Below are 143,225 nucleotides of genomic sequence, written 5' to 3' on the forward strand. Positions count from 1 at the left end.
AGGACCCATGTACCTTTAAAAAAGATACATTTCCCTATCTGTATTCATTTCTTACTGCTGGTATAACAAATGAGCACAAGTTCACTTTCTCCTCTGTCTGGAGAAGTCCGATGTGGATCTTGCTGTGTGGACATCGAGGTGTCTGCGGGCTGTGCTCCTTCTGGAGGACCTGGGGGCACTCTTCCTAGGGGTCGCCGCACTGCTCGCCTGTGGGCCCAGCAGCCACTTCAGCCCGGCGGTGGCTCACGTCCTCACGGCTCCTCCACCAGCTGTGACCCTCCTGACTCCCTCTCTGCCTTCTGAGGACCCTTGGGACCACATTGCACCCTCACCAGTGACCCGAGGGCCTCCGGGTGTATATCCTTTCTTTAACCACACCCACACAAGTCCCTTTTGCCCTGTGAGTTAACAGTCACAGGTTCTGGGGATTAGGACCCAGACGTCTTTAGGGGGAGGGAGACTTGATCACACTACTCTCTCTGCGCAACTTGAGAGAAAATTACTTTAAACAATTGCAAGGTACCTTCACAACAGCTCAGAGTAGCATCACCTGCTAAAATATGACGTACAGATAACACAACAGCTGGGTCACAATAAACAGGCCAGAAGAATGCTTTCCTAATTTTTCACCCGCGAGAAACGACGATCAGGTTGCATTTGGGTGACACCTGTTGGGGTCGTTTCCTGATGCATGACGTCGGGGAGGGTGGGTGCGGTCTGCACAGACAGGGCTGAGGCGGGCGAGGTCCCAGTGAACACAGGCTCGGAATCCAAGGGACAGCGAGGCCTCTGCAGGCTCAGGCAGGAGGAGCCCCGGACGTCAGGGTGGGAGCTGGGTGGGCAGGATGCGGCTGCGCGTGTGGGGGTCCCTGAGACGCCGAGTCTTCTCACCACTTATTTGTGCAAGGGCCCCACCCTCTTTAACTCCTAGTCACCCCTTGATGTCCTGGTCTACAGCGTCCATTCAACACAGAAGCGCAGCGTATTAACAGCAGCGTGGCAGGACTGCAGAGGGCGGTTCGGCCCGCTGAGATCAAGAACCACTTGAGAAGCAGCACCGATGCTGAGCCCGGAGCCCCGGGAGACTCCTTCCGCCCCGGCCCGTCGGCGATCCCCAGCCCCGGAGCTTCCCGATCCGGTCCTCTGCTGGAGAGGGGCCCGGGCGCCCGCACGTCTGAGCCCTGGGCCTCGCGACCGAGCTCGGGTGTGCCGCGCGCCCCTTCTCCCGGTCCTTCGCTCCCGGTTCCTTCAGCGGCGGAGGCCCGGGGTCGGGCCCGGGGAGGCGAGCGGGCGGGGACGCGAGGCCCTGTTGGTGGCCGCGTACGGGAAGCGGGTGCAGTTTCTCCCCGCGGGGCCGAGCCCGGCCGGTCGGAAGCCCTTAGCCCGGCGAAGGGGCCGCTGTGCCGCCCGCGGGATGCCCGGGTCCTCCGCATCTCCCGCCCGCGGGGGATCGGAACCGTCTCCGGGGCACGGAGACCTTCCCGTCTCTCCTCGCCGCCTCCCGGCTTCTCGGGGCGCACCAGGCTCCCGGGTTCCAGCGGCGGCCAGGGTCCCGGAGCTCCTGCGGGGACGGGACTCCAGATCCCGGCCGGCCCGGGCCCTCCGTGCGCGTCGCCTGCCCCGCGGGCGCAGCTTCCCGGAGCGGCCGGCCGAGCGGCAGCCCCAGCCGGGGAGATGAGGCCGCTGGAGGCGCCGTCGGACGGGAACACGGGGCCGCCTGGGCTTCTGGCTCCGCCGGCCGCCCCAGCTGCAGCCCGAGGGCCGGGGGACACCAAGCGAGGCGGCTTCGCCGTCTGCCCGCCGAGCGCAGGGGCGGCCCCGAAACTACGACTCGGGGTCAACTGCACGCGGGCCGCTTCTTTGATCCACGTCTCTGGTGTGAAAGAACCCAGAGTTCCCACCCTGGGCGGAAGAAAGGTTCTCTATAAAGGTTTTGTAGAAGGCGTTCTTTCCCCGGCCAAAATAAGACGGTTGGTGATTTGAAACGCCACCGTCACCCACGCTGTTGGCGGTGCGCCTGAAGGGCAGGTCTGAGCCCGACCCGCTGTGGGTGCGCGGAGCACAGAATACTGCCCACCTTCGCTGCTTCTCAGCCTTCAGAGAATCAGACTCTCAGGGCTGGACTCCAGCTCCAGGGCTGGGGCTGGAAAGGCGGCTTCTGTCCCGCTGGGAGCCTCAGTAGGTACTGACGGCTTGATGGGTGAGGAACTGTGCCCAGCAAGTAACTGCTGCTCAAAACTCGATGGGCGCCAGCGCGCAGCAGGAAAGGGGTACCGAACAGGACAGCTTCCCTCCTGCTGGAGGCTGGGGACGCACAGATGAGCTTGTTGCCGCAAAAACAGAAATGCAGTGTTTCCTGTCCTGAGAGCAAGGAAAGTAAACAGCGAAGACTAGACGAGAAACGTGGCCGGTCGTCAAAGAGTTAATCACTCCTAGTTTTACTTGAGGTGTTTCTAACCTGTAGTGTCTGTAACCGGGAGTCCCTGATCCTGCGTGCTTTCCATCCTGCACCACGTTTTTGCTCTCCCTGCACCCTCTTGTAGCAAGTCACCCCTTAGAGCTGTTTGCATTTCGGGAGGAAGGTGGCAGGCTGGCGGACCCAGGAGACCCAGGCTGTACGCAGTCTCTCGGGTCCCCCAGGAGGGGACAGGGCCCTGTTCCTAGGGGGGCTAGCCTGCTGTGTGCTCCCCTTGGCCAGCTGAGGAGTAAAGCCGTCTACTTCCTCCAAAATTCCGTCTCCGTATTTTTTAATTGAGCATTGGTGGGCAGAGAAAGGAGAGATGTTGGCAGTAACAAGGCGGCCACGGATGAGTGGGAGGCGGGGCGGGGGCGGAGTATCCTGGGGCTGGGGAGGACTTGAACCCCTCACACCTCAGGCAGCTTTTGGTAATTTGGGTTTTGTTTTCTGAGTATAGGTTTCATAGTTACAGCACATAGCTCAATCACGCTGTTTTGGAATGGTGGTCCCTATGGGTGGGAGCGTCCACTATAAATGGATAGAATAAGCCATTGCATCTTACGTCCCATGGACCAAATTCCACTCCCAGATTGTGCTGGTAGGGCCTGAAAGCTAAAAGTGGTTTTTATACCTTTAAATGGTTGAAAATAATTCTTACAGATAATATTTGCAGCATGAAAATTCTATTCATTATACTCATATTCATCCAGATTTCATTGTCTATAAGGAGTGTTTTCTTGAAACAGGCTCTTCATGTACTTCTTATCTGTGGTGCTTCTTGGATACAACGAGTGAACTGAGTGGATCCAACAGATGTCATGTGGAAAAGCTAAAATATTTACTCTCTGGATCTTTATAGCAGTTTGCCCACCTCCACTGTAGAAATATGGTAGGGCTTTTTGTTTGATTGTTTGTTTTAACACATATGCTGACAACTATACTTCAGAAACATTGTGAATTTTGTTCACATTACAAATTACTGTGAATTTAGTTCACATTACATTGTGCATTCTGTTCTTTGGAACAAACCTCCAGTGGGTAGACGTCCAGCTGGTCACATCGCTCTCAGAAATCTCACCAGCATGAACACTGCGCCTGTGTACTCAGCTGCTAAGTTGTGTCTCTTTGTGACCCCATGGACTGCAGCCCTGCAGGCTCTTCTGTTCCTGGGGATTCTCCTGCCAAGAATAATACTGGAGTGGGTTGCCAGGCCCTCCTCCAGGATTTCTTCCCAACCCAGGGATCGAACCTGGGTCTCCCTCATTGCAGGTGGATTCTTTACCATCTGAGCCACCAGGGAAACCTCTCAGGAGAATGGTCAAGCTGAATCGAGTTCTCAGAGTGATGTTTACTGTACTTTCTGTCTCAAATGTCACCCCTTAATGGAATCTCCCAGCCTTTTCTGCCTTGATTTGTCAAATTTTCCATCTCTGCCTGTCCCCTGCCCCCAAAGGGTCTCTCTGTATTCCTTCCAACCTATCCTTCCTACAGCAGAAAATGCAACTAAAAAAATAAAACCCAAATCCTCCTTAAAAATTTCAGTAGTTTCTCACTGCCGCCAGATCCAAGATTCCAGGACCTTCCATGAATGACCCCTGTGTTTCTCCTCACGCTAATCTCCCTGCCATCCTGGACTTCTTTGAGTGCCTGGCACTGTACGTTTCCCCCTGAGTCAAGGCTTTATATATGCCGCTCCAACTGCCTGGGGAGCTCTTCTCCGTACCCCTTGTTCCACCAGCTCCCACCATTTCATCTTCATGTTCAGTACTCCTTGTTCAGGGGCGTCTTCCCTAACCCTTCCACCAGCTCCCCGAGCACCTACATTCCCCCTCTGTCACATTCATCAGATTGCCAGTTCTTATGGAATCTCCTGCTGGACGGAAAACTCTGGGAGAGCAGGGCTGTGTCTTGCTCGTGGTTCTTTCCTGGCTCCTGGCACGAGTTGATTCTCGGTCACTGTTGAATGGATGGTTGAAGGATGAGTGACGGGGGTGTGCTGGGAGGGGCCTGGCTCTGCGATGATCTGGAGATGCCATACATCTTCGGAGGATTTGGAGACTGGGTGAGTTAATCGCTAACATTTATCAGCTTGGACATCTATTAATGTTTAGGCTTACCCCCAGCCTGTTCCATTTGCTCCTAGATATTTGGTTGAACATTCACTGTACTGAACTTGAGATTCAAGGTTAGGCTGTGGATAAAAGAGTTAAAAGTGACAGCTGCTTGGTACACACATAAAATAATCTGCATAATTTCTGAGATCTTTCTCCAGCTACAGAGCTCAGAGAATAGCCACCAAAACCACATAGTCATGCACTTGGCCACATAGTTTCCCGGGTCCTAAAGCACTGTTGGAGAAGGCAATGGCACCCCACTCCAGTACTCTAGCCTGGAAAATCCCATGGATGAAAGAGCCTGGAAGGCTGAGTCTATGTGGTCACTTAGGGTCAGACACGACTGAGCGACTTCACTTTCACTTTTCACTTTCATGCATTGGAGAAGGCAATGGCAACCCACTCCAGTGTTCTTGCCTGGAGAATCCCAGGGACAGAGGAGTCTGGTGGGCTGCCGTCTATGGGGTCGCACAGAGTAGGACATGACTGAAGTGACTTAGCAGCAGCAGCAGCAGCAAAGCCCTGTAGCCAAGGAACCGAGTGTTGTGTCTGAAGGTCTAGAACTAGCCATGCTTGCACAATGGAGAAGCTGACTCACGGCAGCCTTTATCTTCCCGTAAATGCTGACACTGGAAGGTGACTGATGATCACCTGGCTTTAATTCCCTCACCCCAGGGCCCTCTGGGGGCACTAATCAATCAGGTTGAAACGTGTACTCTAGAAACACAAGGGGTCCTCCCCACGGGAATCTCACTTTATTCAAAGCTTTCAACAATCTCTGAAATGGGAACTATACAGGGCAAAACTCTCCCAGCCATACCTGCAATTAAAATTTGAGAAACGGTTAAGATCTTTGCTTGTGGCTTTTCATATGAGTGAATTCTCATTCCTATCTGTCCATAGATTCCAAGAGCACAATTAATGTTCCCTGAGTTACAGAAGTCAGTTCTACATCACCTAGTATTAGGGCAGGTTCAAACCCACTCCTGTGGTTTAATTAATGTAAAAGCAACCTTCTGTAAAGGCCTATAGGGCATGTGAAGTTTTCAGGGTTTGCTGACTCTGTGACTAAAATCTGGGGGAAAGTCTCCTAGGGAGCTGTTTTCCTGCCAGATGTGTGAATTTTCAAAGGAAGAGATTCTAGTCTGGACTTGTGTTTCCAAATAACAGTTGCTCTAATTAATGAAGTGTTTATCAAAAGTGATGTCCGTTATCACGATTGTTGGAAACAGAGTCATTACTGAATGACCACACGCTTTACTGATGTGGAGTGGAAATGCCCCAGAGCCACACACCAGGCCTGGGAGAATCTGCCCCATGACAGGCGGTGGGAGGAGATCACATTCCCATCTTACCGAGTTCACCATCCACTGAATGATCATTCTCACACAGCAGCCAAGACTCCGCATGGAGTGTTTGAGAGGGTAACAGATCCAGGACCTACTAAGACCTGCACTAGTCTTACAGGTGCACAGGAAAAGGGCGAGCTCACCTACATGTGGCATCTTAAAAAAATTAATAAAGAAAAAGCAAAGCACCAAGGTCCTCAATCCAGGGCACAGATCGGTGTTTGCAGAAGGTGGGCTGTGGGCGTGAGAAGTAGGCGAAGGTGGTCAAAAGGCACAGACTTCCAATTACAGGAAAGTAACTCCTGGGGTCATCATGTGCAGCATGGCAACTATGGCTAATAATACTATTAAAAAATTATTTTGTGTATTTGAAAGTTGCTAAAAGAGTGGATCTAAAAAGTCCTCATCACACACACACAGAAGATGTCACAGTGTAATATGATGGACGTGAGATGGACTTATCATGGTGATAGTGTCACAATATATACAAATATTGAATCATTATGTTGCACACCCAAAATGAACATGAAGGGATATGTCAGCTATGCATCAATTAAAAAAAAAGAACAGAAAATGGTGGAAGGATGACATGCGCTCTCACAATTGCTGAGAAAGATAAAGCTTTGAGCTTTGCATCAGGGTCTGCGGTCTTCCCTTCCTCTCAGTAAAGTAAAGGATGCTTACGGCATTGGAGGCAGCGGATGGGACAGGCCTGGGGCTCTGCATTTCTCACAGGCTCCCAGGAAACGCCAGTTCCTGCGGATCCCTGGCTGCACTTTGAGTAGCAAGGTGTCAGAGCTCCTGAGGGTGGAGATTAGCTGGGCTGGTTTCTAAGGGATCCAGTTACACTTATGAGTACAGCACAGGGGCTTTGTTGGCCTCCGTTCCTGACAGTGCAAAATAGCTGGGGGTGAGCCGAGGTGGTGTTTCCCTTGCAGAGAAGAGGAGAATGGCAACGTTCACCAGACTGGAGATGATGCTGTTTCATGTTCACATACGGATCTCCTCAGACAGATGGGGCCCACCAGCAAAGACCTTCAGAAATAAGGGCAAAAAGACCACTATGACTTTTAAAGTATTATTTTGGAGTGCTATCCACAATGAATAAACTGGATTCAAGGACATGATTTTATGTCACAGCTCAAGTGGTTCAATTGCCTAGGACTTTTTTTTTTTAAGTTTTATCTTGAACCCTTCTTAGAAGCGTCTACAATCACATGAGGGCTTGACGGAGTGTGCCACTGCTTGTTCAAAGCTCTGGTGGCAAATAAAACATACAATGACAGGAAGGACACTTTACTACTCTTGTTAAAATATGGAAGGGTCCTCCCTGGGAAGCTATAAATTCTTGATCACCGCAAGTAGAAAGTGAGCCTGCAGAATTCACAGCTGGGCCACAGGAGAGGAGCCAGCCCCTCTCAGCCCCTCTGATAGAGGCTCTGTCTGACACCCAGACCCTCAGACATGCCTCCTGAGGGTCACAGACCATGAGAGGCTTGGTGTGGGTCCTGGTGTTCTCCTCTGCCCTGGGGGAGGAAGCGGTGGGCTCAGGAGAGACCCTGGGCGGGAGTGAGGACCGCGGCCCGAGCAGCGCCATGCCCAGAGGGACACCATCTGCACGCTCCGCTGGTGTCAGCTTCCACGTGTGTAACACAAGCGGCCCGGCTGCTCTTGGGTGTTTCTTGATTCTTCAACGGTCCTTGGGCCTCAGCAAAATTGGCAGAAGTCAGAAATGTGTTATCTCAGGCAGCTCTGCTGACTCAGTGGTAAAGAATCTGCCTGCCAACGCAAGAGACACAGGTTTGATCCAGAAAGATCCCACACGCCGTGGAGCAGCTAAGTGCACACGCCACGACTATTGCTCCTGCAGAGCCCGGAGCCACAACCCCTGACGCCCGTGCCTCCCAGAGCCTGTCTCTGAAACAAGAGGGCAGGGGAGTTTCTTGGAGTGAAAGCTGCTCCCCCAAGGCGGGGACAGTGCCTGAGGTGAGACCAGATGGCCCCGCAAGCCTGACCGGGGAGCCACAGCCTCCAGTCTCCGTGCTGGTGAGCAGGGAGCACCTCCGGGCCTGAGAGAGTCGTGGAGAGTCGTGGGGCCTGGATTCCTGTCCTCAGGAAGCCCTGGGCCTAAGAGGGGCATCAGACGAGACATAATGCCCCCCCATGTGGCACGTGCTCACCGAGAAAAGGCACACAGGACCAGAAGAGAGACAAGGAGTTACGACACAGCCCGAGGGAGTCAGAGGAAAATCAGCAGAGCAGATGGTTTCCAAGCCAAGGTCTGGGAGGAGTACAGTTCAGCAGCCAGGATTCCAGAGCCAGGGCCAGTGGCAGGTGCAACAGAGAGCAGGCTCCCCACCCCACTCCCCCCAGAAAGGCAGATGCGAAGGCAGAGCGTTCATCTAAGCTCCCGGATGATGTCAAAGGCGGTGTGGACTGCGGGGTGGACGCAGGGGGTGAGGGCTGGCAGAGGAAGGGGCAGGGGAGAGAGAGTGAAAGGCATGTAGAGCCTGGCCTGGGATGCCACTATCCTTCCTGGGAAGTGGGAGCCACTCAGATGCTGTGAGTAGAGAAGGGACATGTTCACAACTGCAGGTAAAGCAGGTCAGTTATCACAGAGAGAAAGCGAACAGGGGGGCGGAGAGGCTGCAGCCAGAGGGCGGCCAGGAGCCCAGCAAGAGCGCCAGGGAGAGGAGCCCAGACTGAACTCAGGAGGCGGAGCTGGAGGCAGGAAGCCCCTCAGAGCAGGGGGAGGAGAAGGAGAGGGGACGATAGGAACCTGGAGAGCAGCTCCTGCAGAGGCCGAGGGTCCTCGTGGTTTGGTGATGAAGGGCAGCTCAGAGAAGGCAGTCGCTGAAGGAGGAAAGCAGAATCCTCATCTCTGCCCAGATGTCTGTTTGCCTACAGACGTCAGAAGGGTGAGAACCAAACAAAACTCAGGATAAGATGTGTTTCTTGGGTGAATTCTTTTAAAAAACCACTACTTTAGCAATCTCAATTCTTAAGTTGGAATCTATTTCACATATTATAAAATCTACTCTGTAAAATGTACAGCTCAACGGTTTATCATCTGTTTGCAAGGTTGTGCAGCCATCACCACTCTCTAAATCAGAGCACTTCACCTCCTCACAAAGAAAGCCACCACCCATTAAGCAGGCGCTTCCCTGCCCACCTCCCCCGGCTGTGGGCAACTGTCTGGGTGCTTTTTGACCCTGATGATTGGCCTGTTCTGCATTTTCACAGTACATGGGTCTGCTCCACTGTGGCCACGCACGCTGGTTTCTTACACTTGGTGCTGTGACTTTGAGACTCATCTCTGGTTTAGCACACGATTCATTCCTCTGTTTGACTTGAGAATTTTCCTTTCTAGGCCATGATAATACACACACACACACACGTCCTTTTCTTTTTAATTGTGAAAAACTCACAGAATATAGAATTACCATTGTCGCTCAGCCGTCCCTAGGAACCGTCTTTGTGCAGGGAGCCTCTTTGCCTCACCGACCTTCAGCCACTAGGGAGCACAGAGCAACCAGCCCAGCCACGACACCCCTTCTCGGGACCCTCCGTGCCACCCACCCAACCAGGACTCCACGCAGGCCTCCCCACGGTGGCCTAAGAAGAGAACTGCATGGGCGGTGGGGGGCAGAGGTGGTGAAGGAGAGAGAGACCCAGGAGAGAGGAGAGGAGAGGCGGGTGGAGGAGTTGCCCCCCTGAGCTCCTGTCTCAGTCGTGCCCGCCAGACCAGCCCTGCTTAACTGCTGGGATCAGAAATGGTCAGATGGGTGAGGGAGGTGTGACCACGGATGTCAGCAGCTTCAGCCAGACACCCAACAGTCTACACTGCAAACCTGCCAGGCCCAGCTTCACTCCCCGGGCCAGCTTCAGAGCCCCAGAGCCCCAGCTTCATGTGGGGGCTATCCCAGCCCCATCCTCCAGAGCTCCACATCCCAGCTCTCAGGAGAGTCTTCTGAGCTCCCAGGAGATCGTGTCTACTCAGGGTGTATGACAAGCAACATTAGGCTGGGACCAGTTGGAAGTGGCCAGAGTGACATCAAGTGTCTCTGTATCTCTTCTGCCCCTGAAGCGCCCACTCTCTCCGACCCGCTCATGCCTGCTGTGTCCAGGCGTCCCCTAACACAGCCAGGCTGCAGGGAGGGGTTTCAGGGCAGAGCAGGAGCTGTAGCATCTCACGGTGAGCAGGGCTGGCCACCAACTCACGCCCGACTCTGGGAGAGCACCACTGTGGCTCAGAAAGTGACCCTCTGAAGGCACAGGTGACTGCTCCTGGATCACACAGGCGCCCCAGAACTTAGGTTCGTCTTGTGCCCTCTACAGCTGGCTCTAAAGGACAGACCGTCAGCAAGGAGACATCTGGACCCCGGTCATCACAGTCAGGTTGCTTACGTACAAAGGGGATGGGGCCGCCTTGCCTCTTCTGTTTCACACCACCCCCACTCCCCTGACCATCTCCTCCTCAGCATCCTACCCCCGTACTGGGCTTTCTTGGCCCAGACACAACAGAAGTGATCATTCAGTTACTCAGTATTCAGTGGAATAGTCACAAAGTGACTTCAGGTGTAAAAAGAAATAAAATTGAAAATAAAATCCACCCAGACTGTTAATGTTTTGGATGAGGTTAGTGTCAGAGAACACCCTGGGCTCCTGGTAAAGGTCCCCCTGAAACTCTGGCTCTGGAAGGAGGGAGAAGATGACCTTTGGTGAACATGACCTGAGCCTGGTTTGTGTCTGACCAGCTCACTGATTTGATTACTGGTCATCATCACATTTTCTGAGCCCTGTTCTGCATCTGTTCGAGGTCCTCACAGGGCTGACAAGCTGGAGAGCTCATCACAGTGTGCTTAAAGACTCGAGGGGTCCTGGGTGAGGCAGAACATGGTGCGGGCAGAGCATGGGATCAAGAAAGGCATCGTGGACCCGCTGAGGTCTGCGCTGGGTCTCCAAGGGTGAGCTCAGCAGGGCCTGGCTCTGAGCAGGACTCACATACACGATGAATCACTAAATGAATGAAAATGGAAATGTTCCCAAAAAGGGCAAGACTGTCAGCTCGTCTGTAACTGAGCCCAAGCTCGTACTGCTCACCTCATGACAGGCCAAGAAAATGAGAGATGAGTTCCTGGGGCAAAGAACAGCGGCTTTATTCAGAAACCCAGGACTCTTGTCCCGGGACCCATCTTGCCTGAGTTAGAATTCAGGCATCTTTTATATTAATTCTCAAAGGTGGTGTGGGAGGAAAGTCAAATATTTCCTCGTTCTGATCGGGCTCCAGAGGGGATGTGTTAATGTCTGCCTCCCTACTGTGATTCACAGGTGAGTCTGGTCAGGAAGTTTCCTGTGAGCTAAACAAAGTTATTTTAGCTTAATGCTGATTACCTGGGATGCAGGGCTCCCAGAGATGGGACTTTATGCACAAGCTTATAGGCATCATTTCTTTAGTGGTTAACTCGTAATAGGTAGAGTACAAAGGGTCCTTCTTTATGACACATTCAGGCCAAAGCTTGGAACTGCAGGGCACCCGGGGACAGTGGCAGAGGCCCCGCGGGGCGCCCACTCCACTCCCTCACAGCTGTCTTGCTGACTTAGCAGCCTGTGTCTTAACTCCCTGGGGGCACCTGTTTGCCCTCTTCTCTCGGCCAGTGCTGGTTGTAAGGTATAGATTGGGCTGACGCAGAAAAGGAGAGATGACCTCAACGGGAGTAGGTTACCTTTATTCAGGCAAGGAGGGGCAGCAGTCGGCCTAACGACCAGGCTGAGCGTAAGAGGGATCAGGGAGGCTTCATATTTAAAGGGAGGTTTGTGGACGCGATAAGGGAAATGTTAGTCAGGCTGGATGTTTTGGGTATTCTTTAGTTGAGATGGCATTTGCAGTTGGGCAGGGGGTGATAAATCCTCTGGACAAGGGGTGATAAGTCCCAGGTAGATGCAACAAGCCTGGAGCATCAGGGCGGGACCTAAAGTTTGGTTTTGTTTTCCCAAAGTTAGATGATTCAGCAAGGGCCTTTGAGACTGCTGTTTCCTTTTCTAGGCCCAAAGACTCTTTCACTCATCAGAAGCAACACTCACCTGTGCCCCTCCCTGATCAGGCCCAAGCAAACCAGCTGCCCTCCCTTAAAGGGTGTTAGTCTCTTAATCATGTCCCTGCGACCCCATGGACTGTAGCCCACCAGGCTCCTTTGTCCGTGGGATTTTCCAGGTAAGAATACTGGAGTGGGTTGCCCTTTCCTTCTCCAGGGGATCTTCTCAACTCAGAGATGGAACCCAGGTCTCCTACATTACAGGTGTATTCTTTACCATCTGAGCCACCAGGGGCATGCATAAGAAAGTGCTACCTCCCCAAACTGGGGTCAGAAGGCTGGGCATGTGGTTCAGGTTCTACCAGGCAGCTCACATCCTCCTGGCATCTCCTCTTGTCTGCCTAAGAAGCTCCTACATCTCAGGATGCCTCTAACCAATACCCTCTTTTGGTGGGAGCTAGAGCTCAGCAGTGAATATTTTCAGCCCAGAGAGACACAGCCTGTGCTTTAGACCATGGGGAACCCTCCCAGCTAGCCCCAGTCCATCCAAATCTCTCCTGTTCCTCAGATCCCATGGCCAACAGACAGTCCCTGTGTCTGTTCAGCAGCCCAGCTCGCACAGTGTCCAGCGCTGAGGCTCCTCCCTCCCCCGTGTCCCCTGGGCCCTGCACGATGAGCCCACACTCCTGGGAATGGAGGGGCCCCTGTGCACTTCTTCCGGGACTGCTGCCGGGCCTTCCTTCTCCTTCAACCAGAGCAGGGAGCTGGGCTCTTCCGTGCCCATGAGTAGGGGGAGGAGGGGAAGAGCGGTCAGTCCCTCCATCTCCTGTGGGCCTCGGCCCTGCGGGAGGAGGCGCTGGGGGCTGAGAGCGGGCTTGGGCTGTTCAGTGGTCAGGACTCAGGGCACATTCGGGGGAGGCTGAACCTGCTGGGGAATGGTGACAATGTTGATGGTGACAAGCTGTGTCCATCTCTGTACGAGCTGGTCCAGTTCACCAAATTCTCTCTAAACTAACCCCCGTATATAAACACTCTTCCTCTGGCAACAGAGGGTGGGCTCAGTGTTTTCCAGGAAACTCCTCACTAACCTCTGGGAAACATTCTGAGAGAGTCTCTGACGATGCAACAAGCGTCCGCTTTGGTTAGGAATCGACAAGGACTCACTGTTGGGCACATGGATGTCCATGCTATGTAGCAGCCTCGATGGGAGGGGAGTTTGGGGGAGAAAGGACACATGTGTGTGTTTGGCTGAACTGCTCCCCTTGGTGTTCACTTGAAACTGTCACAACACAGTTTGTTAACGGGCTACACCCTAAATACAAAGTGAGAGTTAAGAAAGAAAACAACATGTGACCTAACACAAAAAGAAGACACTGGGTGATTTGAACGTTGGCTTCACAAGTGCATTTTGGTAATACAGAAAAGCACAGTGTTTTAGAATCCTAGTTTATGATTTAGAATCAATGATATTTAGGCGACTGATCTATTGTCTAATACAGGCACTGGCAAAAATACAAGCTAAAGGCTAACCAGTTTTAGTATCATAAATGTCACCCTACAGTCTGAAGCCAGGCACCTCTGTCTGTTCATCTGTCTCCCTCCCGCCAGCTCCCTCTCTCCATGGTGTTAAGATTCGTGTCACCAGTGAGCTGGCTCCCGCTCTCCTGCAGCGCACACCCTTCATTCTGCGGGAGAAGCGGTGACACGCGTGTGCACTAGTGTCAGCGAGGAGGAGACGCTCGGTGGCAGAAGGAAGGGGACTGGCGGGGGGCTCGGCCCGGCCTCGGCCTGGGGGCTCTGCCCGGACCCCTGCTCCCTGGTCCACTGCTGACCATAGCAGGGGCGGGAGAGGCCCGTGAGGGGCCCTGGCCAAGAACCTTCATGCACGGCTCGCCATTTACATCGAGAGCGTGGAGTTTTCACCAAGATCTTCAAATTTCTGGGTTTTTTCTTGACTTTTAGTCTTCATTAGTCTTCTCACCCGCGGTGTCATTAACTAAATCAGCCTATATAATATTAACATTAACATATATCATTGATATATAAAATTATATTAAAATAATGGTACATGACATTTAATATTTATTTGCATTATATATGCATATGTTTATGTAGCATTATGTTATATTAACTTAAATCAATAAATATAAGTTAACTAGCATAGCAGTATGAGTATATGCAGTCAGCTCTGCCTGCTGAGCATATTTTGTTTGCCAGAAAAAAATGAACGCTGAGGCCAGAGTGAAAAGTGAGCGGAAGGCAGGCAGAGAAGACCCAACCTGAAATTACAGGGGAGGCGTAATTAAGTCACTCAAGTGAAACAAGAAGTGTGTTCCTGAGACCAGCCTGAAGCGCACAGTCTTAGTGAGGGGAGCGGATGCGACTCAGCGCCGGCTCATTGGCACCTTCAGGGGTGGGTGAGCCGGAGGGAGCCGCCTCCGGGGGTCTCTCCGTGGCTCCTCCGCGGACCCTCTCGCCTCCCCAGGCTCTGCTGCGACCTTCCTGCTTTGCCGCCCGGAGGCCCGTTTCCTGCCCTCCGCTGTTCTCCTCCTACCCTCTCTCTGTCCTGGATTCTCTCGGCTGCTACCGGCCCGGCTGGACACACAGGCATCACAAGGCCTTCCCTCCAGCCAGTGAGCTGTCCTCGCCCCGCCCTCCTCCTTGAGAGCTGGGCTAACGGGGTGCCTGGGGTTCATTACTGAGACTTTCCTTGCTCGCAGTTTCCTCCATTCCTGATGGTGGGATGCGCAGGGCAACTGAAGACATTTCTGGATTTCCCTGAATGTGGATGCTACATGAACCTAGTTTGCTTATAGCAGAATCATGTGGTTCTAAAGAAAGATTTTTATATTCCTATTAAAACCACTGGAAACCCCCCAAACAGGAAACGGTGACACCTCAGAGTCATACTGTTACATGACAAAAGCAAGCTGTAAAACAGCACACGTTATTTGTCTAACGGAACTGAAAGTGAACCTATGTTATCTGCGTGTCAATAAATACACATTTGAAAATGTTTCTTAAAAAGCTGGAGGAATATATACAAATGAACCACAGACACTTTGTCAGGATGAAAGAGAAATTCTGCTTTTACTCCAAATTATCCAGTTTCTTGGTGCACTTTTAACTCAGGAGGAACTTGAACAAGAGTGTATATTGTTTGTATTTAGATAAACACTTTACATATGATTGTACAGAACCAGCTTACCATAAAAACCGAACCAATGTATTTCAGAGTCAAACAAGTGATGAGCTGCGCAGAGGAGATTGAGCCTCTGCTGAAGGGTCAGAGACAGAATGAGCACACGAGCAGCACGCGCAGTGAAACGCTGGCTGCACGCCGCCGGCCCCTCCAGCCACTAGAGCATTCCTTGAGCACTTGCTGGGTTTAAGGCAGCCTGGACATCAGTTCCCTGCCCAAGGCAAGTCTGAATTCATGCCAGGCCCATAGTAAAGACATATTCTAATTAGCATCTCTCAGAGGTAGAAAACGTACGCTTTATTCTCGAAACGTATTCTGGCCTGCTCTATAATGGATCGTTCCACTAAAAACAAAACACTCAAGCCAACATTAGAAACCACCTTTTCGGTGTACCTGAAAGCTTTTGCCATTTTAGAGCTTTCTCTTTTTCTGTCATCTCTTAAACACATGTAAAATAAATACAGTCAAGTCCCCAGCAGGAGGGGCTGCTCAGGGAGCTCTGGGCCTCAGTCGTTTCTAGGAATAAAAGTGGCAAAGAGCATTTTTGCTCCAGAACTCTAAAGGCATTTTGGCGTTGGATAATCGGGACCCGTGGACAAAATATGATAGCCTGATGCTGTTTTTCCATCTGCCCTACTTCAGTGATTTTCCATATCTTACTTTCTGTAACCAAAGATTGAGAGTGCTCAGGAGAGAGCATACATATAACTACACAACTCGTTATAAATAGCATACAAGTAGAAAGTATAGTTAGATGTGAGCAGTTCCTGTGGCTCTCAGTCCATAAGGCTGACTCCCTTCCTCGGGCAGCTCTGCAGATTGGACAGTAGGTGGCGCCTTCAGCCTGTTTGGAAAGCAGGTCCCGGGCTTTGGCTCCTTCACTTGCTTTTTAACTGTTTCCGCACCATTGCACAGAAAACAAAGTAATGCGCTCCTAAGCGTATGAAGTCCCGATCAACGTCATGGGAGCAACTCCAGAAGAACACAAAGCCACATAACTGGATCCGTCGGAAGCATTTACAAATATCCAGAGAAAAGACTCCACCTCTCCCTGGATCCGAACTGAAAAGAAAGTGAAAGTCACTCAGGCGTGTCCGACTCTGGGATCCCTTAGACTGTAGCCTGCCAGGCTCCTCTGCCCATGGAATTCTCCAGGCAAGAATACTGGAGTGAGTTGCCATTCCCTTCTCTAGGGAGCCGGCCCAACCCAAATTATCCAGTGATAAAACGCTTTTAGGGTTTGTGTCATGGATGCCCTTTGCTGCTTTGATTCCTGGTAATGACAGAATCCCAGGCCAGCCTGGGACCCACCCCAAAGCAGTTTGTGTCCTGTGCCCCTGGTCAGACAGTTCAGTTCAGTTTTCTTGTTTGGAAACAATTTGACCTAGCTGCTCACAAGCGAAAAGCAAACTGTTGCAGGAAGACGGACCCCTTCCAGGGCCCGAAACTGGGCTCTTGTCTAACACTCGGAAATGAATTGTCCAAGGAGACACTTGTGCTGACAAAGCAAGAGATTTTACTGGAAAAGGGCACCCGGGTGGAGAGCAGTAGGGTGAGGGAACCCAGGAGAGCTGCTTTGTCCATGGCTCGCAGTCTGACATTTTATGCTGATGGGATTAGTTTCTGGGTGGTCTTTGGCCAATTATTCTAATTCAGGGTCTTTCCTGATGGCGCACGCATCCTCAGCCAAGATGGGTGCTAGCGAGAGGGATTCTGGGAAGTGGACGGACAGGCGGTGTCTCCTTTAGACCTTTCCCGAACTCTTCCGGTTGGTGGTGGCTTATTAGTTCTGCATTCCTCATCAGGCTCTCCTGTCATAAAACAACTCATGCAAATGGTTACTATGGTGCCTGGCCAGGGTGGGCGGTCTCAATCAGTGGGCTTCCCCTAACAAAACTGCTAGACCTTAAAATGTCCCAGTAGAGTACAGTCAAATGCTCCTGATTCTAGGTACTTCACAGGGTGCTTTTAAGCCTCGCCAGCCACCAGCTTCTCTTGATTCTGAGAGCTGGGTTTTCTAGGGACCGGCAGCAGTGGAAATGTGATGAAATCACCGCAGCGGTGTTGTGCTTCCAAGCACAGGATCTGGACAGACTAGGAACAAGGATAAAATATTCTGGAGGGGTGAGTCCAGGGCATTTACTCTTATCTGAACAAGTCTGTGCACAGACGCATTTTATGCATCACTTCAGGGAGGCCACTGGCTCCCTGGGCTCTCCAAGTCCCTCAGGTGAAGAGCTCCTGGCCCGGGAGTGAAAGGAAGCAAAGGCAGCCCCTCCATCGTCCCCATTCCGACCTCCGGTCCCATCACATTGCGACCCCTGGGCCCGTGAGGGGGCCGGTGGCCGCTCAGCGCGCTCTCCCAGCCGCTCGGCCCCAGAGGAGTGACCGGAGCAGGCCTGCCCCGCGGCGCCGCGGCTGCCTGCCTGCTGCCGGCGCGGTGAGAAGGCCCATGGAGGTCTAGGAAAAGCAAAGGGGCGCCCATCTCAGCAGAGCAGCCCCGAGCACAGGGAGTTAAAGGAACAGGAAGCAGGGTCAGGTCAGGGAAGGACCCCTTTGTGCCGCGCTGATAAGGGAGTGGCTGAAGCGTCCCTCCCTGCGAGCGCGGCTCCGCCTCTGCAGGCTCTTCCGGCTTGCCTCCCTGAGCCGCTTGTCAGAAGGCAGATCCTTTCTACCACCAGTAAACTGTCTTTCCCTGCTGTCAGCCCTGTAATCTGGCGCTAGATGCTCCTGTTCCACTGGCTGCTAACACTTCTGTAAAAGGAGATCTAACTGTCAAAGTTCAAAATTCCAGGGGTCTGTGGAGTCCCGCCACCAATCCACCCCCAGAGTTGTGTTTGAATCAGGTGAAAACGCTCATTACAGGCTTAGCATTGAGGATACTAAAGTGAGAACATGAGTGAATTTAGAACTTTTGGAAAGTTTGATTTTAAAAGTATTTGTTTATCTTTAAAAGTATTTGCTTATCTTGTCTGAGGAATAAACATGGAAAGATGCTGAACAAAAGCTACAAAATTTAAGGCTTTGAAGAAGGGAAAGAAAAGAGAATGGGTCTCATGAAGAGTAACACCTTTCAGACGGAGCAGCTGAGAGGAGAAAGAAATTGATGTAAGAAAAGATCTTACCATTAGAGCTGAGGCCATCTGCCATTTCGTCACATTTACTTTCCTGCACGCAAGGTCACCTTGTACAGACTCCTACAGACGCACAATACAGCTGCCATCTCCACTGACACGCAGAGGGGCCGCCGCTTCAGACCGCCTTGTGGGGCACTCAGGATGCTCAGGCCTCTGTCCCATGTGTCCCTGGGAAGTGACTCCCAGGAGGTCCAGCCACTGAGCCGAGTTCCACTTTGTTTTCAAACAGCCCTTTAAATCCCTGGGGCCAGCGCTCCTCTCTCTCACCACATAAAACGTCCCCCGTGAGTCACTGCTCCTCATCAACATGGCGGCTGGTTTCATAATCAGTCTTAAGATATGGTCACCTGATTCTATTATTTTTTATTATGCTGAGCTCAGTCACGTGTTTTATATCTTACTAGTGTATTAATGTGTTAGATCGGAGAAATGATTCAAGTATAAAGTCAAATGCTTATCCTCCTATGCACATGAAGTAGATAAATATAATCTCTGGAGATGGTGAAGGACAGGGAGGCCTGGGGTGCTGCAGTCCATGGGGTCGCGAGAGTTGACCTGACTCAGCGGCTGCACAATGATGAACTATTGTCTCAGCTGATAATGAATGCACAGTGCATAGGGGAAAGTGGGGGAAAAGGATTTTAAGAAATGGATCAAGCTTAGCTAATGAAATTAGCAGTTGCAAATGTTGTTTGAGGGAAGAACATAGTGAATTATGAATTAGGAATTTTCATCTTATGTGAAAGGAAAAAAGCAAAAGTCACAGAACATTCTCATGAGGAGACATATTTATTTATTTAGAAACTGCTTATTTTCTGTCAACCAATTTCCATTTTACGAGTTTGTGGGGTTTCCATAATGGCTCAGGGTAAAGAATCCTGCCAATGCAGGAGACACGAGTTCAATCCCTGGTCCAGGAAGATCCCACGTGCCTCAGAGGAGCTAAGGCCGTGAACCACAGCCTGGGGGTCACAGCCACTGAGCCCACGCTCTGCCACCGCTGAAGCCTGGGGGCCCTGGGGCCCACGCTCCATAGCAAGGGAAGCGGCTGCAACGAGAAGGCCAGGCACCAGAACCAGAGAATGCGCCCCGCTCACCACAAGCAGAGCAAAGCCTGTGCAGCAGCAAGAACCCAGCACAGCCCCCACCCAAGAAAAGAGTCTGGGAAAGAAGAGCTGAAGCCCACGCAGTGCTCTGCCTACCCATCCAGTGGCCTGAGCAGTGGGTGCTGCAGGCCGGCCTTCAGGGGGAACTGCGGAGCAGGCGGCGAGCTCGCCTGCCCGCCTGAGGACTAGGCCGCCCCCTCAGACCCAGCAGCCTTGCACTCAGGTGCTGAAGTGACCCATTCACGGTGAAGCCCTCCTTGCTCAGAGCGGCTCAGCTGCACCTGCTCTCCCCTTTTAATCTCTTCAGAATCTGCAGACGTGGAGATCAGGCACGACCTCCCAGGAGTGTTCACAGGAAACGGTGCCGCGCAGGGCAGAACTTCAAGTCATCCGCCAAGTCAGAGCCACCGACTGAGCTCCCTGGTTGCCGGGAATGGGTGGTCTCCAGAGCGCAGAGGAGAGCGCGTGTCACACAGACCGATGGTAAGAAGTTCACAGGCATGCCTCTGGGAGAGGCTGGCGGTCAGCCCTGGGATCGGAACCAGCAGGAGTCTTGGCTCCTGGAAGCTGCCTGGGTCTGGGGAGCGGAGGCTCCAGGAGCGAAGCGGCCGAGCAGAGGAGCGGCGGCAGCAAAGCAGCTCGGCTCGCTGGCGAGGGTTCCTGGAGGACGCAGCAGGGACAGCGGCTGGGGTTTCAGGGGCAACGGCGGCATGAGCTGCCCACAGAAGCTTCTCCCAGGCTCTCTCGGATCCTAATGCAGGCGCCGCCACTGTTCCCTCTGTAGATGCACTGCTCCCCTGGGAAGTAAAGGTCGGTGCCGCCTAAGTGGGCTCCTGCTGCAGGAACGTGATGACGCCGGCCTTCGTTTGCCGGACAGCAAGGACCCAGGAGAGCGTAGAAGATTCACTTCAAGTTATGGCAAGAATGCAGACAGTGCCGAATGGACCGCTGCCTGGGCAGCGCGGGAAAAGCCTGAGCAGATGTTTTAGAGAAGCCGGATAGGAAAACAAACCTGACTTTCATTCAGTTTGTAGAAATAAAGCTGTGAGTTTTATTCTTTGGAGGTTTAAAAATTTTTGCAATGTCTTGGCATTTCTGGAGAAACTTATAACACATGTGCAAGGTTCAAGAACTAGAAATATAAAATAGCTCACATTGCATTGTTCTTCCTACCTCCTCCCTTCTTGTCAAGGCCCTGCTGCTTCCACAGTCAGCCACGTGTTTTGTTCTCAGGAATACCTTCCAGAGGTTTATTTTATTTTATTTTTTTCCCTAAGTATTTATTTGGCTGTGCCTGCGGGACCTTTTCCGTGGGAACCCTTAGCTGTGGCATGTGGGTCCTAGTTTCCTGACAAGGGGTTGAACTCAGGCCCCTACAATGAGAGTGCGGAGTCTTAGCCCCTGGATCAGGAGAGACGCCCCAGAGTGTCATTTTATGTAAGCACAAGCAACTGTGAATATCTGTTTCTTCACTCCCCGTGGTGGTGCTAGTGGTAAAGAACCCACCTCCCTGTGCAGGAGACATAAGAGACTCAGGTTCAATCCCTGGGTCTGGAAGATCCTCTGGAGCAGGACGTGGCAAGCCACTCTAGTATCGCTGCCTGGAGAATCGAGTGGGCAGAGGAGCCCGGTGGGCCACAGTCCACGGTGTCACGCAGTGTCGGGCAGGACTGAGTGACTGAGGACACCACCACATTTAGAGCCATGAACGGTCGCATACTGAGCACAGTGCTTTATGGTGTCTTGCTTATACTCAGCTGACAATATCATGGGGAATAGTCTCTCTTGGGACACTATTTTGCACAAACCAGTCCACTGAATAGATGATGTACTATAATACGCTTTACTGGTCCACACTGGAATAAACACTAATATAAAATGACATCTTAACATCACAATCAGCAATGTAATGCAAAACCTTAGCCTAATTTATTCCATTGCAGGAAAATGTATAAATTTCTAAGGCGTTAGGAATTTCTACAAATCTAATGGATTTGTAGCCTGAAGGATTTCTAACTGAAATACAGCATCTGATAGGACGTTGCTGGTAAACTAGCAGGTTGCTGGATTCCCCCCCCCCGCCCCCCGCCCCCCGAGGAGCTATGCGATGATCACTTCTCTTTCCCTGAGACTCGACCGCTCCTCCCCCAGGTTTCTCCCTCATCTGTTTTTAGAAACACTCTCCAGCCTCTTCTCTGCTTGTGACTTCCCTATCATCTGCTCTTCTCAGCACTGTCCTTCATTTGCCGCCCGCATTGCCTGGCCTGGTCTCTCCCTGCGATCTCTGCATTGTCCAGCATCCCTCCACCCGCTGCCCTGGAGACTGTATCCATGCGGCCAGATAGGTGGTTGAGTATAGAAAAATGGTTCATGGATGATATTGAATCACTGAGCCTGGATGAGAAGGAGACATCCACAGGGGAGTTAAAGGTAGCGGGGGAAGAAGGAGAATTTAGGTTTTATCTGTGGTCTTCATTCAGGGGAAGAAGCTACAGGGCCCACACCAGGAAAGAGGAGTCAGAGTCAGAGTAAATACTTGGGAGGTGGTGTCCAGAAATTCCAGCAGGAACTCTGAAGAGAAGAGTGAGGGGGAGAGCCTGCTGTGAAGCCACTGTATGTTGGGCAGGGGCACACACGGGGCAGCAGAGAAAGAAGCAGGAAAGTAATGACAGGCTTCCCAAGGGGAAGGGGAGAGCGTCACGGTGACCGTGATGTGCACATAGTGACACAGGTCACTGAGAGACGAGGGAGAGTGGAAGGAGCCAGCGAGAGGGGAGCGTGGGCGCAATCAATACATCCTGTACGTTGTTTCATGAGAGGCAAGAGCAGAGGCCAAGAGAGAGGCTGAGCCAGAGCGCAGGACACAACGAAGGAGACATGGAAGTTGATAAATAAAAACACAGGTGTTCAAATCAAGATTGTGTTAAAACGCTCTTGTAAGGAATACAATTGGGATTTTAAGGAACTCCTTTTAAGGAATATGGAAATAAGTGCAGGTGAGATGACATTAATTCTTAGATGAGGATTCACAAGGATGACTCCCCTGCCTAGAGAGTGGCGCCATCAGAAACAGCTCTGCGCCGAGGTGAGCGGGGAGATGGCTCAGCACAGTGGGGAGACACTGATCGATGGAGACTCTGGGCCTTCCCGGGAGGAGGGCTTCCTGCAGATCCCATACGCCAGGGTGCTGAGAACATCGGGCAGGAGTTACCTGCGCCACTGAGAGTCACTGTACTTGGAGGGGTTTTGCTTAAATATAGTTCCATTTCTTTCTGGCCGCACGGGGCCTTCCTTGCTGCTTGCAGGCTCTCCCTACTGCAGCAAGCAGGGCCTGCGCTCTAGTTGCGGTGGTTGGGCTTCCCACTTTGGTGGTGTCTCTTGCTGTGGAGCGCTGGGCTCTAGAATGCCTGGGCTCAGTATTTACAGCTTTATTTCTCTGTGGCATGTGGGATCTTCTGGGGACCAAAGATCGAACCAGTGTCCCCTGCACTGCAAGGTAGATGCTTAACCGCTGGACAGCCAGGGCAGCCCCTGTACTTGCAGTTTTCATTGGAGCTACCTAAGTCCTGATAAACGTGACCCCAGCGAAAGGGGGAAGGAGAGTGAGCGCATGGCCTGCCTTCCACCACAGGGAGCCTGCTGGGTCCGCACAGACCCCTTTCCGTTTCTGAACCGCACTTGCCATTTACTCACTTCCTTTTCTCCACCTAAAAAACACTCTCTCTTAAATTCTCCAAGCAATCTTCCCGGTGGCTTTCTTCCATGGAAGCAGAATTTCTAGGCAAAAGAGTCTATGCAATCTTTCTATGTGAGTATCAGAAGAAGGTGAACATTTTTTTGGGGGTAATGGTTCTGGAAATTCAGAATTAAATATGTTTCAGCTCTCATTGGCCTAATGGGTGTACCTGGCCCAGCTTCCTGCATCTTAGCTGGCTCACTGGTGTCATTAAAGTCCCGGGGTCTCTCTGGCCCCTCAGCCACTGCATCCACCTCCTACGGCATGGCAAAAAAAAAAAAAAGGCTCTCTGGCACCATTAAGACCCCTGCTGACTGCAGATCCTGTGACCTTGCTGGTGCCTTGACTTACTGCAGCTTCCTAAGTCCTTACCTAGCATTTGTTGGCATAAAGTTCAACCAGGAAAAACAGAAAACAAAACCTGTTTGAGTGTGTCTCTTGATATTTGGTTTTGCTTTTACATTTGCAAGAGCAAAACAGAGAAAATGAAGCAGAAGATACTTTCAAACATATGGTTAAGGGATTTAGAATTACTGATTCAAAGCGAAAGTGAAAGCAAAGTAGCTCAGTCATGTCTGACTCTGCGACCCGTGGACTGTAGCCCACCAAGCTCCTCTGTCCGTGGGATTCTCCAGGCAAGAATCCTGGAGCGGGTTGCCATGCCCTCCTCCAGGGGATCTGCCCAACCCAGGGTCGAGCTCGCGTCTCTTCCATCTCCTGCACTGGCAGGCAGGCTGTTTCCCATTAGCGCCACCAGAGGGAACGGACGATCTCAAAGCGGCAGTCGGGTGGCTCCGGACAGCCTGCTGGAAGGCCCCAGGGTGGATCCCTATCACCTGCAGGACGCGGAGGACGCAGCCGCGCCGGCAAACGCCCTAGCTCGTCCCGGGCCTTCTGCCCTGGAGCGGCTCCCAGCTCCGCACAAGGCGCCTCGGGGACGCCCCGGGACCCTGGAGCGGGAGGGGACGCCGGGGAGTGGGAAAGAGCTCCCTGGGCGCTTCTGCGGAGACGGGGGCCCCCCTCGCGACTCCCCGGCGCGGCGGGTGCAACAAGGCGGACTTGAACTGCGTGGACTGTAAAACTGCAACCATGAGAGTAATCGGAGACATCTACGAATCATTCACACCCTGGCTTCAGAACGGAGTCCTTGTAAAGCACTTCTTAAGTCTAGAAATCATCAAAGAAATGAACCATAAGCTTGACTACAAACTGATCTTTACATATTTCACAAAGACCCATGATAACAAACGGGTATCTGGGGAACACGTGTGCAAATTTATGTGTAATAAAAAAATTGAAACCAGTATTACTTAATATAAAAGCAGGGCATTTGGAATTGTAGCCATTAAGAGGAAGTAGGTAGGTAAACTCTAATACAACCACACAAGGCAATCGTCAACTTGTGTTTTGGTTATTGATGTTTTTAAAATGAGATAAATCTTCAGGGACTTGGAAGGAAGTTGGAGATGAACTATTCAACGCAAATAAGCTGTAGAACTCCCCGTGGTGTTATCGCTCAAAAATAGAACATCCGTCATTTAAGGAAATCTGGATGGAAAGGCCAAGGAATCAGAATTGCTTAACCAATTTTAAAAACCACAAAAATCAAGTCTTCCTTGTAACCTAGTCTCTGGAGTCAGAAAGGTGAACGTCTCTAGAAATAAAGATGGGCCACACCTCCTGCTTTTCTGCCCCTCCAACTACAGCCTCCAGGCTGGCAACTGGCATCCCAGCCCCTCAGTGTCTGTGCTCCACACCCAGAGCCAAGTGGGGTGGGAGGCAACCCTGACCCTACAGACCTGGGCTCAGGCCTCGTTCCTCTTCCTGGGTGCTCCCCCCGCAACCATTCACTCAGTCCCCACCCCACCCCCATCATTCCCCCCAGGGCCTGCTTCCTCGTCCTGGGTGTCCCCACCCCAGCCATTCAATCAGTCCCCACGCCCCCCGCCACAGATCGTTCCTCCAGGGGCTGCCGCCCCCACCCCACGTGGGTGCAGCCTTCTCTCTGTGAGCCTTGAGCAGTTTTCCCAGTGGAAGGACATTCTTTCCCACAGCAGGTGCCAACCAAGGGGACAACAGAACTTGGCTCCTGGACACAGGGTATGCACTCTCTCCTCACATCTGATGAAGACACCTGATCACAGTGGAGATGATGCAGGCACCGCCTCCTGACCCCAAGTTTAGTATAAACCTTCAGTAGTGCAGAGTTGTGGATATTGCATCAAGACCCCACTTTTTAATGACAACATTCCTGGATAACTAGTGACATACAGTATGAAGTTTTTATTTGAATTTTGTTCTGTACTAAGCACTTACCTTTGCTTTTCATTTCTCTTCTTTTCACAGCTATTTGTAAGGCCTCCCCAGACAGCCATTTTGCTTTTTTGCATTTCTTTTCCCATGGGGATGGTCTTGCTCCCTGTCTCCTGTACAATCTCATGAACCTCCGTCCATAGTTCATCAGGCACTCTGTCTATCAGATCTAGGCCCTTAAATCTATTTCTCACTTCCACTGTACAATCATAAGGGATTTGATTTAGGTCATACCTGAACCCCATGAACAGTATGAACAGGCAAAATGATAGGATACTGAAAGAGGAACTCCCCAGGTCAGTAGGTGCCCAACACATTACTGGATACCAGTGGAGAAATAACTCCAGAAAGAATGAAGGGATGGAGCCAAAGCAAAAACAATACCCAGTTGTGGATGTGACTGGTGATAGAAGCAAGGTGTGATGCTGTAAAAGCAATATTGCACAGGAACCTGGAATGTCAGGTCCATGAATCAAGGCAAATTGGAAGTGGTCAAACAGGAGATGGCAAGAGTGAACGTCAACATTCTAGGAATCAGCGAACTAAAATGGACTGGAATGGGTGACTTTAACTCAGATGACCATTATATCTACTACTGTGGGCAGGAATCCCTCAGAAGAAATGGAGTAGCCATCATGGTCAACAAAAGAGTCCAAAATGCAGTACTTGGATGCAATCTCAAAAACGACAGAATGATCTCTGTTCGTTTCCAAGGCAAACCATTCAATATCACAGTAATCCAAGTCTATGCCCCAACCAGTAACACTGAAGAAGCTGAAGTTGAATGTTTCTATGAAGACCTACAAGACCTTTTAGAACTAACACCCAAGAAAGATGTCCTTTTCATTATAGGGGATTGGAATGCAAAAGTAGGAAGTCAAGAAACACCTGGAGTAACAGGCAAATTTGGCCTTGGAATGTGGACTGAAGCAGGGCAAAGAGTAATAGAGTTTTGCCAAGAGAATGCACTGGTCATAGCAAACATCCTCTTCCAACAACACAAGAGAAGACTCTACACATGGACATCACCAGATGGTCGACACCGAAATCAGATTGATTATATTCTTTGCAGCCAAAGATGGAGAAGCTCTATACAGGCAACAAAAACAAGACCAGGAGCTGACTGTGGTTCAGATCATGAACTCTATTACCAAATTCAGACTTAAATTGAAGAAAGCAGGGAAAACCGCTAGACCATTCAGGTATGACCTAAATCAAATCCCTTATGATTATACAGTGGAAGTGAGAAATAGATTTAAGGGCCTAGATCTGATAGATAGAGTGTCTGATGAACTATGGAATGAGGTTCGTGACATTGTACAGGAGGCAGGGAGCAAGACCATCCCCATGGGAAAAGAAATGCAAAAAAGCAAAATGGCTGTCTGGGGAGGCCTTACAAGTAGCTGTGAAAAGAAGAGAGGTGAAAAGCAAAGGAGAAAAGGAAAGATATTCCCATTTGAATGCAGGATTCCAAAGAAGAGCAAGAAGAGATAAGAAAGACTTCTTCAGTGATCAATGCAAAGAAATAGAGAAAAAGAACAGAATGGGGAAGACGAGAGATCTCTTCAAGAAAATGAGAGATACCAAGGGAACATTTCATGCAAAGATGGGCTCGATAAAGGACAGAAATGTTATGGACCTAACAGAAGCAGAAGATATTAAGAAGAGGTGGCAAGAATACACAGAAGAACTGTACAAAAAGATCTTCATGACTCGGATAATCACGATGGTGTGATCACTCATCTAGAGCCAGACATCCTGGAATGTGAAGTCAAGTGGGCCTTAGAAAGCATGACTATGAACAAAGCTAGTGGAGGTGATGGAATTCCAGTTGAGCTATTTCAAATCCTGAAAGATGATGCTGTGAAAGTGCTGCACTCAATATGCAGACAAATTTGGAAAACTCAGCAGTGGCCACAGGACTGGAAAAGGTCAGTCTTCACTCCAATCCCAAAGAAAGGCAATGCCAAAGAATGCTCAAACTACCACACAATTGCACTCATCTCACATGCTAGTAATTCTCAAAATTCTCCAAGCCAGGCTTCAGCGATACATGAACTATGAACTTCCTGATGTTCAAGCTGGTTTTAGAAAAGGCAGAGGAACCAGAGATCAAATTGCCAACATCTGCTGGATCATCAAAAAAGCAAGAGAGTTCCAGAAAAACATCTATTTCTGCTTTATTGACTATGCCAAAGCCTTTGACTGTGTGGATCACAAGAAACTGTGGAAAATTCTGCGAGAGATGGGAATCCCAGACCACCTAACCTGCCTCTTGAGAAATCTGTATGCAGGTCAGGAAGCAACAGTTAGAACTGGACATGGAGTAACAGACTGGTTTCAAATAGGAAAAGGAATACGTCAAGGCTGTATATTGTCATCCTGCTTATTTAACTTCTATGCAGAGTACATCATGAGAAACGCTGGACTGGAAGAAACACAAGCTGGAATCAAGATTGCCGGGAGAAATATGAATAACCTCAGATATGCAGATGACACCACCCTTACGGCAGAAAGTGAAGAGGAACTAAAAGCCTTTTGATGAAAGTGAAAGTGGAGAGTGAAAAGTTGGCTTAAAGTTCAACATTCAGAATACTAAGATCATGGCATCTGGTCCCATCACTTCATGGGAAATAGATGGGGAAACAGTGGAAACTGTTAGCCTTTATTTTTTGGGGCTCCCAAATCACTGCAGATGGTGACTGCAGCCATGAAATTAAAAGACGCTTATTCCTTGGAAGAAAAGTTATGACCAACCTAGATAGCATACTCAAAAGCAGAGACATTAATTTGCCGACTAAGGTCCGTCTAGTCAAGGCTATGGTTTTCCAGTGGTCATGTATGGATGTGAGAGTTGGACTGTGAAGAAGGCTGGGCGCAGAAGAATTGATGCTTTTGAACTGTGGTGTTGGAGAAGACTCCTGAGAGTCCCTTGGACTGCAAGGAGATCTAACCAGTCCATTCTAAAGGAGACCAGTCCTGGGTGTTCATTGGAAGGACTGATGTTGAAGCTGAAATTCTAATATTTTGGACACCTGATGCGAAGAGCTGACTTATTGGAAAAGACGCTGATGCTGGGGGAGGTTGAGAGCAGGAGGAGAAGGGGACGACAGAGGATGAGATGGTTGGATGGCATCACCAACTCGATGGACATGAGTTTCAGTAAGCTCCGGGAGTTGTTGATGGACAGGGAGGCCTGGCATGCTGCAGTCCATGGGGTCACAAAGAGTTGGAGACGACTGAACGACTGAACTGAACTGAGTTTGTATTTGGGCCAGACCTTTTGCAGGGCTAAATTTTCCAGTTTCTGAGAATGTAGCCAAGGGGTGAGTCTGAGAGAGGATCCCAGGACGTACCAGAGCGCACTCTTGTCCTATCTGCCATAGAATGGGGTACTCAGAGTCAGCGGCTGACAGAAAGGCATCCCTTTTGTCCCAGTGATCTCCCCTGTTAGTAATGCATGAAAATGGCCGCCCGACCCAACAGCCGCGCCCGACAGTGAGAGGTGACCCCTGAGAACCGTGCTCCTAGGGCACGTGTGACCCGGGCAGAGACAGACAGACTCCATACTTTTCACAAGTGCACGGGGAACATTCTCCAAAATTGACCACATGTTAGGCCAGAAAATAAGTCCACTATAAATAGACTCAAATCCTGCAAAGGCACTGTTTCCTGTCACAATGCAATGAAACGAAAAGTTAATAGTAGAAGGAAAGGTGGGAAAATCCACAATATGTGAAGATTAAACACACTCTTACATAACCAGTAGGCTAAAAAGTAATAGTAATAAGAAAGGAACTTAGAAAATACCTGGAGACAAATCGAAATGTAAACAGAACATACCAAAATATACGGGATTCTGCAAAAACATCAACAATGAAATGTAAAGCTGGTAATGCATACGTTTAAAAGAAAGCTCAAATAAGCAACCTATCTTTACACCTAGGCAGAAAAGGGAGACCAAACCAAACTCAAAGCTAGAAGGAGGAAGGAAAATAGTAAAGATTAGCTCTCAGATAAATACACAGAAGAGGAAAACCAAAGAAATCAATTTAAAACAAAAGTTACTTCAACCAGGTTGACATAAGTAACAAATCTTTAGCTACATTGACTAAGAGAAAAGACAACTAAAATCAGTAACAGCAGAGGAAACATAACTGCTGATACACAAAGCAGAGCACTGCGGGAGAGAGCTCTGCACAGCCGGATGCTCTGAGGCTGGATAACCTGGATGCAGCGCTGTTATTTAAGCCTCAGGCGGCCGTGTTTTATTCTGGCGACCCTAGCAAACTAGCGAAGCTTTATCCTCTTTCTTGCAAACAAAAGTTATGAAAATAGTGCCCAAACCCACAAAGTATGCAAAGTATCCGAAAGGAGGAAGAAAGAAAAGGATGAACCACCTCGGTGTTGAGAAAAATCTTTTTCTTTACCAAAGTTAAAATAAAAACATCAAAACCACCAGAAAAAACTCATGAACAAACATTTTAGAGAAGCCCAACAGCAGCCTTGGAAAAACAAACCAGAAATCCATTCATTGGTAAAAACAGCAACTATCGAAACATAACAACAGCACAATGCATTGTATTCTTTGGAGGTTAAAAAAATTCAACTTACGGAAAATTCCAAAGAGGTTATAATAGAGAGATATTATATACTTGCCTTAATTTGTGCCTCCTATCGTTGAGCCTGTGTGTCCAGGGCCATCTGCCCTCCACAGGTAGTAGTTTGTTTCTTACGGGTCCTTCTAGAGTTCCTGGTAAGCAAACATGAAAGTATATTTCTCCTCCATGCCCTAATTAAAAACACAGATAGTGTGTATTAAGCACGGTGTTTTGTTACATGTTGCTTTTATTTATTTGACAATGCCGTGGGAACTGCCCTCCCTCAGGACATACTTTCCTGCACAGCAGGCCACTGGGTGGATGATGTAGTATTATAATGCTTTTTGCCCATCCACATGGGGATGAACACTGATATGCAAGAAGATGGACACTGGGATTCAGGAAAAAAAAAAAATTCTCCACAGTATAAGCTGTGGGAAACTTTAGTGTGACTTACTACACCAACAGATCTTATGAAAACAGGAGCAAAAACTGCCTTAGTGACTCGATAGTATCTGAAGGACTCAAATTCAGAGACTCCTAAGACCTTACCCCCAATTTATTGGCATAAAGTTCTTCTAGGGGGTGAGGAAAGCCATCTAAGTGTGTCTCCTGATATTTCATTTTATTTTAACATGTTCATGAGCAAAACAAAGACTATGAAACAGAAGACACCTTCACACACGGGTGGTTAGGTGATTTTAAATTATTGATCAAAAGTATAATTTTCTCCTAAAATGTGATTTCTGCTTCCGAATAAATACAAAGAGTGTCTGGACTTCCTCAGCAGTAGTAACTGGTAATTAGAAAGCTGAACAAAATGCATGAAACGAACCCTGAGTCAGAATGCTTGGCCAGAGACAGCCTGGAAACCAACCCCATCACCATAAAACCTGAGACCGCAGGTCACGTGGTGGAAAGGGGCCCTGGGCTTCCTCACCCTGCTGCTGTCCTCCCGGGCGCCCCTCCAGCCAAGTCTCTTGCTTTGTCAGCACGTGTGAGCCCACTCTAGGGCCCTGCAGAGGGTTCCCCTTCCTGCAACGGTAAGAGGAACAGGGTCTACTTGCTCACCTACCATTGGGAATTAGAAAGCTGAACAAAACAGGAAAGTGTTCTCAGACCCTGAACAGCAGGCAGTGTGGGGGTTCCAGGGCTGGGTTCCTCCCGCGAAGGTGAGCACACACACCAACCTGACGACTCCGCTCTCTGCTTTCAGGCGGTCTTCACGGTGCAACTGCAGGCAGAGGAGCCCATGAACATTCTGGCAGAATCTGGATTGAGAACACGGGTGAGCTGGGAGGCCACCGAGGCGATGATCTGTGTGGCAGGGCATCAGAAAGGAGGGAGCTACTCAGAGAAAAAGTTCCACAGCTGCTGAATGATCCCTTTGAGTCTATCGACTGTCCATCGGAGGACACGGAGGTGAGATTCCGTAATGAATAAAAACACAAAATATTGGTCTCAAAGCAAAAAATAAAACAATTCTTTCCACATTAAATTTTTTTCAAAGTATGGTAATTAAATGAAGGCTAGTGAGCAGTACACATACATAAATGGATGTTTCTAGAAAGCAATGTTTTGAAGATGTCAAGAAACCTCGTCATGCCAGTTTTAGAATTCTACGGAAAAAATGCAGAGTAACGTGGATACTCTTTGCATACAAAAGGCATTGGAATAGCTTTAGTATTGTTCCTTTAAAAATTTTAATTGGTGGAAAATTGTTTTACCATTTTGTGTTGGTTTCTGCCATACAATGCAAATTAGCCATAATTATTGACTGTATGTATATATTTGTCTATCACTTGCTTCTTGAGCCTCTCTCCCCTCCTTGAACAGCTTTAGTAAAGAAATCGCTGACCCTGTTACCCATGTTCCTCACTCAACTACGCTTCCATTATCATGTTCATAAAGATCTTAAAATACAGACCAGGACGTGCCTTTCCTCGCTACTATTTGCGTTGCAAGGGGTCAGCCAGCACCACTTGCATTAGGCTGAGGCTAGGGGTACGCAGAGGAGTGGTAGCAAACCAGGAAGGCATGTCCTGCTCAGAGCTTGCGACGTAGGGAAGCTGGAGGCAGGCTGCGGGGAAGAGAGGCGGCCCTGGGATTGCTTAGAGGAACATGTTCCCACCGATTTGTTTCTAAATGAAAAACACATGGGAGGAAAGTCACTGACCCAGACGGGACCTTGACGCCTAATGCGGCAGTTTGGGGATGTGGATTTCCACAATGGTTGCCAGGGGGCAGGGGGAAAGGCCTCGTGGGTTGTAGTTTTCTCCCATATTTAGACATACTGAAACTCCTCGTGGGTCATCTTCAACTGAGCAGCTGTTCTGTAGATAAACTTTATAATTACAGACAACTGTAATAATTACAGTAACGTCCAGTAACAACGATAATAGTAATTTTCATTATGGATTTTACTGTCATCTACTAAAACCTGCTGCTGCTCCTACGTCGCTTCAGTCGTGTCCGACTCTGTGCGACCCAGCAGATGGCAGCCCACCAGGCTCCCCCCTCCCTGGGATTCTCCCGGCAAGAACAGTGGGATGGGTTGCTATTTTCTTCAATGCATGAAAGTGAAAAGTGAAAGTGAAGTCAGTCCTGTCCGACTCTGTGCGATCCCGTGTACTGCAGCCTACTAGGCTCCTCCGCCCCTGGGAATTTCCAGGCAAGAATATTGGAGTGGGTTGCCATTGCCTGCTCACTTCCCAAACCTGTATTATAGCAAATTTTTGATAAAGCGCCAAAGTTGTCTGGCCATCTGGTCGACGGCGATGACCCAGCTGCAACTTAACAGCATAAACGCCACCAGGACAAATCCGAATCGCAGGGGGAAGGCACAGCATGACCACTCCGCACCCGTTCCCTCCGAGTCCGCCGGAGGCTGCATTTCTCTCCGCCCCATCCTCCCCTGTTCAGAGGCTCTTCTAACTAAAGACCGCGCCCCCAGCATCCTCCAACGCACGGCCCTGGACGCTTTCTGTGTCACATCTGTTCGGCGCTTCTGACCTCAAAGCCCAGGCAGGACTGGAGCCGGCCATTGGGCCACGTTCCCTACTATCACCCGCGGTGAGGGAAGCCATTAGTGTGCGATCCAAGGCCGCAAAGGGAGCAGAAGGGACCACAGACGGGCCCCGTGAAGACGCAGCCCGGCCTCGGACGATCGCAGAGCCCGGAGAAACGACAGTGGGCGTCGGGGAGCAGCTTCCCCGCCTCCCGACTCTGCTGCGGACTTGAGCCCCAGGCGGCGAGAGCCGCCTTGCTCCGTGCGTTCGTTCCGTCCTCACTCCCGGGGAGGTGGGAGGGAATCCAGAGACGGCCGGGGAACCCAGCGCGGTAGCCGCCGGAGACACGGCAACTCACAACCAAAACGGGAAAACCGAACAATGTGGCCCAGAACATCCCGCGGGGCACGGTCAGCCTCAGCCGCCAGCTATAGCCCAGGCGGTACACAAGACCAGAGAAAACGTCCCGACCGCTCTCCAGCTCCTAAAGACACGGCCCGGCCTTGCCACGCAAGCCTGCCCGTTCAACTCAAGCAAGAGCAGGACGCGTTCAGGCCCGGAGACGGGGCCCCGGCGCGCCCGCCAACGAGCTCTCCGAGCAGGACTCACGCGGGCTGGCCAGACACCGCAGCCTGGAGCGGGGTTATCGCGGCAAGAAAACGAACGCCCCAGACAGTGACCCAAGAGCCTGGCTGCCGAGCCAACAGCGCTTCGGCGTGCAAGACCTTTTCTCTGCCCGCTCCAAAATCACACATATGGATGGGCGCGGGGAGATGCTGGTCGACCCGAACGAGCAACCATACCAACGCCCCCATTGCGGCGCCAGGCCGCTTCCCAAAACACTGCAGATCCAATCTTCAGCAGGAGCAGGCCTGCCCAGGCCTCAGCGGCACCGGGGATATCGCCGCCAGTGCTGCCGGCCTCTGGAGCTCCCTTCCGCGTTTGCCGGCTGAATCGCAGCCCTTGTGAAGGTCGCCGAAGGAAGGGAACGCTCTGCAGGCGGCCGCCGGGGGCGCACGACAACCGGTTCGAGCGTCCCCGGGACGAGGCGCCGTCGCCGGCAGGCCGCAGTGGCGCCTACCGCCCGAACGCCCGAGCTCGCCGGGGGCCTCTGCCTCGGAGGGGGCTCCCCGCTCGGGACAGCACGGCGCGGAGCGGCCCAGGGCGGGCGGAGAGCGGGAGGCCGCGGCGGAGAGGCCCTCCCCGCGAGATTGCAAGGCCCAGGCGAACCCGAGCAAGGGAGATTCTGCAGGGGGCTGGGCTGTGTGAACTGCAGGCTGAAACAGTGACGGTAACACAGAGAGAGAGAGCGCGGGAGACACTGCATTCTGTAATTTCAGAGTCGAGATGCTGCTGAAGAATAAAAGCCAAGGCTCGGAAGCCATAAAGGAAAGGACTGAAAATTTGGCTACGTAATTGGTCTTTGAGTCTTTAGCAAGCAAAGCCAGACGCCAAGAAACGGGTGTACGGGAACACGTGTGCCACTACACGTATAACAGCGATGTTGACGTCAGCATTACTTAATCACAGAACGTTTAGAAAACATGGCAAGGAACCAGCTAAGTAAACTTTCAGTGTGTTCACATAACAACAGTATCAATTTGCTTTTTGGTTTATTGGGGTTATTTAAGTGAGTTAGATCTATAGGTATTAGAAAGGTATCTATGGCAAATTGTTAAATAAAAACAGAAAGTTCTAGCACTTCCAGCGGTGCCATATATACATGCATTTACCTTTTTAAAAAATGCAGTGGAAAAGTAAAGAGTTAGAGTAGCTAAAGAGGTTTTCAAAAGCAAGAATTGAGTTTTCCCTATAGCCTGGTGTCTGGACAGAAAGACGTGCAGAAACAAAGATGGGCCACACGACGTGCTTTTCCGCTCCCTCCTACTCTGGTCTTGGGACAGGCAGCTGGCATCTCAGCCCCTCCACCTCTCTGCTCCACTAACACCCAGAGCCCCTGCGGGCAATCAGAGCTCTGACTCTGCAGGCCTGGGATCCCTATGTCCACAGTCTCTTCCTTCAGGTCAGGAGCCTCGAGCCATTCACTTGGCTTGCCCAATCATGCGTGCCCAGAGCTGCTGGCTCTAACACACACCTGTGTAGTCCTTCTCTCCATCAGCTTTGAGCTGATATCCCAGGGAAGACCATTCCCCTCACAAAACAGCTGTGAACCAGGGGAACAACGGGAAGTTTGCACCTGGACCCATTATACAAACTCTGTGCACACTCAGCTCCCAAAGACACTACCCTGTTCACCGCGCTGTTTGGGTGGCATGGCCACTGCTTACTTGAAGCATCCAGACTCACTTCTGTGGCAGGGAGAAATACAAGGCACACACACACACACACACACACACGCGCGCACACACACATGCACAAACATAGCACACACACAAACATAGAGGCACACACACGCACGCGCGCACACACACACGCGCATGCACAAACACAGAAGCACACACATACCCCAGGAGCCACTCTGGACCCCTGCTAGGGCTAGCAATGGTGGGAGCAGAGAAGAGATCACTGTTGCTACTTCTCAGGTCCTCTGCGCTGACAGACCCTGGTGATTTTACTGATTTCACTGTGGAGAGTGCGGGCTTGGAGCGCCCTGGTCTGTAGTTTGCTCTCCAGCGCCCTGCGCTCTATTCGGTCCACTCTACCCTTTCTCCTCAATGCACACTCAGCACTAAGAAATGAGAATCGACACACATTGCGTTCAGCCTTCAAATCTGAACAAAGTTCAAGAACAGAGAGAAACTGAGTTCTTGTGAAGAAGGTAGTGAGAAAACTGTATTTATCCGTTCTGTAGCTGCCAAAATGTTCAAATATAGTCTATAAAAGCTTAACATTTTTTAAAATTAGGAAAAGTAAATAGGCCCTCATTACTCCTCCTTGCCCATCACCACCTCTGCCCCAGCTTCCATCACACTGGGCTCGCCTGACGACACGCCTGTTCTCCTGGTTGGGGACCTTTTTCACACTCATCACTGTCGTCTATGCCCGCTGCACACCTGGGCCACGGGGGCCATTCCCATGGTGAATCAGGGGGTTTGCTCCAGTGAGCCTGAGGGGTGTTGTTGTTTTCTTTTAATGGAAACCGCTCCCGTCTGTCCTGTAAACTCACAACCTTTACAGATGCTGTAGCGAGCGGGTGTGAGTGACAGAAAGAGGCTGTTTCCATATCAGTCCCTGAGCTGCCATAGGCCTAACAGAGTGGTGGGTGTCACTGGCATCAATATTTCCTGGGCGGTGTTAGAAGATCCAGGCCGAAAGGAGAAACCGGACAATTTGGCAAGACACAGATCAAACCAGGAACGAGAGCAAGTCCCTCTCGTTGTTTCAAGGTCAAGAACTCAGCCCCCACTGTCCTCCTCTGCATCCTCACGCGGGACGGTTGAAACTGACCAGATAAAGCTGAGGAGACGGAGAGCCGTCATGAGAGCCAAGCCTCTAAAGCCCTGCTGGATACTCCAGGCTGAGTCCCCAACACTCACCTGGGGGTGACCCCTCCCACCAAACCACGGGCATGCAGAGATAAGGGGAACCCTGCTCTCTCTGGGGTCAAGGGGAAAACATATGGGCTGCTGCTGCTGCTGAGCCGCTCAGTCATGTCCTACTCTGTGCAACCCCATGGACAGCAGCCCCCCAGGCTCTCCCGTCCCTGGGGTTCTCCAGGCAAGAACACTGGAGTGGGTTGCCATTTCCTTCTCCAGTGCATGCAAGTGAAAAGTGAAAGTGAAGTCGCTCAGCCGTGTCCGACTCTGTGCAACCCCATGGACTGCAGCCCACCAGGCTCCTCCGTCCATGGGATTCTCCAGGCAAGAGTACTGGAGTGGGGTGCCATTGCCTTCTCTGAAAACACTATGGGCTACTCCCCACATAAACAAGGTAGTAATATTTCCATTTTACACAGAAAAAACCAAAAGTCTTGAGCTGTTATACTCTGATTAGACCTACTTGTTCAGTTATTTAAATAATATCCCCTTCCTATGATTTACATCAAATCCCAGGAAACCCTCACAATGATCATGTGGGGAATCTGGACTCCACAGAACAAACACCACTCTCAAACATTTCAATAACCAATTCTTGATCAAATGCCTCAGGCTTTGTTCTCCAATACCCACCAAAGTGGTTTACAGTTTGCCATCCTTCCTGCTGTGCCCTCCCCTGACCCTCTGGATGCAACTGCCTTCTGTCTTCTTGACTGCCCCCCATGTGGGAATCAGGCAGCTTTGGAGCCTTAACCTTAGTTCCATCATCCATGGCCTCAGGTATGTGGCCAAGAGACCCTGAATCTTCTCAATGGTGGGTGAAACAACCTAAGGGGTCATGTCTTGGTGGAAGGTCAGGCACTCTGGTCGCACAGATAAGCTCTTAAACCCCCTGCACAGGAAAGAAGCAGGAGCAGGCACATCATGAGTCCCCCGGTGGGTGTCACAGCCCCACAGGGCAGACACGCTCATCAAATGCAGAGGAAGCTCGCTTTGGGGTGAAATCTAGGTGACACCTTCAGAGACGTGGTGAAATGCTCCATGGATTTCTGCCCTTCTAAATGTTATTCACAGAAACAGTCATCACTGCATAATCTTTGTTTAGGAAAGTATTTGTCTTTAAGGAAGAAAAATTAAACTAATTATATTCTTCATTGAACAAATTTGTGTGCCCACTCAAAGCATATTCTGACATGAGTTGATGCTCCCCATCTTCCAAAAAGATAAGAAATATAGTCATTTGTTTCCTTTCAGCCTGCTCATCTCCAGGTGTCCCATTTGTCCAGGAGGGTGTGCTTCCTCAGAGTACAAGTCCCACCTACTCTCTCATCTTCAGAAGAGAGCTCAGGCTTCAGCCATAAATTCAGCCTTTGACATAAATACCTCAGATGACCTAGAGGCCCCAGGAGAATGAGAAGCTGTCCCTACTGTGGTGAGAAACCTTGGGTCTCCTTCCCAACTAATCTTTGCCAAGCCTCCCTCCCCTCTGGGTTATTATCCTAAAGATGTCTGTAGGCAGCAGCTGCTGTGAGAGAGAAGAGGGTCTCCAGAGGCCCAGCACGGCCTACCCTCTCCCCAGCAGCCCTAATTCTGGGTCTGGTTTCTTTTTTTGTTTGTGTCTTTTAGCACGAGTGCTCTTTCCAGCCATCCTAGTACTTCCTTTAGAGTTCTTGAAAGATTCCCCAACCACCATTGGCCTCATTTGCCACTTCTGTACTTCCCTTCTGAAACGAAATTCAGTTCTTTCAAAAAGATTGAGTCCAGCGACTTCCCTGGAGGTGCACTGGAGGGGACACAGGTTTGACCTCTGGTCTGGGAAGATCCCACATGCCACAGAGCAAGGAAGCCTGTGCGCCCGACTCCTGAAGCGCACACAGCCGGAAGCAGGTGCTCCACAGCAAGGGAAGCCGCCACAGTGAGAAGCCCAAGTAGCATGATGAAGAGCAGCCTCTCAGGCCATGAAGGCCACAGCTACAGAAAGCGGGTGTGCAGCAGCGACAGCCCAGTGCAGCCAGAAGAAATTAATTAACTGGCTGAAATTTTAAAAGACTGAGCCCAGAAAAAAAAAAAAAAAAGAATGACGTTTCACTTCTCTTTATTTTCATGCTTCTTCTGACATTTTGCGCCTGATTCTGTTGGATACTTAGGATGCTCACAAAACTCCAGGTCACAGAAAAGGAGGAATTCCCAGTGTGTTCAGCGTCTCAGGGAACAGGCACACATCACTTCTGCTGAATACTCTAGGAGATGTGAGGGTAACAATGAACCAAAACCACCAGAAAACCCCAGGAGGAGAGCAGCCCATGGATCCCAGAGCTGTTGTCTGCTGGGCTCACTCGGGGCAGCAGAGGACCCACAGGGTGGCTGGGCTTCCTGAGCCCCCAGACTGCTGGGGAAGGCTGCCGTCTTTCAGTGATGATTCAGGCTCCCCATCAGGAAAACCAGGCCAGATCTCAGCATCTCTGACTCAGTAAATACCTTCAGGACCCATCCCAAGTCCACCCTCTCCTCCTCTCTCTCAGGCAGCATGAATGCAGTGCGGGCTAGGTCGCTGATCGTCCTGGGGTGCTAAGGCCAGGGCTGGCCACATAACTCACCACCCGGGGATTCTCGGGGTCATAAGGACTTACCTACTTCCCCATTCAGGGTGAGGAACAGCAGTGGCTGTGACAGGCAGGACGTCCCAATAAGGCAAAGGGACAGGCCGAGTCAAGGAGAAACGACAGGAGGCGGTCCGTGCGGGAAGCTGAGCAGAGCAGCATAGCCAGCCCCTCTGCTCAGGGACAGGCGGGCGCCCTTGTCACCAGAAGCAAACGCGGTTCAGCCGGGGTTCCAGGGCTGTGACTCACAGCAGGTAATGACACCAGCTTCTCGGTCCCTGAACCCGGCGGGCACTTGTGAATCTGGGATGGCCTAGGAGAGCCAAGCCAGGTGGAAGATCAGCCCACGGAGCCTGCGGACCTTGACACCCACTGGGCGGAGCACAGAGAGAAGGGCTCACCGGTCACCAACTCTCAGTGAGGGGGAGGGCGGGAAGCTTTGGCCCGAGTCTCATTCCTGGGACCTACCTGCAAGGGTAAAGACTGACCTGACCGTTGCTAGATTCTTTTAACCGAAGCCCAGGGTTCCTACTGTACCCAGTTTCTAGCGGGCCAAGGTGAGGATGGAGGAAAACGTTAGCATCCTTCCTTCCTGGATTCAGTTGTAAATTCATCCAATATTTACCGGACATTTTCATCACTATGATAAAGAACAAAATCTCTCTTTGAGAAGCTCATTCTCTGCTGGTAAAACAGAAAGCAACCCACATCACAGGGCAGTGGAGAGTCCACTCACTCCGCCCAGGAGTCTAGAAGCCGTGAGAGTCCCATGGGGAGAGGAGGTTCAGGTGAGTCTTTAAAAGTGAGACTTTTTAACCTGGAGGTGGAGGCAGCTAGTGTGAAGAACAGGAACGTTTGTGAAAATGAACCTCATTCCCCCTTCTCCTCTCAGGTGCGGGACCACATGGCACCCTGGGCTGTTCTGTGAAATCCCCATGCCTCCCCCCCCCACCCCCCCACCCCCCAGTCACAGAGCATTTCCATTCTCTCTGTTTTCCCTGAAACACGCTTCTCTCCCAGCGACAGACAGCTCATTCTTCCACTGGCTTCAGGCCTTTACTGAAATGCTCCCTCCTGCAGGTGAGATCCCACACCACACACGGAAGGCATCAGCTCCCTCCTTCTCTTCCACTTGTCCTGCCCTCTCGCTCTCTCTTATTTCTTGCATCTCTGACAGCCTCTAGGGATGGGGCTGTGGGTGAAGGGAGAAGCGGTGAGAGGGTAGGGTGGTATCTTCTCTCCACAGGCTTTCCTGGCGAAGCTGTTTTTCTTCAGAGACAAGACATGAATATAAACTGCAGGTAAATTGAAACTTAAATTGAAGGTGTTAATAAATTAAAAACATTAAGTGTGAAAGACAAAAAACATGAAACCTTTTGGAGCATACCTAACAAAATGCTATTATGATGTCTGGGGGAATGAAGAACTTCTTTAAAAAGCCAAACAGACGAGTAAGCAAAAGATGGATAAATATGATCATGTTACAAGTAACAACTGCCGCGCATCAAAAGACATCGTAAAATGAGGAAAGCAGAAGCCGGGGAGTGGGAGTGAATGAGCAACAAGTGTGAAGATCTTTCACCAAGAAATATCTTTTTAAGGTAGATGTCAAAAACACATTAACAGGCATTGCATGGAAGGTGAAACATGGAAGTCCAAGGAACATTTAAAATGTGATCAATTTCATTTGTGATACATTAAATACTAGTTAAAATTGCAACAAAACACCATCTCACAGCTCATGGTTGAGCAAACATATGTGAGTGACTATAAAAAGCCTGGCCCGGATGTGGAACAGAAGAAGCTGTCATTCCTTGTTGTAACATAGCACAGCTGGACAAGTGCACACCCCAGGTTTCATTAATTCCCATCCAGCTCATAAAGTAGATACATGTGAATGAGATTCCTAACAGCAAAGAGCTGCAAACAGCTCCAGCATCCAGCAACAATAGAATGGATAGATTTGGTACGTTTAAAGTATGGACTACTATATAGCAGTAAAAGTAATTCAATGGATGCATACGAATGAATGAACCTCAGGAACCGATACCGCACACAAAATAAATACTGTGTCACAAAAGGATAATCACTGTGATTCTGCTTACATAAAGGGACAAAAGAGGGAAAGCCTGTGTACTCTTTAGGAACTCATATGCATGTGCAAATCTCAAATAAAAGGCAGGGAATGACATGGAATTGAGATACACAGAAAAATTAGAATCTGTTAAAATGAGAGTGGGTGCTGAGAACACGAGAATTTGCTTTTAATATTCTGCAAATTATGCCCTTATATTACCTACAGGCTTTTCTTGGTATAATCTACTTCTCAGTAAGGTTTGTGCCACATATCAAAATAAACTCCAAGTGGCATTTAATATAAAATTTGATACCATAAACCTTAAGAATAAAGTGTAAATATGCATGCAATCTTGAGATGGGGAAGACCTTGATAAACTCTGATGGACTGGGTTGTGTCCCCCCAGGTAGATGTGTTGACGCTCTAACCTGCAGGGACTCAGAATGTGACTGCATCTGCAGACAGAGTTTCTAAAGAGATAAATAAATGGAGGCCTTTGAGTTGTGCCCTAATCAAGTATGACTCTTGTCCATGTAGGAAAAGGAAACTGAACACAGAAAGAAACCCCAGGAATGGGTGCACACAGAGGAGGGGCAAGTGAGACCCAGAGAAAGGCGTTATCTGCAAGTGAGCAAGTCCTTGGGCGAATCAACCCCAAGCACACTATGGTCTTGGATGTCCAGCCTCTGGAGCTGCAAGAAAACAAATGTCTGCCCTTCAGGCTTCTGGGGATGCGCTATTTTGTCATGGCAGCCCCAGCAAACTAATAAATGAGCGTTACATTGAAAGCCAGAGCACACAGGAACGGCTTCGTGGGCTTTACTACAACATCGCCAAACACTTACATGTCAAAAAGGAAGCGGAAAGTTACAAACTCAAAACTAGAATACACTTGACAAAACTCTGACATTGCCAACACATAGCTCCTAGAAGTGTGTAACAAAGCAAGCAATCTAGCAGAAAGTTTGGCAAGATCCATAAACTGAAATGCTCATTAAAGAAATACAAATGCTTGTTAGAAGACAGGAAAAAAAAGTCAACTTCCCTCAACAATTAAGGTTGAGATATTATTTTGTCTTCTATTAAGAGACAAGAGCCTCATAAAATAATAGCATACACATTTAACAAAGATTGTAGCCATCATCCTTGGCAGATCTAAGTATTCAACATTCCTTCTTGTTTGGTCTTTTGACAGTACATACAGATCAAACAGCGGTAAAAATGATTTATGCTTGGCATGGAAATTTTAAGTCCAACTCCTGGGAATTTATACCAAGTAATTAGGTAAATATTTTGACATTAGAATATGTACTCTAATGTGAGAAATAATCTTTACTCTCAGCATAAGGATTTGGTTAAACAAAGCATAGCAACTTTCACACCATGGAAATGTTTAAATTGGAAAGGAAATAAACCAAAATATGAAGCGAGATCGTCTCTGATAGGTAGACTTTCTGAATTGTATACAAGTAAATTTAAATGTCTTCTTTCCTAGTTATCAATATTTTTCAAAGTTTGCCACAATAAAATACAGATGGCTTTGATAATACTGTGGTGGTGCTTTCATCTCTCAGTTGTGTGTGACTCTTTGTGACCCCATGGACTGTAGCGCACCAGGCTCCTCTGTCCATGGGTTTCCCAGGCAAGAATAGTGGAGTGGGCTGCCATTTCCTTCTCCAGGGGATCTTCCCGACTCAGGGATGGAACCCATGTCTCCTGCACTGCAGGCAGATTTATTACAGCTGAGCCTCCAGGGAAGCGCAGCAAATCTATAAAGTCACGTCAAAGAGACATGAAAGCAGCTGATGAGGGATCTGAGTAGAGTGGGAAGTGGACCCCCGTGGGTCTGAGCAGAGTGGGAAGCGGAACCCGTGGGCCTGAGACCCAGGGACAGGACTCATCTGCATTTGAATCCTGGTCACTCTCACTTGCTCTGTAATCTTGGCTGGGTTTCTAAAAGTACCAAAGTCCGAGTTTTGTCAGCTGCCTCAGAACCTTGTTTCCTGAACTCAAAGGGCTCAGAGTGGGCACAGAGAAAGGCTGCTGCTCACCAACTCCTCCAACCTTGTACAGTGACAAGTAGATTTTTAAAGTTGAGAGTAATGAGGTCTTTTTGAACCAAGGGGGATGCAGAAGTAGAAACAGGCCAGATGGATGGAAAGAATCCAAAGCAGGACCAGAATCCAGAGGACGCTAAGCATGGTCACCCTGCGCTCAGTATCACGAGTCATTCCCTGGGGTTTGGGGGGATTGCTAGCTACCCTCACTATACTAGCTGCCCTGACAGATGTGAAGTACTGACTCACTGGAAAAGACCCTGATGCTGGGAAAGATTGAAGGCAGAAGGAGAAGGGGACGACAGAGGATGCGATGGCTCGATGGACATGAGTTTGAGTAAGCTCCAGGAGTGGGTGATGGAGAGGGAGGCCTGGTGCCCATGGGGTCACAGAGAGTTGGACATGACTGCATGACTGAACTGAACTGAGCTCCCCTCATAGAAGTGCCAACGCATGTCTTATCTGATGTAATTTCCCACGCAGCTCTATGAGCAATAGGATTGTCATTTCTACTCAGGAAGTAAAGAAACAGGTGATTAAATACATTAGGTGTCCTGTCCAAAATCACACAAGTAGACAGGGCTAGCGATAGGATGTGGATGTTTGTTTGACTCAGAGTCAGCTCCTATTCGCCCCAACTCACACAAGCACAGTTTGCTTCAAGGTTGTACACTGAGAATGACTGGCTTCTTACCTCCGCATTTGATAACATATTGCTGTCACTTTCAGCTAGGCATCAGGAGAAAGAGAAAGATGCAAAGCTAAGAGAGATGGGAATACCAGACCACCTAAACTGCCTCTTGAGAAATCTGTATGCAGGTCAGGAAGCAACAGTTAGAACTGGACATGGAACAACAGACTGGTTCCAAATAGGAAAAGGAGTATATCAAGGCTATATATTGTCACCCTGCTTATTTAACTTCTATGCAGAGTACATCATGAGAAACGCTGGACTGGAAAAAACACAAGCTGGAATCAAGATTGCTGGGAGAAATATCAATCACCTCAGATATGCAGATGACACCACCCTTATGGCAGAAAGTGAAGAGGAACTAAAAAGCCTGTTGATGAAAGTGAAAGAGGAGAGTGAAAATGTTGGCTTAAAGCTCAACATTCAGAAAATGAAGATCATGGAATCCGGCCCCATCACTTCATGGGAAATAGATGGGGAAACAGTGTCAGACTTTATTTTTTTTGGCTCCAAAATCACTGTGGATGGTGACTGCAGCCATGAAATTAAAAGATGCTTACTCCTTGGAAGAAAAGTAATGACCAACCTAGATAGCATATTCAAAAGCAGAGACATTACTTTGCCAACTAACGTCTGTCTAGTCAAGGCTATGGTTTTTCCAGTGGTCATGTATGGATGTGAGAGTTGGACTGTGAAGGAGGCTGAGCGCCAAAGAATTGATGCTTTTGACCTGTGGTGTTGGAGAAGACTCTTGAGAGTCCCTTGGACTGCAAGGAGATCCAACCAGTCCATTCTGAAGGAGATCAGCCCTGGGATTTCTTTGGAAGGAATGATGCTGAAGCTGAAGCTCCAGTACTTTGGCCACCTCATGCGAAGAGTTGACTCACTGGAAAAGACTCTGATGCTGGGAGGGACTGGGGGCAGGAGGAGAAGGGGACGACCGAGGATGAGATGGCTGGATGGCATCACCGACTCGATGGACATGAGTCTGAGTGAACTCTGTGAGTTGGCGATGGACAGGGAGGCCTGGTGTGCTGCGATTCATGGGGTCACAAAGAGTCAGACACGACTGAGTGACTGAACTGAACTGAACTGAAGTTTACATGGGGCACGTTGTGATATAAGGTCATTTTTTTTTCCTGGTTACACTTTTCCTCCAGTGGTGACCCACCCCCCCCCCCGTTCTGGATGCTCATCTTTGAGGGATGGCACTCACCTGGTGGTGAAGATGCAGGCGCAAGGCCCCAGGAGCCCCTTGTGCATCACCCTCTCTCAGCTCAGCTGTCTCCAGAGCATCTCCAGATCTAAGTAAGATCATGAGCACACAGCCCTCCCAGCTGTTTCCCTGAGGCTCCTCTGCCTGCAGTCCCTTCCTGCCCCCAGGGAGGGCCTTTCTTATCTCCCCACATTTTCCCTTCCCTCTTTCTCAGGAGAGTGCCGTCTGAATTGCTTTTCAGAGGATACATATTATCGAATTACTGATCCTCATTCTAGCTCCCTGATACAAAGGAATTCTTCCTACTAGTAGGGGGGCCATGTATCTTTAAAAAATACATTTTTTAAAGAAAACATTTTAAATTTTAAAGAAATTCTTCCTACCAGTAGGGACCCATGTATCTTTACAAAAGATACATTTCCCTACCTGTTTTCATTTCTTCCTGCTGGTTAACAAATGAGCACACGTTCACTTTCTCATCCGTCTGGAGAAGTCCGAGGTGGATCTTGCTGCATGGACATTGAGATGTCGGAGGGGTGTGCTCCTTCTGGAGGACCTGGGGGTGCTGTGCTCTTCCTAGGGGTTGAGGTGTCAGTGGGCTGCGTTCCTTCCTGACTCCCTCTCTGACTTCTGAGGACCCTTGGGACTACGTTGCACCCTCACCAGTGACCCGAGGGCCTCTGGGTGTAGATCCATTCTTTAACCACACCCACACAAGTCCCTTTTGCCCTGTGAGTTAACAGTCACAGGTTCTGGGGATTAGGACCAGGACGTCTTTAGGGGGAGGGAAACTGTTGATCACACTACTCTCTCTGCACAACTTGAGAGAAAATTACTTTAAACAATTGCAAGGTACCTTCACAACAGCTCAGAGTAGCATCATCTGCTAAAATATGACGTACAGATAACACAACAGTTGGGTCATAATGTGGGTCTCAATAAACAGGCCTAGAAGAATGCTTTCCTAATTTTTCACCAGCGAGAAACAATGATCAGGTTGCATTTGGGTGACACCTGTCAGGGTCGTTTCCTGAAGCATGAGGTCCAGGAGGGTGGGTGCTGTCTGCACAGACAGGGCTGAGCCGGGAGAGGCCCGGGTGAACACAGGCATGGAATCCAAGGGACAGCGAGGCCTCTGCAGGCTCAGGCAGGAGCAGCCCCGGACGTCAGGGTGGGAGCTGGGTGGGCAGGATGCGGCTGCGGGTGTGGGGGTCCCTGAGACGCCGAGACTTCTCACCACCGATTTGTGCAAGGGCCCCACCCTCTTTAACTCCTAGTTACCCCGTGATGTCCTGGTCTACAGCGTCCATTCAACACAAAAGCGCAGCGTATTAAGAGCAGCGTGGCAGGACTGCAGAGGGCGGTTCGGCCCGCTGAGATCAAGAACCACTTGAGAAGCAGCACCGCTGCTGAGCCCGGAGCCCCGGGAGACTCCTTCCGCCCCGGCCCGTCGGCGATCCCCAGCCCCGGAGCTTCCCGATCCGGTCCTCTGCTGGAGAGGGGCCCTGGCGCCCTCATGTCTGAGCCCTGGGCCCCGCGACCGAGCTCGGGTGTGCCGCGCGCGCCCCTTCTCCCGGTCCTCCGCTCCCGGTTCCCGCAGCGGCCGGAGGCCCAGGGTCGGGCTCGGGGAGACGAGCGGGCGGGGACGCGCGGCCTCGTCGGTGACGCGTGCGGGGAGCGGGTGCAGATTCTCCCCGCGGGGCCGAGCCCGGCCGGTCGGAAGCCCTTAGCCCGGTGAAGGGGACGCTGTGCCGCCCGCGGGATCCCCGGGTACTCCGCATCTCCGGCCCGCGGGGGATCGGAACCGTCTCCGGGGCACGGAGACCGCCCCGCTCTCTCCTCGCTGCCTCCCGGCTTCTCGGGGCGCACCGGGCTCCCGGGTTCCAGCGGCGGCCAGGGGCCCGGAGCTCCTGCGGGGACGGGACCGCAGATCCCGCCCGGCCCGGGCCCTCCGTGCGCGTCGCCTGCCCCGCGGGCGCTGCTTCCCGGAGCGGCCGGCCGAGCGGCAGCCCCAGCCAGGGAGATGTGGCCGCTGGAGGCGCCGTCGGACGGGAACACGGGGCCGCCTGGGCTTCTGGCACCGCCGGCCGCCCCAGCTGCAGCCGGAGGGCCGGTGGACACCAAGCGAGGCGGCTTCGCCGTCTGCCCGCGGAGCGCAGGGGCGGCCCCGAAACTACGACTCGGGGTCAACTGCACGCGGGCCGCTTCTTTGATCCACGTCTCCGGTGTGAAAGAACCCAGAGTTCCCACCCTGGGCGGAAGAAAGGTTCTCTATAAAGGTTTTGTAGACGGCGTTCTTTCCCCGGCCAAAATAAGAGGGTTGGTGATTTGAAACGCCACCGTCACCCACGCTGTTGGCGGTGCGCCTGAAGGGCAGGCTCGACCCCCTCTGGATGCGAGGAGCACAGAATACTGCCCGCCTCGGCTGCTCCTCAGCCCTCAGAGAATCAGACTCTCAGGGCTGGACTCCAGCTCCAGGGCTGGGGCTGGAAAGGCGGCTTCTGTCCCGCTGGGAGCCTCAGTAGGTACTGAAGGCTTGATGGGCGAGGAACTGTGCCCAGCAAGTAACTGCTGCTCAAAACTCGATGGGCGCCAGCGCGCAGCACGAAAGGGGTACCGAACAGGACAGCTTCCCTCCTGCTGGAGGCTGGGGATGCACAGATGAGCTTGTTGCCGCAAAAACAGAAATGCAGTGTTTCCTGTCCTGAGAACAAGGAAAGTAAACAGCGAAGACTAGACGAGAAACGTGACCGGTCGCCAAAGAGTTAATCACTCCTAGTTTTACTTGAGGTGTTTCTAACCTGTGTGTCTGTAACCGGGAGTCCCTGATCCTGCGTACTTTCCATCCTGCACCACGTTTGTGCTCTCCCTGCACCCTCTTGTAGCAAGTCACCCCTTAGAGCTGTTTGCATTTCGGGAGGAAGGTGGCAGGCTGCCGGACCCAGGAGACCCAGGCTGTACATAGTCTCTCAGGTCCCCCAGGAGGGGACAGGGCCCTGTTCCTGGGGTGCTAGCCTGCTGTGTGCTCCCCTTGGCCAGCTGAGGAGTAAAGCCGTCTAATTCCTCCAAAATTCCGTCTCTGTATTTTTTAATTGAGCATTGGTGGGCAGAGAAAGGCGAGATTTTGGCAGTAACAAGGCAGCCACACATGAGTGGGAGGCGGGGAGGGGGGGCGGAGTATCCTGGGGCAGGGGAGGACTTGAACCTCTCACACCTCAGGCAGGTTTTGGTAATTTGGGTTTTGTTTTCTGAGTATAGGTTTCATAGTTATAGCACATAGCACAATCACTGTTTTGGAATGATGGTAACTATGGGTGGGAGAGTCCACTATAAATGGATAGAATAGGCCATTGCATCTTACGTCCCATGGACCAAATTCCACTCCCAAATTGTGCTGGTAGGGCCTGAAAGCTGAAAATGGTTTTTATATCTTTAAATGGTTGAAAGAATGAAGGGATGGAGCCAAAACAAAAACAATACCCAGTTGTGCATGTGACTGGTGATAGAAGCAAGATCTGATGCTGTAAAGAGCAATATTGCATAGGAACCTGGAATGTCAGGTCCATGAATCAAGGCAAATTGGAAGTGGTCAAACAACAGATGGCAAGGGTGAACTAAAATGGACTGGAATGGGTGAATTTAACTCAGATGACCATTATATCTACTACTGTGGGCAGGAATCCCTCGGAAGAAATGGAGTAGCCATCATGGTCAACAAAAGAGTCCGAAATGCAGTACTTGGACACAATCTCAAAAACTACAGAATGATCTCTGTTCGTCTCCAACGCAAACCATTCAATATCACAGTAATCCAAGCCTATGCCCCAACCAGTAATGCTGAAGAAGCTGAAGTTGAACGGTATTATGAAGACCTACAAGACCTTTTAGAACTAACACCCCCAAAAGATGTCCTTTTCATTATAGGGGACTGGAATGCAAAAGTAGGAAGTCAAGAAACACCTGGAGTAACAGGCAAATTTGGCCTTGGAATGCAGAATGAAGCAGGGCAAAGACTAATAGAGTTTTGCCAAGAAAATGCACTGGTCATAGCAAACACCCTCTTCCAACAACACAAGAGAAGACTCTACACATGGACATCACCAGATGGTCAACACCGAAATCAGATTAATTATATTCTTTGCAGCCAAAGATGGAGAAGCTCTATACAGGCAACAAAAACAAGACCAGGAGCTGACTGTGGCTCAGATCATGAACTCCTTATTACCAAATTCAGACTGAAATTGAAGAAAGTAGGGAAAACCACTAGACCATTCAGGTATGACCTAAATCAAATCCCTTATAATTATACAATGGAAGTGAGAAATAGATTTAAGGGCCTAGATCTGATAGATAGAGTGCCTGATGAACTATGGAATGAGGTTCGTGACATTGTACAGGAGACAGGGATCAAGACCATCCCCATGGAAAAGAAATGCAAAAAAGCAAAATGACTGTCTGGGGAGGCCTTACAAATAGCTGTGAAAAGAAGAGAAGCGAAAAGCAAAGGAGAAAAGGAAAGATATAAGCCTCTGAATGCAGAGTTCCAAAGAATAGCAAGAAGAGATACGAAAGCCTTCTTCAGGGATCAATGCAAGGAAATCGAGGAAAACAGCAGAATGGGGAAGACTAGAGATCTCTTCAAGAAAATTAGAGATACCAAGGAACATTTCCTGCAAAGATGGGCTCGATAAAGGACAGAAATGGTATGGACCTAACAGAAGCAGCAGATATTAAGAAGAGGGTGCAAGAATACATGGAAGAACTGTACAAAAAGATCTTCATGACCCAGATAATCATGATGATGTGATCACTCATCTAGAGCCAGACATCCTGGAATATGAAGTCAAGTGGGCCTTGGAAAGCATCACTATGAACAAAGCTAGTGGAGGTGATGGAATTCCAGTGGAGCTGTTTCAAATCCTGAAAGATGATGCTGTGAAAGTGCTGCCCTCAATATGCAGACAAATTTGGAAAACTCAGCAGTGGCCACAGGACTGGAAAAGGTCAGTTTTCATTCAAATCCCAAAGAAAGGCAATGCCAAAGAATGCTCAGACTACCACACAATTATGCTCATCTCACATGCTAGTAAAGTAATGCTCAAAATTCTCCAAGCCAGGCTTCAGCAATATGTGAACCGTGAACTCCCTGATGTTCAAGCTGGTTTTAGAAAAGGCACAGGAACCAGAGATCAAATTGCCAACATCTGCTGGATCATGGAAAAGCAAGAGAGTTTCAGAAGAACATCTATTTCTGCTTTATTGACTATGCCAAAGCCTTTGACTGTGTGGATCACAAGAAACTGTGGAAAATTCTGAAAGAGATGGGAATACCAGACCACCTGACCTGCCTCTTGAGAAATCTGTATGCAAGTCAGGAAGCAACAGTCAGAACTGGGCATGGAACAACAGACTGGTTCCAAATAGGAAAAGGTGTACGTCAAGGCTGTATATTGTCACCCTGCTTATTTAACTTATATTCAGAGTACATCATGAGATACACTGGACTGGAAGAAACACAAGCTGGAATCAAGATTGCCAGCTTGATTGAGAAACATCAATCACCTCAGATATGCAGATGACACCGCCCTTATGGCAGAAAGTGAAGAGGAACTAAAAAGCCTGTTGATGAAAGTGAAAGAGGACAGTGAAAAAGTTGGCTTAAAGCTCAACATTCAGAAAATGAAGATCATGGCATCCGGTCCCATCACTTCATGGGAAACAGATGGGGAAACAGTAGAAACAGTGTCAGAGTTTATTTTGGGGGGCTCCAAAATCACCGCAGATGATGACTGCAGCCATGAAATTAAAAGACGCTTACTCCTTGGAAGAAAAGTTATGACCAACCTAGATAGCATATTCAAAAGCAGAGACATTACTTTGCTGACTAAGGTCTGTCTAGTCAAGGCTATGGTTTTCCAGTGGTCATGTATGGATGTGAGAGCTGGACTGTGAAGGAGGCTGAGCACTGAAGAATGGATGCTTTTGAACTGTGGTGTTGGAGAAGACTCTTGAGAGTCCCTTGGACTGCAAGGAGATCCAACCAGTCCATTCTGAAGGAGATCAGCCCTGGGATTTCTTTGGAAGGAATGATGCTGTAGCTGAAACTCCAGTACTTTGGCCACCTCATGCGAAGAGTGGACTTATTGGAAAAAAACTCTGATGCTGGGAGGGATTGGAGGCAGGAGGAGTAGGGGACGACAGAGGATGAGATGGCTGCATGGCATCACCAACTCGATGGATATGAGTCTGAGTGAACTCTGGGAGTTGGTGATGGACAGGGAGGCCTGGCGTGCTGCGATTCATGGGGTTGCAAAGAGTCGGACACGACTGAGCAATTGAACTGAACTGAAATGGTTGAAAATAATTCTTACAGATAATATTTGCAGCATGAAAATTCTATTCATTATACTCATATTCATCCAGATTTCATTGTCTATAAGGAGTGTTTTCTTGAAAGAGACTCTTCATGTACTTCTTATCTGTGGTGCTTCTTGGATACAATGACTGAGCTGAGTGGATCCAACAGATGTCATGTGGCAAAGCTAAAATATTCACTCTCTGGATCTTTATAGAGGTTTGCCCACCTCCGCTGTAGAAACATGGTAGGGCTTTTTGTTTATTTGTTTGTTTTCAAAGCATACACTGAGGGCTATACATTAGAGACATTGTGAATTTAGTTCACATTACATTGTGCATTTTGTTCTTTGGAGCAAACCTCCTGTGGGTAGACGTCCAGCTGGTTACATCGCTCTCAGAAATCTCACCAGCATGAACACTGCGCCTGTGTACTCAGTTGCTACTCAGCTGCTAAGTTGTGTCTCTTTGTGACCCCATGGACTGCAGCCCTGCAGGCTCTTCTGTTCCTGGGGATTCTCCTGGCAAGAATAATACTGGAGTGGGTTGCCAGGCCCTCCTCCAGGAGATCTTCCCAACCCAGCGATCGAACCTGGGTCTCCCTCATTGCAGGTGGATTCTTTACCATCTGAGCCACCAGGGAAACCTCTCAGGAGAATGGTCAAGCTGAATCGAGTTCTCAGAGTGATGTTTACTCTACTTTCTGTCTCAAATGCCACCCCTAATTGAATCTCCCACCCTTTTCTGCCTTGATTTGTCAAATTTTCCATCTCTGCCTGCCCCCTGCCCCCAAAGGGTCTCTCTGCATTCCTTCCAACCTATCCTTCCTACAGCAGAAAATGCAACTAAAAAAAAAAAAAAAACAACCCAAATCCTCCTTAAAAACTTCAGTAGTTTCTCACTGCCGCCAGATCCAAGATTCCAGGACCTTCCATGAATGACCCCTGTGTTTCTCCTCACGCTAATCTCCCTGCCATCCTGGATTTCTTTGAGTGCCTGGCACCATACGTTTCCCCCTGAGTCAAGGCTTTATATATGCCGATCCTCCTGCCTGGGGAGCTCTTCTCCCTACCCCTTGTTCCACCAGCTCCCACCATTTCATCTTCATGTTCAGTACTCCTTGTTCAGGGGCGTCTTCCCTAACCCTTCCGCCAGCTCCCGGAGCACCCGCATTCCCCCTCTGTCACATTCATCAGATTGCCAGTTCTTATGGAATCTCATGCTGGGCGGAAAACTCTGGGAGAGCAGGGCTGTGTCTTGCTCGTGGTTCTTTGCTGGCTCCTGACACATTGATTCTCGGTCACTGTTGAATGGATGGTTGAAGGATGAGTGACGGGGGTGTGCTGGGAGGGGCCTGGCTCTGCGATGATCTGGAGATGCCACACATCTTCGGAGGATTTGGAGACTGGACGAGGTAATCGCTAACGTTCATCAGCTCAGACATCTATTAATCTTTAGGCTTACCCCCAGCCTGTTCCATTTGCTCCAAGATGTTTGGTTGAACATTCCTTGTACTGAACTTGAGATTCAAGATTAGGCTGTGGATAAAAGAGTTAAAAGTGACAGCTGCTTGGTACACACATAAAATAATCTGCATAATTTCTGAGATCTTTCTCCAGCTACAGAGCTCAGAGAATAGCCACCAAAACCACATAGTCATGCACTTGGCCACATAGTTTCCCGGGCACTAAAGCACTGTAGCCAAGGAACCAAGTGTTGTGTCTGAAGGTCTAGAACTAGCCATGCTTGCACAATGGAGAAGCTGACTCACGGCAGCCTCTATCTTCCCGAAAATGCTGCCACTGGAAGGTGACTGGTGATCACCTGGCTTTAATTCCCTCACCCCAGGGCCCTCCGGGGGGACTAATCAATCAGGTTGAAACGTGTACTCTAGAAACACAAGGGGTCCTCCCCACGGGAATCTCACTTTATTCAAAGCTTTCAACAATCTCTGAAATGGGAACTATACAGGGCAAAACTCTCCCAGCCATACCTGCAATTAAAATTTGAGAAACGGTTAAGACCTTTGCTTGTGGCTTTTCATATGAGTGAATTCTCATTCCTATCTGTCCATAGATTCCAAGAGCACAATTAATGTTCCTGAGTTACAGAAGTCAGTTCTGCATCACCTAAGATTAGGGCAGGTTCAAACCCGCTCCTGTGGTTTGATTAATGTAAAAGCAACCTTCTGTAAAGGCCTATAGGGCTTGTGAAGTTTTCAGGGTTTGCTGACTCTGTGACTAAAAACTAGGGGAAAGTCTCCTATGGAGTTGTTTTCCTGCCAGATGTTTGACATTTCAAAGGGAGAGATTCAAGTCTGGACTTGTGTTTCCAAACAACAGTTGCTCTAATTAATGAAATGTTTATCAAGGGTGATGTCCATTATCACGATTGTTGGAAAGAGTCATTACTGAATGACCACACACTTTACTGATGTGGAGGGGAAGTGCCCCAGAGCCACACACCAGGCCTGGGAGAATCTGCCCCATGACAGGCGGTGGGAGGAGATCACATTCCCATCCTACCGAGTTCACCATCCACTGAATGATCATTCTCACACAGCAGCCAAGACTCCGCATGGAATGTTGAGAGGGTAACAGATCCAGGACCTACTAAGACCTGCACTAGTCTTACAGGTGCACAGGAAAAGGGTGAGCTCACTTACATGTGGCATCTTAAAAAATAAATAAATGAAAAGCAAAGGACCAAGGTCCTCAATCCAGGGCACAGATCGGTGTCTGCAGAAGGTGGGCTGTGGGTGTGAGAAGAGGTGAAGGTGGTCAAAAGGCACAGACTTCCAATTACAGGAAAGTGACTCCTGGGGTCATCATGCGCAGCATGGCAACTATAGCCAATAATACTATTTAAAAAATTATTTTGTGTATTTGAAAGTTGCTAAAGAGTGGATCTAAAAAGTCCTCATCACACCACACACAGAAGATATCACAGTGTAATATGATGGACGTGAGATGGACTTATCATGGTGATAGTGTCACAATATATACAAATATTGAATCATTATGTTGCACACCCAAAATGAACATGAAGGGATATGTCAGCTATGCATCAATTTAAAAAAAAAGAAAATGGTGGAAGGATGACATGTGCTCTCACAATTGCTGAGAAAGATAAAGCTTTAAGCTTTGCATCAGGGTCTGCAGGCTCCCCTTCCTCTCAGTAAAGTGAAGGATACTTACGGCCTTGGAGGCAGCGGATGGGACAGGCCTGGGGCTCTGCATTTCTCACAAGCTCCCAGGAAATGCCAGTTCCTGCGGATCCCTGGCTGCACTTTGAGTAGCAAGGTGTCAAAGCTCCTGAGGGTGGAGATTAGCTGGGCTGGTTTCTAAGGGATCCAGTTACACTTATGAGTACAGCACAGGGGCTTTTTTGGTCTCTATTCCTGACAGTGCAAAATAGCTGGGGGTGAGCCGAGGTGGTGTTTCCCTTGCAGAGAAGAGGAGAATGGCAACGTTCACCAGACTGGAGATGATGCTGTTTCATGTTCACATCCGGATCTCCTCAGACAGATGGGGCCCGCCAGCAAAGACCTTCAGAAATAAGGGCAAAAAGACCACTATGACTTTTAAAGTATTATTTTGGAGTGCTATCCACAAAGAATAAACTAGATTAAAGGACATGATTTTATGTCACAGCTCAAGTGGTTCAATTGCCTAGGACCTTTTTTTTTTTTTTTTAAAGTGTTATCTTGAACCCTTCTTAGAAGTGTCTACATTACATGAGGGCTTAACGGAGTGCGTCACTGCTTGTTCAAATCTCTGATGTCAAATAAAATATACAATGACAGGAAGGACCCTTTACTACACTTGTTAAAATATGGAAGGTCCTCCCTGGGAAGCTATACATTCTTGGTCACCGCGAGGAGTAGAAAGTGAGCCCGCAGAATTCACAGCTGGGCGGCAGGAGAGGAGCCGGCCCCTCAGCCCCTCTGATAGAGGCTCTGTCTGACACCCAGACCCTCAGACATGCCTCACGAGGGTAACAGACCCTGAGAGGCCTGCCGTGGTCCCCCCGTGTTCTCCTCTGACCTGGAGGAGGAGACGGTGGGCTTAGGAGAGACCCTGGGCATCAGATGTTTTGTGCATAATTACAAGTTTTCTTGAGACGTTTAACTGCCTTTGATAATGGATTTTAAGTTTCTTTATCTCTGAAGTGATCTATGTTTACCTTTGAAATCTTTTGTTAACTTTGGCTAAGTGAGTAACTATTGTTTCATAGTGACCTATATGATCCAATCCAACTGAGTGTTATAAACCCGTTTGATATTTATTGAAAACATTTCCTAAATCATTGACTTCTAGCTAACTTTGGGGTGCTTCACAGGGTCCCTGAGACATCCCAAAGAGAGATATTAAACTACCTGAGTTCATCTGACATGTTAAATTACATGGGAAGCGTTGTTGGAGAAGTAATGAATCTTGTCAGGTTATATTGTATGGTTGATGTTACTAATATAGATATTCTAGAAGGTATGTGAAATTCATGAAAATCTGATATGTCCTGGTAAAATGTTGTCAGTTACAATTCTAGTTATCATATTAAAGTGTTACATATCACAGCAATGACCAGGCTACTTTGTCGATTGCAATTTAATCAGATTTTAAGCATGCCTTCTATGGTCTCATACTGATGCCTTTGCAAGAATACTGCTACTTCAAGATGTATGGAAAAGACTTCTAAGATTCACCAATAAACACATTTTATTTGTTTGTTATCTGGTAAGCTGGTACCAGGCTGGGATTTAGTCTACTCTCTATGTTAAGGGAACAAAGTTTTCTTAGAATGAAGCTTTCAAAAACAGATTATGAATTTGTCTTTAAGTGATTTACATTTGTTTTTAAAATCTTTTGTTACTCTGGTAAAGTAAATAAGCATTATTTAAGATTATGGAACATGTAAAAGCTCATTCTGTTTAATAACCCCTCACTGTTAGACTTTTGCTATTCTGATGTCCTTAAAACATGGCAACAGTCTACTCCTAAAATGGAGAATTAAAAATGCACGAACAGTAGCTGTAAATCAAAGCGTCGGGGCTATGGGAAGTCCAAGGCGGCCGCTTGGCTTTTCCCGGCTCCCTGACAAACCTCATTTTCAGCTGATGGGTTAAAGCCTTCCCTGGCTACAGAGTTAATGCCCTCACAACGACAAAAAATACACATTTCACTTAACATTAAGTTCTAGTTTTGTTAGTTAAGGTCTGTGTTTACCACGACTCACTTCTGAGGTTGTTCCTTGTTATATTGCTAAAAGGTTTAATTAATTAAGTTATTGAAAAGGACACTCTAAGTTTGTTTCTAAAGCTTATCTCGTAACCATCTTTGGATAAAGGTCAGATCCTCTATGGTGTACAACCAGGAGATTATATCTGGCTATAATCACTTAACTGTGTCAGATGACCTGGGGTATACTGGGCTCTACCTAATGAAAGTTCTTGACTTAAATTCTTGATTGTGACCTTACTAATACCTGCTAGCTATATTATTTTCCATGTTGCTTGTTTCAGAAGATTTTTTCTTACATTACTAAATGATTGACTGACGTGATAACTTGCTGATATGCAGTTCCTAATGCTTTTGAACTGTGGTGTTGGAGAAGACTCTGGACAGTCCCTTGGACTGCAAGGAGATCCAACCAGTCCATTCTAAAGGAGATCAGTCCTGGGTGTTCTTTGGAAGGAATGATGCTAAAGCTGAAACTCCAGTACTTTGGCCACCTCATGTGAAGAGTTGACTCATTGGAAAAGACTCTGATGCTGGGAGGGATTGGAGGCAGGAGGAGAAAGGGATGACAGAGGATGAGATGGCTGGATGGCATCACTAACTCGATGGACGTGAGTCTGGGTGAACTCCGGGAGTTGGTGATGGATAGGGAGGCCCGGCGAACTGCAATTCATGGGGTCGCAAAGAGTCGGACACGACTGAGCGACTGAACTGAACTGAACTGATGAGATCAATGACTGTAATAATGTAACTCTAGATATGGAAAGAAGCAACAAGAGGAAATATTCTCCTGGGCCAAGAGGCTAGTAAGACAGGTATGGCCCTGAGACTTTTGCTACTTGCAAGGTCTGGTCTAGTAAGAGCACACAGTGGCCTGTCAATGGAATCTTCATCAGACCCGGGACACAAGGGCCGTGAAATGCCCCCAAAGCATGGTCAGATCTGTGGCTATGAAGGGACCCTGCTGACTGGAAGTTGGCACTTGCCAGCTGTCTCTACAAAGATTACATCATGACCACTGCAAGCTGCTGACCTTGAAAGGAGTTCAGGGTGGAGATCAGAAATGAGGCACTCTGTGCTCTGGGAAAAACCCAGAAGAACCGGCCTGCAGAGAGTCGGGTGTTTTCAGGTAAAGGTTATTATGAGCCCAGCTTCTCGCCTCTTCTTGCACCTAGAAAGACACTAACGTCGCGGTCCAATGTCTGATCCTGGTTCTCCCCCAGCTCCTCGGGAGCTTTTCTGCTTCTCTCAATCTTTGGGCCATGTATCTTTAACTTTCTTGTTAAGTTTGCTTCTTCTAGAATACAACAAATCTCCAACTGATAGTCTGACAAGACTATTCCCTGGCCAACACCCAGACAACGCTGAAACAAGCCGCGTTATCATTCCATGGACTCTCATCTCCTTCCATAAAGGCACCCTGGCAGAGAGCAGGCAAAGGGAACCTAGAGCCCCAGACGCCCCTACAGCCTGAAGAAGCCAGAGCGGTCACCGTCCCCTTTTCCCCCTGAGGCCAGATTCCCAAATGCCTGAGAAGAGAAATAGGCAGATAGTTAGACGTGAGCAGGGTATCAGACGGAGCCAAAGAATGGGCCCTAAAAAGAAAGAGAGGGAGGAAGGTGGAGACCCAAGGACGGAAGAGCAGAGAAGACCAAGGGGAAGGGAGCGCAGGAACGGAGGACCCGCCCTGACCGTCCTTCCCTCCCCCATGGTGTGCCTACTGATGGACTTCAGGTCCTCCTGAGCAGTATAACCTGTCTCCCCTCCTGGCCCTTAGGGAGAAGGTCTTTGCCTTACTCCCCACCCTCCCCTTCTCATCCAGTCAGCAAATGACCCGCAAGACCCCTATCCTGCTCCCTGTACTCTGGGCATAAAATTGGACTAAGGGCCCCTGTTCAAAGATGGCTCTCTCTTGAGCTGGCCCTCTAATAGCGTCCCCCACTCGAATAAACTTTATTTCTCTCTCACTCTGTCTCATGTCAGGAAATTATTTTCCAACCAGCGCCCAGACCACGACAACTTTCCTTACGGTTGTTACAAAATACTGATTAAATTTTCCTATCTAAAATAGGAATGTCTGATTTACTTACAAGGATGACTGTAACTGACACAGGAAGCCCCGCGAAGCTATCAGGGGATGTCTCAGAAGACAACTACAGGCCAGGAGAGAGCAAAATGGAATATTCAGAGGGCAGAGCAATAAAATTGCCAACCAGGAAAACTCTATTCACCAAACTTATCCTTCAAATATGAAGGGAAAATAAAGGCTTTCCTAAAAAAAGCTGAGGGAGTTCATCACCCCCAGACCTGCCTTGCAAAGAAGCTGAAGAAGCTCAAGCAGAACAAAAAAGATGCAAGGTAACACACGAACACACACAAAAGTATCTAACACACTAGGCAAGGTGAAAACATACAGTCAGATTTAGTTCCTTCCGATTCCTTAGAAGAGGGCTATATGAACAGCTTCAAGCATAAAGGCTCAAGGAAAGGATGACTAAGAGTAACTACAGCTAATCCGCCTTATTACCAAACACAGCATAAAGGAGAGAACGGGACCATCAAAGCCTTACCGAGGGAGAGGTGAATGGGGGCCGCTTAATTGGCGAATAAAGCCCGGCTGCAATCAGCACGGGAGAAACGGCCTTAGGTGTACATTTTAATGTAAGCTTCACGGTAACCACAGTAAAAATCTAGAGTAGATGCCGGAAACATAGAAAGGGGAAACAATACCCCGATGAAGAGCCACCAGTTTACAAAGTCAGAAACGAAGGGAAGAGGAATCAACGGAGACAAACAGCAACCAGAAAGCATCAGCCAGACGGCAGGAGTCGGTGCTCACACATCCGCACCCAGTCTACATGCAACCAGAGTGGGCGCACCAACAAAAGGACACAGACGCTTATGAAAAATAAGACCCGACTGTGTGCTGTCTACAAGAAACGCACTTCAGCTTTAGGGATACACAAAGGCTCAAAGCGAGGGGATAGATAAAGGTACTTCACAGAACTGAAATCAGAAAGAAAGGGGGCATCGTAATTCTTATATCAGACAAAATAGACTTTAAGAAAAAACGATACAAACACCAAGGAGGCCATTGTATGACAAAGGGTTAATACATCAAACAGTACACATACACACACTCACACATATGCAAACACATAAAACAACGTTGGATCACCCAAGCATTTTAAGCAAATAACAACAGATCCATAGGAAAAAAAACAGACAACATTGCAAAAACGTAGGGGGTTTCAACATCTCGCTCTTAGCAATGCATAGATCATGCAAACAGAAAATCAGGAATGACATGTTGGGATTAAACCAAACTTTAGACCAAGTTAAACTGAGAGACATATAGAGAACATTCCACCCAGTGGAACCAGAATACACATCTCCTCAGGTCTACAGAAAACCTTCTCCGAGGACAGACAGCGTGGCAGACAGGACACAAGCAAGTCTAAGCAGACGTCGCGGTTGTTGCAGATGTTGCAACGTCTCTCAGCTGCGTCTGACCCTTGAGACCTCTGTCCTGAGATTTCCCGGGCAAGAATCCGGGAGTGGGTTGCCACTTCCTTCTCCAGGGGATCTTCCTGACCCGGGGATCAGACCCAAGTCTCCTGCATTGGCGGGTGGATTTCGTACCATCTGAGCCCCCGCAGAAGCCCCCAGGAAGTGTATACTACATGTGTTACAAATAATTTTATTCCCTTAAAGACAGTAAAGTGCTGGCTTAAAAATTGTGCACAACCTAAAAGTTTAGAGTTATGTTTTATTCAGCAGGAATTTTTAGGATTTCAAAACAGGGAGAGAGCACCTCAAGAAAACCCGAGGGAACCGCTCTGAGGTGAGGGGGGAGCCAGGTTATGTAGAAGTTTCGCACAAAGGGCAAGCAGTCAGAACATCAGCGATTATTGTTAATTAAAAGAAAGCCAGATATCTCAAGTGAATGAATTTAGCACTTTTCTATGTGTGGGAAGATGCAAGAGGCTGGGCTCACTGAAATCACTCCTTTGATATGCATCTCAGCTGTTTGCGGACAGGATCCTGTGGTTTTGTTCTGGAAGGAATAACAGTCTTTATTTATTTATTTATTTGGCTGTGCCAGGACTTGGCTGTGGCACGTGGGACATTTTAGTTGTGGCATGTGGGACCTAATTCCCTGACCAGGGATGGGACCCCGGCCCCCTGCACTGGGGGGGCACAGTCTTGGTCTTGAAGTAGGATCTTATTTCCCCATCTAGGAAATGAACCTAGCTGCCAGTCCACCAGTGCCTAGAGGCTACAGGCTGAGTTCCTTGATTCTGACTCCATTTGAAAGCAAAAATGTTTCAAGGAAGCAAAAACTGCAGAACAGGTGCAAAGTTTTTTATATAGAAATGCAGTGCAACATGTAGGAGAGCACGCAGAGAACTAATTAATTATGTCAGAAGCACGACGGTAACACAGACTGGGAGAGGAGCACGCGTGTGCTGAACGGGGAGCGCAGTCAGGAGTGATTTAAAGCCCTTATAGGAGTGCCCTTATATGGGGCCTTTGTTCACATTTGGCCAATTATTTTGTTTCTTTTCTCACACCTGGCTGGTCCTTCGACCCTAAGATGCTTGTGCAAATTTTTGCTAATATGGATTCCACCACACAGGCCAGTAGGTGTATGTCCACACTTATGGTGCGGGACTCCCTTCCCTTTCTGACCCTCAACAAGCCTTCCTGCACATGTGTGGACAGAGATGTCCTCTTAAGGAGTGAGCACTGTATCTCTTTACTTCAGCAGAGCTCAGTGTTTGCCACTAGCTTTGTCCTTGGAGTGTCTGGGTGAGAGCAAAGCTTCAACTTTACTCCCCTTGACAATCCCCAGGTGTCCAGGCTGGGACCCATCTCTATCCTACCGCATTTTCCCATCTTGAGTTCCCTCGGGGCTCGCCATGGGGCACAGCTGCAGTCTGAAGGCTGCCAAAGGGCAGATAGCCTTTCCCTCCCGAGTCCCCTCAGGGCGTCACCAGCTCAGCTTTGGCTGGCGGCTGCAGCACTGATGACTGTGAAATCACTTGTTACTGATATTGTTGTAGCCACTCATTCCGGGAAACAAACTCACTCAGGACAATGCAGATACTGGAGTGCAGTTTACTACACCGGCGGGCCCAAGGCAGTCTCCTCTTAGCCAAGGACCCCGGCCAGCATTTGTGAAAATCTTTTATACCCCATGTGTACGTGTCTGAACCACCACTCCAAATTCCTTGAGACGTACATAAACCAAGGAAAATACAATCCCAATAACCCCATCATTCACGTGCTATGTGCTCATGTCCTCAAAGAGTCAAACAATAAGCCAAATATCAATAAGCCCGAGGTTACACTCCGATACAGAAGACTTGATGGCCTGTCTGGAGGAAGGGGGATAGTGTATGTTTTCTCTTAGGCGATGAGGAACCTAGATACGACCTTCATGGTTCCCCTGTCTGGAGGGCGTCTTATCCTTCTGTTGTTTTCATAGGCACTAAACCCAGAGTTCAGAGTCCATTGGAAAGGTGGCCGAGCATGACCAGCATGAACAGGCCTAAGATGGAGTCCAGGCCCTATGAACACCTTCTTCATTATGGCAGGAAATATTCCATTTCTCAATGGGAAAGCAAAAGGATAATAAATTCTGATTCCTTAAAATATAAAACCTGCTGATTCAACCACCATGAAGGATTTTAGCACTTTCCTAGATACCAGGAGGTACAAGAATTGGTCTTATAAACTTGACTCCTGAAAATATCTATCTGAAGACTTGTTCCACCAGCTTTTCCCACAGCAGAGAGGGCTTCATTTCTGCTCTCCACCCTGAACTCCTTTCAGGGGGTGTTGAGAATCAGCAGCTGCAGCAGCACATTATTTAATCCTTGCAGAGGCAGAAGGCAAGTGGCCATTGCAAGTGCCAATTTGCGGTTGACAAACCTAACCGAGTGCGTTTTAATACAGCTCAGTTCTACCTTTTCAATATTTTCTCAACTACTTCCACATGATATCACTGTCAGCTACAAATCGGCACTTGTAAAGAGCACTCGCCAGCGACGGACCCGCAGCAGGGGATTTGCCAGCTGCCTCAGCGGAGACGGAACCCTGTGCTGCTGAGGCTGCCGACCTTCAGCATCTGCTGAGGGGGATTCAGGGTGGAGAAGCAGGCACCCTGCTCCAGGGAAACTGGTGGAACAGGCCTGTTAGATAGTCAACTATTTTCAGGAACTGATTTCTTGATCCCAATTCTCACATTTCTTCATATCTAGAAAATCACTAAATCCCTTCATGGTGACATCGTGACCAGCAGAAAACCTTTTGTACAATAAGCGCCTGATTGCACTGAACTCCCCATTCACCAAACAAAACCTTATATATTGACCTTCCCCACTGCCTCTTTGGAGCAGACTCTCAGAGTTATCTGAGGCACTGTCTCCTGGGCTGCAGTCCTCATTTTGCCCCGAATAAAATTTAGCTTGGCAACTATCACATTGTGCATATCTCCAGTTTTCTTAATGAGCTCTCTAGTCTTTCTCATTCTATTGCTTTTCTCTATTTCTTTGCATTGTTCAGTTAAGAAGATTTTCTTATCTCTCCTTTATATTCTTTGGAACTCTGCATTCAGATGGGTATATCTTTCCATTTCTCTTTTGCCTTTCACGTCTCTTCTTTTCTCAGCTCTTTGTAAGGCCTCCTCTGACAACCATTTCTTTGGGGGATGGTTTTGGTCACTGCCTCCTGTAAAATTTTATGAACTTCCATCCGTAGTTCTTCAGACACTATCAGACCTAAATCCCTTGAATTTATTTGTCACCTCCACTGTATAACCATAGGGAGTTGATTACATCATACTTGAATGGCCTAATGGTTTTCCCTACTTTCTTCAAGTTTGAATTTTGCAATAATGAGCTCATTATCTGAGCCATAGATAACTCCTGGTCTTGTTTTTGCTGACTGTACAGAGCTTTTCCATCTTTGGATGCAAAGAATATCAGTTCAGTTCAGTTCATTTCAGTCGCTCAGTCGTGTCTAACTCTGCGACCCCATGAATCACTCCCTGTCCGTTACCATCTCCCGGAGTTCACTCAGACTCACCTCCATCAAGTCCGTGATGCCATCCAGGCATCTCATCCTCGGTCGTCCCCTTCAATCTGATTTTGGTACTGACAATCTGGTGATGTCCATGTGTAGCCACCTCTTGTGTTGTTGGAAGAGGGTGTTTGCTATGACCAGCGCGTTCTCTTGGCAAAACTCTGTTAGCTTTTGCCTTGCTTCATTTTGTATTCTAAGACAAACGTGCCTGTTACTCCATGTATCTCTTGACTTCCTACTTTTGCATTCCAGTCACTACAAACAAAGCTAGTGGAGGTGATGGAATTCCAACTGAGCTATTTCAAATCCTAAAAGATGATGCTGTGAAAGTGCTGCACTCAATATGCCCCCCAAATTTGGAAAACTCTGCAGTGGCCACAGGACTAGAAAAAGTCAGTTTTCATTCCAATCCCAAAGAAGGGCAATGCCAAAGAATGTTCAAACTACTGCACAATGGCACTTATTTCACATGCTAGCAAAGTAATGCTCAAAATTCTCCAAGCCAGGCTCAACAGTATGTGAACCAAGAACTTCCAGATGTTCAAGCTGGATTTGGAAAAGGCAGAGAAACCAGAGATCAAATTTCCAACATCCGTTGGATCATAGAGAAAGCAAGAGAGTTCCAGAAAGACATCTACTTCTGCTTCCTTGACTATGCTAAAGGCTTCGACTGTGTGGATCACAACAAACTGTGGAAAATTCTTCGAGAGATGGGAATACCAGGTCATGTTACCTGCCTCCTGAGAAACCTGTATGCAGGTCAAGAAGCAACAGTTAGAACATGAAATGGAACCAACTGACTGGTTCAAACTTGGGAAAGGAGTATGTCAAGGCTGTATATTGTCACCCTGCTTATTTAACTTATATGCGGAATACATCATGCGAAATGCCAGGCTGGATGAATCACAAGCTGGAATCAAGATTTCTGGGAGAAATACTGATAACCTCAGATATGCAGATGACACCACCCTTATGGCAGAAAGCAAAGAGGAACAGAAGAGTCTCCTGATGAAGGTGAAAGAGGAGAGAGAAAAAGCTGGCTTAAAGCTCAACATAAAAATAAACATGAAGCTCATGGCGTCCGGTCCCATCACTTCATGGCGAATAGAATGGAAAACAGACACGGCAACAGACTTTATTTTCTCGGTTTCCCAAATCACTGTAGCTTGTTGACGGCAGCCATGAAGTTAAAAGATGCTTGCTCCTCAGAAGAAAAGCTAGGGTGACCCTAGACAGCATATTAAAAAGCAGAGAGACTTTGCCTACAAAGGTCCATAGAGTCAAATCTGTGGTTTTTCCAGGAGTCGTGTATGGACGTGAGAGTTGGACAATGAAAAAGACTGAGCACAAAAGAACTGATGCCTTGGAACTGTTGTGCTGGAGGAGACTCTCGAGAGTCCCCTGGACAGCAAGGACATGAAACCAGTCAACCTGACAGGAAGTCAACCCGGAATGTTCATGGGAAGGGCTGGTGGTAAAACTGAACCTCCAGTGCTCTGGCCCTGATGCGGACGGCTGGCTCATTAGAGAAGACCCTGATGCTGGGAAGGACTGAGGGCACCTGATGTGGAGAGCTGGCTCATTAGAGAAGGCTCTGATGCTGGGACAGGCTGAGGGCACCTGAGGCAGAGAGCTGGCTCATTAGAAAAGACCCTGATGCTGGGACGGACTGAGGGCAGGAGGAGGAGGGGATGGCGGAGGATGAGACAGTTGGATGGCATCACTGACTCAATGGACATGAGTTTGAGCAAACTCTGGGCAATGTTGAAGGACAGAAAGTCTGTACTTCAGTCCATCGGGTCATAAAAGAGTCAGACATGGCTGAGCGACTGAACAACAACCCCTATGATGAAAAGAACATTTTTTGTTGTTAATTCTAGAAGGTGTTGTTCTTCTCCGGCATTAGTGGTTGGGGCACAGACTTGAATTATTTTGATGCTGAATGGTGTGCTTTGGAAATGAACCGAGATCATTCTGTCATTTTTGAGACTGCACCCAAGTACTGCATTTCAAACTCTTTTGTTGACCTTGAGACTACTCCATTTCTTCTAAGGGATTCTTGCCCACGGTAATAAATAAAATGGTCATCTGAATTAAATTCGTCCATTCCCATCCATTTTAGTTCACTGATTAAAATGTCGATGTTCACCGTTGCTGTCTCCTGTTTGACCACTTCCAATGTACCTTGATTCAAAGACCTAACATTACAGGTTCCTATGCAATATCGTTCTTTACAGCATCCAACTTTACTTTCACCACGAGACACCTCCACAACTGGGAGCCGGTTCCACTTTGGCTCAGCCTCTTCATTCATTCTGGAGCTATTTCTCCACTCTTCTCCAGTAGCACACTGGACTCCCACTGACCTGAGCGGGTTTTCAGTGTCATATCTTTTTGCTTTTTCATACTGCTCATGAATGCTAAGTCACGGAAAATCTCAGTGCTCAGCCTATCTGCAGATGGCACTTGTGATGCTCTGATCTAGCCATGCCTGCTCTCATGCCTAGGGTGTGCTCGACTCCTTGGAACCATGCTTGAAGAATAAGAGGGTCATCTGGCTTTTAGGTCTTCTGGGCGCGGGGGTGTGGAGATGCCTCTATTCTGTGCCACAGTCACCATATCCATTTCAATTCCTAGAAAAGAGCCCCCAACATCCACCATCAGATTCTCCACTGGATGTTTAACCCATTAGACACAGAGGACAGCTGCTCTGCTTGGAATAGACTTTTCTAAACTACTATACAGCCTTGATCACAATCACAAATAACTGAAACAGAAGGTGGAAGTGGAAAATCTATGGACTTTTCGCCATTTGAGAATAGGAGGCCAGAGTTAATTCCAAGGAATCAATAGCCATCTGAAGCAATGGGATACAGCTGGCATACCTTGGAGCTTGTCAGGTAGGGAATCAAACTGTGCTTTTCCCTCATTTAGCGAATCAGCTGTAGCCACGAGTTCTGGGAAACAAACTCACTCAGAAGGACAATGCAGATAGTCATTTCAGTTCAGTCGCTCAGTCGTGTCCGACTCTTTGTGACCCCATGAATCGCAGCATATCAGGCCTCCCTGTCCATAACCAACACCCGAGTCTACCGAAACCCATATCCATTGAGTTGGTGATGCCATCCAACCATCACATCCTCTGTCGTCCCCTTTTTCTGATGCCCTCAATCATTCCCCGCATCAGGGTCTTTTCAAATGACTCACCTCTTTGCATCAGGTGGCCAAAGTATTGGCGTTTCAGCATGAACATCAGTCCTTCCAATGAGCACCCAGGACTGATCTCATTTAGGATGGACTGGTTGGATCTCCTTGCAGTCCAAGGGACTCTCAAGAGCCTTCTACAACACCACAGTTCAAAAGCATCAATTCTTCAGCACTCAGCTTTCTTTATAGCCCAACTCTCACCTCCATACATGACCACTGGAAAACCATAGCCTTGATTAGATGGACCTTTGTTGACAAAGTAATGTCTCTGCTTTTTAATAATACTGTCTAGGTTGGTCATAACTTTCCTTCCAGGAGTAAGCATGTTTTAATTTCATGGCTGCAGTCACCATCTGCAGTGATTTTGGAGCCCCCCCAAAATAAAATCTGACACTGTTTCCACTGTTTCCCATCTATTTCCCATGAAGTGATGGGACTGGAGGCCATGATCTTCATTTTCTGAATGTTGAGCTTTAAGCCAACTTTTTCACTCTCCTCTTTCAGTTTCATCAAAAGGCTCTTTAGTTCTTCAATTTCTGCCATGAGGGTGATGTCATCTGCATATCTGAGGTGATTGATATTTCTCCCGGCAATCTTGATTCGAGCTTGTGCTTCTTCCAGCTCAGCGTTTCTCATGATGTACTCTGCATATAAGTTAAATAAGCAGGGTGACAATATACAGCCTTGAAATACTTCTTTTCCTATTTGGAACCAGTCTGTTGTTCCATGTCCAGTTCTAACTGTTGCTTCCTGACCTGCATACAGGTTTCTCAAGGGCACGGCAGGTGGTCTGGTATTCCCATCTCCTTCAGAATTTTCCACAGTTTATTGTGATCCACACAGTCAAAGGCTTTGGCATGCAGATAGTGGAGTGCAGTTTATTACACTGGCAGGCCCAAGGCAGAGTCTCCTCTTAGCCAAGGACCCTGACCGACTTCTGTGGAAACCTTATATACCTTAGGTGTACTCATCCCCAAATTCCTTAAACCTAGCCTGGAAAGTGTTAAAGGGAGATACAGTCACGTTACAGCCATGATTCATAACCAGAAGCCAGCTGGTGAGACACTGCAGCCTACACCAGTGGGTGCCGTAAAGCTTACAAAGGTGACTGACTGTATAGGGGAGTATTACAATCTTTTTGGCAATGGGAAATCTTTATATGGAATCTCATGTTTGTCAGTCCGGGAGGCCAGTTCGGTCAAAGACATCTTATCCCCATGGCTACTAGGTACATAGTCCTGAGAGAGAAGACTCTTGAGAGTCCCTTGGACTGCAAGGAGATCCAACCAGTCCATCCTTAAGGAAATCAGTCCTGAATATCCACTGGAAGGACTGACGCTGAAGCTGAAACTGCAATACTTTGGCCACCTGATGCAAAGGGCTGAGTCATTTGCAAAGACCCTGATGCTGGGAAAGACAGATTGAGGGCAGGAGGAGACGACAGAGGATGTGATGGTTGGATGGCATCATCGACTCAATGGACATGGGTTTGGGCAGACTTCATCTCAGGCAGAGAGACACTTCAAGGCTGAGGGAGTTTCACCAGGCCCCTCTCCCACAATAAGCATTTTTGAGATAGAATGGCACAAGGTGTGTCATCCCCAGCCATAAAACAATTGACATGAATACTGATTTGTTGAGCCATTATCAGCCCAAGGTTTGAGACAAAAGTTAGTCTTAGGCAGAACCGATCTGAAGAAAATGGGATCCCAAAGCAAATACATAGTTTCATTAGCATAGCTGAAGAAAAACATTCCTAAGAAAAACGCATTGTTTAGCTCAAGGTCTGAGAAAAGTTAGGTTCACAGAACCAGGTGTCACTTGCAGCTTATTTCTTCCTGCTGCTTTGGGGCCCCTGGCCTCCCTACTGAGGCTGCTAACACTCTCAGTTGTTACCATTAGCACCACCTGGCAAGCTCTCTTCATTTAATAGCTCATAAAAATAAAACAAAAATCACTTTCAAATAGCAAGTGATTCTTCTTATTGATTTTCCTCCAGTCAGAGATTCTGGGACCAGCAACCTTTATCTGTGGATTTTCCATCATCAACATGTGTTCCTTGGGCTTATTTCACTCGGTCGTAAAGGGGAAATGTATGGCACATCACGGGGCATGTTTTCATAGCCTGAGCGTATACACGGCAAACACCCCTTCCACATTCCACTTACTTGCTGGGAACCACTTCCATGTGAATTATCTGTCCTTAGGGCTCCAGAAAATGTGTGCCTTTTAGAGGCTGCAGGGGTGGGGTATCCGAAAGAATTCACCTTGTGAGCAGAGCCCTTGGTCCAGTGTTGGTGCCTGTGCGGGGAGGCGGGGCACAGGTGCGCTCACTGTCCCCGGGCCTGCACATGCCCTCTGGCTGGTGCTGGGACAGGGCAGGTGTCCTGGCCATCCTGCTACAAGCTCGCCTGCCTCTGCGCACATCAGGAGCACAGGCCTCCTGAGACCACCCGTGCCAACGACCCGCCTATTGTTGCTGGAGTCAGAGGACACGTTTGCCTGTGCCTGCGCTTATGCAGCTTCTGATCCAAGCCCTCTTGGTACAATTTGAAAACTAAAGCCTAGAAAGAGGCAGACTTGTCCGGAACACAGAATGTGAGCAGAAGCCAGTAGGAAAGTGAGGACCCCAGCTCCCTAAGCCAGTTCGCAGTCCTATCCTTCATGCTTGCTTTGGAAGTGAGAGACCCTGAGTTCCTGGTGAACTCTACCAACCTGGCCCCATTTGGGCCATTATTCTCTGTGCATTTTCATGCTCACACAAGCAGGCACAAACAGAAACAGGGTCCATGGTGGGGGACGATGTCAGATGGTAAAGGAAGAGAACACACAGTGTCAGTGCTGGGAGCACAGGAAGGGCTGGAGGCAGCTCTGCCATGGAGCAGGAGCCTGCACACCCCGCTCCTGGCAATGGGCGATGCGTTCAGAAGTCCAAAGCGCGAGGGGGATTCTCCACGTTCCTTGAGTCCTGCCTGGGCGTGGGCCCTCTCCACAGTGTTCTCCAGTGAACACTGGCTCAGTCCCACAGTCCACCTTTCCAGGATTTTAAACCCAGGCTGAGCACACACCCCATTCCCCAGTGTAGACGGTGCTACAGGACAGAAGGACTTGCTTTCCTTTCCTAAACATTGTGTGCTTGCTATTGGACCCCCCAAGGGTTCACTCAGTATGCTTGGGAAATCTGTCGACCTTGGTTCCCCACCTTTGACTCCTGTGTTCTGAGAGCTTGGAAAATGCTTTCCACTCACAGAGGCCCCTCAGACGAGAGAGGAGGTGAAGGAACAGGGGCTTGTGGTGGGCATGAGAGGGCACAGTTGTGGACTCAGAGTCAGGGTTCCAGAAAGGAGACCAGCCCTAGCCGGGTTCTAGAGGTTCTCATCTGAAAGTGGGAGGAAACCATTGTCCTGTGTGAGCCGAGGATGCAACACGAACGAACTAAACGCCAAAGAGAGGAGAGGAAATGAAAAATCAGGAGGCGATTCCCGGGTCTCTCCACAGCCCTGGAAGCCTGCCTGAAGCACGCTTTCGTCTCTGGAACTCTGGAGAGCCTCCGCCTTGAAGACCTGAATGAAGGTTCCGGTTAGTCCTGCAATGCTAGCGTGGGCCACCAGGAGGCACCAGGTCGGGGTTGCTGGCTGAGCTTTGCTGGAGCAACTGGAGAGAGAAAAAGGATGGCGGAGGTCATTGTGGCCATGCTCCCGCCTCAGAAACAGCATGCGCTTCCTAGTAAGAGTGATCATCTCAAGAAACTGACCTGGACGAAAGGGGAAGGGGAGCCCCAGGATCTTCCCGTTTATTTACTCAGCACCCAGGCTGTGAGTACTCACTCTATGCCAGGTGACTCAGTGGTACCGAGGACAGTGCTGAAAATGACCAGTGGCCCCTGCCTTTCAAGGAGCTCTCGGTCTGGAGTGAGGAAAGAGAAAAGTATGGAAACCAGACGGGAAGGAAAAGAACAAGAGCTCTACAGAAAATAAAAAAGGGCGTTGTGAGGGAGGGCTTGGAGTCACTGGTCAGGAGGGTCTAAAAGGCCTTGCTGCGGTGACCAGGCTGAAGGGAAGGCGCTGGGCCTGCACAGTTCTAGGAGAAGCGCGTCTGAGAGCAGGCAGCCCTTACACAGAAACATGGGGGCAGCAGTGAGCCGCCAGGTGAGGCTGGGAGTGTGAGCGCTGTGTCCGGAGGGAGGCTGGTGGGCGATGGTGCTCGGGGGTGGGGTCAGTTCCTGGTTCCTGGCAGACCGTGCTTTCTGTTCCTCTCTGACAGCATTACTCCAAGACTGCACTCTTAAACCTTGCCTATTAAACTCCTCACAGTCTGTGAGCCAGAAATGGCTTACTTGGGTGTTTCTGCCTCAAAGTCTCTTTGCTGCGGTGGCAGATAACTCAGCTTATATTATTTTGGAGCTTCAAAATCATTGCAGACGGTGACTGTAGCCATGAAATTAAAAGATGCTTGCTCCTTGGAAAAAGAGGTATGACTAACAAATACAGCATATGAAAAAGCAGAGACATTATTTGCCAACAAAGGTTCTTTGAGTTAAGGATATGGTTTGCCCAATAGGCGTGTATGAACGAGAGAAATGGACTACAAAGAAAGCTGAGAACCGAAGAACTGATGCTTGAAAACTCTGGTGTTGGAGAAGACTCTTGAGAGTACCTTGGCTGCAGAGAGGTAAAACCAGTCCATCCTAAAGGAAATCAGTCCTGGATACTTACTGGAAGGACTGATACTGAAGGTGAAACTCCAATAATTTGGAAATCTGATGAAAAGAAATGACTAATTTGAAAAGACCCTGATGTTGGGAAGATTGAGGCAGGAAAAGAAGACAATAGACGATGAGATCAAAGGATGGAGCCAACAAAACCAAGGATATTAGACTGAAAACTCTGAGACTATGCTAAGGATACGGAAGCCTGGCCCGACAACCTTGCCCTCCGGGTAAGACGTTGAAGGGAGCCGGACACGCACCTCCCCCATGCTCAAAAGCAGCCCCCGGGTCTCTGCAAACAAGGCCCACGAGGGTTTCCATCTCCTACCTGCAGCTGCACGCCGGTGCCTCCTTCCCTCAGACCTTCGTCCAAAGGGCTCGGGATGCAAATGATTCGGGGCCATTGGGCCTTCCAGCCTTGCCCACTAGAGATTCACTGCGGGCCTTCCAAGTTCAGCACACAAATGCGGGCTGCAGAGGAATGCCGTGGGCTCACCATTCACATCCTAACACACTTCTGGAAACATATGTATGCCCACCTACCCTCTCCCCTTTAGGGGTCTCCCCACCCCAGACCCCTGCCTGACACAACCCCTCCCCAGACAACAAGAAACCCTTGTCTCAACTTTGCTCTCCAGTGAGGTCCGCTCCGAATTCTAGGCTTTCTCACTGGACACTCTTCGAGCGTTCAGGGTCCTGGCACCAAAAGCTGCTGGGGGAGGGGCACATATGCTTCTCTCCCTTCAGGGCCGTTGGTCAAGCCCCAAAGCGAGCTCATTCCAAAAGGCATAGAATTGCTGCAACTCTGGATGCATTGCTTCAGCTCCTTCTGTGTCTCCGTGGTCTATTTTCCTTCCTTTTCCTTCTTCCGTTTGTTCTGATGGTTGTTGTTGTTGTTGTTGTTGCTCTCATTGTTTGTTTTGGGTTGTTTGAGGTGGTTTTTTTTTTCTTTTTTTTTGGTTTTCCATTTATTTTTATTTATTTATTTTTTAATTTTGTGTTCATTTTGTTATTTTTTTGTTGCTTTTATTCTCTTTCTCTATTTTATATACACTAGTGGACTCATACAGTCGTCTTTCCAATTCCAGGGCTCAAGACGCCTTATAACTCAAGGTATACAAAAGGTTTCCCTCCTGGAGGAGGATGACTGTTGCTTTCCTTCTCGGTGTGGGACAGGTGTGTTTGTTTGCTCTCCCGTCCTGGACATTATGCTTGCCTTCCAGGACGATGGGGGTTTCACGGTCCATGGGTTTCCCATACATAGCTGAAGCGTTGATTCCGTGGACCCTTACTAGGAAAGAACGGCCCTGACCCTGCTTTCTGCCTTAGCCTCTTGCACCCCTCCCATGTTCCGCTTCCCCATCCCATCCCAGGACCCTACCGCTTTGTGCTTTATTGTCCAAGTGCTCACACCCTTGCTGTCCTCTTGCCTCCTTCCCATGGCACAGAGAAGCGAGATCAGCCAGTATTTTTCTCGCTTTTGCAGGGATTTCCCCCAGCGTAAGGCCACCTTCCCACTCCCTCTGCCACGCCGCTCCAGTCGCCGTTCTTCTCCTTTTTCTCCTTCTCCTTCTTCTTCTTCTTCAAAGGGGGTGGGTGGGGCAAGCAGTAAGTCCATTGGAGACGATGGGGCGGAGGAAGATGGGTGGTGATGATGAGGGAGGGCTGTGGGTGGCTCCACGTCCTCGCGCGGGGCACGCTTGTTCGTGTTCTTGGGGGAAGATACTGCTCATCATTCTTTTTCCAATCCACGTGTGGAGGGCATGGTGCGCTGTAGGGAACCATGCGGGGGAAAACGAGCCATCGGAACGTTCTCTCTTGCTTGCCACGCCGCCTCGCGCAGTCAGCAGCCAGAGTTGTCCCTCGAGGTCTGAGATGTTAAACCGCACATTCCCGGTGTGCCCTTTGCTGGAGGGTTCGGGGTTCGCGGCCGTCAGCCAAGAAACAGAAATGAAACGCAAGAGGTGATCGATAAAGGTCCTCAGGCGCCCCTCCACCGGGTCACGGGAATCATGAGGCAGTCGAGAAAGCAGCTAGGGGAGGACAGTTTCCCCACCGCCCCAGGCACTTTGGAGGCCGGCCGCATCTCCTCACGTCCAGCGGCGTTTGTCCGGGGCCCAGCTGGAAGACACAACTGACTGCCAGGCAGGACGGGCAGGGTCGGAGGTCCAGTTGTCTTGCTATCCCAATCTAGGGTAGGCTCGGGCCTTTCCTCAGTGCGGGGAGGACCTTTGCTTTCGGAAATGAACGCTGCGCGACGGATCTCCACCTAGGCCCCGGTGCACAGCTGGTGGAGAGGTTTCTTTGGGACTAGTTGGCTCGCCTTTCTCCCCTTGGCCTTCGTGTCGGTGCTGGTGGTGCCGGTGGTGGTGCTCATGGCATCGTGGATCGCTTCTCCTGTTTGGCACTTGGCGCTTCTCCAGCATGCTCCTTGCACCGGAAATGGAGCCCCAGGGAACTCTGCGGACGAGCGTCCTGCCGGGGACGCACAGATCCCCGCCTCATTCCTGCCGGACCCTCTGCCTAGTAGCCCGAGGCCTCCCGAGGACAGCCACCCATAAAGACTGCTTGCCCATCTCCCCCCCCCGCCCCCCCCCCCCCCCCCCCGGACGCTGCTCGACGTCTGGGGCATTTTCGAGAGCCTGGCCGGCCGGAAGGACACGGTGCGTGGACCTGCACCCGCTCTTCCCTGCACCTCCCCGCCGAAGGGCTCCGGACATCCCTCGCAGAAGTGGCAGGCCCTGGCACCGTGCTCAGACCCGCTCACGCACCCCATTCGCTCCGCCGACTTCCCAGCAGAGCCAGCCCTCGAGAGCTGAGCCGCTCGGGCACAAACCCGTTCCCAGGGAACACCGAGACCCCGGGCTCACTCCCGGCCCCGCCTTTTCCCCCCGGAGGCCGCATCGTCCTCACCGCCAGAGAGGAACTCGCTCCTCGTCGGCACTCTTGGTGCGTCGCCCAGGGCGTGCCCCATGCAGGGTGTGCCTGGGCGTCTGCACGCGTGTGCATCAGAGCCGGCCTACCGCCACAGCCCCAGAGATGGCCGCGGCTTCTTGTTCCTCCCCTTGGTCGCTCTGGCCCTCCCGCTGGCACAAGGACCGTGGCCGACGTCCGTCGGCCCCGGAGGCGGGGTGTCCGTGCTGGGACGGTCGAGCCGGTGGTGCTCCTGGGCGGGCGGCGGGCGGTTTCTCCCTCCTCCGTGTCTGGACCGGTGAATCACGACCGCGCCGGCAGGCAGGGCAGCCTGGATCTTGCGCAGCTCCAAGGCCGGCTTCGGTCGGTTGTGTTCTTGCAGGCGTCTCCACTGCTCTAAGCTCATCCCTTCGGCCTCTGTGTCCCCCGGGGAATCCTGCGACCCAGGAGCTCTGCCGCTGGCGTCTCCTGCAGGCTGCCCGGGGTCTGTGGGGTCAGCCCCGAGGGGGGCCACTGCCCCTCCCCCAGCGCCCCCTTCCCACGCACCCTCCCGGGCGTAGAACAGGACGTAGGCGCTCTGGCTCAGGGCAGCGGTCTCGTCACAGGCTGTCACCTTGGCATCGTCCATCTTATACCACTGGCCGTTGCCCGCTCGGACGTAACAAAAGTAGTGTCCTCGCTCACAGCTCCACCCGGAGTGCACCAGCACGGCATAGAGCACGTAGCCCAGTGGCCCTGCCTTCCGCTCAGACGTGTAGGGCTGCACGTCCAGGCACTGGGGATAGCGCACCTCCTGAGCCCTTTTGGCCCCGCTCAGCTGTGTGAACCGCTTCAGCACCAGCACCAGGACCTGGGAGGTGCTGTGCAAAGTCAACCTCTTGGTGGCAGGCACCTTCCGGAGACAAACGCCACAGTCATAGGCATTTTCCGCCTCCAGCTTCTCGGGCTTGACCAGCTCTCTCAGAGCTTGCTCCACACTCTGAGCCGCCGTGATATCCAGGCTGATGTCCAGATAAGGGTCGAACGTGTCCGAGACACCGAGGCAGTGGAGACACTGGATCTGAGACCTCCACGTCCCGCCAAAGATCTGACGGACGACGCTGGTGTCCTCGGAGGCGTGGCCCGACGGCTGGGATGCACTCAGGCACCCTTGCTGCATGCCACTCAGAGTGAACATCAGAAACTCGTGGGCATCTTCCTGCTGGTGTCTGTGGAAGCCCGCCAGCAGGTCCCTGTGGGGCCGGATCACCTCTCCCGCGTGAAGGAGGGCTCGGGTCACGTGAGCTCGCATGGCACAGAGCGTGCAGGAGCCGCCGGCCGGACAGAGGGTGGCGTGCTGCCGGGACACCAGCCAGCTGGCCAGGGGCGGCGTGTGGCTCAGACACTGCAGCGCCGCATTCACGTAGCACGTGTTCCCCAGATTCTGAAGCCCAGCGCCCACACCCCACGGCCCCCTCCAACTCAGGGCGACTTTCTGGCCAGGCGCCAGCCCCGCTGACCCGGGAGCCAAGTCACCCCGCTGGGGGCACCCGACTGCCGGCGACGGCCCCTCAGGGACAGAGGGTCCCCGAGGGGCATCCGCACCAGCGGCGCTGGCCCGACAACCTTGCCCTCCGGCTAAGACGTTGAAGGGAGCCGGACACGCACCTCTCCCGTGCTCAGAAGCAGCCCCCGGGTCTCTGCAAACAAGGCCCACGAGGTTTTCCATCTCCTACCTGCAGCTGCACGCCGGTGCCTCCTTCCCTCACACCGTCGTCTCCAAAAAGGGCCCGTTCTCCACCCCCTCGGTCCTTTGGGGGCTTTCCCACAGCCCCACCCCCGCACGTGCAAGCTCCTCATTCGCTGAGGCGGCCGAGGGCCTGCCCACTCCCACTCCCGCCATCCAACCACCGACACTTTTCTCGGGGAATTCCCCTTGAGGAAGCCCTGCCTGGAGCCACCCAGGGAGATCCCAGCCATGACAAGGTCGTGTGGTAGAGAACTGTTAAACAAGTCTTGAGAACTCAATGGGCTCCCTAGTCTTTCTCGAGCATCCACTCCAAAACCAGTATCTGTCTGTTTTACTATTTCATGACTTTCACCATCTCCTCTAACATTAACTGGGTGCTATTCTTGACCACTTTCTCTGGAGAAAATCATCTTAGAACTATAGCTAATAAGTCTCCTGTGCATGAGAGAAATATTTCCAATCAAAACCCCCTCTTTTAGCATTATATCTTGCTTGGCAAATATATCCAGACTGTTGCACCTAATCATATGATTATTTACAGCCTCCCTACTGTGAGAGGCATAGAAAGCCTAAAACATAGAGCCTTTCAAAGAGTTAACAGTTATTCGAGTAGTACTAGGCATAGGATTTCTTTGTTGGGCCAATGCTTGCTGCTGAGTTCCCATATCTCTAATCCACTGTGCACCTGGGAGTGCATTAGTTAACATAGTTGGAAAGTAAGAAAAACAGGTGTAGCCTGAAATTAACCACATCAGACTTTTGAGCTAATTGGTTCTTTCTTGTAACTCACTGCATCTTTGCTTCGTGAGAATGTAACTCTGTTTGATACTTTCTGAGGCCGATATAGATTAGAAATATAAGAAAAAACATTTCAAGGGAAAATAAGTTTTCTGGTTGAACAGCCTTTATCAAAAGAGGGTCATAAAATGTTCACAGGCCTCCAAGGCCAGAAGATAATGTACACAATATTGTTTTTGGGAAAGGTTTACAGAAATAATCTTGATTTCGATAAAGACAAAATAGACGTAATGTTTGGGCTGACTCTGTATGACTTTGCATCTTTCATTTCCCTCTATGTACAAGTAAAGGTATAAAAGACCCTTTTGAAAATAAAAACAATGGACCTCACTTGAAGAAGCTTGGTAACCCCGTGTTTTTCTTTTTTCTCTGTTTTTCTCTCTTACTTTGTTTTTCAGGCTGATCCTTGGAGCATAGAGGCTCCCTGCGTTCACTTATCTGCCCGGGTTTCTAAGACCTGAACGGGAAGACGTTCTGCATCTTCATTCCCTTGGGAGACCAGGAAGGCACCTGTGGCCTCCGTGAACGGGGCAAACTTCTTGTCTCGAAGTTTTATTGACTTTCTATGGAAACCAAGGAATATCAGCCTCTTTCTCTCCTCTATTTTCTTATCTACAATATTCTTTCCTTATTTCTCTCTAAATCATCTGCTGAGGCCACTTTTCCTTCAGGTTCCCCTGGATCCTGCGGGGGTTGGACCCCGGCAAAGCCCCACAGGCACTTCTGACCTGGCCGCCTGTGCCAAAGGACTCTGGATGCGAATGATTCGAGGGCATTGGCCTTCCAGCCTTGTCCGCTAGAGATTCACTGCAGGTCTTCCAAGTTCAGCACACAAATGCGGACTGCAGAGGAATTCCGTGGGCTCACCATTCACATCCTAACACACTTCTGGAAACATGTCTGCCCACCTACCCTCTCCCCTTTAGGGGTCTCCCCACCCCAGACCCCTGCCTGAGGACAATCCCTCCCCAGACAACAATAAACCCTTGCTTCAACTTTGTTCTCCAGTGAGGTCCACTCCGATTTCAATGCTTTCTCACTGGACACTCTCCTAGCGTTCAGGGTCCTGGCACCAAAAGATGCTGGGAGAGGGGCACATATGCTTCTCTCCCTTCAGGGCCGTTGGTCAAGCCCCAAAGCGAGCTCATTCCGAAAGACATAGGCTTGCTGCAACTTTGGATTCATTTCCTCAGCTCCTTTCCTCTCTCCCGGTCTTTTTTGTTTTCCTTTTTTTTCTTTCCTTTTTTGTTTTTGCTTTCTTCTTTTAATCATGCTTATATGTTATTTTCTTTTTTTGTTTTTTTGTTGCTTGTCTTTTTAAGATAACCAATGTAGGCTTATACATTCACGTCTCAAAATTCTCGTGCAGATCACTTAGCACGAAAGTTGCAATTCTTCTCTTCCTGTTGGTTCAGCCTCTTTCTCTCGTGCGGAGTGTCTTTCTAGTTGTTCAGTTTGTTTTCGTATTTTAAGTTTACCATTTGTTTTCTCACAACATCAAAGTCCAAGTTTCAACTATTGTGTTTTAGCATTTTGTTTCAGCCTTCTTAAATTGTACTAGTAGCTTTCGTTTCATTTTCATCACTTAAGTTTCGTTCTTTTCTCCTAGTTCCCTTAGAGTTTTGCGAATGTTCCATTTCTCCAAATCCCGCGTTTAACTGTATTTTAATGAGCGTATGTATTTCTGTCCTAAGAAAATATCTGTACTTTTTTCATGTCCCTCTCTACCCGACCACCTGTTTTATCCAGGTGTTAATTATAGCAGGCCCCACTTTGAGTCCACAGCGCATTCCCCGGCTTTTCTTTTTACATGGTCGTTATTTTCCCGCTATTTTTCTCTTTCCCATCCTCCTCTCTCCCCTCGCCCCATTCTATGTAGCCTTTTTCATTATTTCCCCTTGTACTAGCTGTAAATGTTTCTTCATCATGTTCTAGATTCCCGCTGTGTCTTTTCCTTTCCTCACTTATTTTCCATGATATAATTGTTCATGCACCTTTTCTGCAAGTGACTCAGATGGGTTCTTGTATAGCTTATCCGTTCCGTATGTTCGACAGTCTTTCTATATATTCCACATTGGTTCCACAGTCATCAGTGTCTTTTTCCTTCCTATCTCCTTGGCTGGTAAACAGTGCTTGCTGTGTATTTACTAGCATACTTTGGAGTCGTGCCTGTCTCAGTGGTGGTTTTATCACGGTATGCCAGCGCGGGTTAGCTGTTCACTTCCAGGATTTTTTTTTTTTTTTTTTGAGGACTCTCCATGGCCTTTCTCTAGTGTTCTTTAATTCCGCCACAGGGAGCACTTTCCCCTTTGCCCACACTCTCCACACACTATTGTGAGTTTCTGATATTTCCATTGTCTCATGTAGTTTTGCTAAAAGGAGACGCTTATTTCAGCTTCTTCATTTTTTATCAGCATCCATATACTCGAAGAGTGTTTGCCTTGTGCCCATTTTTATTGGGCTGTGTATTCTTATTGAGTTATTTAGCGCCCAAATAGTCTCGGAAGTAATCTCCTTTGTCAGTTTATTTTTTTTCTTTTTTCATTTTATTCTTTTTTCTCCCTTTCTGAGGTGTTTTTTCAACCTGGTTTATCTGTACAAAGTTTTTAACTTTAATTTATAGGTCTTGTTTTTATTTTCATTTTGCGGGGTAGGATCACAGAAGGTTCTTGCTGAAATAATTAGATAAGATTGCTTGTTATATTTATGTATAATAAATAAGTTTTTAAAAGTTAAGTTATGGTTTTTACAGGGGACTTTGTAATCATTTTGCGTTTTATTTTTTGTGTAGGCACATGGCTCTCAATTTTTTTACATACTGGCCAGTTTTCCCAGCACCACTTAAAAGATGGTCATTAATATCCACTGTTATCCTCTAGCCTCCATCCATTCTTTAATCTGCTTAGCTGTCTCTGAGTGAACACGCATATTCTTTGACTGGGGAAGATTAAATCTTGTGAAAAATTGCCCATGATAATTGTTTGAGGTTATATATAATATTTTCCACAATATTTTATTCTCCCACCCTGGAGCATGGAATTCTCCTCTCTCCCTCACAGCTCCTTTGTCCCTAGCTGTATTATTATGTTGTAATTGGTAATGTGATTTGATCCTTTTTTTTTTTCATTAAGGGGAATTTGGAAAACAGACTTCTGCTATATTTCTATCCTGGGACATTTTGCTTCATTAACTTAAACACAATTTTGATGGCATCACAAGGGTTTCCTGTCCCACTGTTTCCTTTTTCCAACCTGCATTCATTCTTTTCTTCTGATTATTTCTGTAGTTGACTCCAAAAAGTATGTTGAGATTATTTGAAGGATCTGTGGCCTCTCTTAAGACTTGATTAGTATGTGTATTTGTGGTTTTGCTCTATATTCTTGTTGAATTTGATCTATTTTCATCTGTGTATTGCCTGTAATATTCTAAATTTGTGGCCATTGGCCAGGACAGACTGTGCCTTGTTTTCGGAGGTGTTTTACATGCGCGTTCTAAGAGCTTTCAAAGTGACTTAGAAAATTCACTGTGAAGATCAGCCTTTTTCTTTCAAGAGAGTTCCACCATAGTTGGGGATCTCAGAGCTTGGTAATTTTTCTTACAGTTTCTGGATGTCTTTCATTCTTTGAGGTTGAACTTATTAAACTCATATCCTTTTCTCCTGAAGTTGTCATTTATGTCAAAATAGTCCTGATTCATTGTGATCTTATTGTTTCTGTAATCTTCAACTATAGTTTTGTTTATTTACTTTCTTCATTATTGTCTTTATTTTTTATTACCTTTAACTTTAAATCCTTTTCATTTCTTTCTTTTCTCTGAGCTTTTCTCTGCTTATTGAGATTGCTTTATGCGTTGTTAGGGGCTTTTAGTTTCCCTTTAGTCTGTCTATCATCTATGAATTTTTTGATTCCCCTTTTTTCCAGTAATTTTCATCATTGTTTTTGGTGCTTCTTTTCTGTACTTAATGCCTTTGCTCACACGTTAGTCAAAAAGATCCTGATACAAAATTTTATTAAATTTACTAAGTGACCCCCAAATTGGCTTCTGAAAAACTATGCACTTAATAATTATTCCCACTTGGGTGCAATGTACTGAAGACACAATTTGCATCCCAGTTCGTGTAAAGGGTTCTTCTGTTTTGACCCTTATTGGTGTAGGTGTTTCTTTTCGAGTTACTCCAGTTTCCCCTTTGTGTCTCTGTAGGGATACGCTTTTGAGTGCATATGTTAACAATTTTCTTCTTCGACTGAAATGTCATTTAACTTGCAGCATCTTCTGTTATTTTAAATTTGATATAACAATTTGCCACTCCACCTCTTTTGACCTTCATTGTGTGGGAAAATCTTTTCCTCCTCATTTTTCAGTCTTTATATGTTTAGGTCTGTACTGTTTTTTATGCAGCAAATAGGGCTTGTGCTTCTTCAGCCAGTCCTACAAAGCTATTTCAAATTCTAAAAGATGATACTGTAAAAGTGCTACACTCAATATGTCAGCAAATTTGGAAAACTCAGCAGTAGTGACAGGACTGGAAAAGGTCAGTTTTCATTCCAATCCCAAAGAAAGGCAATGCCAAAGAATGCTCATACTACCGCACAATTGCACTCATCTCACACACTAGTAAAGTAATGCTCAAAATTCTCCAAACCAGGCTTCAACAATATGTGAACCATGAACTTCCAGATGTTCAAGATGGTTTTAGAAAAGGCAGAGGAACCAGAGATCAAATTGCCAACATCCACTGGATCATAGAAAAAGCAAGAGAGTTTCAAAATATCATCTATTTCTGCTTTATTGACTACACCAACACCTTTGACTGTGTGGATCACAATAAACTGTGCAAAATTCTGAAGAAGATGGGAATACCAGACCACCTGCAGGTCAGGAAGCAACAGTTAGAACTGGACATGGAACAACAGGCTGGTTCCAAATAGGAAAAGGGGTACGTCAAGGCTGTAAATTATCACCCTGCTTATTTGACTTATATGCAGAGTACATCATGAGAAACGCCGAGCTGGATGAAGCACGAAGGTCTCCGTGTAACCTGGAGGGGCTCCCGGCTGAGACTAAATGCCTCCTTGTGGCTGTGGCCCACGGGGGGCCCGCTCACCCTACACCTGAGGGACCCCTGTGTCTTTGGGAGGTGGCCTGGGGGAGGTGGGAGGTGGGATGGAAGAAGGAGCAGGTTCAGAGTTTAGACGCAGAATGGGCATCTGAACGGTGCCGGTGGAGGGGAGGGTGGGGGTGGGAGTGGAGGTGCAATTAGACCCTGGTGGAGGGGGGCAGGGCCCGCGGACCTTTGTGCGCCCCCAGCTCTGCTCCTCGCCCCTCACTGGGTGTGCCAAGGGCAGGAGGGGCTCAGAGTGCCCCAGGAACCTTGGTTCCCCGCGCTCCACCCTCGGTCTGCGGGTCTACATGGCGACCTGCGGGGGAGAGCCAGCTCCCTCCCTGTGGGCGTCGGCGGCCTCCTTCCCAAAGGCCACACCCCCGCAGGTGGCTCTGTCTGCCGCCTGCCTGCTCAGGGCTTCTCTGTGCCAAGGGTGGTCACGGCGGCCAGAGTGGTCCTAGAGCCCTGGGTTGTCTCTAGCAGTGAAGACACTGTGACCTCCTTCCTGAGCGCAGCACCACCATCAGCGCTGTGGCCCGGCTCAGCTGCCCACTGGTCCTGTGGGGCTGGGAGCTTTTCAACATCCCGGGAGCTGAATCCAACCTCGGCTGGCTCTCATTTGTCTGGAAGATGTAGCTTTAAACTTTCCCCAAACGCAGAACTCCTGGTAAAGAATGTATAGCAAACAAGGGAAGGACCTGCCCCAGTGTAGACATGCCGGCCCTCCTGTAGTCGGGTCTGACCCAGTGTAGACCCACCTGCCCCAGTCACGCCTGCCCCCGTGTAGATAACCTGCCCCAGTGGAGATAAGCCTGCCCCAGTGTAGACACACTGGTTGGTTATCTCGGAGCTACTCTCACATGGAGGTTGGCAGACTTGGCTCCAGCCTCCACAGGTACTTTCTTCCGCTTTGTAAAGAAAATTGTAGTATTTAGGACTAGGAGTAAATTTTTCTAAATTAAATGGATAACTCCTTACCCATGAGGGGTGCTGTAAGTTCCAAAAGTTAATTTGGAGTGTTTAGTTTTAACACAGAACCTGGGAGGCTCATCCGGATGTCAGCACAGTCTCCCCAGCCCCTCAGCTGAGGCCCCACAGAATGGCATCAGAGGGCCTGTTTGTTTACCCTGAGACCCTGTTGGATGTTTTCTTTCCAAGCTTTTGATTTTCAAATATTAAATAGAACTTCATAAATAATAGAGCCTGTTCCAACTGAGAACGTATTTTCTGGCTTCTGCCCGAGCACACTGGGCAACGCCAGGCTACGAACAAGACCTTAGGCATGGCACCACACAGTGAGGCAGGGACCCGCAGTGCAGGCCGCCGCATAGAGCATTATCCCCCATGCAGGCAGGCCGCCGCATAGAGCATTATCCCCCATGCAGGCAGGCCGCCGCATAGAGCATTATCCCCCATGCAGGCAGGCCGCCGCATAGAGCATTATCCCCCATGCAGGCAGGCCGCCGCATAGAGCATTATCCCCCATGCAGGCAGGCCGCCGCATAGAGCATCATCCCCCATGCAGGCAGGCCGCCGCATAGAGCATTATCCCCCATGCAGGCAGGCCGCCGCATAGAGCATTATCCCCCATGCAGGCAGGCCGCCGTAGAACATGCATCATTATCCCCCATGCAGGCAGGCCGTCGCATAGAACATTATCCCCCATGCAGGCAGGCCGCCGTATAGAACATTATCCCCCATGCAGGCAGGCCGTCGCATAGAACATTATCCCCCATGCAGGCAGGCCGCCGCATAGAGCATTATCCCCCATGCAGGCAGGCCGCCGTATAGAACATTATCCCCCATGCAGGCAGGGGCTTGGGGACCAGAGCTGCTCAGGTTCTACCCGGATCCAGGGGCCGAGGGGCATGGACTGATGTTCTCCTGGCCTGGCTCTCAGCCAGAGTGCCAGCCGTGGCGGTGGCTGGAGACGTGGGTGGGAAGAAGTGTCCTGTGCAAATGCCCACATTTACTGAGAAGTGCTGAGTAATAGCTGAGATAGAGGAACGAAAGGCAAAGAGGGAAGGAAAGACACACCCGTCTGTATGCAGAGTTTCGAAGAATGGCAAGGAGAGAGAAAGCCTCTTAATTGAGCAATGCAAAGAAATAGAGGAAAACAATTGAATGGGAAAGACTAGAGATCTCTTCAAGAAAATTAAAGATGCCAAGGGAACATTTCATGCAAAGATGGGCCCAATAAAAGAAACGGTACGGATCTAACAGAAGCAGAAGGTATTAAGAAGAGGTGGCAAGAATACACAGAAGAACTATACAAAAACAGTCTTAATGACCCAAACAAACACGATGGTGTGGTCACTCACCTAGAGCCAGACATCCTGGAGTGTGAAGTCAAGTGGGCCTTAGGAAGCATTACTAAATAAACAAAGCTAGTGGAGGTGATGGAATTCCAGTTGAGCTATTTCAAATCTTAAAAGATGATGCTATAAAAGTGCTGCACTCAATATGCCAGCAAATTTAGAAAATTCAGCAGTGAGAAAACTCAGACTGGAAAAGGTCAGTTTTCATTCCAATCGCAAAGAAGGGCAATGTTCAAACTACCGCACAATTGTACTCATTTCACATGCTAGCAAAGTAATGCTCAAAATCCTCCAAGCTAGGCTTCAACAGTATGTGAACCAAAAACTTTCTGATGTACAAGCTGGATTTAGAAAAGGCAGAGGAACCAGATATCAAATTCCCAAACATCCATTGGACCATTCTCAGCAAGGGAATTCTAGAAAAATATCTGCTTTATTAACTACACTATAAAGGACGCTTACTCCTAGGAAGAAAAGTTATGACCAACTTAAGATAGCATATTGAAAAGCAGAGACATTACTTTGCCAACAAAAGTCTGTCTAGTCAAGGCTATGGTTTTCCAGTGGTCATGTATGGATGTGAGTTGGATTGTGAAGAAAGCTGAGCGCCAAAGAATTGATACTTTTGAACTGTGGTGCTGGAGAAGACTCTTGAGAGTCCCTTGGACTGCAAGGAGATCCAACCAGTCCATTCTGAAAGAGACCAGCCCTGAGATTTCTTTGGAGGGAATGATGCTGAAGCTGAAACTCCAGTACTTTGGCCACCTCATGTGAAGAGTCGACTCACTGGAAAAGACTCTGATGCTGGGAGGGATTGGGCGCAGGAGAAGAAGGGGACGACAGAGGATGAGATGGCTGGATGGCATCACTGACTCAATGGACATGAGTCTGGGTGAACTCCGGGAGTTGGTGATGGACAGGGAGGCCTGGCGTGCTGCGATTCATGGGGTCACAAAGAGTTGGACATGACTGAGTGACTGAACTGAACTTAACTGAAAGCCTTTGACCGTGTGGATCATAACAAACTGTGGAAAATTCTTAAAGACATGAGAATACCAGACCACCTTACCTGCCTTCTGAGAAATCTGTATTCAGATCAAGAAGCAACAGTTAGAACCAGACATGGAACATCGAACTGGTTCCAAATTGGAAAAGAGTACATCAAGGCTGTATATTGTCACCCTGCTTATTTAACTTATACACAGAGTGCATCATGTGAAATGCTGGACTAGACAAAGCACAAGCTGAAATCAAGATTTCTGGTAGAAATATCAATAATTTTAGATATGCAGATGACCACCACAATAATGGCAGAAATCGAAGAGGAGCTGAAGAGCCTCTTGATGAAAGTGAAAGAGGAGAGTGAAAAAGTTGGCTTGAAACTCAACATTCAGAAAACGAAGATCATGGCATACCGTTCCATCACTTCATGGCAAATAGGTGGGGAAACAATGAAAACAGTGCCAGACTTTATTTTCTTGGGCTCCAAAATCACTGCAGATGGTGACTGCAGCCATGAAATTTAAAAACCCTTCCTCATTAGAAGAAAAGCTATGACCAACCTAGATAGCATATTAAAAAGCAGAGACATCACTTTGCTGATTAAAGTCCATATAGTCAAAGCTATGGTTTTTCCAGTAGTCATGTATGGATGTGAAAGCTAGACCATAAATTAGGCTGAGCACTAAAGAATCAATGTTTTCAATTCTTTAGTCTTGGAAAAGACTCTTGAAAGTCCCTTGGACAGCAAGGAGATCAAACCAGTCAATTCTAAAAGAAATCAACCCTGAATATTCATTGGAAGGACTGATGTTGAAGCTGAAACTTCAGTACTTTCGCCCCCTGATGCAAAGAGCAGACTCATTTGGAGACCCTGATGCTGGGAAAGATTGAGAGCAGAAGAAGAGGACGACAGAGGAGGAGATGGTTGGATGGCATCACCCACTCAATGAACATGAGTTTGAGCGAACTTCAGGATCAGTGAAGGACAGGGAAGCCTGGTGTGCTGCAGTCCACGGGGTTGCAAAGAGCTGGACATGACTCAGAGACCGAACAACTGAAAAGTGCAGTTAGAGACAGGATGTGAATCAGCCGCGGTGGGAGCATGGGGGGAAGGTGGGGAGGATGCGGGACAGGTGTCCTTGAGAAGGAGACAGAAACACCCTCTCATGCCCGGGAGGAAAAGCTTGCAGGTTTTTGGAGGCTGAGGAGATGGAGCCAGTGGGTCAGACGATTTCCTCTGTGAGAGGAGAGACTGGCTTCTGCGCTGCCTCAGTTGGGAAAGAACCTGGGAGTGGGGCAGCCTGGCCATGTGGAGTAGCTGCTGGGGAAGCAGAAAGGAATTCCGCCAGAAGGGCCTTGTGAGGCCCCTTTGCAGACTCAGTTAGAGGAGCACCAGCCGCCAAGGCGCGGGATTTTCCCTATGATTCTCCACAGGCCTAGGAAGTGACCAGTGTGCCTTTACACACTAGTGTGAGCCCCCAAGAAGTGAGGACCCCAGGCCGCTCTGCACTCTGCTCCTCTCCATCCCTTCCACACCAGCGGGTCTCACCTAGAGCGCCCACCTGTGGGCCCAGCCTGGGGGGACCTGGCATCCGTGGTCAGGCTCCAGGTGAGTCCAGGTGCCTGGGGAACCCCCAGCTCCTCAATCCTCGGGGAGGCACAGGCCACCCCGAGCACAACGGAGACCCCAGGCCAGGCCTCCGAGTCTGGGAGAGTCTTGACAGTAACTGAAGTGATAAGGCGGCTGCACGGTCCAGCCGGGGTCCTCCCTTCCCGGCCCCCCGGCCCCGGGTGGGAGCAGTCCCAGCCCACCTGGGGGCTTTGGAGCAGCCAGCCGGCTGGTCCCTACCAGGGAAAGGCCTGTCCCGGGAGGAGGCGGCCGTGCGCAGTGGACCCCCGCCCCGTCCCGCGGGGGAGAGCCCGGCTGTGGGAGCCGGGCTGGGAGAGGGTGGCGGCCATCGACACGCAGGGAAGGCAGCCCTCGGCTTCCTTGGGGTTGAACGCAGGGTGTGAGGCCGGGCAGGAGCCCTGGTGACCCCCCTCGGGGCCGCTGCCTGGAGCCCCTCCTGAGGGGGAGCTGCCTGCCTCCCCTGCTTCGAGTCCTGGGCCCCTGGTCCCAAGCCGGTCACCCCCTGAGAGTAACTCGATTCTTGTCCTGTCTCCGGGAGTCAGAGTCTCTGTCCTGATGGTGAGGCCGACCTACCGGCCTGCCCCCGCCCCACCCCACCCGCAGCCCCCGCAGCCCCCGCAGCCCCCGCAGCCCCCGCAGCCCCCGCAGCCCCCGCAGCCGGGTTCTCCAGCCTGGGCTGCCCGGGATACAACGCTCCGCTGGGCGGAGCTGGACCGCAGGCAGGGCCGCGTCTCCACTGACCCTCTGCGGCCACCCCGCACACAGAAGCAGACGCCTGCGCCTGGCCCCTAATAGACCAAAGTGTGAAGAGCAGAGTCCCTTAATCCTTTTCAGAGTGCTTTTATTTCCCTGTGGGCAAAATTTCAATCTTTATCTCTTGTTTAATTCTTTGTTTAAAGTGACAGCTTTAATAATCAAGAAAAACTGAGCTCTCAAAAGAGATCTTACAGATGTGAATTCAGGCATGTTTTGACACCTCACATTTTTTACCCTGAAAACAAAAAATGGTTTCATTTAAGTCAGATATATCTTTGCATATATTTTTCCTTTGAGAGACCCACACCCTCAACTGTGTAATAAAGGTGAAATCTTGGTGTGGTGGGGTGGTGGTTTAGTTTTATTAGACTCTTGCGACCCCACGGACTGTATCCTAACAGATGCCTCTGTCCATGGAATTCAGGCAAGAATACTGGAGTGCGTTGCCATTCCCTTCTCCAGGGATCTTCCTGACCCAGGGATTGAACCTGGGTCTCCTGCATTGCAGCCAGATTCTTTACCATCTGAGCCACGGGAGAAGCCCTTGACAGCTCCGTGTATACCATCTGCTTTTCTGCTTTTAATTACATGATCTCAGATTCCAGACTGAGCAAACTGAGCTGAGAGCGTCCCTGGGGACACAGACAGCCGTGCATGAGCTTGGGGACAGGGCTGTGCCTTCCTCTGCCTTGGCTTCCCTCTCCAGCTGGGCTCTCACCACGCCTCGGGCAAGGGCAGCGGGAGGCACCGGACAGCAGCTGTGCTGCGGTGGGCAGGGCCCTGCTGTCAGGAGGTGGGGCCTTGGGGAGGTGCGGAGGTCGTGTGGGTGGAGCCCCACGAATGGGGTCACTCTCCTGGTTACAGAGCCCCCGGGAGCCCCTCTCCCTGTCTCTGTCTCATTCTCTCTGTCTCTGTGCTTCTGTGTCTCTTGGCTTAGGAGCCAGGGCTGCGAGGATCTACTCTGAGCTCCCGGGCTCCCAGCCTTGTCCATGGCAGTGGAACCAGAGCCTCAGGAAACCTCCCCACCAGCATGCGGTCTGCATGCGACCTTCCCAGGCTCCAGCCACGACTTCCCACCATCCTGTCCCTCCTGCCAAACTGCTTCAGTGAGCAGAGCTGGGTGCCAAACACATCCTATGAGCTTGTTTCTAAAATGATATTCAATCAGCATGCTTTCTGGTCCATTTCCTAATACCATAATGCAAGACACAGGGTAATTACTCCAAATGCAAGGAGATAAGGAGTCTTTCCTTTGGTTGCAAAGACAATTTATTCAGTGTTTCTTCACAGATGAATCCTCAGATAAAATACAAAACTGGAAAGGTTTTAATACTTTCCTATTTTATTTCTTGGCCAAAAAAAAAAAAAGGAGAACAGATAATCATCAACAATAAAGCATCTTCTCTTTGTGAGCACAAGCTAAATGCCTCCTGCTTTCTAAATGTCACTGCTACAAAATACGTTTATAACTTCTGGAATCTGCACTGTTCCACGTGGGCTGCAGAGGCACCAGTGGGGTGAGATGTTCTGAACAGGACAGTGTGGCCCAGCTACACACCTCCAGGCCCCCTTCCACCCAGTGCAGGCAGGTGGGCATCTCCTCAGGCTGTCCCCTCCCCTCGCCCTGTGCTGGCCATAGGTGGTGGCCAAGGGCTCAGAGGTCAGTCCTGGAAGAGAGCATCACCATGAAGGACCGTGGCCGTAGGGCTGGACCACCCACCCCCCACCTGCCACTCACACTTCACTGATGTGTCCCCGCCAAGGTACCAACCTCAGGCTAGAGAATAATCCATCCCAAAGAAAACTTTTGATCCGTTGGGAAAATGTAAAAATTAGGTGGCAATTAAACCCATACCTGATGGTTTATTTTATGTCACCTTGGCTAGGCTGTGTGTCTTTCTATGGCAAGTTATATATGCTAGATATTTATAAACAGCAGTTAAGTCTCACAACCTGGAGGCTGGATGCCTGAGATTAAAGTGCTGACCTGGTTGGGTTCCTGTGAAGGCTGGCCTCACAGTTGCAGATGCTGACCTCTCCCAGTAACCTCCCTGTGGTCTCTTTTCTAAGGGCACTAACCCCATTCACTGGGCCCCATCCTCATGACTCATCACCTCCCCAAGTCCTCACCTCCTTACACTATTACTCTGGGGGTTAGGAGCCCAACATATGAATTTGGGTGGACATGAACATTCAGACCATAGCACCGCAGGACTGTTTGGGGTCAAACACCACCTAGACGTCACCATGAAGATGTTTTTAGATGGAACTGATAATTACGTCTGCAGACTTTGAGTAGAGCAGGTCATCCTCCATAACGTGGGGGCCTCCTCGAGTCAGCTGAAGGCCTTATGAGGAAACACTGAGCTTCCCCAAGGAAGAGGGGTCTGTGCCCAACCACAGCCTGACTCCAGCTGCAGCATCAGCTTGTCCCCGGGTCTCCAGCTGCTGGTCTTCCCTGCAGATTTCTTACTTGCCAGCCCTACAGTTGGGTGGGCTATTTCCTTAACATAAAGCAGTCTCTAGACAGATAATAGATAATTGATCGACAATAGACAGTAGAGCCTATTGGTTCTGATACACCCTATTTCCTGCTGCCTCTGACAAAGGGGTCAGCCCTGGGTCTGTATTTCCGCAGTGCACGTGCCCACAGGGACTGCACACAGGCTGACCTCAGAGGCGTGGGCTCTGGCCACTCCAGTTTGACCCCAGACACCACCCAGGCCGTGACAGGCCAGCACCAGCCTCTGGGTCTCTGCCATCGCCTCAGCCCCTTCCCCCTCCACAGAGGTGCATGGCCCTGTACCAGGGCCATGTGGGGCAGATGTGGGCAGCTCATGTGGGAGGACCTGGTTGGCACTAGGGGATAGATGGGTGGGTGGGTGGGTGGGTGGATGGAGGATGGTGGGTGGATGGAGGATGGTGGGTGGGGGTGAAACTATGAACAGCTGGATGGGTGGATGGGTAGACAGACGGTGGTCGGTGTGTGGGTCCACGGATGCGTAGATGGGTATGTGGATGATGAAAGGATGGAGGGAGGGATGAGCAGCAAGAGTCATCCCCTCTCTGCAGCTCCAAGCCTGCTCAGTCCAGGGATGATGTCCTCCTGCCTGGACTACTGCAGTAGAAAACGACCCGCCCGTATCAGCGCTCATGAACCGCCATCCACTCTTCTCACTGCAGCGAGGAGTAACGCTTCACAGTGATGCTTGGTCACATCAGGCCTGCACCTAAAAACCTTCCATGACTTCCTTTTGGTCTGAATAACATCCTCACCATGATCAGTGGGCTCTGTGGGACTCAGCCTCAGCCTTTACCATCTCTGTCCTGCCCTGAGCTCAGGCTGTCTCCAGGCTCCAGGTCCCCTCTTCCACTCCTCGAGTGCCCCAGGGTCTCTCCTTGCCCCCAGAGCTGAGACACGGGGACGTTCTGCCCCAGCCTGTTACCGTCTTCTGGAGAACGCCTGCTCACCCTGCAACTCTAAGCAGAGGTGTCCCCAGCCCCTCACTAGCCTGTCAGCCCTCTGTGCCACCCAGGACCCTCTGCTCCTCATGCTCACCACCACGGCGCTCAGCCTCCTGTGGGAGGGGTCTGACCGTGTCTCTCTCAGGGCCTGAGGGAGCCCATGAGGGGTTTTCCCTCACCGTTGTATTTCCAGTGCTAGATCAGGGTAAGTGCTGGAAATCCTAGATTAGCTATGAAAGCTACATGATGAACCTGGGGCAGCGCGGTTTCTTGCAAAGGGCCAGGCGTAAACTTCTTCTCCAGGTCCATGTGGTCTCGGTCACAGCAGCTTAGGGCTGCCCTTGAAGCTCATAGTAGCACAGGGGATACGACCAACAAGCATGGCTGAGTGCCAATAAAACTTTATTTACACAAACACCGATGGACTCGATTCAGACCAGGATTCATAGTTTGCTGACCCTTGATCACTTGCTGAGTCATGTCTGACTCTGCAGCCCCGTGAACTGCAGCATGTGAGGCTTCCCTGTCCTTCTCCATCTCCCAGAGTTTGCTCAAGTCCATGCCTGCAGGGGGCGCTCCGCAGAAAGAGAGGCAGTGGAACTTCCCTCAGCAAAGCCGAGGGGTCCCGAGGAGAGGTGAGCCTGCTGTCCCCAACCCAGCCCCTCCGAGAGTGAGAGACAATCAGACGCGACAGGGGTTCCGTCTAAGTAGTTCCGCTTTATTGCCACAAACTCTTGGTTTATATAGGCAAGCAAGGGGGTTTTGCGAAGGTTGCACCAATCACGTTAAAGGTCAAATTGTAATATGCCATAGTTGCACCAATCACGTTAAAGGTCAAGTCGTTATGCGCTTCATTGTAACAACAGTCTATGGTGATCACCCGCTGTCCACGTGCATGGAAATCAAGAGCGCCAATCAAAAGTTTTAACAAACAACTTAGGCCACGCCCTCATCTCTTCCGCCAGGCGCCATCTTAGCTCTAAACCGCAAAGCTAGCCCTTCTTTTTTCAAGGTTTCCCATTTAGGGCCCCACACATGTCCATTAAGTCAGTGATGCCATTCAACCATCTCCTCCTCTATCGTCCCCTTCTCCTCCTGCCTTCAGTCTTTCGCAGCATCAGGGTTTTTTCCAATGAGTCAGGTCTTCCCATCAGGTGGCCAAAGTATTGGAGCTTTAGCACCAGTCCTTCCAATGTATATTCAGGGTTGATTTCCTTTAGGATTGACTGGTTTGATCTCCTTGCTGTACAAGGGACTCAAGAGTCTTCTCCAGCACCACAGTTCAAAAGCATCAATTTTCAGTGTTCAGCCTTCTTTAGGGGCCAACTCTCACATCTGTACGTGACTACTGGGAAAACCATAGGGTTTGACCCCTGTGATAGTTAAACACAAAAAAGAGAAATTGATTTAATTGGATAAACATGAATATGCCTCTTTTCTTATCTGCTTTCATTATAAGTTTTGATCTTTAAAATGTAAGCACACCAACAGATTATGGGTTCTTCAGAGCCATTAATAACACTCAAGGGTCTTGTCTCTTTACTTTCATTAGCAATCAGGCATTTTTAGTTTAAAAAAGGTGATAATTAACATACAATACGCAGCGACAGAGGCCGCGCATTCTCGTTCTTAGTGAAAACAGTTGCCAGCCGCTCATGCAAGCGTTCCTGTTGGACGACCCTGACCTCAGCCTCTCCCACACAGTGCTGCAGTCCACATTCTTTCAGAGCCCAGGTAAGAGTATTGGGGACTCAACTAAATCTTTCCTAATGAACATGGCTTAATTGTCCCAGGAGATCTGCTCAGTGCTTCAAGCCAACATCATATAACCAAAAATAAATAGAAACAAAATCACCCTTGAAGAACCAGTGTGCCTGCTCAGGTCAGATGAAGCCAGAGGGCTGCCAGAGGGCACAGCGAGCTGCGTTGCCTGGAAAAAGTTAAACACCAGAGAGCATGGTGGCTCTGATACTTTCTAGAAGGATTAAAGTCACTTTCCCAGTCTTTATGAGAATTGGGCCGAAGCTTAGCTGGTGCAACGAATTTAGAAATGAATGCACTTGCATTTGAAGATGATGTGTCTTTGCCTTGATAGCTAAAAATTTTAGAACTAATCTGAACGTCAACTGCAGGAACCTGCTTCTGGCGTGGTTTTGGTGTCAGCATCTTCTCACCCTCTCTAGTAATTTTCAGTATGCATTTCTATTTTCGTGTAGTTATTTACAGGAGCATTTTATGGAAAACCGGCTCAAATCTTTTTGGGTGCAGGGGTAGTTCAAATGCACTGAGACCCTCAGTGTTCACTTGCTAATCGCCTCCAGAAACCCTGTTCTCCTCGAGTGACAAGGTCAGCAGGGCAGCACGTGTGTTCCTGTCACTGCCAACTCAAAATATGAAGTTTAAAGAGTTTCACAATCAAATGCAGTGTCGTGGACTGCCCCTGAAGCAGGTGTTTATAATCACGTGTGCATGTGTGAAGCAAGCACAAATCCTCAGTGGAAAACGGGCAGAGGACACGAGCAGACAATTCTTTTTAAAAAACTGCACAAATTAGCACACTAGGCACGGATGAGCGTGCCTTACCGTGTTGCATGGAGGTAACAGATGCCAGAGCCCGGAGGAGGCGCAAAGCTCACAAACAGATGCGGGACCGGCAGGAAGCCGGGGACGGGCCTTCCTCCCCTGAAGCAGGAGGACGCGCCCTACAGAAAGCCGCTGGATCCTCCAGGCATTTGTTGTGAGCACTTAATCATCATCGATCATTTGACGTGTACTCACTAGTAAAAGGCAGGACTGTGTCCCCCCTCTGCTGACCTTGGCTCTTGGGGGCTGATATGAGCCCCTGATGAGCCTCATGAGCCGGGGGAAGTAGAACAGGCCCAGGTCCAGCCCGTTATTGGGGGGGGGGAGGATGGGGACATGACCGGGAGGTGGGCAAGGAGAGCGTCTACAGCTCAGGGGAGCCAGGGATCACCGCTCCCCCTTCCTGCAGGTCCCCAGGCTCACTTCCAGGGCAGTTAGCCTGACCACCGCCCACTGACGTCAGTAACTCTCCTTCCCTCCAACGCAGGGCCTCCTGCTGAGGGGTCAGAGGTCATGACGTCATCTTGTTGCCAGTCACCGCGGCCGCTGAGCTGAGAGGCGGGTACTGTGACTGTAACCGGTGGCCTGGCCCCTCCCTGAGCTGCTGCCTGGGCTTGGCTTGGGGTGCGGGGGGCGGGGAGGGGGTCTGGGGAGACAAGATTCATAAACAGGTGACAGAGGGAAGTGCCGAGAGGAGAAGCAAGAGCCTGGGAGAACGACAGCGCCCGGTCTGCCCCTCCGAGGGACCCCCACCCCCGCCCGGTCTGGCCCGGGCCCGCGGCTGCAGCGTGTGGGGTCTCAGTGGGACCAGCGGACGTCACAGCAGGGGCACGGGGCCTGAGACGCCAGGCGCCTGGCAGGGCCCACACTGGGTGGGCGCACCCCGCCCCTGCCCACCGCCCCCCCGGGAGCTCCCCCTCCCCCTCCTGCGGCTGCAGCTTTCCTGGTCACGGGGTGAGCCTTTCCTCTCTCTCCTCCGCCTCCTTTCTCACCACAAAGGGCGTTCATGTCACATCCCTGAAGCTGAGAGGCCTGAGGGGCGGGACCCAGTCAGCGAGGCCCCCAGCGCCGGCCGCAGGGAGCCGGCCCGCCCCTGCGCTGGGAGGCCCGGCGCAGAGCCCTCACGCCGGGAGGGCAGAAGCGCGCCCTGGTCTCCCTCCCCGCCCGAAGACGCCGGGGCGGAGCCGGGAGGGGCGGAGCCGGGGCGGCGCGGGGAGGGGCGGGGCCGGCAGCGCGGAGGCCGGGCGAGCGCGGAGCCAACCGCGGAGAGGCGGCTGCTGCCGGCGGGCCGAGCGCGCGTCGGAGGGAAGCGGGGTCGGGCACAGAGCCCTTACGGACCCCGAGGCTGCCCTCAGGTAGACGGACCCCAGAAACAGAGTTCCCCAAAGTGGACGTTTTCCGGGCGCCTTCCTCCTGCCGGCGGGAGGGCGGGTGAGCTCAGCCGTGTCTGTGGCGGAGACTCGGAGGTCAGGGGAGAGGGCGCCCGACCGACGGGCCTGTGACCGCCCGCACCCCTTCCCCGGCCGCGTCCCGCCCTCCTGAACACCCTCCGCCCGCCCCGCAAGGACGGTGAGTCGCCTCCGCCAACTGAAGCCTCTGCAGGAAAGCTCTCTGTACCCATCCGCGCTGGGCGCGCACCTGGACCAGTGAAGGAACGTTACAAGGCCGGGCAATCCCCAAGCCTGCTTCCCCGGCTCACCTGATGCGCCCCCGAAATGCTTCACACACGGCCTGAAGGCAGGTGTTTCTTGAGTAACTGAACCTTACTTACTGTCAGAGTATTTTTCAAAGTAAAAGTCTTCCCCACTAAAGAGGAGCTTGTGTGTCCATGGGGTAGATGAGATCGGAAGGGTTAGGCTTGGGGTCAGAGTCAGAGTCCGGGTCAAAGTCAGGCACTTTCACCATTCCACAGTCAACGTCTGTTCCTGGGATGACAGATCCAAGGCCGTGTCCGCGCCCCTCCACTGCTCTTGTCCGGGCTGGAGTTCTCAGAACCACACTGCCTCTCAGGCTGATCAGAGGTAACTTGGGCAGACGCACCCCCTCGACGAGGGAGGCCGAGGTGTAAACAGGGAAGATCTAGTGATCCCAGGGCAAAGGGGGCAGATGTGGGAATAACGCAGAAGTAGCGTGAACCACAAATGTTCTTTGCTGTTACAGAAAATCAGGCGGTCCCAAACACCCACAGCTGCGGCTCGCCTGTGCGAGGCAATGGTGGAAGGTGTCCAGTAAATAAACACCAAGGACCTCCAAGATACTCGGAGCGAGGCATCGATGCCTGAAGGGACACTCATGTGCTGACCCGTGCATAGACGTGTCTGAAAATGTCATCTCATCCTGCCCACATCTGTGCTCAGTCCCCACAAGTCTGCACTGTACCTCCAGCTCCAACCATCACCACGTGGATCACAAACCCTCTGCTTGGCCTAACAGGAACTTGGCAGAGGCTTCATTCTAGGAGCCCTGGCTTAGTGCAGGGCGCCAGGACATGGCCACTTGGGAGCGGGTCTGCTCGGCCTGTGGGTGCCATCCACACACTAAGCCAGGTCCCAACTCGAGTTCCAAATCCACATCCTTCCCCAGGAGCTGTAGGCCCAAGTGTTTCAGTCCTCAGGCAGGTTGTGGTTCTGCCCCGGGAGCTCAGCCCCAGAACCGTGGGGGATACCGGTCTCTCACTTTCACACAAAGGCCACAATGCCTCTGGCTGGCGTGATGCCCAGATTCTGCCCCTCAGACACATGTGTGGCAGCCCTGCCCCCAGCACCTCCCATCGGGCCTGCCTGTGACAACAAGGTCTTTGAACAGAGAATTGAGTTAAATGAGGCCATTCAGGTGGGCCCTGATCCAATAGACCCGGTGTCCTTGTGGGAAGAGGAGGTCAGGACATAGAGACCCACACACACAGGGTGGCCAAGCGAGGACACGGGCAGGAGACGGCCATCCACAGGCCACGGGGAGAGGCCTCAGGGGGACCGGTGCTGCCCACACCTGGGTCTTGGGTTCCAGCCTCCAGGACGGGAGACGGTAAATGTGTGTTGTTCACACTACATCCATAACACTCTGTTACGGCCGCCTGATGGGCAAATGCAACTGCAGCCTCAGACTTAACCCCAGATGGCAGGAGTGAGCGGCAAGCAGGGGCCACTCGGCTGACCTGCCTGTGGGGTCGCTGAATTGCAAAGAGGGTGATGGTCTCCAGCACCTTCCCTCTGAATGCCAGCCGTGTGTTACCTCCAGTGTGGACACCAACTTCTCTGTCATTTAAAACCTCCATCGCTGCCTTGATACTCCTCAGGGTGACAGCTATGCTTCTCTCCATCTAGTCTTTCTTTTTCCAAAATGGAGCTAAAAACACACCAGCTGAGAGCTGGGCTCCCCTCCTCTTGCTGCCGTTCAGTTGCTAAGTCATATCGACTCTTTGCAGGGACAGTTGAACCAATTCTACACATTCTAACGGGAATGGGGCCCCAGGGACAGAGTGGGCTGCACCCCACGATGGGGCAGCTCCAAGTACGAGCGACACAGATGTCTTTACTCCTAAACCCCAGTCAACGGGCAGCAGCACAGCAGCACCAGGATCGTCTCAGCGGCCCAAACAGGCCCTGATTGGCAGAGAACCCCAGGCAAGAGCGACCGCAGGGCCACAGGCCTGCTCCAACCCGGACGTCAAGCCCCACCTTCAGTGAGGTAAAGAGTAAAGTCAGAGGAACTTTTCAGAGCACGAAGCAAAGGACACTCCCTCAGAGACGAATCTGGAGAGAACCTGAGAAAAAGTCAACCAGCACGTGAGTGAAACACAGAAGAGGCAAACCTCCCAGATGAAAGAGAGAGAAAAATGGTTAAAATGCCAAAAAGTGGCACCAGAACATGCATTTCACCCTCAACTATCATCAGAACTTGTGTGGGGTCTTGTTACACATGGTCAGGTGGGCGTGTCTGTGATTAAGTGAGAAGCACCTCCCACTGGTTCATCCACTTCACTGAGAGGTTTGGTGACACCAAGGAGCTGGGGGTGGCAGGGTAGTAGGGCAGAGGTCCCCGGATTTCAGAGTCACGGTCAGCAGGAGTGTGAGCAGGGGCTGGGCACCTAGGGGTAATGTGGGGTCCTCAGCGGGAGACACAGGAGTGGATGAGCCACCCCGCGAGGGAGACGGTCAGACAGTGATGGGTCAGGGCGGCCTGGTGCCCCACAGGGGACGCAGGTGAGGGAGGGGGCGGCCTGGAGTGGGGGACCAGGCCCCCCTGACATCCCCGGGCCCAGAGCTGTGCAGGGTGAAGGCCCGGCCCTGGGGTCTTGGCAGGTGGGAGGGTCCAGTAGGGAAGGATGGGCCGAGGGTGGCTGGATTAGAGGAAGGCGGGGTGGGGTGGGGTGTGGGGAGGAGTGGGCAGGCGTGGGGAGTGTGGGGGGCGTGGGGACAGCTACAGGAAGGAGGGTGGCGGGTTGGCCCTGGGTTGAGGCGAGGAGGCCCCTCGGGTCCCCCCAAGCCCGGCGTCTGCAGTCTGTGGGGAAGAGTGTCCCAAGGCCGCTTTTCATCTCCTCATCATGGATGGAGCGGGCCTTCTCTCCGCTGATGGACACTGCCGGGGTCCAGCCCCGGTGGATCCAGGGTGATTCGAAGGTGGGGGGACGGAGTCGGCGTCTTTGGAAAAATACATATTTAATCACAGATATAGAGAGATTAGAAATGGATAGTGCAGTAGCAAGATTAGTGGAGAAAAGGAGGCTGAATAACTTGGATTACATGGAATAGCATCCATGCTCCAGATGGGAATTCAGCCAGAAAAATGGGAGCAAGAAAGAAGCGACATGGGGGAATCAGTCTTTCTGGAAACTGATCCGATGTCTTTATTTATCTTTTGTTACACATAGGGATGAATACAGAGTCATGCGGGGGTCAGCAGTCCTGACCTTTATCAAAATCAGGTGCTTCACATAAATGTATAAAAAAAAGGTCTTAGGAATATTACATCATCTTCTGGCCATGAGAGAAACCTGTTGACATTTTATGATCCTTTCTTTCTGATAAGCAAAAAACTTATTTTTTCCAAGGGTGTTTTTTCTTAAACCACCCTCCAAATAAAGTTACATTCTTATAGCGTGAGGGTGTAGTGAGTTACAGTCAGGAAAGGAATTTATTTAACCCAAGGTTAACATGATTAATCTTAAAGGTTAATACTTATTTCTTCCTATATGCTTAAAGGTTAATACTTATTTCTCCTATATGCTAGTTATATTCATTACAAGGGTAGGGAACATGGAGATTTAGCAGCAAACATCAGCCTAACAAATGAAAATCCTTTCACCAATGCTCCCCTTAAGATCTATTTAGTCTTAAGATATGATAGAGTTACATTCTTACACAGCAAGGACACAGTGATTTATAACAAAGTACAGTGATCTATTACAAAAGAGAAAATCCATTAACTCAAAAAGTCTAGTATTGCTAACTTCAAAAACTATTGATTAATATATTCCCTCCCAAGTGCCTACGGATATGGAGGCCTGGTGGCAATCATTGACTCAACAAGAAGAAAAAGCCCTATGCTAATTAAGACTCTCAAAATACTCCAAAATTCTCTGCGCTGTTTATGGTTGAGAGGTAGTAAACAATCATGTGCCTAGTGGCAGCAGTATGGATAATCCTGTCACACAAGCTAGTCTGTCAGCAGAGAGGTTTGACCTGAGACATCCTTGTCCCACCCAGAGCAGGGAATTAGCAGCAATTATTGACACAACAAATGAAAAAACCCTTCTCCAATATAATTCCTAAACAACCCATTATACTAATGATTTCTAACTCCCCAAAAGAATTTGCCTTTAGTAAGTCTAAAACATCTCATGCCTCTCAGGTTGGGAGGCTGTAAACAATCACATGTGGCCGGACCTATCCAGGTGGGAGGATGGGCGAGGTGCTTAAGAGGAATTTGCTGGAGTGTTGTGGGGAAGAGCCCCGTTGAGGCGAAGGTGTAGGTGAGAGCATAAAACGGACTCTGGTTTTGGGGTTAGATGCTCGGGAACAGGGGGTTTCCTGAGGCTTGATCACGCCTTTGCGTGTGCCAAGCCTCCTTCCTCATGACCTTTGCCATGGGTGGAATTCCTCACGCTGGCCCCCGGCAGGACACCTCCTCTGTGACCTTCCAGTCGGTCGGCAGCTTAATCTGGGAAACACCACCACCAACCCACAGTGACCGCTTTTTAACCCACACTTGGAATTGGAGCATCGATTTCATGTAGGTCACAGCAGCGCCAACACCCATGGGCTCAGTCAGGAAGTGTCCTGACTCGAGAGGCAGAGGCCTGTCGGCTGTGACGCACGTGTAACCCTGTAACGAGCCAGCCCTGCACACGCACCTCTCCCAGGTCCTTCCTGATGCCAGTGTCCTTGACCTTCACTTACCCGCCTTCCCATCTAGCAATGCTGATTGGTCCACTTCAGGGCTTTCAGGAGAAATGCCTCTGGAGGTGATATTTTCGGTTTGGGTCGCTCTCATGCCTATTTGGGCTTCCCTGGTGGCTCAGCTGGTAAAGAATCCGCCTGTAATGTGGGACATCTGGATTCGATCCCCTGGTTGGGAAGATCCCCTGGAGAAGGAAAAGCAACCCAGCCCAGTACTCTTGCCTGGAGAATTCCATGGAGTGGAACAGGCTGCAGTCCATGGAAACGCAAAGAGTCAGACATGACTGTGGGACTTTACCTTTCACTTTCATGCCTATTTACCAGGGTGGGTGGAGATCTGAAGATTATTCTTTGTTCCTCAGTCTTGGACAAACCCTCAAAACCCCTATACTAGGCTTCAGTAAAGCTCTCCAGTAAAACTATGACGATTTCATATGACTCATATGTGAAGCCATCATTCCTACCGAAACCTGGTGCCATGTAACAATTCCATACCCTGAAATTTCTGATTGAAACTCCAATTAAAGTGTCAGACTTTTAACGGCAGAACCACTGCTTTGCTTGGAAGCTGAAGGGGGAGGGAAACCTAATTGCATTAAAGCGAAGGGCCCCCAAATGCAGACAGCACTATTCTCTTAGTGGGTTGGCTGAGGCTGTTTGTCAACATAAACTGAAAACCATTCAACAGTCATCATTACGCTGCCTGCCGCCAGGAAGCAGACAGGTATAGCCGACCACTCTCACATTCTATGGACTGTGAGCAGCCCAGATGCTGTTACACGGGTGCCCAGAACACTTCGAGGAGACATTTGGCTGTTTGGAGGTCAGTGACCTATCAGTCTAGCTGGATTCCCCCATGGTGGGGCCAGGAGCCACACCAGATGATTGGTGCCCAGACAGCACCACCTCCAGGAATTTCCAGGCTGCTGAAGACCCTGCATCACAGCATTCTTCCCCTCTGGCCAACCTTGTTGTGGTGACAAAGCAAAAGGCTGCACAGTGTGGGTTCAGGACACTGAGATGCAGCCCCTGGTTTTGCAGGAAAGTATCAACTGCATGTGATGCTCAGAGGAAAAGCTACCGCAACTTAGAGTTCGTGGCAAGGTCCTGCCTGCAACACCTGTACCCAAAGAGCAGGGTGTGTGGTGGGCTTACACAGTGGGGGGCACAGTCGCCACATTTCACGTGACACATACAGGGACCCGGAAGAACACATGAACCACGTAAACGTGCATTAGGGACACACTCACTTTACTTCTGTTGATTCAGCTCAGTTCAGTCAGTCGTGTTTGACTCTGCAACCCCAGGGACTGCAGCACGCCAGGCTTCCCTGTCTATCACCAACTCCCGGAGCTTAGTTAAACTCATGTCCATTGAGTCGGTGATGCCATCCAACCATCTCATCCTCTGCCATCCCCTTCTCCTCCTGCCTTCAATCTTTCCCAGCATCAGGGTCTTTTCCAATGAGTTAGTTCTTCACATGAGGTGGCCAAAGCATTGGAGCTTCAGCTTCAGCATCAGTCCTTCCAATGAATATTCAGGACTGATTTCCTTTAGGATGGACTGGTTTTGTCTCCTTGCTGTTCAAGGGATTCTCAAGAGTCTTCTCCAACACCACAGTTCAAAAGCATCAATTCTTCAGCGCTCAGCTTTCTTTATGGTCCAACTCTCACATCCATACATGACTACTGGAAAAATCATAGCTTTGACGATTAGACTTTGTCAAAATTAAAATCTTTGCTCATCAAATCACTGCTCTGACTGCAGATATATATAATTCTCAAAAACATATTTGACAAAGGACTGACACCTAGAATAAATAACATCAAAATTCAGTAATACAAACCACTCAAAAAAAATAACGGTGAAAACATTTGAACAAACACCAAGCCAGACCAGCCATAGGGAGTCAAGCGTGAATACCACACAACAGGAAGAACGGCAGGATTTACACAGCTGACAGCGCTGGCGGGAACATTGAAGACAAGCCGGGGGGAATGCCCAGCAGCTCCAGAAAACTAAGCCGGTGCCGCCCCTGCAGCCCAGACCCCCAGGGGCAATGGAAACAGACGTTTTCAGGAAGAGAAGAGGCATAGCAGACGCTCAGCAGCCAGACATCCTGCTGCAGAGGAGCCCACAGGCAGGAGGGGTGGAGAACAGGGAGTGTTCACAGAGGTCCCTCCTGTCCCCACCGCACAGGTGAGTCTCAACAGGTGAGCCTGTCACGCATCCTGTCCTGTGAGGCCACGGGCAGGCCAGCCCTTGGTGGAGACATGTCAGACCCACGATCGCATCAGGGAAATGGCAGGGGACCTGGAGGGGCCCCGGGAACCTTGTCTCTGCAGGGTCCGTCCCACACTGTTCGGGGTAGCCCGTGTCAAAGCTCCACGAGTGCTCAAGCACTCACTGAGTGTGAGCTCTGCTCCAGAAGGAGAAACGCTGTGAATGGGCATCGACCTAGGGTGGGCGGAGGATAAAATTGGAGAAGTGAAGACAGGCGACTGGTGAGATCTAACTGGCAGTTCCTAGTGGGTCGGACAGGTGTTCACTGTAAAATGCATTCTGTTTGCAATACATCTGGTGTTTCCTTCCCTTTTAATTCTTCCCCACTTCTTCCCAACATTTCTCTGGAAAGCGCATGTGCCTTCTTAAGTGAGAGCTGAAACAGGCATGAAGAGAAAGGCCCAGCGTTCATCCGGTGTTGTTTCTAAGGGGCCCTGCGTCAACAGAGGCATCTGGCTGTGGACTCACAGCTGAATCCAGGTCCCCAGCTGTATCACCAACACCAGTGATGTCCCCTGCCTGCCATGGTTGGGCGTGATGAGGCCACAGTGCTTCATCCAACATGTGACCAGCTCAGGGGTCAGCACCTGTGGTGCAGTCAGAGAGGAGATACACCCCCATGGACCTAAGGTGGGAGTGGGAAGGAAAGCTATTCAGAATTAAGATATAGAAGCGGAATTAGGACTGAAAACAGTAAACATTCAAACTTAAAAGGTTGCTTGTCAGCCTGTAAAGAAACATCGTTTGATCTGCACGTGTGTGGTGCAGATCTGACTTGCTTGGGGCTCCACTGGCCGCAGAAATGGGGATGGTCTCCAGACTGAGTCTGCGTTTGACGTGGGTGGCTGCACCGTCGGCTCGAAACCCCAGAGAAGTGAGCATCTGCCTGGGACCCGACGAGTCTGAGGGTCGTGTCTCATCCCCTCCCATGTCCTGGAATCTGTGTAGAGCTTCAGTTCTCTCCATTGTGGCTGAGACACATTTTCAACGTTTTTTAAAGTTTTACGACTCATTTTCCACCACGTTGTCCTGTGCCTTCTGTTTTGCTCCAAGAGAGAATTACTTTGTTTGTATGCGGCTGATTTTGCCAAATCCTGACTATGTTCTAGCTGGACCAATCTAAGTGGAGGCTGGAGGACCCAGAAGTCGGGTGGGGGGCCTGTCTGGAAAAGGAACCCTTCCTCACTGGCTTGAAGCTGGAAAGACCTTGCTGCCAGGAAGCATGCCCGACGGTGAACTCATCACAGAGAAGGCGTCTGCTCCAGAGCACAGAGCCAGGCTGCGAGCCTGGGAGCGGGAGGGTGAGCCATGGGGAAGGGGGCTCTGCCCAGCCCCGGGGGTCTGCGGGTGCTGTTCACCCCAGCGCTGGAGGCCTGGGCACTCAAGGGGCCACCCCCCGGGAGGGCCTCCCCAGTGCGCCCAACCCTCGCCCAACACGGACCCCTCCCCTCCCCCTCTGCATTCTGGTCCCTGCTATTAGGGTGGGCGGCCCCAGGCCCCAGAGCCCCACCCCACCTGCACGCGTCCTCCCCAGGTGCCCAAGCTTCCCCATCTCAGGGTCAGGCCCCTCCTCTGCCCAGCGCCATGGGCTCTGCTGGGAGGGCCACTGCGCAGATGCTCAGGGCCACTCCTGACCTGTTCCTCAGTGAGGAGTGACGGATGGAGCCACTGCCGCTCCAGCTCTCTGCACCACCTGGTCTTGGGCAATCAGTCCCTCCACCATCTCAGACACCTTTGGAGATACTGGGTGGTTGCTGACTGGACCAAACAGAACGTGCCACCAAGTTCAAAACCAGAGCGATGAGACCTAGCATCACGCAGCCCTCCCTCCCTCCCAGGGAGCGCCTTGGAATCATCCCTGCAAGGCTGGGCCCCGCCCTCTGATCACTGCAGACCACACTTTCTCGTGTCTTCTGCAGCCCCCAAACGCGAGAACATTTCCTCCCCTCCCTCGGCATTTCTCCCTGTGCCCCGGGGAGTCCCTCACCATGGCCGCTCTTCTCTAGGTGGGCTTACGGTCTGCCTGCCTCCCCACCACCCCCGACAAAACAGGCCGAGCCGGCAGGAGCCTGAGGGTCGAAGTGGCAGCAAATGACTCTGCTGCTGTTGCCCTTTGTGATATCTCTTCTCTCAAGGCAGGGAGTGCTCAGCTGCTAGAATTTAGGCCTCGTGCTTATAAAGCATTACTTGTCAGAAACGCGGTGTGGTCAGGGAGAATAACCCTTGAGGCACCGCCCATCTGTGACTGCAGACCACCCCGCAGCACGAGTAGCAGAGACAAGCAGCTCTGTGCTCCAGACACAGATGCCGACCTTAAATGTGGAAGGAAAGAAACTGATGCTTTTAAGGGCCAGTCATGAACTAGGCCAATCAACAGGGTGATTATTATTAAAATATTCATAATATGGATACTTTAATATGAATCTAGAAGTTGCAGCTCTAGTAATTTAGACACGTTGGATACAATAAGCACATCAAGAAGTCTCTGAAAAAGAGTTAGACATGCACACCCTCTGCCCATCCAACCACCCTCTTCCCTCTACCTACCACTCACCCATCTGCCCACCTAGCCACTCGCCCACCCAGCCAGCCAGCCACCTATCTGCCCACCCATCCACCCAGCCAGCCACCCACCCATCTACCTACCCGCCCACCCAGCCAGCCAGCCAGGCACCCACCTACCCGCCTATCCACCTGCCCACCCACCTGCCCACCCACCCACCCAGCCAGCCAGCCACCCCCCTGCCCGCCTGCCCACCCGCCTGCCCACCCTCCCCTTGCCTGGATCCCTGCCCACCTGAAAGCGCCAGGTGCACAAGAATGATGACTCAATGCAATACAATGATGTCTGGGGAATCTGGGGGAAGGGTTTCCTGGAATTACTTGTACTATTTTGCAAACATTTTTTGTAACTCTAATTATTTTAAAGTTGAACGATTTTTAACAAGCCCTAGAAGCTCACAGCCTCAAGCAGGAAGGCTCCGGTCCACGCCACCCCCGGCCCCTGTCTGGATGCCACAGTCTGAACAGGGGTAGGGGGGCCAGACCTGAAGAGTCAGTGTGGCCACCGCGGCCAACACACCAGTCATCACCAGAACTTCCACCCCAGAGAGCGGCCTACGGCTACTCTGCCACCTGGTGCCCAGGACAGCAGGTGACAGTCGGTGAGGGGCCGTGTGGACCCCAAGCGCTGAGGCCTCTCCTTTCAGAGCAGCTGTCAGAGGCCCACCTTCTGGGTGGAGGTGACCCCTTGGCCCCCAGTCCCCGAGGTCAGGGGTGCTGCACCCTCCACCTCTGCCAGGCCCGGCTAGACCCCACCTGCTCCCTGCTCCTTGACTTTGACCCTGACCTCTCTGCTCCCCTGGTGTCTCTCTGCCTGTGTCACGGCAGGTCCTGGACACCTCACAGGGCCATCCCTACCACGCACACATTTGCTGCAAAAAACATTTTCCTGGAGCAATAATAACATGTCGGCTTCCAATCCTCCCAGATAAGACCCTGAGCTGAGGGCACGGTGTCTGGGCCGGGCGGGCTGTCCTGGAGAGATGCACAGACGGCCGCTGTGATGCTCCCGGGGCCCGGGGACCCTGCACACGGCTCCCACAGACCGTCCATCCCCAGGACACGAGCACACCGTCCCAGACAGAGAGCTGGCCACACGAGACACAGAAAGCAGAGTAAGGGGGCCTTCCCGCAGACGCAGGGCGGTGGGCGCCTGGACCGCCACCCACAAACGCAGGGCCTCCTCCTCCTGCGGGACTCTCGCTGCCCCTCCACTCCCGGAATGATCCAGCATCCCTGGAGCAAGGATTCCCAAACACCAGCTCAAGGTCAGGTCGGCCACCCCGGCACATGGCACTTCGAGAATTCCGGAGTTGCCTGCAGCAAGGGAGCAGGAGCAGAGGGAGACGGGTGTCTGAAGGGCAGAGTCAGCTTCCATGTGTTGCAATTCGACATTTGAAGCTCAGCTCTTCAGGACACGCGCACAGGACCGTAATCCACAGAATTCACCGTGCAGTTTCACAAGGGTAAGCCTGGAGCCCATGATAGACCGCGGACCTCCTCTCTCAGAGACAGTGTTTCCTCTAATTCCATTCCTTTTCCTGTAACTATTGTTATTTCTCCCAGGGCTTGCTTTCCTTGTTGCCTGTGACTGCGATGGTCAGCTTTACCTTTTCTATTAACTTCTGTGTCTCCCCAAAGCTTTATTTCTATGCATCATTTCATTTTCTGTTAAAAGCAAGCCATAGTACAGGTGATACATCTCACACACGGATGTGACCCAGCCTCACCCTGTCTCAGGTGCCCTTAGGGAGGCCCTGAGGGTCTCCAGCCAGCGTCTCGGACCCCCGGCGCCCCTGCCTCTCACTGTCCCCCCGCCAGCCCGGCTCCTCAGCAGTCCCTGTGTTGCTCTGACGGGAACCAACCCTCCTGGGAGGCGGCGAAGGTCAGGCCCCGATCTACAGCCGTGCAACCCTGCGGGGAATACACTGGGCCCCACCGGAGCCAGCACGCATGTGTGTGTGCGTGTGTGCACAAGTTCACTGCAGAATGCAGGCACGAAAACAAAGGCCGGCCTCCCGCAGCTGTGAGAGCTGCCGAATGGGACAATGAGGAGGCGCCCTTTCAGAGGGCCCTAAGGCCGCCCCTGGGGGCCTCCGCTCTGACGGAGCAGATGGTGGGCGGGCCCCCAGCAAGCACCGCCCACAGCAGCTGGTGGAGTCTCCAGACAGACAGCTAGACCGACAGCTGCTGCTGCTGCGTCGCTTCAGTCGTGTCCAACTCTGTGCGACCCCACAGACGGCAGCCCACCAGGCTCCCCTGTCCCTGGGATTCTCCAGGCAAGAACACTGGAGTGGGTTGCCATTTCCTTCTCCAATGCATAAAAGTGAAAAGTGAAAGTGAAGTCTCTCAGCTGTGTCCGACTCTTCAAGACCCCATGGAATGCTCCTCCGTCCATGAGATTTTCCAGGCAAGAGTACAGGAGTTGGGTGCCATCGCTACCAACCCTGAAATTCCGCTAAAGCAAGGCCCAGCCCTCGGCTGCCTCTACGCCAATTAAGGCTTTTTCAGAAAAGTGTTTTCTTTACCAGCAGCTTCTCCCCATGCGCAGGGCTGTGGGGCTGCTGCTCCCTGCTTGGAACTTCGAGGGAGCCCCGCACCCTGGGGCTCGTCCGTCTGCCTATCCATCCAAGCTTCTGGAACAGCCCCGGCTTCAACCTGGTGACGTCAAATCTCACAACCTGGAGGTGGAAAGTACCGTCAGAGTGAACATTCTAGAACCCCAGGGTCCAGTTTGCTGTTTCCCAGGCTTTCTGTCTTGAAATTCATTTGTCTCTATTATTTCAATAAAGCAGTTCACCATTGTCATAAACCACCGAGTCTAATATTGCAGAAATATTGTTCAATATAAAAGAAAAATTTAATGTCTTCCGTTACTATCTGGTCCATAGTTTCAAAGAAATCAGATACCTATTTTACAGTAATCTAAACAGGCATCTCAGTTATGACTTTGCTGGCGTTGGGACTTAATTTTGGGAAATACCTAAAAACTATAATAAAATGTGATTTTTCCGTGATTGAAATTGAATAAAGTTTGAAATCTTACAACCAAATCACCACACAAGGGCCACACAGGCATTTAGGCTCAGTTCTTTACAAGCCAGATCGAAGAGGGAAAACTATTAAAGGATAAAATAAAGCCCCTCAGATTTGCTGCAGGTTTAATTATATTGATCCGCATGATGCTTCCTGCTGAAACAACTTCAGGTCAGTGAAGCAACAATGACTGTAACTGGTCTGATCCTTCTGGGGAACTAGTGACCAGCAGATGACTGCCCGCACCTCCCGCCTTCACACCGCGGTGTCTGGAAACCAGCCCGCTTTCCAGCCTCTGCGGCCCCGGGGCTGCTGTTCAATAATGCTTAAAGGTTCCTGGCTGTGTCACAGATTTGCACAGCAACTTCCTTCTGGAGCTTCTGTCATCTCGGTAAGAGTCTCCCCTCAGGAGCCAGTCTGCTGGGCTCTTTCTGTTAAATCCCCGGGAGCTCTTTTCCCCTCGGACGCTGTCACTGAGCCTGGACCTGCCTCGGGCTGCCCGCTCTGGCAGCAGCTCAAGTGCATGCATCCGTGGGGCCGTGGGGACTCTGAGCCAGGGAGGCAGAGGGCTGCGGGCTCAGAACACACACGGCTTTTGTCTGCCCTCCAGCGTGATGGCTGCACTCATGCCATGCCAGCCGCAAGTCAGCACGTGAGTTCTTTTCAGCCATTTGGTGAGTGTGCCGTGGTGAGTGTGCCATGGTGTCACGCTGGGGCTTTACGCCTTACTCCCTAACGAGTAACACTTTAGCCCTTTTGCTATTTACTTGCTGTCTGGATATTTTTCTTTTCTGAAGGGCTTGTGATAAATACTTTATTTGCTGTGCCTGTATTTGAGCAATTTGTAGTTTTTCGTTGGATGAGATGCTTTGATGCATGTACGTATATAGAGGTAAACAGGTACAGACAAAGCCTCCTGCTCTGTGACCTGCATTTTCACTTTCTTCGCTGTGTCTGTTGATGAGCAGATGTTCTTAATCCCAACGTCGCACAAGCAGCAAGGCTGTTCCTCGTGTTTATCGAGTGTGTGCTTCCTGCTTAAGACGCCTTCACCTCCCAGAAAAAGGGAGACATGCTCTTTGCTTTCTCCTTAAATCTTGACTGCTTCCTCATCCACGTGTGGACCTACAGTACACCTAGAATGTGAATTTGTTTTCGCATAAAATGTGGAAAGAGTCAAAAATTCACTCTTTCCCACCTTGAACCAATTAACACACACATTTTATTTTTGAAACGTCCTTTCCCCACAGTGAGGTGCCACCGTGGCCTGGATCAGGGGGTGGTTTCTGTGTCATCTGTTTGGTCCTTTGGTTCCATTTGTCTGCTTTTACATCAGCATCATGGGTGCCTGTGTGCTTAGTCGCTCAGTCGGGTCCAACTCTTCGCAACCCTGTGGACTGTAGCCCGCCAGACTTCTCTGTCCATGGGATTCTCCAGGAAAGAATACTGGAGGGGGTTGCCACGCCCTCCTCCAGGGAACCTTCCCCAGCCAGGGATTGAACCCACACCTCTTGTGGCTCCTGCATGGCAGGCTGATTCTTTGCCACTGAGCCACCAGGAAGGCGCACATCGGCATCACGCCATCTCAGTCACTGTCGCTTCGCAGGAAGTCCTCCAGCTTTGTTCTCACACGTGCTCTGGCTCTTCTAGGCCCTTTGCATTTCTGTATTGTATTGGTTATTTATTGCTGGGCCCAAAACTCGGCAGTGTAAACACCCTCACTTATTATCTCTGAGCGTAAATCAGGAATCCAGAAGTGGCTTCCTTGAGTGAAGGTAACAGCGCTTCAGAAGTGACACTGTGTCCTCACTGAAGAGGGTCCCTGGGCCAGTCCACTTTGGCGAGGGCGGGGGGTGGGTGGCTACAGGAGGGGAGTTGGGGGTTCCTGGGTCATCTCAGAGGCTGATGACCACACACATTGAGTTCCAAGTAAGAGTGCTGATTTCCAGAAAAGGAATCAGCTAGAATATTGATTAGAATCACAGTGAATATTGATTAGAATCGCAATGAATTTATAGTCAGTTTGAGGAACATTGACATTTAAAAACCGTGTGGCCTCTCGCCCCACTCACCTTTCATTGCCTTCAGCTGGGACTGGTTCTCAGTGCACGTGGCATCCACATACCGCTGGATGCTGTTTGCACGACTGAGCAGGCTGCTGTCTTAGGATTCTGTTGTCTATTTGTCGCTGGTATTGAGAAGTACAAGTGATTTCTTAATATTGATCTGTTTCCATATTAATTTGGGGAGTTTTAAAATGTATTCTTTCTTTGTCTGTACACAGTCACATTATGAATTTTATTTCTTCTTTCCAAATCCTCAGGCATGTTTTTCTCGCTTAGGGAACTATTGAACACACATGGTGGCAGCGTTATTAACTCACGAGTGCTGTTTGTGGCTGGACAGTCATCTACTCTCTTTATTGGATTGAGGAGGTTCCCTTCGGTTCCTAGTGCCAGTTAAAAGGTTTCACAATGAATGGAGTTTGCATTTTATCAATACTTTTCCTGCATCCATTGAGATGGGGTTTTCTCTTTCACCTGATTAAGTGTTGAGTCACATTGACTTTTTAGCTTTAAACCACCCTTGTTTTCCTGGAATAAACCCACTGCATCATGACATATTAGCATTTCTATATAATTTGGCTAGTTTTTGTTTAGGATTTTTTTGTTTGCTATAGTGAAAGAGATGTTTTCATAATTTTTCTTTATTTAAAGTCTTTGTCAGGTTTTGACATCAAGGGTAATGAGGTGCCTTAAGTTTCACCTCCGCATATGGAGACTCGAAGCAGTTTTTCAAAAGCTCAACACTCAATTCTGGTTTCTCAGTATTTCTTAATATCTCCCATATGCTCTGAACAGCTGCTTTTCCAATAAGCAGCTTTCCATTTTTAAAAAAGCTCACATGACATGCACTGCCTAAGAGAATTTAAAGAATGAACTTAAACCTAACAGCAATACACAAAGAGCTTATGACCCAGGTAACCATACTGGTGTGATCACTCATCTAGAGCCAGACATCTTGGAATGCAAACTCAAGTGGGCCTGAGGAAGCATCACAATGAACAAAGCTAGTGGAGGTGATGGAATTCCAGATGAGCTATTTCAAACCCTAAAAGATGACGCTGTTAAAGTGCTTCACTCAATATACCACCAAATTTAGAAAACTCAGAAATGGCCACAGGACAGGAAATGTCAGTTTTCATTCCAATCCCAAAATAGGCAGTGCCAAACAATGTTCAAACTACCATACAATTGCACTTATCTCATATGCTAGCAAGGCAATGCTCAAAATTCTCAAAGCCAGGCTTCAACAGTACGTGAACCAAGAATACCTAGATGTTCAAGCTGGATTTAGAAAATGCAGAGGAACCAGAGGTCAAATTGCCAATACTCATTGGATCATAGAAAAAGCAAGAGCATTCCAGAAAAATGTCTACTTCTGCTTCATCAATTACATTAAAGACTTTGACTGTGTGGATCACAACAAACAGTGGAAAATTCTTAAAGAGATGGAAACACCAGATCACCTTACCTGCATCCTGAGAAACCTGTATGCAGGTCAAGAAGCAACAGTTAGAACTAGACATAGAACAACAAACTGGTTCCAAATTGGAAAGGAGTACTTCAAGGCTGTATATCATCACCCTGCTTATTTAACTTACATGCAGAATATATCATGTGAAATGCCAGGCTAAATGAAGCACAAGCTGGAATCAAGATTGTCAGGAGAAATATCAATAACCTCAGCTATGCAGATGACACCACCCTAATGGCAGAAAGTGAGAGGAGCTAAAGAGCCTCTTGATGAAAATGAAAGAGGAGAGTGAAAAAGTTGACTTAAAGCTCAACATTCAGAAAACTAAGATCATGGCATCCAGTCCCATCACTTCATAGCAAATAGATGGGGAAACAATGGAAACAGTGACACTTTATTTTGGGGGGGGGGCTCCAAAATCACTGCAGGTGGTGACTGCAGCCATGAAATTAAAAGACGCTTGCTCCTTGAAAGAACAGCTACAGCCAACCTAGACAGCATATTATAAAGCAGAGACATTGTTTGGCTTACAAAGGTCTGTCTAGTCAAGGCTACGGTTTTTCCAGTAGCCATGTATGGATGTGAGAGTTGGACTAGCAAGAAAGCTGAGTGCCAAAGTATTGATGCTTTTGAACTGTGGTGTTGGAGAAGACCCTTGAGAGGCCCTTGGACTGCAAGGAGATCAAACCAGTGAATCCTAAAGGAAATCAGTCCTGAATATTCATTGGGGGGACTGATGCTGAAGCTGAAACTCCATGTAGGGAGATTCCGTGTAGGGAGAAAAGCCCTCTACCCTGTGCAGTTGGTAATACCTCGTGTGCAGTAAGTCGGGGGCAGACAGTGATGCAGAGCCCCCACATCCCAGAGGGGCTCTGCAACCCATCTGTGGGTCCACTGTAGGGGACACTGACAGACAGCCCAGGGGCAGGATGAAGCTGACGGAGCCACAGTCAGGCCAACCTCCACCCACCAGCCCCCACCCCTAAGAGACGGATCTTAGAATGATTTGGCCAAGTTAACAGAACAGTCGAGTGAACTAAACTAAATCCATGACATCTCCACGGGCCAAGGGGTTTACAGGACAGGAGTAGGTGCCGGGGTCCAGCCCCAGCAGGATCCAGGGTACCCTCAGGAGAGACGGCGTTGGCAAGAGAGAGAGAGAGAGAGAGAGAGCAAATGAATGTTGCAGTTAAGAAAGTAGAGGAGAGGAAGAGGTTGATATTCCTTGGTTTACACAGAAAGCCAATAAAGCCCCTGCAAGGGACTTGCTCTGTTCACGAAGACCTCAGGTGCCTTCTTGATGGGATGAAGGTGCAGAGCACCTTCTTGAGAGGGTCTTAGAAGCCTGGGCAGGAAAGTGAACTCAGAGGGCCTCTGTGCTCCAGGGGATCAACCTGAAAAAGAAAGAGAAAGAGAAAGAGAAAGAAGGAAACAATGACACGGGGAGACCAAGCTTTGGTGAGCAAGGCCCACAACTTTAGTTTCAAAAGGAGCTTTTATACCTTAAGTTGTACATAGAGAATAATGGAAGATGCAAAGTCATGCAGGGTCAGCAGTCCTGACCCTTATCGAGACCAGGCTTTCTTTCTGCATACGTTTCCATTTACAAAGGTATTAGATGATTGACATCATCTTCTGGCCAGGAGGCCTGATAACATTGTATGATTCTTTCTTCTGATAAAGGTTAATCAACCAAAAAGCTTATTTTCTCTAAAGGTGATTTTTCTAAAGTCTAGCACCATTCTCCTAAACCACTAGATAAAGTTGCATTTCTATAGGGCAAAGGTGCAGTGGGCTATAACAAAGAAAGAATTTATTAACTTAAGGTTTAATGTTGTTAATACCAAGGCTATTACTTATATTCCTATATATCAACTATATTAATTAATGCACTCCCAGGCACACAATGAAAGATATGAAAACTTCGCAGCAAGCATTGGTTCAACAATGAAACCCTCCACCAGTACTACTCTAATAACTTTAACTCCTCAAAAGGCTCTGTATTTTTAGAATGTTTTAAGCTTCCCGTGCCTCTCGTGGTTGGGAGGCTGTGAACAATCACAGGCGTGGTTGTAAAAGTCCAGATAAACCTGTCAGGCAAGTTAGAAAGCCATCAGAGGGGTTTGAATGGAAACACTCCAATTATGCCCAGGAGACTTATTAACTAGAGCTCTAAGTTGATTTCCTTTAGAGAAAGGTGGTCGGGGATAGCCCCCTGTTAATGTTAGAGGAGTTGGTGAAAGGCATAAGATAGTAAGACAGACAGATTCTGGTTTTGGGGTAGATGCTGAGCAGGTCCAGGGGGTCCCTCGAGTCCTGATCCGCCTTGCCCGTTAGGTCTCTTCTGCATGACCTTGTCATGGTGGGGTCTCCCGTGTTGGCTCCCAGCAGGTGGGGGTTCGGGGAACGTTGTCAAAACCCACTAACCAACATGGGCATCTGAGCGTGAAGAAGGGGAGGGGGTGTCGCACAAATATTAGAAAGCATGAATATCACGTATTTTATTGCCCAGCTTCTTTTGGAACTAAACACTGTTTGTCAAATAGTCACCCAGGGAGGGGAGACACGAATCACTGTTTCCAAGCTGTTGGGCCATTTTTGAAGTACATTTGACTTACAGAACTGTATCAGTTTCAGGTGTACAAGATGATTTGACCCTTGTGGACATTATCAAATGACTAATGCAGTAAGGCGAGTTGCCCTCTGTCTTCACACGAGGCTGTTACAATGCTGGCGCCCACACGAGACCTAGTCACTTTGCCCCTGGAGGCCTGAGCCTCTGATGCGTCACCCGTGTCACTTGGTGCCCCAGCGTCTCCCCTCTGGCAACCACTGTGCATCCTCTGAGTCTGTGGGTCTGTTTCCATTTCTGTTTGCTTGCTGTGTTTTTTAGATTCCACATATAAGTGAAATCATAGACTATTTGTCTTTCTCTAATACTTCACTTAGCATAAAACCCTCCCAGTCCATCCATGTTGTCACAGATGGTAAGGTTTTATTCTTTTCATGGGTTAGTAATAGTCTACTATATTCATGTACTACAGCTTCTTTATCTGTTCACTTATCAATGGCACTTGGGTCAGTTCCTCATCTTCACTGTTGTAAATAGTGCTACAAAGAACATAAGAAAGCATGTGTCTTTTCAAGTTAGTGTGTTTGTTTTCCTCAGAAAAACACCCAGAAGTGAAGTTGCTAGATCCTAAGGTCACCCTATTTTTATTATTTTGAGGAACCACCATAATTTTTTCATAGTGGTTGCATCAATTTACATTCCCACCGACACACACTGTGTAACATTTAAATTTAGGATATCTTTATTTTTACAACATAAAAGTGTTTCTTTTATGTAATCTACAGTGGAATGGTTCTTGATATACCTTATATCAGTCATGTCCAAGTACAGTCCATGGGATTCTCTAGGCCAGAATACTGGAGTAGGCAGCCTTTCCCTTCTCCAGGGGACCTTCCCATTCCAGGGATTGAACCCAGGTCTCCTGCATTGTAGGCGGATTCTTTACCAGCAGAGCCACAAGGGAAGCCCAAGAGTACTGGAGTGGGTAGCCTATCCCTTCTCCAGTGGATCTTCCCAACCCAGGAATCAAACTGGGGTCCCCTGCATTGCAGGCGGATTCTTTACCAACTGATGGGAGGGACTGCATCACCCAGTGAGGCATGTGGGACGCGGGCAGAGGAAGGAGAGCCCCCAGAGGACCGCCAGGGAAGAGCACTCCTCAGTTCACCTGGCAGGGGTACTGCCCTCGGGTCTGGAGGGTGGGGGGCGTCAGATCCACCAGTGTTCCTCACTCACCCTTTGCTTGGATGAGGCTCTGGGTCCAGGGGATGACGTCCATGCCTGAGGGTCCCATGCAGGGAGCCGGGGTTACTATGGAAACCTGAAGGCACTGACATCAGCCTTCACCGTGTGCTTCAGAGGTTCCCTGAGCAAGTGCTGCACCTCCTGGAACAAACCTCACCCCATCCCCAAAGGAGAGCTTCTTGGGCCCTCGAGGTGCACAAAACAGGCACTTTTAGGGGCGCCCAGCCACACAGAGAAGTGATTGAAATGTTTGGCCTGCAGATGAGTGAAACATCAAATTGGAACAATTTCTACCACTTAAACTTTTAAACTTTTCATTGTTAGAAAATTGGATGCAAAGCCACACTGTTAATAAAATAATGAGACTAAAAATATGTTGTAACAAAATATATTCATAAAATATATGACCATTTCAAATACTCAGTACTTTAAATACCTACCTCTTAACGTCCACTTTGCAGGGACTTGGCAGAGAATGAAAACTAAGGTACTGTCTGGGGAGTCCAGGAGAATCACAGTGAACAACAGAAGAAAACTCAGATTTACAGATCGTTGCAATGCCAGCGTGCGATCTGGTAAAACCTGTATGTTTGTCTCCAGACCTTCCGATTCAGCACAACGTTTACCAAGCTCGGGTTCAAAGTCTGAGTTAATCATTAATGCGAAGCTGTCGTCCTGGACAGCAGGCACCCTTGCTGTGAGCACAGGGCTGGGGGTACCACGGGGAGCATCTACTGGCTGCACGGCCTCCTTCCCAGCAGGGCTCTGCTGGGGTCTCCGCAGGGCTAAGGCCACTCACAGGCCAGGGCCACCCGGGCCTTCCTGGAAAGACGTCATCCCGATGGTCCATGCACATGGGGGCAGAAATCCCCTGTGACAGCTGGGGCACATTGTCTGGATGGCCTCTCGGAAGAGGCTGCCAGAGGCTGAGGATTGAGGCCCTCCTGCAGGAGTGAGAACAGGAGAGGAGGCTGGGAAACTCCTGGATCCATCATCCCAGAATATTCCAAATGGCTGACTTTCAAAGCCAATAAACATTCAGTTCAGTTCAGTTCAGTTCAGTTCAGTCGCTCAGTCGTGTCCGACTCTTTGTGACCCCATGAATCGCAGCACGCCAGGCCTCCCTGTCCATCACCATCTCCCAGTGTTCACTTAGACTCATGTCCATCGAGTCAGTGATGCCATCCATTAGGTCCTATAATAAGGTCATAAAATACAGGAATTGAGCACGAAGCTCCTGGCCATCAGAGTCTGCACGGGAAGGAAGTGTCGCCAGGCCCACACTGCATCATCTGAGACTCAGAGCATCTCCCGCACTTAGCCGGAGCCTCTTGAAAACCTGACTTGCTTCAGCAACCAGGCACCGACCTTGGTGGTTCCGAAACAGTCACCCTCTCAACCTCATGGATGAAGATGCCCCAGGACATAATGAAGTAGGGAGCAGCCCTGCCCTCTGGGACACCTGGTCAACCCTGGCCTGGGACAGTTCCCTTGCAAAAACATGTACAGAGTTGCGGCCCAATCCCTCCGTCCCCAACTGGGTAGCTGCCCCCTGGAAAGGGAAGGGGCAGGAAGCAGCTGCTTTCAGTGTGGCATTGCCCACAGCGCCCAGCAGGATCCAAAGGACACAGCAAGGCATCAGGATTCCTGCTCTAACAGAAGCTCTGAGGTCAGAGGAGAGGCCTGGGCTTCAGGAGTCAGCTCCTGAAGTTTGTTCATCCTCAGATTTTTATCAGCATTTCACAACTCTGCTAAGATGGGCTGCAGGGATTAGTGTATATAAAATTCAGGTGTGACCAGAGCAGAAGGAAGCAAGGGTGCTTGCTGGACCTGGCCCCCTTTTCCTCCCTGCCCAGGGAGACAGATGGGGTCCCTGGTCCTGTCCCGTCTGCCTCTGTGAGAGGACTTGTGCACACACCCTTTGTCATGTGACATGCCTGTGCTCCCCCAGATGCGATTCCAATGTGTTTTCTGCCCCATCGATGCGATTTCCATCAGCCAATCAAGTGCTGTCAGATGCCCGAGAACAAACGCGCTAGCACATGTGCATGCGGCTCTGTCTCTCATGCTCCGTCACGGGGAGGAGCAAGGCCAGGTGGCCAGAGGACAAGGAGGGCGAGCCATGCGCGGTAGAGTCAGTGCATGCGTGCGAGAATGAGCGCCTCTTGTGAGCCAGAGTGTCCGGGCAGCGTGCCACACGGTGTTGCTTCCTCAGTGCTGACTGACACACCTGCCTAATGCCACCTGTAAACAGTGACTGACTCAGCGGACAGGCATCCGTGGGACTCCAGAAGCCCCCTCGGTCCCCGTGGGACTCCAGACGCCCCTCGGTCCTGTGAGAGCATCTGAGATGCTGGGGCACAACGCGCAGTCTCAGCGCTTCCATCCCAACCTGGGAGGACCTGGGTGTGATGGACCCACCTGGAGAGGCACTAAGATTCAAGTCCATGGCCTGGATCGTAAGGCCAGCAAGGGCTTAGCCAAGTATAAGAGAGGCCTCACACAGCATCCAAAGGCCACATCATTAGGCAGGGCAGGTGGTTCCCAGGCATCCTGAGTCAGCCAGGCAGTAACTGGCAGGAGGATGGGCCTTCAGTCACCGCTCCCCCTTCCCGTCAGACCACCAAGGCCCCCAGACACGGGTTGCTCCCCCACTCTCAGGAGCAGATGGCTTCCCACCATTCAGACCAGGGAGAGTCTGTCTCCCCCCAGACCGGGACAAGCCCAAGACCCACACCCTGTGGGGTCAGGCAGCCCCACACCCAGAGCTTTCTGTGTGCAGAGTGTCTAAGATGAGCGAGCCACAAGCAAACTCTCCAAGAATCTCACTGCACCTGGGAGGTCAGGGTTCATTCTGTTTTCCCACCTCCCATCCTGTTTGTTTAACAACAAACAGCTCCTGAGAAGGGCTTTGTCCCAAAACCTTGGAAATATCGCCCTTGATGGCTCCTTGTTCTCCAAAAACTGGCTGACTTCACTTAAGATTTTTGGGCTAAAAATCCAGAGGGAGAGAGAATGAAATCTAGACGCAAGAAGGCATGCACTGCACAAAGTGGGTCCGTTTATTCAGCTAAGGATAATTGCCAGTCACTGTTCTGTAAAAGGTGAGGCTGATTGGCTCTTACTTCGAGAAACGGTTGGAAAATGGTAGACTAAGGTTTGTATTCAATCACAGTGAAGTGAATTCTGCTTTCCGCTGACATCCACGGAAGTCAGAGTGGCTTCTGATAGAGACGGAGCCCACAGTGATCTTCACCCAGAAGACCGAAGCCCGGAATCTAAGTCGTCATCCTGAAGGGGCAGCGGTTCAGCCAGTTCAGCCAGTTGACTGAGATCTTAGCACCAAGTAATAGACATAAGCTTAAAAAGCCTTTGTCACCGCTGCAAACATTAAGGACCCAGCAGAGTAAGCTCCTGCCCATGTCGCCCAAGCCTTCCGCTTAGCCAAGAGGCCTGTGTCCTCCCCAGGTCCTCATCTTTCTCCAGCCCTGGAGAGCAGCTGCAGCCCCTCAGGGCCCAGGAGCGGCCCCTGAGGGAGGAAGGGCCCAGCCTCCAGGAGCCCCCAGTCCTGGCACGAACAAGCTGTCCTTTCCAGCTTGTGAGCTGGTCTGGGGGGTTGAGCCAGCCATCTGCAGATAGCCGGCGAGCTGTTCTTTGTTCTCCCCACAGATGCTCTCAGTGGGTGTGCGCTTGATTCACTGGACATCGCCCTGTTTATGGGCCTCTGATCCGCCGACAGGCCCACTCCATGTCCCAATCCTTGGACCTGTGGATATGTCCCCTCTCAGGGCCAAAGGGCCCTGGGGAAGTGGCTAAGACCAGAGACCTGAGGTTGGCACTGTATCCCAGACGTTCCAGTGGGCCTGACCTGTGACACTGACCCCGGCAGACAAGGAGCACTGTCTCCTCTGCCCTCTGAAAGGGGTCAGAGAGGCTGGATGGTGAGAAGGACTCTGCCCACCATCGCTGGTTTGAAGGGACAGAGGCTGGGCAGCCAGGAAGCCACCTCAGTCCTGTGACGGCAAGGAGCTGAGCTGCACCCACGGCAGGGGAGCCTACAGATGGAGGGGACTCTCCCCAGACCTCGGATCAGAACCCATGCCTCCCTGTCACCCACGCAAGGCCCTGGCCAGAGGGCCCAACTGAGCTTGACCTGTGACTCGCAGGAAGAGCTCACAGATGTGGGCGTTGACCTATGCCGTGCAGGGCACCTGTTAGCGGTCTCCAGAGACTGTGCAGGGATGTGGGCACATCTGACCCAGAAAAGCGCTGCCCACATGGCAACCCTGGCCCACGGCCACCCCATGGCCACCCTGGCCCACGAAGCTGCCCCGGCCCACAGCCACCCATGGCCAACCCGGCCCACACGGCTGCCCCGGCCCACGGGGCAAGGAGCAGATGCCCCAGATGCCCTGTTGCTGCCACTCGCTGAAACTCCTGATCCACCCCTGGAACCAAAGTAACAGAAAATGAGGGGAACAGCCAGCTTTCCAAAATAACAAGGCAAGCCAGAGAGAGTAGACAGATCTTTTTTCAAAAAAATGGCGGCGCAGTGGCACAAGTCCAAGACCTGAAATGAACTTGTGTTAGAGAAAGAAAGTGAAGTCACTCAGTCATGTCCGACCCTGCAACCCTGTGGACTATATGGTCTATGTGATTCTGCAGGCCAGCATACTGGAGTGGGTTGCCATTTCCTTCTCCAGGGCATCTTCTGAACCCAGGGATCAAACCCAGGTCTCCTGCATTGCAGGCAAATGCTTTACCCTCTGAACCACCAGGGAAGCTTGTGTTAGGAATTCCTAAAAGGGGAGTCACGAGCCCCGAGACACCATCAAGTCAGCCTCCTTCAGCCGCAAGCCCCCCAAGAAACCCCGAGTCTGCCGCCTTTAGCCACATCTGGGTGACCTTTGGGGAGGACCGGGTGAGGTCTGGGATGAGGCTGGCTGGGGTCCCACACAGAGCTCGGCATGGGGCAGACAGCACAATCCATGCACCCGCCTGGGAGGGAGCAGGCCAAGGGGAAGCGGGGTGCTGACTGAGCCCCCCCACCCCCCGGGCCCGCAGTGAAGAGCCCCTTCCCTCCTGGTTCCCTCCTGTCGTTCCAGACAACTGAGCAGCCCAGACTTCTCCTGCCCCAGGCCACCTTGCCCATCCTCCAGTGTCCACTCTCGGACACTCCCTACTGCTCACCCCCTCCCCCCCGCCCCCGGGCTCAGCGGGTACTCCCGTCTGAGCAGCAAAGGGCCCTGACAGCTTCTCCAGCCCCGGCCCGGCAGCCCCCAACCATGCTGACCAAAACGCAGACTGAAGCCCCCAGAGAGCAGCTCAGAAGCAGGACAGGCCCCAGCCTGGTGTTGGGGGCAGGTTGGGCGCAGGCTTGCACGAAGGGGTCAGGTGCCACACCCTGCGTGTCCACATGGCCTGGAGTCCCCCAGAGGCAGCTGCTAGGGCCTGAAGGAGGCTTTTAAAAGTATTCGAATAATTTTGACCAAATCACATTTTACATATCTCTCCCCATTAGCCCCCGTTTAGTCTGCCATCTTGAAACCAAATAGCACCTACTAAATTCCTCAGTGGCCAATGTTTGTGACTTTTACAAACTTGTGGTAAAAATAAAGGAAATAGTGTGGGAATGTGTGCATGCAAATATTTAATATTTAACCCTTGTAATTGGACTTTTTGCAGGCTATGGCTTAACCCAGCACACTGCCTGTGCTTACGGGAGAAGCCGTTAACACCCTCAAATCCATCATACCATCACTGAGGGAAATTCAGAACAATGGAAGTGGTAAATTGACCTCTAGTTGGCAAGACAGCATAACAGCACTGACTGGGGCAGACAGTCCTGTGGGACAAGCAGAGAAGAAAAACATGGGGGGACACCTCCTCATCCCACCACTCCACATGGGAGCACAGGCCAAATGGAGTTTACAGCCTCTCCTTGCTGAGCTGGCCAAGAACACACTGCATGCTTCCCACGGGTGATTCAGTCGTGACATCTCCCTTTTATTTCAAGTTGGATCTTCTCTGTCCACATCTGCCTCACATTTCACTTTGGCCTCGATTCTACACTTTCGTGGGCAAACATGTGGCTCAGTGGGCAGAGCTGACCCCTGAGGCTTAATGTATTTTCATATTCAGTTCAGTTCAGTTGCTCAGTTGTGTCTGACTCTTTGCAACCCCATGAATTGCAGCACGCCAGGCCTCCCTGTCCATCACCAATTCCCAGAGTTCACCCAAACTCATGTGCATTGAGCCAGTGATGCCATCCAGCCATCTCATCCTCTGTCGTCCTTCTCCTGCCCCAAATCCCAATCCCTCCCAGCATCAGGGAGGGTCTTTTCCAATGAGTCAACTCTTCACATGAGATGGCCAAAGTATTGGAGTCTCAGCCTCAGCATTAGTCCTTCCGATGAACACCTAGGACTGGTCTCCTTTACAATGAACAGGTTGGATCTCCTTGCAGTCCAAGGTGCTGGGGGCCAGCGTGAGGAACTCTGCCCATGGCAAAGGTCATGAGGAAGGAGGCTTGTCATACGCAAAGGCATGATCAAGCCTCAGGAAACCCCCTGTTCCCGAGCATCTACCCCAAAACCAGAGTCTGTTTTGTGCTCTCACCTACACCTCTGACTTTGCGGGGGGCTCTCCCCCATAACCGTTTCTCTCTGAGAAGGAGTAAACGTGCAGCTCCAAGGCAATAAAAATTCCTGGGCGTGACAAGAGTGTTTCAGCTTACAGATTCCTCTGAAGGTTATCTAGCCCACCTGTATAGGTTCGTCCGGCCACATGTGATTGTTTACAGCCTCCCAATCTGAGAGGCACGAGATGTTTTAGACTTAATAAAGACAAATTCTTTTGGGAAAATGTCAGTATAGTGGGTTGGTTAGGAATTATATTGGTGAAGGGTTTTTCATTTGTTGTGCCATTAAGTGCTGCTAATTCCCTGCCCTGGGTGTGACAAGGGTGTTTCAGGTCAAACCTCTCTGCTGACAGACTAGCTTGTGTGACAGGATTATCCATACTCCTGCCACATGATTGTTTACTACCTCTCAACCATAAACAGCACAGAGAGTTTTTGAGTATTTTGAGAGTCTTAAGTAGCATAGGGCTTTTCTCATTGTTGAGTCAATGATTGCCTCCAGGCCTCCATATCCTCAGGCACCTGGGATTATATTAATCAATGTATTTGGAATATAGAAAAGGAAATAGAATAGTTTTTGATGTTAGCAATACTAGACTTTTTGAGCTAATGAATTTTCTCTTTTGTAATAGACCACTGTACTTTGTTATAAACCACTGTGTCCTTGCTGTGTAAAAATGTAACTTGATCACTATCTTAAGACTAAATAGATCTTAAGGGGAACATTGGTGAAAGGATTTTCATTTGTTGGGCTGATGTTTGCTGCTAAATCTCCATATTCCCTGCCCTTATAATGAATATAACTAGCATATAGGAGAAATAAGAATTAACCTTTAAGCATATAGGAGAAATAAGTATTAACCTTTAAGATTAATCATGTGAACCTTGGGTTAAATAAATTCCTTTCTTGATTGTAACTCACTACACCCTCACCCTATAGGAATACAACTTTATTTGGAGGGTGGTGCCTGGTTTAAGAAAAAACACCCTTCGAAAAAATAAGATTTTTGGTTATCAGAAAGAAAGGATCATAAAATGTCAGCAGGTCTAATGGCCAGAAGATGAGGTAAAATCCCTAAGACCTTTTTATGTGAAGCACCTGATTTTGATAAAGGTCAGGACTGCTGACCCCCACGTGACTATATTCATCCCAATGTGTAACGAAACATATATAAGCAAACCCCAAAATAAAGAAATTGGATCAGTTTCCAGAAAGACTGATTCCCTCATGTCGTTCTTTTCTGCTCCCCGTTTCTCTGGCTAAATTCCCATCTGGAGCGTGGGTGCTCACCACGTTTACTTACTTGCCCCGGTTTTCAAGCCCATGCCAGAAGGAGCCCAAGGAGGGGCACCTTCTGATATTCAAGTGGCACCGGTGGCCCAATGTAGATGGTGCAAATTCCTTGTCTTGGAATTTTATTGATATCTCATGTAAACCAAGTTATTCAGCCTCTTTTTCTCTCCTACTATTTTCCAGCCGAATTCCCATCTGGTGCATGGGTACCCACCAAGCCTATTAATTTTGCCTGGGCTTCTAAGATCAGACTGGGGCGGGGGGGCGCTCAGTGCCTCCTCTCCTTCGGGAGAATGGGAAGACGCCTGTGGCCTATGTAGGTGGTGATTGGTATTCCATGTGAACCAAGTTATTCAGCCTCTTTTTCTCGGCTAATTTTCTAATCCCTCTCTGTCTGTAATTAAATAAGTTATTTCCAAGGATGCCGACTCTGTCCCCACCTTAGAATTCCCTGGATCCACCGGGGCTGGACCCCGGCACCAAGGGACCCACAAGAGTCTTCTCCAGTACCACACTTCAAAGGCATCAATTCTTCAGCACTCAGCCTTCTTCACAGTCCAACTCACATCCGTACATGACCACTGGAAAAACCATAGCCTTGACTAGACAGGTGTTTGTTGGCAAAGTAATACCTCTGCTTTTTAATATTTAGGTTGGTCATAAAATGGAGGAAAACAATAGAATGGGAAAAACTAGAGATCTCTTCAAGAAAATTAGAGATACCAAAGGAACATTTCATGCAAAGATAGGCTTGATAAAGGACAGAAATGGTATGGACCTAACAGAAGCAGAAGATGTTAAGAGGTGGCAAGAATACACGGAAGAACTATACAAAAAAGATCTTCACGACCAAAATAATCACGATAGTGTGATCACTCACCTAGAGCCAGACATCCTAGAATGTGGAAATCAAGTGGGCCTTAGAAAGCATCACTGCGAACAAAGCTAGTGGAGGTGATGTAATTCCAGTGGAGCTGTTTCAAATCCTGGACAATGCTGTGAAAGTTCTGCACTCAATATGCCAGCAAATTTGGAAAACTCAGCAGTGGCCACAGGACTGGAAAGTGTCAGCTTTCATTCCAAGCCCGAAGAAAGGCAATGCCAAAGGATGCTCAAATTACCTCACAGTTGTACTCATCTCACACGCTAGTAAAGTAATGCTCAAAATTCTCCAAGCCAGGCTTCAGCAACATGTGAACCATGAACTTCAGATGTTCAAGCTGATTTTAGAAAAGGCAGAGGAAGCAGAGATCAAATTGCCAACATCTGCTGGATCAGTGAAAAAGCAAGAGAGTTCCAGAAAAACATCTATTTCTGCTTTATTGACTATGCCAAAGCCTTTGACTCTGTGGATCACAATAAACTGGAAAATTCAAGAGATGGGAATACCAGACCACCTGACCTGCCTCTTGAGAAACCTGTATGCAGATCAGGAAGCAAAAATTAGAACTGGACATGGAACAACAGACTGGTTCCAAATAGGAAAAGGACATCATCTGAGTAATCTGGTTCTAAATATAGGTTTTTAATTTTGAAATAACCCAGCTTATTTCACACCAAAAATGTACCTTTGAAGCCAATGCTCAAATCTGCCAGTGACTTCACCAGTTTCTTTACATTTTGAGAGACCCCGTCAGAAAGTTTGCTGGAGGTTAGGGGAGCGTTTCCTGGGTCACAGGCACCCTTGGGCGCTGCTGATCAGCGTGGGTGTTTACTGTAAACACTGGTTCTGAGAGCTGGCAGAGGGGCTTTGGTCCTACAGACACAGGAGCGGCTCGTCACCAGCAGCAGCTGTGGCAGGTGCAGTCACTCCGCGGACACAGCCCCCGGCCCGGCCCCCACACCGGGCGAGGTGCCCTGCCAGCTCTCCTCCCTGGCTGCTCCCATCCCTGGGATCAGCGAGCCTGGGACCCTCTGGGCCACTCACCCACTCCCTTCCCCCCTCACAGGTATGGACAAGTCATCTTGGGGCTGGTTCCCAGAGGAAGGCAGTTCAGTCCCAGTCCCAGTCCCTGTACTTAAAGTACCGGGAAAGAGCACGCATGAAAAATTTATATTCTTCAGTTTCAGAGTGGAGTCTTTGCAAAGAACTTTTAAGTCCAGAAATCATATAAAAGTTGAATTAAACGACTACATACTGATCTTTACATATTTCACGAAGTCCAGTGGTAAGTATCTGGAGAACATTTGTGCAAATGTGTATGCCTAATAAAAAATTGAGGTCAACTTTGCTTCATGTAAAAGCAAAGTAGTTGGAAAAACAACTAGTAACAGGAACTAGGTTGGTAAATTCTAGTACAGTTACACAAGGCAGTCTCATCAATTTGCGTTTGAGTGTTGGTGTATATTAAATGAAGTAGATCTATAGGCACTGCAAAAATTGACAGTGAAGCTGTTCATCGAAACTAAGTCGGGGCTTCCAGTGGTGTTCTTCAAAATAATATGCGTCATCTGCTGGAGAAACTTAGATGGAAAGCCAAAGAGAGTAAGCAAAGGAATTTTGAAAAACAAACAAACAAACAAAACCGCTCAGGAAACAGGCTTCCCTGTGACTTGGACTCTGGAGTCAGAAAGATAAAAGCGTCTCTAGAAATAAAGATGGGCCACACCTGCTGCTACAGCCTCCCGGCTGCCCGCTGGCGTCCCAGCCCCGGAACGCCTGTTTCGCGTAGATCCAGAGCCAGATGTGTCTGGTGTGTGTGGGTAGCCTCCACTCTGCAGGCCTGGCCTCCCTGACCTCTTTCCTTAACCTGGGAGTCATGGGTAACCTCCACTCTGCAGGCCTGGACTCCCTGACCCCTTTCCTTAACCTGGGAGACCCACACGGCAGCCACACGGATTCATGATTGCCCTGTGCAGTTGTATTAGGAATTACCCACCTAGCTCCTTTTAATGGTTGTTTCCCGAATACTATGCTTCTATATTAGGCAATACCCATACCCATCATCCCCATCAAGAGCTCCTAGCCCCACCTTCCATGGGTGCAGCCCTTCTGTCCATGAGCTTTGAGCTGTTTTCCCCAGGAAAGGGCATGACTTTCCCACAAAATGCAGTACTGGGGGGCAATCTCAAAACACGACAGAATGATCTCTGTTCGTCTCCAAGGCAAACCATTCAATATCATGGTAAACCAAGTCTAGGCCCCTACCACTAATGCTAAAGAAGCTGAAGATGAACTGTTCTGTGAAGACTATAAGACCTTCTAGAACTAACACCCCTAAAAATGTGCTTTTCATCACAGAGGACTGGAATGCAAAAGTAGAAAGACTAGATACAGGGAGTAACAAGCAAGTTTGGGCCTTGGAGCACAAAATGAAGTAGGGCAAAGGCTAACAGTTTTGCTAAGAGGATGCGCTGGTCATAGCAAATTCCCTATTCCAAAAAGCACAAGAGAAGTTTCCAGACATGGACATCACCAGATGGTCAATACTGAAATCAGACTGATTATATTCTTTGCAGTCAAAGACAGAGAAGCTCTATACAGTCACCAAAAAGACCAGGAGCTGACTGTGGCTCAGATTATGAACACCTTATTGCCAAATTCAGACTTAAATTGAAGGAAGTAGGGAAAACCACTAGGCAATTCACGTATAACTTAAATCCCCTGTGATTATACAGTGTGACAGATTCAAAGGATTAGATCTGATAGGGTGCCTGAAGAAACTATGGATTGAAGTTTGTAACACTATACAAGCAGTGGTGATCAAAATCATCCCCAAGAAAAAGAAATGCAAGAAGACAAGATGGTTTTCTGAGTAGGCCTTAAAAATAGCTGTGAAAAGAAGAGAGGCTAAAGGCAAAGGAAAAAAGGAAAGATACACCCATCTGAATGCAGAGTTCCAAAGAGTAGCAAGGAGATAATAAAGCCTTTCTCAGTGATCAATGAAAAAAATAGAGGAAAGCAATTAGAATGGCAAAGAGTAGAGATCTCTTCAAGAAAATAAGGGATACCCAGGGTACATTTCATGCAAAGATAGGCCTGAAAAAAGACAGAAATGGTATGGACCTCACAGACCAGAGAATATTAAGAAGCGGTGGCAAGAAGAGCAGTAAGTGGGAAACTTTTCATTGTTCATCCCCCAAACCTGAATTAGAAGGTACTTGTGTGAGCTGTGGCTTATCCACTTAGACATGAGGTTGCTGATAGGAAATACACCAACTGGTCCTGAAGGATACACACACTCCTATCCCAGCTCTGGCCTCCCCATCAGTGAGGAACAGGCTGTGTGGCCATTCTACCCTCGCTTCTGCTAAAGCAGAGATGGCAACGGCATCGCATCGCATCACTATGTGGAGAATTGCATGAGATAATAAATTCACCAGTGCATAATACGTAGTCACACAGCAATCCTAGTGATCCCAATACATGATTTGACGTTATGCCAATTGTCTAAATGGGCCCCAGAGTGGGCCTTCATTGTGTCGGGTTATGGTCCTGCGTTTGGACCCTTTGCATCACTCATGGCCTGTTTCTATTTCTCCATGCTCCTCAATCCACACAGACCCAGTGATTCCAAACGAAACTGCACTTTCCCTTGTGCGGGGTTGGGGTTGGGGTTGGGGTTGCGGGGGGAAGCAGCTTTCTTCTGTGCCCACCCCCACAGCCCTTCAATTCAAGATCTTATTTAACCCTCAGAATGATTTGCAATATTTCAGTATTTTGACACTTATTGAGCTTTTTTTGTGGGCCGGAATATCTTCGTAAACTTTTCATGTTTAGTAGGAAAGAAGTATTATTTTACTCTGTAGTTCTTGGAGTTCTTTATAAATGTTCACTACATGAAGATGAATAGTGTCACTCAGATCTTCTACATGCTTAACAGATTTATTTTTTTGGTCTAAATGCTATAACAACAACGTTGCTATAGTTCATAATTATATATTTCTATTTTTTCAAAGTCTCTGTCTACTGTACAGATTTCTATTACATACTAGAAGCTTACTGAGGTTATATAAACTCATGTAAAGGATTTCACAGGCAATTATAAATGCTTATTAAAATACATAGAATATATTGAAAATATTGAAAATTTTATTAAGTTTATTAACTAATTCATAAAGTCCATTATTTAATATTTTAAAATTAAACATGCTAATTCTTCAAGGAAGATATTTTTGAGAGTTTGAAATGTTCATATTTTAGTCCCAAGGTAAATATTACTTAAAATACAATTAATTATATAAAGTTTCAAGGATGCAGGGGAGAAAAGAGTAAGATGGGAGAAAGTGGGCTTAGTCTGAATTCAGGCATATTTGTAAACGTTGTGACAATGTGAACTGAAGAATTTCCTCAAATTATCTGATTCACGTGTGCAGTAGAAGGTGATTCCTTTTGTGGAAAGTACTGAGAATGTTTGAAGATATGCAGAAAAAGTCTGAAATATTTGTGAAGCATAGAATAAGATTTAATTATCCAGATATAGTACAGTGGCAAGAGATGTTTGAAAGGTGGTGGGAGGTTTGTGAACCTCCCCAGGTTTAAGATGCTAGTTAGATTCAGCCATGGAAAAGCAGGCATGTGAAGTCATCCAGGACTGGAATCTTGATAGCAGATGTGATAAAAGGTCAGAAGTATATGGAAAGTGTTGGTCTTCATAACTATATGTAGAAATGACTTGATTTGATGAATATGACATAAAAATAATGATAGGTTGACACAGATATTGAGGGAGTGGAGTCAATTCAATGGAGGTTTTCCAAGCACTTGGGGTCAGGAAAGAAACTGAGTAAGAATTTCAAGGAGCTTTAATTACTTTTCTAAAAACTCTTTGATTTTTGTTTCCTCATACATAGATTTGATTCTTTCTTTCCCTTGTGAGGAGCAGCAGCCAAACCCTCCTCAGTGTTAACTCTGGGAAACAAGGTTTCCCCCCTTTGCTCTTGAACACGTCACATTTGCTGGTGCCCCGCTGGTAGTTCCTGCCCAGGTGAAGGTCTGGGAATTCACGACGAGGCCTGGACTTTCCAGGTAGGATTCCAGTCTCATGGCTCTCTTCTGTGTCCTCAGGCTCACTCGCTTAGAGAACGTGCTGACTCTGAGATAAAATACAGAGGGAAACAGCCAACAGCTGAGTTCTTGGCGATGCATCTCTGTGTGACCGGGGACTTGCTCTTTCTCCTGAAAAGATAACTCTCTTCTCAGTGGGTAGGATGGTATCTTCACTTGTACTGAGTCTTCTAATTGTATCCAGGAGGCATTCCAGGCTCCGACCACTAGTTCACATTCAGCATTTCTGGGAGGATTGTGGGGTGGGCAAGCGCTAATGCAGAAAATGCCTCCTTTCCAGCATTAACACTGAGAGGCCTGAACCGACTAGAATCTCCGAGTAGGGAGATGGGGAAGCGGCACGAGGAAAAGGATCATCAGAGCTGTGAGGTTCCAGAGAAATCAGAAGGAAAAGAGCCCTCAGCTCACGGGAGAGGGCAGCCTGGGACCCTCCTTCAGTTCTGCAGCCCCAGGGTCACTGGCTTGAGGAGGAAAATCTGCCTGTTGTAGCTTGTGAAGAATAACTGATGTGTGTAGAGGTGATAAGGCCAGCGCTTCCTAAGCCCAGGCCCACAGAAAGCCGGCTCCAGCCTGCAGAGCACTGGGCGCCTCTCCGAGGCTCTCGGAGAACCTCAAGGCTAGTGTTCCCGTGGCTTGACCTGGGTTTTTTTTTGTGTGAGAAGCTCTTACCTATTAGAACATTTGGTCACTCAAGTGTCTTAGGAGGTTATGAAACTATTTCACACTTGAGAATTCTGAGGTTTATACTGAGGAATTTTGCTCACAGTCACAGCTAAGTAAGTGGCAGAATATGGATATTGTTTGCCTTGTGCTTAGTCTGTGAATTTAATTAAACTTTGTGGGGAATAGAGCATATTTACGAACTCCCAGGTACCAGTTTTATAATCACCAGTCAGGAAGTCAAAATTATCGTTCTGTTGTGGAATTTCCAGATGTTTCAAACTACTCCTCACGTGATGTTGCTTCTTCATGAAAGTTATTGTGGATTCAGAATGTGCCCATCTCTGGGAGGTATCTGAAAGACATATGAGCAGTCACCCCAGCGATATATTGGACTTGGCCTCAGAGTTTAGTTTTGACCCACACAGCTCTGTTTCCCCGGTGCTGTCACCCTCAACTGTCACCTCTGCACACTGTGAGCAATGGTGCCACTCGAGCCAGAACGTCCACCGTGTTTGTAGGAATCAGTGACCTTCAAGGATGAGGCTGTGAACTCATCCAACGAGCGAGGCTCTGCCAGATGCATCCCAGAGGAAACTGCAGGGATGTGATGCTTCTCAGAAGTATCTGGCAATTTCTATGAGTACATGAGTGCTCAGTTGCTTCAGTCATGGCCAACTCTTTGAGATCCTATGGACTTTAACCCTCCAGGCTCCTCTGTCCATGGGATTCCCCAGGCAAGAATACTGGAGTGGGTTGCAGTGTCTTCCTGCAGGGGATCTTCCTGACCCAGCGACTGAATCTGCGCCTCCTGCAGTTCTCGCACTGCAGACAGATGCTTTACCACTGAGCCACCAGGGAAGCCTCGACAGTGTCCATAGCTGATGCTGAGTCAGATGGGGGCTGTGATCCAGGTACAGGAGTTTGCCATTATGAACGGAGCAGGAGCCTATGGTCCTTGCCCCCCACCCACCATGTGCTCTGCCTGCCTTTTGTCTGTGGAAAACTTTAGTCAAAGAATAAGTTTAGCTAGAGAAGTGAGAAATGTTGAAACAAAGGAATACAGTTAAAGGAGACTAAATGTAGTCCTTAAGCATAGTCGAGGATCCTGACTTCTTTCTCAAGGGCTAGAGATAACATTCTGAGCCACGTCCCGTGTGCTGTCTTCTAGATACTAAAACACCAGGTGGGAGAAGTTAGCTACATGGTGCCTAGACTGTACCCAGGACATGAGCTGCCACAATTCCAAGAACTGGCTGCAAAGAAATGGGAATAAATGGACTCCAGAACTGAAGATTAACTGTACCTAAAACAACCATGATGACGCTGGTCAGCCCAGTAATGACCAACTCGAATATGCCTGTTGGAGACGGCTGTGGTGTTTCTGCTTGTAGTCCCACCCCGTTCTGTCTATAAGAGTTCCGACCCCCTGCTTGGTGGGAGTGGGTGGAGTCAGCCTTTGGACAGTTGTCTGCCAAATTCTCTCCATCCCAGTTGCCAGATCTGAAATAGAGAAACTTTCCTTTCCACGAACCTGTGCTGTTTATTGGCTTTTGACGGGCGAGCAACCAGCCTCGCTCTTTTGTCACCGATTTCGGCCCCAGGGCGGGGCTGGCTGCTGCTGGCTCCCGTGCTCTCATGGCACCTGGCTCTCCTGGGCTTTCTCGGGGAGCTCCGTGGCCATGACAGTGCACGAGCCTGCTGCCTGTGGTTAGCTGCCCCCTAGTAGGGAGTTTGGGAGATGTTCCTAGCAGCTATGGAAACCGCTTGTTTTGAGAATCCTCTCTGTTTCTCCCCTGCTGGGCACTGCCTGCCAGCTTTTGCTTTTTGTTGGCGGAATGGAAACTTGCGTTGGGAGGAGCTGACAAGCTCCAAGAGTGGGTTAGTCCACTGTGCACTGGCGTGCACGCAGCAGCCTTCCCACGTGTGAGTGTTGGTGCTATTTGGCATTCTTGCCAGTTGGTTCTGGTGTGTGCCTGATGTTGAGGATCATTTGTGAGCACGGACTGCTATTTAGGCATTTTTACCAATTCGTTTTGAGTCCTGACTAACAGAGCAGGATGGGTGCAGCCCTTAGCAGGTGGCCATTGCTGTGTCTCATTACTCTGCACCCTGTTACTAGGCAACAGGTCTTGCACAGCCATTGGTCGGCACCTCAGTGGGCCCCGCCCAGAAGCAACCAACTGTCGACGACGAGTGTTAGTTGTCCTGTTCAGCTATTGGTCAGCACCACAGAGGGCCCTGCCCACTGGTAACTGTCAGTGAGGGACCACTGGGGAAGCGATTGAGCCAGGGGTCAGTGGGGTCGTGGTCACCCAGTGGAGAGTGAGGTAAGAGGCAGACTCAGGCCTTCTCCGGGAGGCCCTCCAGGTTCCCCAGCCTTCGGCCCGTGGGTGAGTGGAGGGCCCATGGAGCGGACTGGGGCTCCATCCTGCAGGGCTCCAGAGCCCTCATAGGGCCTCCACTGGCCTTGGCCCAGCCTTGAGGCAGCGGTGAACCTCTCTCTTACCCCTGTCTCTGTGGCCTAATAGCAGCGGCCGTCTGTATGAGCCACAGTTTGTGGGACCCGGTCTCCCCATTTGGGCAGCTGAGGAGACTGAGGGCCAGTTGAGTTGGGTGCCTGGCTCCCTCAGGGATGACAGCTGGGCAGGCTGTGGAAACCTGGCCCTGAAGGAGCTGCCAACTGAGATCTGCTTCCTCTCAATGAGGACTGGGAGCTTGGAGGGTGAGAGGTGTGCCTTGGGGCCCTGCCCTTTCCTGTCAGGACGGAGCGCAACATTCGTCTGGTAGAGATCTACAGGAAGATCACTGCCAGGCCTCAGAAGCGAACGCTCTGCCCCCGAGAAGCCTGCAACAGCAGGCCACACCCATCCCTCAAGTTTTGCTTTTGAGGGGGCTTGCTGAAAGGATTCAGTAATGTTGGAGTTCTTAGGGAATGAGCAACCGATCTCCTTGCACGAATCTGTAATAAGTCTTTCTCTGTTCCAAGCTCATTATGATGTTTAGTATTGATAGGCCTCACTGTGTGCCGGGCACATGGGCTTGCGAATTCAGTAACATAACCACCCGTGAGGACTGTCTGTGTCAGGGAAGTGTTCCTTTGGGACTCCGTACTGGTCACCCTCGGAGAGGGTTTGTGACTGATCTGTTATTCAGTGTGTGAGACTGTATTCCATTTGGGTGATTGGTATTCTTGCTGCCTTATATAAAATGACAACTCATTAAGGTTCAATTAATTAAGAAAAATTTTAGCTATAAAATTGTAACTAAGACAAAGACAGATGACTTTTTTTTTTTTTTTTTGAATAATGTATGGCAGCAGCAGATAGTGAAGGACAGGGAATCCGGGCGTGCTGCAGTCTGTGGGGTCACAAACAGTCAGACACAACTGAGTAACTGAGCAACAACAAAATGGCAACATTATTTTTTAAACTTCAGAGGGAATTGGTTAAGATGAAACTCTTGAAAGTCACAAAAACGGGTTCTTTTTGTATATGCAGTTAGGGAAAGCTAGCTTGATAAAACAGGTTTCCAAGCTCCCGAGGAAACAAAAATATGCCTAGGAGAAAGCTTGAAGTTAACTGTCATCAAGTCCTTGACATACAAACACAGTCCACTTTGCCTGTGACTTTGGTCTTTGGTTAATTGGGTAAAAAAAAAGAAAAAGGAAAGAAGCCTTTTAAGAATAAGTATGTAAAGTTGGCTATTCTATTACCCATAAACTGATCAGTTTAATTGCAATGCCTAATTCATGAGATGTAAAAAGATGGAACAGTGAGATCTCTGTCTGAATGTTTGTGTGTCTCAGCACGTGTGTTTGTCTTTGTATAATTTTGCTGATGTTAACTTGTAAAGAAGCTCTATTTAATTGGCCTTAAAAATATGGTCACTTACAAGTCAAAGAAATCTAAATTTACTTACTTTTGTCTTGTAAGACCAGAGGGAAACTAAAGATGTTTTGCTTTATTAAACCTGTATGTTGTACTACTGAAGAAAAATTATGCTGTGAAAAGTGTGTATGTTTTTAGGGGTTATAGAATATGTTCTTGAGTTTGCCAATCAAAAAATGCTGGTATAATATTTGACTCACTGAGTTTCATTAAGGCTTCAAGGGGTAAAAATTGTGATATGTAAAAATAATAAGGGAAACATTTCTGTGTGTAAAACAAGTAGGATATGTGTTGTTGTGAAAGAGAAGATATTTTTGTTGAAGAAAAATGATAGTTTTTTCCTACAGTTCTTTGTTTTTTGATGAAATACAGGACAAATTTGTTTGGATCTATCTAAAAAATAATAAAAGGTTTGTGAAAAAGAAACTTAGAGAAAAGACTTTGGTATGTTGTCAGGATTAATATTGGGCTGAATTTAATTAGGTATATAAATTTGTTATTAACAGTAAACTGAGGCAAGACTGAATTTCTTCTTTTTCTCTGTTAAAAAAACAGAGTTCTCCTGGAATATTGATCTGAGCTGGGTAACAGAGACTTCTAATGGAAAGTAATTGTTTGGATCCTAGTTTTGACACTAATGGATGGAAAAATTGTCCAATGAAGTTGTCACAAAGTATAACTCCTCATGGTGTGCAGCACTGCTGTCTCTAAGTTCACTGCTTAAAACACTTGTGTATCGTTTGTGTGACAGTTGGGTATAGATGATAAAACATATGGCCTATGAAACATTTCCCTATTAGCATAACTCTGAGCCTGTTCATGACACCTGATTAGTTTCTTCCCACTGGACAACTAGGCAAATATATGAACAAAAAAGAGGCCTAGCACCAAGGGACATGGATCGACCCAGAGCAGGCCAAAGAGCCACTCTGGCAATGTCGGAAAAATATATTGATTGTCAATGCTTCCTATGGAAGGAGTTACAACTAAAAGGGGAAGATGATGGAGAGATTTCCATATATTGAGGCCTGGGGAGGTCATTCTGGCCTATACACCATCTAATACAAATGTTAGGTTAACCAAAACAGCCTGCTTGCGGCCTATGTAACATTCACTGGACATCTGCTTTAGTGATTAAGACAGAATAATACAAAGAGGCATTTTTATTATTATCCTCATTGTAATAAATCTAGTAATTTTTAAATATTTGGGTACTATGAAAGTTTATTACCTTTCTTGCTCTGTACTGGTCCCTCCTCAAGATTGACTAGTATCAAAGCAAAGGGGAGATTCAAACGGAGCAGGACCCTATGGTTCTTGCCGCTCTCCCCTTCCCCCCCCCCCCCCCCCCCCCCCCCCCCCCCTCACCCCCCCGCGCCGCCACCCACCATGCCCTTTGCCTGCCTTTTGTCTGTGGAAAAAGTTTAATCAAAGAGTAAGTTTAACCAGAGAAGTGAGAAACGCTGAGACAAAGGAGAACAGCCAGAGGAGACTAAATAGTAATCATGTAGTGATTCAGCACAGTCAAGGATCTCTAATTCTTTCTCAAGGGCTATGGATGAGATTCTGAGCCACGTCTTGTGAGCTGTCTTACAGATACTAGACCATCAGGCAGAGAAATTAACTGCATGATGGCCAGACTGTATCCAAGATATGAGCTTCCACAATTCCGAGAATCAGCCGCAAAGACATGGGAACAGATGGACCCTGGGACTGAAGGTTCAGTTCAGTTCAGTCGCTCATTTGTGTCCAACTCTTTGCGACCCCATGAACCGCAGCACACCAGGCCTCCCTCTCCACCACCAAATGCCAGAGTCTACCCAAACCCATGTCCATTGAGTTGGTGATGCCATCCAACCATCTCATCCTCTGTTGTCCCCTTCTCCTCCCACCTTCAATCTTTCCCAGCATCAGAGTCTTTTCAAATGAGTCAGCTCTTCCCATCAGGTGGCCAAAGTATTGGAGTTTCAGCTTCAACATCAGTCCTTCCAATGAACAGCCAGGACTGATCTCCTTTAGGATGGACTGGTTGGATCTCCTTGCAGTCCAAGAGACTCTCACGAGTTTTCTCCAACACGACAGTTCAAAAGCATCAATTGTTCGGTGCTCAGCTTTCTTTATAGTCCGACTCTCACATCCATACATGAATACTGGAAAACCATAGCCTTGACTAGATGGACCCTTGTTGACAAAGTAGTCTCTGCTTTTTACTATGCTGTCTAGGTTGGTCATAACTTTCCTTCCAAGGAGTAATCGTCTTTTAATTTCATGGCTGCAGTCACCATCTGCAGTGATTTTGGAGCCCCCCCCAAATAAAGTCTGACACTGTTTCCACTGTTTCCCCATCTATTTCCCATGAAGTGATGGGACTGGATGCCATGATCTTCATTTTCTGAATGTTGAGCTTTAAGCCAACTTTTTCACTTTCCTCTTTCATTTTCATCAAGGCAGAGGAACCAGAGATCTAATTGCCAGCATCTCTCTCAAAAAGCAACAGTTCCAGAAAAAAATCCACTTCTGCTTTATAGACTACACCAAAGCTTTTGACTGTGTGGATCACAGCAAGCTGTGGAACATTCCTCAAGAGATGGGACTACCAGACCCTCTGACCTGCCTCCTGAGAAACTGTTGCAGCCTGGCAGAGCAGAGGCCAGAACCTGCTCCAGAACTCGAGGGTGCACACCCTGCGCCCTCCTGACTGTCCTAGCAGGCGTGCAGACGGACATCCTTAGGGCAGAGTGTGCTCCCTGCTCCGCTTCACTGCCTGCCCCTTCGTCCGTCTCCAGGGAGACAAAGCAAGATATTCCTGGTTAACAGCAGAGCCTGCGCTAATCAAACTCACCAGCATAGCTTTTCCCTAATCGTCTCATGTGACTTCTACCAATAAAAGCACGGCTAAAAGGACCCATTTTGTCTTCCTGCCATGGAGAGCAGGATGGCCCCCCGACTCCCCGCTTGCCGAATTGTGTGTGTTTGTCTTTTCATTATGCCCCCGCCCCTGTTTCAGGTCTTTCTCACCCGCTGTGCTGGACGTGGCAAGAAATCTGTATGCAGCCTAAGAAGCAACAGTTAGAACCGGACATGGAACACGGACTGGTTGCAAATAGGAAAAGGAGTACGCCAAGGCTGTATATTGTCACCCTGCTTATTTAACTTATATGCAGAGTACATCATGAGAAACGCTGGACTGGAAGAAATACAAGCTGGAATCAAGATTGCTGGGAGAAATATCAATAACCTCAGATATGCAGATGACACCACCCTTATGACAGAAACCAAAGGGCTAAAGAGCCTCTTGATGAAAGCGAAAGAGGAGAGTGAAAAAGTTGGCTTAGAGCCCAACATTCAAGAAACTAAGATCATGGCATCCGGTCCCATCACTTCATGGCAAATAGATGGGGAAACAGTGCAAACAGTGCAAACGTTAGTTCCTTGGGCTCCTAAACCCCTGCAGACGGTGACTGTGCAGCCATGAAAGTGAGACGCTTGCTCCTTGGAAGAAAAGCTATGACCAACCTAGACAGCTTATTAAAAGGCAGAGACAGTATTTTGACAACGAATGTCCCTCTTGTCAAACCTACTTTTTTTCCAGTATTCACGTATGAATGTGAGAGTTGGACCATAAAGAAGGCTGAGTGCCAAAGAATTGATGCTTTTGAAGACTCTTGAGAGTTCCTTGGACTGCAAGGAGATCCAACCAGTACATCCAAAAGGAAATCAATCCTGAATATTCACTGGAAGGACTGATGCTGAAGTTGAAACTCCAGTATTTTGGCCACCTGATGTAAAGAGCTGACTCCTTGGAAAAGACCCTGATGCTGGAAAAGTTTGAAGACAGGAGGAGAAGGGGACGACAGAGGATGAGATGTTTGGATGGCATCACCTATTCGATAGACATGAGTTAGAGCAAGCCCCGGGAATTGGTGTTGGACAGGGAAGCCTGGCGTGCTGGGGTCCGTGGTGTCGCAAAGAGTCGGACACGACTGAGGGACTGAACTGAACTGAATTAAACTGATTGCTGATCCTGTTCACAGCGCCAATTGTCTTTCTGCAGCACACTGTTTGCACTGTTTGCTGAACCCATGGTGGACAAGGTGTGAGCTAAGACGCTTTAAGGAAACTCAAGGAGCCTTAGGAAGTGCAGCCGTGTCTCTTCTTTCCTGGCCGGCGTGGCAGCCATAGCAGCAGACACAATGCATTCTCTTCTCTCGTGTGGGCGCCGTGGACACAGCCTCGAGGCAGCAGTAATGCGTCTGCTTTTCAGGTGGCGCGCGTGTCCGCGCACTGCGCCAAGCAGCCCCGTGACCAAGCAAGCGCCTCCTGCTGTGCGCGCACAGTGCTGGAACTGATCTCAGCCGTCACAGAGTCGCTATTTACAACCCGTGGGTGTGAGAGCCTGAACACGCCGTTTTGGCTAATTTGCTCTCTCCCCACAACTTTTAAGTGTTTAACTGTGTTGTGTCATGAAACCCAGGAACCTTTCCCACGGTGTGTGACATTCCAGGTAAGGCCGAGGTATCGTTTTCTTGCAGTTGCCATAACAATAGGACAGGCTGAGCCGGGAGGAAGGAGGGGAGTGAAACAATAGAGACTTCTGTCCCCACATGCCTGGAAGCGGGAAGCCCAGGGCCCAGTGTCTCGTCATGTGGTTCCTCCCGAGGCCTCTCCCCGGGCCACGTGGACCGCGGCGTCCTCAGTGTGTCTTCCCCTTGGGCATACAGCCCTTGCGCTCCTGTTGGCCCACAAGCTCTCTTCTCGCGAGTACACAGTCTGATTGGATTAGGGGCCTCCTTAATACCTTCATTTCAATTTGCTCCCCCTTTTAAAGCCCATCCGCAAGCCCAGTCATATTCTGCCAGTGGGATTAGAGTGTCAACAGTTGAATCTGGGGACATGGTCAGTTTAGAACAGCTCTGAAAGGTCTTCCCCATCTCAAGATCACATAAGAATTTATATTTTCTTTTCGAAGCTTATGGTATCAAATCTTATAGTTTAACACCACTTGGAGTTTATATCCTATATGGCATGACTTTTATTAAGAAATATATTATACACAGGTACACAGATAAAATTGTAGAGAAAAAATATTCTCACTATGCACAATGAGAAATAAAAGATTCTACTCCTCCGTGTATCTCAACCGTCTGGCGTTTTCTTGCTTTGAGAAGAGACTCCCGCGTGCATATGCATTCCCAGGTGACAGTCGGCTTCTCCTCTTCTCGTTCTTTGTATGTAGAGTCATGCAGTGAGTATCCCTTGTCATGTGATTGTCGTTTTGTTTCCAATTTTGGTTGCTGAGATTTCTCCGTGTTACTTCACGAGCTTATTTATCTTTACTATGCAACAGTCTGCACTTTAGATATATCAGAAGCAATCCAATACAGTTAACACGTTGTTGCAGGTTTCTGGCACTTTAATTCCCAGAAGCGATTCATGTGCCCCCTCTGTGCCTTGGAGAGGATGAATAAGTTCTGGGGCTGCTCGCACACAGGGGCACAGGGTGGCGAGGCCCGGCTGACAGCGTCGTTACCCCGTAGTGACGGGTCCTGCAGTTCTTTCATCTCAAGCCCCCATTTCGCTGCCTTTCTCAAGTACATGCCCGGCTGTGGGGCATGCAGTGGTGTCTCACTGTGCCTTTAGTCTGTCTGAGACGGAGCACCTTTCACAGTGTTCGCTGGGCACCCCTCGTGCATTTTACATGACATTCTCGCTTCTGTCTGTCTGAATCCTCTTACAATTATCTGGAAAAGCTCTTACTGATGGCACATTTCACTTCCATATTATCTTAAGTAGGCTTCCAAATATACATTTATTTGTAACCTTCAATTGACCTGGAATTGATATTTATGCCTTGTTTCTGAAGGGAAGCAGCTTCCATTCTGGCAAAGCCTGTGGAGAGAAAACACTACACACACACACACACATCCCCCGCCCCCCGCATTCCCCTTCACCCACAGCCCTGCCTTGGCCTTAACATTCCCCCTCTGGAGACTGACAGAGATACAAGAAAAGACTGAACAGGACAAGGGGACAGAGAGAGAGAGCGATGTGGCTGATGTGTTCCATGGGTGGTGTGGAAGTTTCCTCTAGGGAGGGGAATGTTCGGTAGATGCCATGAAAACGGAATGAATGAGCCGTTTATTGCTGGAGGTTCTAGAGAAGCCCATTTCAGCAAGACACAGGGAAAATAATGGGTATGCTCTGGACAGAAGGGTGCTCAGAGATTTCGAACAACAGGAAAGGGGCCGGTGTGGCCAGAGTGTGTGAGTGGACTGAGGAGAAGGGAGCTGGGTCCCTCTCGGTTCTCACAAGCTTCTCCCCTCCAGGTTAGTCCCATCCACAGCCTGATTGAAAACACCTAACTTCTAACAAAGCAGACAAAGTCTGAGGTCTACCTTCCGGAAGTTGGAACCCAGGACCCAGGCTGCTTTACTTTGCTTCAGTCAACAGAGGTGTCAGCCTGTCCCTGGAAGAGGGTCTGGCCAGGGTACCCTGTCCGCGTCACCTCAAGGACCATCTCCTGTCCCCTCGCCCTGACTCCGCCTGTCCCCTTGCCTCCCTGGGACATCCTACGCGCCAAAGACACGCAGCTCCTCGCCCTGAGTCAGTGAGTCCATCCGACACGGAGAACGCCTGGAACCGTGAGCTCTGTGGGCACTGAGTTAAGGAAAAAGCGGTAACACCCAGGGGGTGGATATAAAGCCCAGCAGTGTGTGTGGAGGGAGTCACATGAGAAGAGAGAGGCGGAGAGGACAGGGGAGGGGCGCTCGGACAGCACAGGGCAGGCCAGGGTCCCGGCCAAGGACACTGCAGCCCCAGTCGGTCTGCCTCCGGGGGGTCGGGGAGGCTCCTGTAGTTGTAGAGTCTGGCAGCATGCAGCTTACTGGTGTGAACTCCTCAGCGGCTTCCCTCGAGGCTCGGTGCTGAAGAATCTGCCTGCCAGTGCAGGAGAGGTGTGCTCAACTCCTGAGTCTGGAAGATGCCCTTGGAAAGAAATGGCAAGCCTGGGAAATCTCATGGACAGAGGAGCCTGGTGGGCTACAGTCCATAGGGTCACAAAAGACTCAGACATGACTTAGCGACTAAACAAGTCCTGGGCTGCAATCCTAGCAAGTCTGAACAAAAGCCTTTTCATTTCAACAAGGTCTGTGTTCTGGGAATTCATGGTTAACATGGACAGCTCGCCCGCCTGCCGCCTGGTTCTGGTCGGCGTTCCACGGGAGGCCGCTCATCCGTTTTTCCCAGGATGTCGCGCTGAGCCTTCAGCGTGCAAAAGACGGCCGCGCAGATGGATTTACACTTAACCTGGAGTTCGCCGTTTTTGTTTTCTGTTTTTTTTTTCCTCGCATGTGCTTATATAACCGTGCCGGCGCCCCAAAAATTATTGGAATATTTTCGCTGTTAAAAAGGATTCCGCTCAGTAAATTTTAAAGATCTTCTTGGCTTTCTTCAGTGATTCATGAGTCTGGCACCATCCTGTCTGCGGACCGAGTGGCGTCAAGAGCTAAAGAAGATAAGACACTTTGCAGGCAAAGGGCAGGAGCAAGGAAGCCACACTGGGCAGCGGGCTGGGAGTGATTCCGGTCCCTGCCTCTGGGGGCGGTGGCAGCCGCTCAAACAAGCTGATCAGGAGATTGCTGATTGAGTGGTTAAAGATTTTATTTCTGAGAGAACTGCATCTCTGCGTAAGTTCAGTCTCAGATTGTTGGCATGGAATAACACAAGCCCATTTGGGGTCCATTTTCTCGTTTTCGGTGGGCAGGCAGCCCCTAGGAGCCATTTTCCTCGGGTGCATTCCGCGGTGCCCCTTTAGACTCCGTGCCTCCGCCAGCCGCTTGTGGCCCCCCGTGTGGCGCTGTGATCCTTCCGGGTGGCCGCGGCCCCCTCCGTCGACCCGTGTCGTCTCCGTCCGTCCGTCCGTCTCGCTGCGTCGGCCCCCGCCCCGTGTGCCCCTGAGTCTCGATCCCCGGGCCCGATCCTCGCCCGCCCGTCTCCCCGCCGCCCCGCCGCGTGGACGGGACGTGCGCGTGGGCGCCGTGCGCGGCGTGCGCGTGGGCAGGCGGGTGCGGGCCGGTCGCCGTGTCCTCGCCGCCCGGCCTCCCCGCCCCGCGGGTGGGTGGACGGTGGCGCCGGGCGCGCGTCGGCCGTCCGTCGTGGTGGCCCGGGGGTGCTCGGAGAGCGGCCCGCGCCTTCCTCCTCCGCACCACCCCGGCCCCTCCGTCTCCCGCGCCCCTGCCCGCCGCGACCCCGCACCCCGCGCGCGCGGGTCCTCCGCCTAGGGGGTCTCTGGTCCCCGCCCTCCCCCCCCTCCTCGGGGTCCTACTCACCTCCGCCTCCCGCTCCGCCCCGCCCCACCGGCACAAGATCCCGTCCCGTGCTCTTCCCCTACCTGGTTGATCCTGCCAGCATATGCTTGTCTCAAAGATTAAGCCACATGTCTAAGTACGCACGGCCGGTACAAAACTGCGAATGGCTCATTAAATCAGTTATGGTTCCTTTGGTCGCTCGCCTCTCCTACTTGGATAACTGTGGTAATTCTAGAGCTAATACATGCCGACGGGCGCTGACCCCTTCGCGGGGGGATGCGTGCATAAACCCCAACCCCGGCAGCCTCCTGGCCCCGCCATACCCCGCCCACCTTCCTCAGTCCCGACCCACCCCCACGGCGACGACCCATTCGAACGTCCTTGCCTAGATGGTAGTCTCGTGCCAGGCCCACGGGTGACCGGGAATCAGGGTGCACCGGAAACCTGAGAACGCCACCCCGCCTGCAGGCGCGCACCCACATCCCGACCCGAGAACTAAATACAACTCCACCCTGCCCGGAATGCCCCACTTTACACTTCCATTGAGGGCAAACCCAGCAGCCGCACCCCCCTGCGTTGATCCAGGGGCCGCAGGCTTCCGTTGGATCTTTCTCGGCCCCCCGCCGCGAGGCCCACCGCCCGCCCCGCCTTGCCTCTCACCGCCCCCCCCCCCGCCCTGTCCCCTGATAAAGATAACCGCGCCCCTTA

General features: G+C 49.7%; 2 protein-coding genes and 1 long non-coding RNA gene across 6 annotated transcripts; 2 read left to right on the plus strand and 1 right to left on the minus strand.

The window, feature by feature from the left end:
- Positions 1-59,431: 59,431 nt before the first annotated feature.
- LOC114112247 (ubiquitin carboxyl-terminal hydrolase 17-like protein 6) lies at positions 59,432-95,236 on the minus strand. 4 transcript variants are annotated; one of them, XR_009599702.1, is made up of 4 exons: positions 95,080-95,236; positions 94,283-94,733; positions 74,706-92,877; positions 59,432-70,738 (listed from the first exon to the last, which is right to left on the minus strand). XR_009599702.1 is itself a non-coding variant. In XM_060411546.1 (2 exons), the coding sequence occupies exon 2, from the start codon at positions 76,411-76,413 to the stop codon at positions 74,812-74,814; it is 1,602 nt and encodes a 533-aa protein (XP_060267529.1). In that variant the 5' UTR covers positions 76,414-92,877; positions 95,080-95,236; the 3' UTR covers positions 72,640-74,811. The 4 variants fall into 4 exon arrangements, 1 of the variants encoding a protein (XP_060267529.1); XR_009599701.1 differs by having other exon boundaries at positions 94,088-94,733; XR_009599700.1 differs by lacking the exon at positions 94,283-94,733.
- Positions 93,160-95,898, plus strand: LOC121818522 (basic salivary proline-rich protein 1-like). Its single transcript, XM_060408835.1, has 3 exons — positions 93,160-93,238; positions 94,598-95,442; positions 95,690-95,898. The coding sequence occupies exons 1-3, from the start codon at positions 93,160-93,162 to the stop codon at positions 95,735-95,737; spliced, it is 972 nt and encodes a 323-aa protein (XP_060264818.1). The 3' UTR covers positions 95,738-95,898.
- Positions 95,899-95,990: 92 nt separating this feature from the next.
- LOC114112439 (uncharacterized) lies at positions 95,991-116,781 on the plus strand. The gene is made up of 2 exons (XR_003587838.3): positions 95,991-96,108; positions 96,248-116,781. It is a non-coding gene; the product is annotated as an uncharacterized LOC114112439 (long non-coding RNA).
- The last annotated feature ends 26,444 nt before the right edge of the window (positions 116,782-143,225 follow it).

Source organism: Ovis aries, chromosome 2, assembly GCF_016772045.2.
Source record: "Ovis aries strain OAR_USU_Benz2616 breed Rambouillet chromosome 2, ARS-UI_Ramb_v3.0, whole genome shotgun sequence".
NCBI classification, from domain to species: Eukaryota; Metazoa; Chordata; class Mammalia; order Artiodactyla; family Bovidae; genus Ovis; species Ovis aries.

Bases quoted from the DNA above. Each gene is read 5' to 3' on its own strand.
- LOC114112247 (XM_060411546.1), bottom strand. From the start codon at position 76,413: ATGGAAAACCTCGTGGGCCTTGTTTGCAGAGACCCGGGGGCTGCTTCT.
- LOC121818522 (XM_060408835.1), top strand. From the start codon at position 93,160: ATGCAAGCGTTCCTGTTGGACGACCCTGACCTCAGCCTCTCCCACACA. The intron at 93,239-94,597 runs GTAAGAGTATTG...GAGGGGTCAGAG, and splicing joins CACATTCTTTCAGAGCCCAG to GTCATGACGTCATCTTGTTG. The intron at 95,443-95,689 runs GTAGACGGACCC...AAGCCTCTGCAG, and splicing joins GACCCCGAGGCTGCCCTCAG to GAAAGCTCTCTGTACCCATC.